Raw genomic sequence first — 144179 nt, 5'->3', positions numbered from 1 at the left:
ACAGACAGACAGCAGGAAAGGCAGGAAGTGGGAATACCTGGTAGGGCCTTGTTCCTTTGCATCTCATGATCTCTTCCCAAGGTTCATACTTAGCACCATCTCAAATTCAACCCTTCAACTACCTTGGTCACACAGTGAAATTATCCCTTCTGTTGTTTGGTTTGGAAATACGAGAAATAATTTCAATTTGACTATGTATAATTCCAAAGCAAATGAACAACATTTGAAGAGCCAAAGGGGAGAATCTTCACCCACCCTGACTCCAAAGGTCATGAAATCAGTTGTGCCACAGCAAGGAAGAACACAGCCAAATAGACACACAAGTCTATTTGGGGAAGAGAGGGAAGAGAGGCCTCAACCCAGAAGTAAGGTTTAGCTGTGCTCCTGAGACTCTAGTCTCCCATTTTCTATTTGAAAAGTAATTACTTAAGCCTGAAAAAGAAGAAATTCCTAATGCATGAAGTCTGGTGCTGTTCCTAGGCCAGTCAGGAGCCTTCCATGCATAGATGGGTTTTACCCAACTGGACTCTTAAAGAGGAAACTGTAAAACAGGTCTTCCTACCATGGTGCATGATGTCAGTGTCAGCTCTACTAAACTGAACCCAATTCTCAGCCTCACTGTTTAAATATTCAGCAAGAACAAGAATGCAATTAGTGTTCTATGCAGTACTTAGAAAGCAATCTCATTCCATACTCATAAGCACCATAAAGACATCTCTGAAGAAGAAGAACAAGCAAACGCTGCCAGAATGCATTGTACAGAATAAAATCAGCTCCGGGCTTGAAGGACCATGCACTGCCACCTGGTGGTCACATGTAGGCAACAACAAACTCCCCGGAGGACCTGAGACAGGGCCTGACACAGGGCTTTTGGTGTGACCTATGGTGCTGCTTCATGAAGCTCTTTTCTCCCTGCTCACCCAGCGATTGCAGGGACTTTGAGTCCTAAGTTGATTTGGCAAAGAGGTAGGTCTCAAAACACATATGCTGCCTTTAAGACATGTACAATCTCTCCTGTGTTAAAACATTCACTTAGTTATATTAAAAACATATATTTAGTTGACAAATATTTTCAAATTGCCTACTAAGTGTGCAGATTTTTTTTCTGGTCATAGGGTATTGTCTATAGCAAAGACAGACATAATCTTTGCTTTCATGGTATTTATTTTGGGAGGACTGAGAACATCTATGTTAGTAATTAGGGCCACAGTTTACCAGAGGCAAGCAAGAGTGCCAGGTTCATACTGAATTATCCCCATAGATGTGGAAAGTAACGCCACTCTAAATAAGATGCTATCTGTGTTGGAAGTGTTGCAAAGGCCATGGAATCAAGGCCTCCATTTGTAGAGGTGACAGAAGGGGGCTCCTGTGTCAGGATGACCCTTTATGTCTATGATCTCTACAAGTGATTTAATCTTTCTGTGTCTTTGGTCCTCCTCCTAATGAACATTGTAAAACTAGTTGTGATCCAGGTGCTGACAGCTCAACCTTGGAATCATGGCTACTCATGAGGCGGAGATACAAGGAACAATGGCTCAAAGCCAACCTGGAAAGATAAGTCCGAGAGACTTAATCTCCAAAGCAACCAGCAAAAAGCAAAACAGGGGATAGGTCTCAACTGGTAGAGCACCAGTCAAGTGAACAAACTGGATAAGCATTTATGAGGACATGAGTTCAAACCGCAGTACTAGCAAAAAAAGAAAAAGAAAAAGAAAAGAAAAGAAAAGAAAAGAACTCTGTGGATTTGTGGTGGCTTGGCAGGCTTGTTTCAGGTTGGCAAGAGAAGGTGGAGTTCATTTAGAGGTGGCAATGGGGTATTGCTCCATAAACCACTGCTCCTTGTCCCTCTGCTTCTCATTTTTATCTAGAGAAGGTAAAATGTGATCTTCACACTGCTACAGAACACATGGATCTGTGTTTTTGCTTTCGGGTTGTTCTTTTGTGTTCTTTTGGAAGATGGCACATTCCACATTGTCACATTTCCCTCTCCATTAGCACATCAAGGAACAAGCTAAGATGTAATTGTCATGCTAAGTCACTGGGAAGGGCATGTGAAGACCCCTGCAACCTGAGTGATAAGGCATGACCGTATCCAAGAAACATTAGTTGTTCATTCAAACATTACTGTTCATCCTTCACTGTGACTTCTGATTATTGATTCATGCCTACTGATTAATAACATAATTACAAGTACAACTACTACTACTTTGTGTGCATTTAGCCTCAGGCAACAAAACCCTAAAACTCATGAGCTTAGTTTACCATGAATCATATGCAAGATATTTGGGATACTGTTCTGAAACTGGTCCTATTTGGAGTCAAGACATGTAATGCAAGTAAAGTGCCCCCAAGATACTATGAGTGACTGAGTGAGGGTTCTGGCACTCTGCTCCCTTTTCCCTCTCCCTCAACAATACTGTTGTTTGGTATGCCAGTACTATGACTTGAACTCAGAGCCTCAAACTCTCACTTGACTTTTCTCCTCACGACTGGCACTCTACCACTTGAGCAATACCTCCCTTCCACATCTAGCTATTTGCTGGTGAATTCAAGAGTTACTTGGGATTTGCCTGCCTGGACTAGCTTTGAACCATGATCCTCAGATCTTAACCTACTGAAATAGCTAGGATTGGCTATAAGTGGCTGGTGTCATCACACCTGTTCTGTTCCTTAAATGTGGGAGATGTTATAAAGATGGAAGGAAGAGGCATCAAATCCCAGGAGCAGAGAGTAAAGAAAGGTGAAGGTCATGGATATAATTAATGAGCCAGGCAGAGAAGACATATGAATGAACAAGTATACCCTGGAAGTGATAGAGGCCAGCCCTGAGAGGACAACCACCAATCACAGCCCATTATTTTTTAGTGGACTACACACATGCTAGGACCACCACCAATCACAGTGCAATACTTCTTAGGGCAATGCTTACATGCTGGCCAGCTCTGCAGATATCCCAAGAGAAGCCAAAACTCTACAACTCACACTACACTTCCAATTTCTCCAGCCACGCTTTGTAGACACAAAGCAGGTAAACTAAGACTGTTCAGTCACAGGTTTCCTGTTTGACACTCTCATCTAATTAATCATCCAATTGTCTCTTTTAAATAAATAGTCACTTTTAAAATAAAATAAAAAGGAACATCGAATTTCATAAGGAAAATGACACAGTCAAACAGTTTATAAAGCAGTCTGAAGAACAAGATGCATATTAAATCACAGAAGTGCTAGGTATTTATTTTTCATGTACCATTTTTTAAATTCTCATACAGCTTGCTATAAAGCTGGTATTTGTGCATAGCCTCAACCACAGTGGCATGGCAGAAAATATCTCACATATGATTAACCTCTATAGTTTTCTAGACAGCAAGTGACAATGTCAGAAACAAATAACATAAATAAAACCACAGCAACAATACAAACTGAAGGTGTTAGTTTAAGAAAGAAATACAACCCTGATGGATGGATCAAAAGGCACTGTGGAGGGACTGGGAATGGGGCTTAGTGGTAGAGTACTTGTCTCCCATTCATGAAGGCCTGGGTTCAATTCCTTAGCATCACATAAACACAAAAAGCTAGAAATGGTGCTGTGGCTCAAGTGTTAGAGCCCAGAGAATAGCTTTGAGCACAGCCCAGGTCCTGAGTTCAAATTCTAGGACCAACAACAACAAAAAAAGCACTGTGGAAAAAAACAAAAGATACATTTAAAATGCATAATTATTATTAGTAGTAGTCGTAGTAGTGATTCTACAAGGAACTTACAGATGGAATAGTTATGCAGTTAATGTAATGAGATTTGGGACCATAATTATCTTTAAGTAGGAGAAAGGAATTCTGGAGGAGCTTAATTACCAATCTAAAACTCCTGCTGGGATTGAGGAAGTTTGCCTTCTAGCCCCATCTTGAGAGCTAGCCCATGACTTGGAAAAGTTACTTTGTCTCTAAATTTCCCTGGTTGCTTAATCTCTCCTTGCAGGTTGTTTGTTGGTGGTTGTTTTTCTAATGATTAAAACAAATAGCTAGCAAATCTAACATGTAGAATAAACAAGGAAAAGACTCAGTGTGACACTGAAGAAAGCCAGGAAGGAAGTGACATTCTGCCACTGCCTTCCACCTGGGGTATTGGAGTCCTTTGTAACAGCTTTCAAGAAATTGTCCAGGGACTGAAGACCTGAGGCTGGAGACCAGGGACTGGAGCCTGTTTGCTGAGCCTGTATTTGCACTTGAGGAGCTCATGTGGAGAGAAAGGGACAATTTCCATGAGAAGCTGTGCATTCATACTTACCATCTCATTTAAACTTTTCTTATCATCATGATCATTTTTCAGTACTACAGATGGGATTCAAGGACTCTCCTACATTTCTACTTTGAGCTACGTCCCACAGACCCTTCTGTTTTCAAGAACCTTGCTATTTCTATATAGAAAGGCATCAAACTTGTGATAGTGCTCTCTGCCTGCTGAGTAACAGTAATAACAAGCATGAACATTTATTTCTTTTATGCCTACTGGGGCATAAATGCCGCATCCACCTCGACCAGCAAGGAAGACACGACCCGGGATTCTTCTCAAAGCAGTTTATTCAGGAACCTTGTTTGCTAGCTTCTCCTGCTTCTCCCTCGCCCCGCACCCGCACTCCGGTTATAAGCCTCCTGGATGGCCAATCCCGAAGTGCCACGTGGCAAATACCAATAGGGTCACAAACACAGAAGCAAGCCAGTAGCCAAGCCATAGCCATATAAGGAGTTGTTTTTCACAAAGAGCACTCGCCATCGGGAAGGCGGAAGGCGGAAGCCAGCGCCATTTTAGGTCATGGCCGTGCCATGCGGCCCCGCCATCTTTGGTCGGCTCCCGCAGCTCTCCACACATGAACTCAGAGGTTCATGCCTAGCTTTGTCTGCCAGGTTTAACCCTGAACCATGATCCTTTCAACTGATCCTTTCTTGCTCATAGCTAACATTCTACCACTTGAGCCAGTCCTACAGCCTAGTGTTTTGCTGGTTAATGGGAAATTGAGTATGGAGGACTTTTCTTTCCAGGTTGATCCTGAACCTCAATTCTCTAGGTCTCAAACTCCTGATAGGTAGGGTTACAGGTGTGAGTTGACAGTCTGCTTAGCTAAATTTTTTTTGGTGCCAGTGCCAGGACTTGAACTCAGGGACTCGGCATAGTACATGAGCTTATTTTGCTCAAGGCTATCATTTCAACCACAGTTTTACTTCTGGCTTTTTTCATAGTTTAGTGGAGATGAGATTCTCACAGACTTTCCTATCCTGCTGGCTTCGTATTGCAATCCTCAGTTCTCAGCCTCCTGAGTAGTGGGGATAACAGACATGAGTCACTGGCACCTGGCTGTAAACATACTATTTTTTTTTTTAAAGAAGTCTGTATCCTCTTGATTTCTGGGTCCTAGGTCTCCAAGCCAGTTCATCACTACCTTTGAAAGAAACCATTTTTTAGACAAAGAATGATGCTTTCTTTGCCATTCTAAGTAGTGCCACATAGAATTTTCCTCTGAGATAAGAGCAACAGAGCCCTGGGAACTGGAAAAGGTGGAGACACAGACACACTAAGCAACATACCCCAATCATGGAGCTAGGCAGATGGCTGCCACAGTCTGGCTGTGACACCAACACCACACCCAGCTCCTCCCTGTCCAAGAGCAAAAACTCCCCTCCATCTCCCTGAGATCAAAGGGGTTTTGGTGTAATTGTTCTAATTTCTCATGGGCCACTTTTCACCCTACTGCATGTGTCTAATTAGGACAAGAAGGAAGGAAAGAAAAAAATGACACTTTGCAGCTGGCGGAGAGGAAGGGGGAATGAGAGAAGGGTTAATTGCCTCCTAGCTGTCAGACCTGTAATTATATTCAGTTTGTGGATTCCAGCCTTCTTTTGATGATGTGAAACAAATCTCCAAATACAGCCAAACTTCTGCTGCATGTGCCTTTGTGTTGAAAGTAAAGTGGCCTCGACACAGCCTGGGCTAAACTGCACGTTCTTGGCTAGTGGCCAATTGTAACTAAGTTTCTCATTGCTGGGGTTAAACTGCTTGCTTCAGTGTTCTAAAAGAAAGTGAATGGGGCTGTGCAATTGGGCCATTAGAGTGATCTCAACCCACACCGCAGGAATCAGAACAAAGTTAAGTCCAGTAAACCCACAGAGTCATGAGAAATAGTACTTGATGCTCTAAGAAGCTAAGTGCTTAGAGAGTGCATTGCAAAAGAGGCAAAGATTGCCTCTCAAGGCCATGCATGCTCACCCACTTCTCCAGGCTACTTACATAAGGTGGTGCCTGCACATGTGACTCTAGGTTACATGTAAATGCTGAAACAGCCGAATCCCACTGTGGGACAAGTATAGGCCCCAAGCCCCTGCAGAAGCTGTGGTGAAACAGCTTGGCTTACTCCACTTACTCTACAGGTGGCAAGAAATATCTAGTAATCAGAGACCAAACAAAGGATCACTAAGCCAACACTGTCCACACAAGGACCTGCCACTCCTACGAATAAGAATATATTTCAGGTTTTCTTCCCTCCTGGTTATAGCCAAATTCCATTTCCTTGCCCACACTGTGGAATGGTTTCCAAATTCCTTTATTTCACTTCAGAACTTCCCACATGGTGTTGACCTGACTTCTTTGTTTTGTTTTGTTTTTTAATAAGCTTTTTTTTGTGTGAAAATACTGTACAGAGGTGTTACAGTTACAAGAGCAAGGTAATGAATGCATTTCTTATCAAGCATTGTTGCCTCCTCCTTTGTTTCCCCTTCCAATACCTTCCCATACACCCCCCCACCCCCGTGCCAAAGTTGTAAAGTTTGTTTTTTGCAATAACGTCTTGTACATCTCATTGTTGCAATGGGTCCACCTGTATTATTATTTAAACATTTCGTTTTTTCCTTTCCCCTCCCCAAATTATATCAACATCGAATACAGTGAAAACAGGGGTTATACCATGGGGGAGGAACATACAAAGCAACAAAAAAATCACATGGTACCTTAAACTATGTTAGAAACAATAGCAAGAAAGAAAAAAACCACTTGTGTCCATATCTTGGGGTTCATTTCACTTAACTTCATCTTATCTGGTCATATGTACATAGCTTTTGACCTTTTCTACTTGTCCCAGACATTTACTAGTTATTGTAAATAAGGGAAACCATGAGACCTATGTTTCTTTTGGCCTAGTTTACTTCACTTAATATAATTTTTACCAAGGCTTTCCATTTCCTAACAAATGGGGTGATGTCATTCTTTCTGATGGAGGCATAGAATTCCATTATATACATATTATATATTATATATGTAATATATAATGTATATAATATATATCATACTTTCTTGATCCATTCATCCATTGAGGGGCATATGGTTTGGTTCCTGACTTCTTGTACTATTTTCTCCTTAGGCTACTTGTTCTTCCCCTCATGGTTATGATGATATTCCATTTCCTTGCTCACACTCTGGACTGGTTTCTAAACTCTCCTTTATTTCGCTTCAGAACTTCCCACATGGTGTTGCTCTGACTTCTTGCACTACTTCCTCCTAAGGCTACTTGTTCCCAGTTACTAATGTCTTTTCATCATTTAGGTCTGGATCCTGGCAGCTCATTCTAGCTAATCTTCCCTCCTTTCTCAGTCTGGTGTAGGTGCCTCTGCTATGAGCTCTGGGGTGTCCTAAATTATTCTGTTTCTGTTCTGTGCTATCTGTTCTCTCGGGCTCTCTGCATAACTCTACCAGTGTCTTCACAAGCACATGTGCAAGTGTCCACACCTGGAAGTGAGCATCTCTTGAGGTGGAAGAGGCAGCATGCTGTAGAGTTGGAAGTGCCCCATTCCTCAGCCCCAACTTCTGTGTGTGTGTGTGTGTGTGTGTGTGTGTGTGTGTGTCTCATACTAAAAGTCAGTATCGATTCTTCACATGGCAAATGAGTAACTTAAGTGGGTTCACTACCTCCACCTATGTTCTTCTGCAACTGATTATCAATGGCTGAATGTCAGGATGATGCTTTATAAGAGCGGTCTTGTCACCACTCTGCTCAAGGCTCAATGGTGTTTTAGTTTATTAGGAGTAATGCCTTCAGGATACCCTATGCCTCCAGGATCCATCATAGCATACTCATCTCTGCCCTCGCATCCCTTCCATCCCTTTCCCCTCACATTCACAGGCTTTGTCCTATTTTCATAAACCCTTCTTCCCTGATAGACACTCTCCCCAATCCAGTAGTCACATGACTCATGCCCCTCTTTTTCATATCTATGATGTGCCTCTCTCAAGAAGCACTACTGATATCTGGCACCAGTGTCTCATGTACCTAATCCTAGCTACTCTGGAAGCAGAGATCTGAGGGCCCCATTTCAAAATCAACCTAGGGAGAAAAGCTCCAGAGAGAAGAGTATCATCTCCAATTAGCCAACCAAATGCTGGAAGTGAACATGTTTCTCAAATGCTATACTATCAGCCTTGAGTAAAAAACCTAATGGACAGCACATGTCCTAGTTTTCAAGCCCCCAGCACTAGCAATAAAATAAAATTAAAATAGAAAGCCAGGTACCAGTGGCTCATGTCTGAAATCCTAGCTACTCAGGAGATATCTGAGGATCATGATTTGGAGGTATCTGAGACAGGAAAAAAAGTCCATGAAATAATTATCTTCAATCACCCTCCAAAAAGGCAGAGCAGATCCTGTAAGGAGGATCCATCTCTAAGGCAGAGTACAAGGAGAAAGTTGAGGAAGAGAAGTAAATGCAGCTGGGCACCAGTTGCTCATGCCTTAAATCCTTGTCCCTCAGGAAGCTAAGATTTGAGGTTGACAGTTTGAAGACAGACTGGGCAAGAAAGCCCATGAAACTCTTATCTCCAATTGACCATAAAAAGCTAAAACTCTGCTGTAGCTCAAGTGGTAGAGCTGCAACCTTAAGGAGTGAAGGCTAAGGGACAGCACCTAAGCATGAGTTCAAGCTCCAATATCAGCATGAAAGAAAAAGAAAGTAAAGGACAGGAAAAAAAAAACTGTTAAGAATACCATTATGTGGTCAGCTCTGTGCACACATCATCCACTGACCCAAGGTAGCAGAGGTGGCTTCAGGTTCTCTGTGAGAAAGAGAAAGATGAGCTGGGCACTGGTGTCTCACCCCTGTAATACTAGGAACTCAGGAGGCTGAGATCTGAGGATCACGGTTCAAAGCCAGCCTGTGCAATAAAGTCCATGAGACTCTACAATTAACCACCAGAAAATCAGAAGTGGGGCTTTGGCTCAAGTGGTAGAGTGCTTGCCTTGAGCTGAAGAGCTGAGGAACAACACCCAGGCCCAGAGTTCAAGCTCCACACCAACTCCCCCAATGACAAAACAACAAGAACACCAACAAAAGAAGCAGATAAGGCCCCTACCACTCTCTGAGACTATTTCAGGGCTATGCAATGATCTGTTGCTTGTGGAAAGCTTGAAAGAACTGTTGGCATTACAGTGATCTCACAAAACACTCTGGGGATAACAATGCAGTCTCTTGTAGAGACCAGAAAAACACATCATTCACAGAGAATAAATGTGCTGGCCTGGTGCTGGAGTGGGCAAGGTTGGAAAGGGTAAGCAGTCCTTCCATCAGCATTAGTCATTACAGAGTAATAATCAGCACCTCTGTCACACACAATGCCATTTCACAAGGAAGCAAAAGATTTTACACTTTCACTTTCATTTTAAACATGACATTCCTGGATCTGAACCCAAAATAACATGCTGGGATTCTATAGACAAATACACACACACACACACACACACACACACACACACACACACACACACACGTATTCAAAAATTACACATTAGGAACTCAAGTTCTTGACCACTTCTAAATTGATGAAGCCAACAAAAGTGACAACCGAAAAACAAAGCTCTCTGCCTCCAGCCCCAAACTGAGCAACCCAAACTGCAAAAGTCCTGGTGTCACCACCAAACATAGCATGTGTGCAGTCTGCATGCCTACCCTCTTACACAACTCCACAGCAAGAGGTGTCAGATTTACAAAGTCAAATTATTTTATTTTATTGTCAGTTGTGGGGGCTGAACTCTGGGCCTGGGTGGTGTCCCTCAGTTCTTCAGCTCGAGGCCAGTCCCCTACCACTTGAGTCACAGTGCCACTTTTGGCTTTTTTCTGCTTATGTGGTGCTGAGCAATCGAACTCAGAGGCTCATACATGAAAGGCAAGCACCCTACCACTGAGCCAACTTCCCAGCCCAAGTCAAGTTATTTTTAAGGTGATATGTCAGCTCTTTTCTTTCAAAAGCTTTCAGTAAATAAACATTCTGGGAATTTTATCAGTTAGCTATATTTTCTAGTAAGATGTGTGTATATAAACACATATGTATATATTTTCATATGTGTTTATGTTTACACATATGCATATATTTACACAAGAACAATTGCCTATAGTTATGTACATATATGAAAAAATAACTGCATATATACAAGCATGTAAACTTACATATAGGTGAGTTTATATATGCGTATATAAATAGACACACATATGAAGAGAGAATAATATACATACCAAGTGAATATTTTTCTATTTTCATCATTTATAATTGATTATTGCGGTATATATACACATCTATTAATTATTATTATTACTCTTTTTTTGGGGGGGACGGTCATGGTGCCTGAACTCTGGGCCTGGGTGGTGTTCCTCAGCTCTTCAGCTCAAGGCTAGTGCTCTACCATTTGAGCCACAGCGCCACTTCCAGCTTTTTTTTTGTTTTTGCTTATGTGGTGCTGGGGAATCGAACCCAGGGCCTCAGGCATGCAAGGCAAGCTCTCTATCACTGAGCCACCTTCCCAGCCCTTATTATTACTCTTTTAGGGAGGTGGTCATGGAGCCTGAACTCTGGGCCTGGGCACTGTCCCTCAGCTCACTGGAGCCACAGTGCCACTTTCAGCTTTTTCTGCTTATTTGGTGCTGAGGAATCCAACCCAGGGCCTCATGCATGCAAGGCAAGCAATCTACCACTGAGCTACCTTCCCAGCCCCTTATTACTCATTTTGCTCAACTTTCTTTTTCTTTTTCCTTTTCATTGCCAGTCCTGGGCAGTGTCTCTGAGACTCTGTTCCCAAGGCTAGGGCTCTACCACTTGTGCCACAGCACTACTTCCAGCTTTTTCTGAATAGTTTATTGCAGATGAGAGTCTTGTGGAATTTTTTGCCTGGATTGGCTTCAAACTGTAATCCTCAGATCTCAGACTCCTGAGTATTTAGGATTATAGGCATGAGACACTGGCACTTGTCTCTTTTGTTTTTGAATTTTGTGCCAGTATTGGGGCTTGAACTCAGAGCCTCATTCTCTCCCTTGGCTTTTTTGCTCAAAGCTGACTCTTACCATTTTACCACCTGGACCATGGCTTCTGAAGAGATTTTGCTTGTAAATTGGAGATAAGGCTCTCACAAACTTTCCTACACAGACTGGCTTTGAACTGCAATTCTCAGATCAATTGTAGCCTTCTGAGTAGTTGGATTACAGGTGTGAGCCACCAGCATCCAGTTTTAGAATTTTGTAAGTATCAATGTTTTCTAGTCATGGGTGCTAGAAAACACTTGCAATCCAAGCTACTCAGGAGGGTGAGATCTGTGGATGTGATTTAAAGCCAGCCTGGGTAGGGAAGTCTGTGAGACTCTTACCACCAATTAACCACCAGACAACCAAAAGTGGCACTGTGGCTCAAAGTGAGAGAGTGCTATCATTGAGCCAAAGAGTTCAGGGAAAGCACCCAAGCTGATTTCAAGCCTCATGACCAACAACAACAACAACACAACAAAAATGTCTAGCTGAAGATTTTGCTCCATGGTAGACACTGATAAATGATGAATCAAATAAATGATGAATCATATAATAGAGCTGGCAGGTGGGTGTATATAGATGGCAGTTTTTATGTTGCTTTATTGGCCTCTCTCTATGGGAAAAGGTTGATGAAGAGATGACCAGTGCAGTTTTCAGCACAGGGCTTCTTGTTGTGGGCAAGGAGGAGGAGGCCTGACTTCGGCCTTCCCAAACAATGACCCTTACTAAGCCTTTATTATGGCTTCCACTTCCTTCTCACTGTCTCCACCTACCTGCTCTGCCTTTAAAACCCATGCCTATGAAAAACTCCTTTTTTTTGCTAAAGCCATTTAGACTTGAGTTTCTGTTGCTTGCCACCAATTCAGACCAAGTTACAGATAAACCTACTTTGAAAAGTGTCAGGAGAAGACTCCTATCCAACAGATTCCTAACTTAAAATCTAAGTGTCACTTTCACTGAATTAGTGACTCTAACTACAAAGAATAGAGACTTGGTGATGGAATAATTTCGAGGCAATTTAAAACAACAACAACAAAAACAACTATATCATCTATCTATCTATCTATCTATCTATCTATCTATCTATCTACACATATATATGCTCAGAAGTCATCAGTTGCAGCCAGGCACTGGTGGCTCATGCTGTAATCGTAGCTGCTCAGAAGACTGAGATCTGAGGATCATGGTTCAAAGCCAGCCTGGAAAGGGAAGTCTATGAGACTTCTATCTCCAATTAACCACCAGCAAGCTGTTAAGTTGAGTTGTAGCTTAAATGGTAGACCTCCACGCTCAAGATAAAAGCTGAGAAGTGGTGTCCAGGCTCTGAGTTCAAGCCTTAGTTCTAGCATCAAAAAAAATAAAAAAGGAAGTTAGGAGCTGGAGGTTAAAAAAAATGGAGCTTGGGCAAGAAGTAAATGTGTTCTGAGAAAGCTCTCTTAAGAGAGTAACACATCCTTAAATCTAAAACAATTTTTGGTCATGGGCTGCTTTTTTACACTGAGTGCCCAAGGTCTAATTATGGAGGATTAAGCTTCCAATTTAAAGCAGTGCATTCCACTTTGTGAAAGAAACTGCTGGTTTCTGAAAGACTCACAATGAATAACGCCACGGTGAAATTTTCTTTGTAAGGAAATGCCTGACTCCATAGGGTCCATGGAATAAAATTAATTTCCACAATTGCTACAAGCACTTAACAGACACACCTTTCAAGAGGAAAGTTTAGCAATTATGAAGGGAGTGCCACTTTTATATATTGAGTCTGCAGGTCTGCAAATTTCATGTTGGAAATGTTGACATAATTTTGCACAGATTATAGTTATGTGGCCTATTTTGTTTACAGGTTTCTGGCATAAGAAATTTTAAAAATAGTTTTACATATGACTTCCAAAATAAAATGTGGATTCAAGTATGGTTTTGAGATGGGTCCTCTGTGCAGATTTCTGAAAACAAGATGATAAATAAACAACTGAACAATTACTTGGTAACTGAGAACAGGAATGCCTCATCTGAATTCAATGAGGAAGTGCATCATGGTTGATTATTAATATCTGTCATGTCATAGAAATTAGAATGCAACTTAGTTCTTGCTATCCTATGTCATCCACAACTAATAAAGGCTTGCAGGTTCCATTTCTGCACTTGCACAATCACTCTTACATATTCTCAAATAATTACATTGACATTTGGCCATTATTGTAGAAATAAAAAGCAATGACTTGGCATACTTTGAAAAATAATGCTTACTTTCTGATGGCTGTTTTGATTGATACCTAAGCTGCCAGTGACTTTTCCAAGGAAACTGCTATTTACCTCAATCTAATATAGGTCAATGTGGTGGGTGATGACTTATGACTTTTATTCTTAGGGAGATAGATTTTGTGTTCACGTGCCAGTACTAGGGCTTGAGCTAAGGGCCTGGGTGCTGTCCATTAGCTTTTGGTTTAAGGCCAGCACTTTACCATTTGAGCCACAGCTCACTTCCTGCTTTTTACTGGTTAAAGGGAATAAGAGTCTCATAGACTTTCCGGCTCTCGTTGCCTTCCAGCTACAGTTCTTTGATCTCAGCCTCTTGATTACTTAAGATCACAGGTGGAATTAGTCATTAGTGAAGCATTATTGAAGCACTTTTTTCTGAGAAAAACTGTTATATAGACTTTAAACTTCTTAGACATTCCACGTTCTCCCAACCCTTGGCTCTGCACTCAGGTACTAATGATTTGAGCTTCAGTGTCTTCATCTATATTCTGAAGAGACCTGGTAGCTCTGATAACACTCCATTGGAATAATGTATGTTAAAAAATGCGTTGGAAATTGAGAAGTACTATAAATATGAAAAACTTCTGAATGACTTGCTGAATAAAGTTAAGAGATCACTCAATTACAGAGTCCCAAAGCAACATCTATTTCACTTATAATTAAGTGAACTCAATTGTGCCATAGAAAGATGAAAATTCAGCCAGGCTCCGATGGCTCATGCCTGTAATCCTAGCTACTCAGGAGGCTGAGATCTGAAGATCATGGTTCAAAGCCAGCTCGGGGAGGAAAGTCCATAAGATTCTTATCTACAATAAAGCACTAGAAAACCGGAAGTGGTGCTGTGGCTCAAGTGGTACAGTGTTCGCCTTAAGCTGAAGAACGCAGTGACAGTGCCCAACCCCAGAGTTCAAGCCCCATGACTGAACAAAAAAAAAAAAAAAAAAAGGAAACATGAGAACTCAGGTCAGCTTTACACCTTGGACATGCATAATGCCTTCAGCTTGACTATATGTATGGGCTTATCGAACCACTGTATGGGCCTCTGAGAGCACTATTCCTGAAACTTTTTATACTCTTTCTTTTATAAAAATGTTCTTAGCTGAGCATCAGTAGCCCATGGTTATCTCAATAGATGCAGAAAAGCAGTTGACAAGATCCAACACCCCTTTATGATGAGGGTTTTGGAAAAACTAAGAATCCAGGCAACATTCCTCATACAATAAAGGCTGTATATGACAAACCTACAGCCAGCATTATACTTAATTGTGAAAAACTAAAGCCATTTACTCTTAACGCAGGAATGATACAAGGATGTCTACTTTCTCCACTTCTCGTCAATTTAGTATTAAAATGCCTACCTACAGCAATAAGACAAGATGAAGACATAAGAGGGATCTAAATAGGAAAAGATGAAGTAAAACTCATCCACTTTGCAGATGACATGATCTTGTATTTAAAGAATGCCATGGACTCCACTATCAAATTACTCAAGCTGATTCAAAACTTTGGCAAAGTAGCAGGGTATAAAATTAACCCTCAAAAATCAATGGCTTTTCTGCATGCCAACAATGAGAAAAGCATGGGTGAAATCAGGAAAGCAACTCCATTTGTAATAACCCCACAAAAAATACCTAGGAATTAACTTAACCAAAGAAGTGAAGGACTTCTATGATGAAAACTTTAAAAACCTGAAAAAGGAAATCAAAAGAGAATTTAAAATGTGAAAAACCTCCCATGCTCCTGGATTGGAAGGATCAACATCATCATCGTGAAAATGGCAATACTTCCAAGGCTATTTTCAAATTCAATATGATACCTATCAATATTCCAACCTCATTCTTCAAAGAAATAGAAGAGGCAATCCAACAATTCATATGGAACAATGAAAGACCCCGAATAGTCAAAATGATCCTTAACAGAAAGAACAATGGTGGAGGAATATCAATACCAAATTTCATTCTCTACTACAAAGCCATAGTAATCAAAACAGCTTGGTACTGGCACAATAACAGACGGCAGGCCAAATGGAATAGAATTGAAAACCCAGAAATGCACCTACAGACCTATAGCCTTCTAATCTTCCATAAGGGAACTAAATAAATAGAATAAAGACAGCCTCTTCAGTAAATGGTGCTGGCAAAATTGGTTACTCACTTACGGAAAACTAAAACTAGCTCCTTATATATCACCCTGCTCTACAATCAACTCCAAATGGATCAAAGACCTCAAAGTCAAAGCAGACACTCCTAAAACATTACAGGTTGGAATAGGAGAAACCCTAGGTCTCCTTAGCACAGGCCAAAATTTTCTTAGTAGACACCCAGAAATACAACAAATTAAAGAAATGTTGGACAAATGGGATTGCATGAAATGCCAGAGCTTCTGCATGGCAAAGGACATAGCTAGTAAGATCAATAGAAAGCACACAGATTTGGAGAAGATCTTCACTAGCCATACAACGGACAAGGTTTCATATCTAAAATATACCTGGAACTCAAAAAATTAAATCTCCCAACAACAAATCCTTAAAGAACGACTGCACAATATATAAATGGGCTAAAGACTTACAGAGAAACTTCTCTGAAGAGGAAAGAAGGATGGCCAATAGACACATGAAGAAATGTTCAACCTCCCTAGCCATAAAAGAAATGCAAATCAAAACAACATTGAGATACAACCTCACTCCAGTTAGAATGGCTAAAATCAAGAACTCTAATAAAAACAGATGCTGGAGGGGATGTAGACAGAAGGGAACCTTACTGCATTGGTGGGAGTGTAAACTTGTTCAACCACTTTGGAAAGCAGTATGGAGGTTCCTCAAAAGGCACCACATAGAGCTTCCCTATGACCCAGCAATCCCACTTTTGGGCATTTACCCAAATGTTCACAAACAAGACCAAGCTAAAGCTACCAGCACGACTATGTTTATTGCAGCATTATTTACTATAGCTAAGATATGGAGCCAACCCAGATGCCCCTCAGTAGATGAATGGACAAGAAAATGTGGTATATATACACAATGGAATTCTATGCCTCTATCAGAAAGAATGACATTGCCCCATTTGTTAGGAAATGGAAAGGCTTGGAAAAAATTATATTAAGTGAAGTAAGCCGGGCCCAAGGAAGCATATGTCCCATAGTTTCCTTTATTTGCAATATCTAGTATATGTCTGAGTCAAGCAGAAAAGGTCAGATAAGTTGATGTTAGGGAAATGAATCTTAAGATATGTATTCACATGTTTTTTTTTCTTTCATTCGATTGTTTCTAACACATTTATAAGATTATTTCTTTGTAGCTTTGTATGTCCCTTCCCCACAGTATAACCCCTGCTTTCACTCTATTTGATGTCGGTATAATTTAAATAGGGATACAGGTGGACCCATTGCAACAATGAGATGTACAAGTCATTATGTCGAAAACAAACTTTACAACTTTGGTGGGGGGGGGGAGGGGAGGATTGGGGGGAGGATGGGAAGGGATGGGAAGGGGCAAAAAAAAGAACTAACCAGCACTATGGTTTGGTTGTGTGCTCACTGTGTGGAGGGGGTGGCCTGGCCTTGTGCTCATACTCACTGCCTCTCCAGCGCGGGTGAAGCCTGGATTCTACTCCAACAAAGTGAGAAGGAACCTAGGAAGGAGACAGTACACATCCTGACAGCTTCCTAAGCCAACCCACCCCCTGATGGGCCAGGTCAGTGATGAGAAGGAACGGCTGTCCACTGCCTAGCAAGGCAGTGGAAGTGGCTCTTCCCCGATCTCAGCGCCATGGCCAGCATATCATGGGTAGCTAAACCCAAAGGTGAAAAATTCCCCTCATTTGCAGGGAGTAGTTTTTGAGACAAGGAAAGATGGCCAGATGCAAAGTAATGAAGAAAAGATTTCTGCATTTCAATAACTCCCTTTCCTTCTTCTCCTGCCCCTCCCCGAAAGGACTGAAACCTTTCCAACTGGAATGGGGACCTGTCTCTACTCTGAGCCAAGGCAGAATTAAATAAGCCATTGTGCCATGTGCTCATGGGTAATTAGGCATGCAATTAGACATTTCCTGTCTGGGCTGGTGTTGAACCATGGTCTTCAGATCTCAGCCTCTCTGAGTGGTTAGGATAACAGGCAGGAGCCAACATACCCAGCAGAAATATGTTATTTAAAACACTGTGGACAAGCTGGGTGCTGGTGGCTCACGCCTGTAATCCTAGCTACTCAGGAGGCTGAGATCTGAGGATCGCAGTTCAAAGCCAGCCCGGGCAGGAGAGACCGTGAGACTCCTATCTCCAATAAACCACCAGAAAACCGGAAGTGGCGCTGTAGCTCAAGTGGTAGAGCGCTCTCCTTGAGCTGAAGAGCTGAGGGACAGCGCCCAGGCCCAGAGTTCAAGCCCCACGACCGACAAAAAAAAAAAAAAAAAAAACCACTGTGGACAGCCGTTCCTTCTCATCACTGACCTGGCCCATCAGGGGGTGGGCCTCTGATTGCATCCAGTGATCCCTGATTCAAGCTGTAGCCTAAAGTCTAACCTGAACTGAAGACTTACAGACACTCCCTCACTTACCAAAGCTACTTACCACTGTCCTCTCAGGTGATTCTCATATATAGTAAAGTTAGAGACCTCCTGCCTTGAATAGCAAATGGATGGATGTGGTATTGATTGTGAAAACTGCTCTGAAAACCTTACAGCCCCTATGTTCTCAGTTTTAGCTACACAGTCAAGTTACCTACTGGGGAGATTTTAAAAGCTTCCCACTGCCAAGACCCTATCCCAGGCTGTGTCATCAGAAGCCCTTGGGCTAGGCCGAAGGTAGCTATGTTATTTGAGGGCTGTCTGGTGGATTCCAGCATTTGGCCAGGTTGGGGAGGTTTGGTTTTATACTTGGGTATAATGTGGTTGCAGAAATTGTGTGTGTGTGTGTGTGTGTGTGTGTGTGTGTGTGTGTGTGTGTGTGTGTGTGTGTTTCTGTTTGTCTGTGTCTCTGTGTTGGTCCCGGGTGCTATCACTGAGCCTCTTTGAGCTCAAGGCCAATGCTCTACCACTTGAGCCATAGTGCCACTTCTGGTTTTTGAGTGGTTAATTGGAGATAAGAGTCTTACAGGGAATTTTCTGTCCAGGCTGACTTTCAGACTTCAGTCTCCTGAGTAGCTACAGGCAGGAGCCAGTGGTGCTGGCTGGCTGTAGAATTTTAGGAAGGAGGTAAGTAGCTTTGGTAAGAACTAATAGTTCTTTGTGTTCCTTGCAGGTCAGTCTACTGCAAATATTTTTTTCTCCTTGTTGAACTAAGGGCAATCTCTGTTCCTTTGCCTCTTGTTGTTGTGGTTGTTGTTGTTGTTGTGTGTGTTGATCCCAGTGCTTGAACTCAGGGCCTGGGAGCTGTCCCTTTTGCTCAAGGCTAACACTCTACTTCTTGAGCTCCACTTCAGGGGGGTTTTGTTTTGTTTTGTTGTGGGATGGGTTTTTATTTTGGCAGTGAACTATAGATAAATGTTTCATGGACTTTTCTAACTTTGAACTCGTATCTTCAGATCTCAGCCTCTTGATTAGCAAGGATTATAGATGTGAATCATTGGTGCCTGGGTCTATAAAAACATAGACGATCCTCAATGGATAATGTGATTTTCTTGTCAGCCAGAGAATTCTCCTGTTCTATCAAGGTGGGCCTCTGATTGCAGCCAGTGATCCCTGATTCAAGCTGTAGCCTAAAGTCTAACCTGAACTGAAGACTTACAGACTCTCCCTCACTCCGACCCAGGCTCACTGAGGCCTCTGTCAACTGGAGGGAACTTTCTGGAACTTTCTAGAACATTCTGACATCATCGAGTCTGTGTGACCTGAAGCAAGCAATCTTGAAGCTCCCTTTTCTTTGAGATATGGAGAGCTCTAAACCAGACCAAGGCAGTTTGCTAAGAATGGACTTGCTTTTCAATACTGTAGTCTACAACCAGGCCCCAAATGAACATCCAGCAAATACTTGATGAAAGAACTAATTGAACAATGCAAATATGAATATCATGCCATCATTTCCCCTGGTTCATCTTTTCCCTAAATGATTTACACATTAAATCTTGTGTTCCAAGATTTGCTTGCAGTGAAAATTTTTGGATAATCTTATCCATTTCCAGCTTTAGTCAATGATGGAGATACTTGACATTTATTTTCCATAGCCGGGTTTTTTGTTTGTTTTCTGTTTTGTTTGTTTTTGTTTGTTTTTTGTTTGTTTGAACTCAGAGCATAGGCACTGTTCCTAAGCTTTTTTGCTCAAGACTAGTGCTCTACCACTTGAGCCACATCTCCACTTCTATCTTTTTGCTGATTAATTGGAGGTAAGATTCTCACAGACTTTCCCTCCCAGGCTGACTTTGATGAACCATGCTCCTCAGATTTAAGCCTCCTGAGTCACCAGCACCCAGCTTATACCTTCATTTTCTCTCACAAACATGTGCAGGACTATGATTAGCATAAGCAGGACAGTGGAGGAGCAATCCATTTTCAGTGGACCAAACGTGTCACCTCTGTGAACAGACAAACATGGGATTGTGCCTGGGATATCAAATAGGAGAGAGATGTTGTTCACACTGTCTAATTTCTCTCAAATTCACTTCTCTCAAAAGTCAGCTAGTAACAAAGGAGGCTTCTGAGGTGTGAATGGTTAGTGAGTAGAAAGTAGGGCTGGACTCATTATTTGCTATGAGCTTGATGCAAAGAATCTGGAAACTGTAAAGCAATAATAATAATAATTATAACGATAATAATAATAATGATAATAATTCAATATTTTTGTGTTTAATTCTAGGTTTTATCCCAAAGGAAACTCCTGCAAAGTCCCAGAAGGTACTAGAAGGGAGGCAGGGACTTTTCCTGCCAGCTGTGGTATGCACCCAGGGGCTCTGCTGGCATCTCCTTGTCCATATAGACACTAGCTTGCTGTTGGCTGGCAGTGTGGCAGAGAGCCAATCGCTGCACTTACATAGAATCTTCTTTAAAAATTGACAGAGCAATGAAATTACCACCTGGCTAGATTTCTCTTTCCAAATACAAGACTGACTTTTAAGTACATTATACTGGTGTAATAGAAAATCAGAAGCATGGGAAAAGAGGTGCTCTAATTTCTTCTTGACTGTTGGGTGGGGCCTAGATGATCTACTGACAGAGCAGGGAGGCATGGGAGAAAGAAGGATGATGGGGAGAATGGAAGGCCAACAACAAATCTGTATACCACATCCTTAAATGGAGCAGAATTCCTAGAGGAATAGTAGTTTACCACTCTGGAAATCTAAAGTCTGTGGGTTTTCTCCAGTGATGTGCATAGTACAATGTGGGTTTCAATTAATTCTGCTATTCCTGTTTCTGTCCCTGTGATAAGAAATTTTCTTTCTCTCCTTCCTTCTTTCCTTCTTTCCTTGCTTCCTTCATTCCTTGCTTCCTTCCTTCTTTCTTTCCTTCCTTCCTTCTTTTCTTTTCTTTTCTTTTTTTCCCCCATCCCAGGGCTTGATCTTTGGGCCTGAGTGCTGTCCCTGAGTTTTTGTGCTCAAGGTTAGCACTCCACCATTTAAGCCAGAGCTCACTTCCAGCTTTCACTGTGATTAATTGGAGATAAGAGTCTCAGAGCTTAGATTATAAAAAAGAACACAGTAAAAGACAGATTGCCCATGCAAGCCAATCCAAGATGGTACCCAATATTAGCACTTGTTCTTTGTTCATTTAACAGTGTCCTGTGGCAAACCTGGCAGCAGGGGGTGCTGTGCCCCTATGATTGGTCTCTCCCTGTTTTAGGGCCTGATGTGAGGATGGACAGAAGAGATCAATCATAGTGATAGATGGTTGGTGATTCTAAGTGGTTCTGAAAGAATGTTAATTTTAGGTGCTGGATCTTGGTAAATGGAGTATTACAGAATATGATCAAGTGACAATTGAGGGCTTTTGTGATATCATGTTCGAGATTTCCTCTGCCTGGGGTTTGCAGTGTAGAATTTTCTCTTGAGAGATTTCTTTAGTCTGATATCATTCCTGCAGATACCAACCAATGCTGCTTCAGATGAGTTTGGACTTCCTTGTCATGTCTATCTTGAGTTGAAGAGTATCAACCTTGGTGCCCTGGTTTAATGAGTCAGATGACACTGGAATTCAAATGTGTGTGTTTTGATCAGGGAGCACATTATACCCATACAGTAACCATGACAGGATATAGCACTTCACTGCCAAATGCCTGTGCTTTAGAATAACCATCCAGGCACAGATGAAGAATCTCCTCCTTACTGTCGGGGATTGAGGCTGGCATTCCAACCCCTCTAAGAAACTCCGAACCTGTCTTCTTCACATTAGGAAAAAAGCACTGGGGACAAATGCTGGCTTTGGTCCTTGCTCTGAGAAGTTCTGACAGGAGTGACTATGTGTCTTAATTTATTCCTCTGTAAATAAGATTCAGAGCTAGGCACTAGTGGCTCATACCTGTCATCCTACTTACTCAAGAGGCTTAGATCTGAGGATGCATGTTCAAAGCCAACCCTGGGCAAGAAAGTCTGCAAGACTCATCTCCAATGAACCACCAGAAAACCAGAAGTGGTGCTGTGGTTCAAAATAGTAGACCACTAGCCTTGAGCAAAAGAGCTCAGGGACAGCACCCAGGCCCTGAGTTCAAGCCCCTGACAAAAATATATTAAATATATAATAATTATTATTATAAATAAATATATAAATAATAAATAAATAAGAACAAAATAAGTAAGGTTCCAGTACAGTAGCATAAGATTTAGGGTTGAAATCTACCTTTAACTTGGATTGGGTAAAACCTGCCTCTTCTTGGAACTCAGCTTCCTAATCAGAGGCAAATGTTGTATGTGTGCCTGTACTGGATCTTGAACTCAGGGCCTGCGCATTGCACTCCACCAATTGAGCCACAGTTCCACTTCCTGTTTCCTGGTGGCTCATTGGGGATAAGAGTCTCATGGACTTTCCTGAACAGGCTGGCTTCAAACTACAGTCCTCAGATCTCAGGGTCTTCATTAGGAATCTGCAGCTAGGATTATCAGTGTGAGCCATCCCGGTGCCTAGCTTTGCCAGGTTCTGAGGTATCTTTTAGACAAATCAGAAGGGCCGTTAGCCACCTCGGATCATCTGAGGTAACAGCAAAAAGCCAGGAGAGCGAGGTGGAGCTACCCAAGTTTGGCAAGGGGGAAACCCCCAAATGGCTTCTTTACTCTGGAAGTTCTCAATATTCCACCATAAATGTTTCATAATTTTCTCATGGATTATTCAGTTGCAACTTAATAACCTTAAATTTTATGAGATTGTAGGGTTTTTTTTTTCCTATATGGGAGTAAAACGTTGCCAACCTGGGAGCCAGCTGGGAGGAGAAAATGCTGAAATTGTCCATTTATTTTCATGATGCAATGGAATCCACAATAAACAACAAATAAAAAAACAAAAAGAAGAGGAGTAAAAATAATCCTGATGTTGCTCTTTCTAAAATATTTCATTTCATAAAACTCTCCCTCTTTGCAGATGACATGATCTTGTATTTAAAGAATCCCATAGACTCCACTCCCAAATTACTCAAGCTGATTCAAAACTTTGGCAAAGTAGCAGGTTATAAAATTAACCCCCCCAAATCAATGGCTTTTCTGTATGCCAACAATGAGAAAAGTGTGGCTGAAATTAGGAAAGCAACTTCATTTGTAATAGCCCCACAAAAAATAAAATACCTAGGAATTAACTAAAGAAGTGAAGGACCTCTATGATGAAAACTTGAAAATCTTAAAAAAGGAAATCAACACAGAACTTAAAAAATGGCAAAACCTCCCATGCTCCTGGATTGGAAAGATTAACATCGTGAAAATGGCAATACTTCCCAAGGTTATCTACAAATTCAATGCAATACCAATCAAAATTCCAACCTCATTCTTCAAGGAAATAGAAGAGGCAATCCAAAAATTCATATGGAACAATAAAAGACCCCGAATAGCAAAAACGCTCCTCAATGGAAAGAACACTGCTGGAGGAATATCAATACCAAACTTCAAACTCTACTATAAAGCCATAGTAATCAAAACAGCTTGGTATTGGCATAAGAACAGACCTCAGGACCAATGGAATAGAATTGAAAACCCAGAAATGAACCTACAGAGCTATAGCCATCTAATCTTCGATAAGGGAGCTAAACCAATAGAATGGAAGAAAGACAACCTCTTCAGTAAATGGTGCTGGCAAAATTGGTTAACTACATGTAGAAAACTAAAGCTAGATCCTTATATATCACCCTGCACCAGAATCAACTCCAAATGGATCAAAGACCTTGAACTCAAAGCAGACACTCTGAAAACATTACAGGATGGAATAGGAGAAACACTAGGTCTTCTTGGCTCAGGCCGAAATTTTCTGAATAGAGACCCGGAAACACAACGAATCAAAGAAAGGTTGGACAAATGGGATTGCATGAAGTTGCAGAGCTTCTGCAGGGCAAATGACATAGCTAGCAAGATCAATAGAAAGCCCATGGATTGGGAGAAGATCTTTACTAGCCATACAACGGACAAGGGTCTCATATCTAAAATATACTTGGAACTCAAAAAATTAAACCCCCCAACAACAAATCCTCAAAGAAACAACTGCCCAATAAATAAGTGGGCGAAAGACTTAAAGAGAAACTTCTCTGAAGAAGAAAGAAGGATGGCCAAAAACACATGAAGAAAATGTTCAACATCCCTAGCCATAAAAGAAATGCAACTCAAAACAACATTCAGATATCACCTCACTCCAGTTAGAACAGCAAAAAATCAAGAACTCTAACAACAACAGATGCTGGAGGGGATGTGGACAGAAAGGAACCTTACTTCATTGTTGGTGGGAATGTAAACTTGTTCAACCACTTTGGAAAGCAGTATGGAGGTTCCTCAAAAGACTTCACATAGAACTCCCCTATGACCCAGCAATCCCACTTTTGGACATTTACCCAAATGTTTACAAACAGGACCACACTAAAGCTACCAGCACAACTATGTTTATTGCAGCATTATTTACCATAGCTAAGATATGGAACCAACCCAGATGCCCCTCAGTAGATGAATGGATCAAGAAAATGTGGTATATATACACAATGGAATTCTATGCCTCCATCAGAAAGAATGACATTGCTCCATTTGTTAGGAAATGGAAAAACTTGGAAAAAATTATATTAAGTGAAGTAAGCCAGGCCCAAAGAAACATAGGTCCCATGGTTTCCCTTATTTGTAATATCTAGTATATGTATGAGTCAAGCGGAAAAGGTCAGATAATGTGATGTCAGGAAAATGAACCCTTAGATGTGTATTTTAAAGTTTTTTTCTTTCATGCATGTGTTTCTAACACATTTATAAGATTATCTCTTTGTTGCTCTGTATGTCCCTCCCCCACATTATAACCCCTGCTTTCACTATATTTGATGTCAGTATAACTTGTGGAGGAGATGGGGAAAAACCAGTTGTTTAAGGATACAGGTGGACCTGTTGCAACAATGAGAAGTACAAGTTGTCATGTCCAAAACGAGCTTTACAACGTCGGTTTGGGGGGGGAATGGGGGGGAAGGAGAAGGATTGGGATTGGGGGGGAGGGGGGAGTCTGGGAAGGGATGTGAACGGTAAACAAAGGAGGAGGCTGCAATGCTTGGTAAGAAATGTACACATTATCCTGCCCATGTAATTGTAACTCCTCTGTACAGTATGTTCACAAATAAAATAAAATAAAATTTAAAAAATTTCATTTCAAACCTGTGTTTGCAATATTTATTTTCCCCTATCACTAAGGAGCTGAGCTAGCTTTTTGGTAGGTAACAGGATTCATTTCTCTTTTTATTCTGTATCCATTAATGAGTTACACAGAGTATTCATTTTGGAATGAAGGCTTCTGTGGTACCTGAGGAGTATTTTAATGTCATGAAAGAGTGACACTTGAAAACTGGAGTCTGACTCGAGGCTGTCATTTAATTTATGCACATACTTCACAATCCCAATTAAGTGTTCTCAGCCTTGGATTCCTTATTATGAATGAAGCAACTTGGTAAGACATTACACAAAACATGCAGCCAGCACAGCAACCCAGGTAAAGAAAGATCACCTCTCATCCTAGCTACTCAGGAGGCTGAGATTTAAGGATTGAAGTTCAAAGCCAGCCCGGGGAAGGAAAGTCTGTGAGATTCTTATCTCCAATAAACCACTAAAATAAAGTCAGAAATGGAGCTGTGTGGCTCAAGTAGCAGAATGCTAGCCTTGAGTAAAAAAACTGAGACGGTTGCCTAGGCCTTGAGTTCAAGCCCTAAGACTGGCACAGATAAAATAAAAAATAAAAAGCTGATCTCTGTGAAAGGATGAACAGAAAAATCCAAAGGAAAAGCTGGACATTTCAGACAGCTGCCAGTAATGTCTGCTCCTTTCCGTGAGTTTAAATGTTTTCTAGAAGCTAGAGAGAACAAAGCAAGACCACCCTTTCCTCTGGTGCTTGGTAATGTCATTTTATGAGCTGCTACTAAAGCCCTTTTATTGAACCATGAATCATGAGTGGAGGTGTGGTTCAAGTGGTAGAGTGTCAACCTTGATCAAAAAAAAAAACAGCTAAGCAAGAGCACAAGGCCCTCAATTCAAGTCTTTGTACCATCACACAAACACACACAAACACATAGTACATGATTTCTGTGTGGGTGGGGTGGGGTGGGCAGGAGCTTGAACTCAGGGCCTGAATGCTGCCCTGAGATTTATTTGGCTCAAGGCCAGCTCTCTAGCACTTGAGTCACAGCTCTTCTTCCGGTTTTCTGGTGGTTAATTGGAGATCAGAGTGTCACAGACTTTCCTGCCCGGGCTGGCTTTGAACTGTGATCTTCGAATCTCAGCCTCCTGAGTACTTAGGATGACAGGAATAAGGCACCAGAACCCAGAAATGGGCTCTCTCTTGTTTTTTTTTTTGTTTTTTGTTTTTTGTTTTTTGTTTTTTTGTAGAATCAAAGAAGAGTAGGAAGATGATAATAGAGACTGTGGCAGATGTATTCCAATACACCCATTTTCCTGATGCAAAACTGAGACCTGGTGAAGATGGTAGATGTGACCAAGATTTCCTAGTAGGATATGACAGGACCTGGGACTCAAGGCGAAGTTCTTTGGTTCCTGATCAGAAAGTACCAGAAATGTGCAACCAGTTTGGTGCACATCTGGTCTGAAGGGAACGAGTCTGCACAGGTGCAGGGCAGGCAGGGCTGGATAAGGCAGAACTGAAACTCGTGGGCTTGCTATATATAGGCAAAGGACCATGACTGTGGCAAACCGGGGCGGGGGACGGAGTGGAGGAAGGATGATGGGGGTGCTGAGTTGGGTGCTCCTCAGATGGACGGACCTGAGTCATCCAATTAAAACTGAAGCTGATGCCCCACAGGCTGCACGCAACCCAACATTTGCATTGACTTGCAATAACATTTTATTAAAGAAAGAAAGACAGAAAGGAAGAGAGAAAGGAAGGGAGAAAGGAAGGAAAAGAAGGAAGGAAGGAAGGAAGGAAGGAAGGAAGGAAGGAAGGAAGGAAGAAAGAAAGAAAGAAAGAAAGAAAGAAAGAAAGAAAGAAAGAAAGAAAGAAAGAAAGAAAGAAAGAAAGAAAGAAAGTTTCAAATATAACAACCTTGTTACAGGCATCCTGACAGCTGTCTGTGGCTCTCCACTGCCCCCTAGTGGCCAGTGCTTTCAAGTGTCTAGAGCCTTGGTTTCTTCAGGGCTCTTTCACAAGCAGCCCAGCGGTTCCTTGTTAATGTCTTTAACAGTATTCAGGAGGACTAAAAAAAAAGTGATAGAGTCTACAACTTTGACCAGGGAGACACCACATATATTTCAAGGGCATGCTGCCACTAAGGACTATGAGATTGCTAATAAGTACTGCTGAGCTGTAAGCTTAGCTTTTGTCCATGGCCTTATGGAACCCAAAGTATTTCTGAATCCATCTCACCCACTATCAGAGAAACATGCTCTCCCCAAGATATGTGCCTATGAGGATATCTCTAAGAACTGTACACATGTGTTCCAAAATTCTTCCAAATAGACACTTCCTTTGATCCAGAAGTGATATTGCCTCTAATTATTTAACTCAGGAAATCCTTGGAGAAAGAGTATAGCTCAAGAACATCCATCGTGGTGTTTTTGTTTTTGTTTTTGTTTTAAATAGGATAACAGACATGGAGGAATTCTTTCCCTTTCCAATAAAAGGAAACTCTCATTGTGTTATGATATTTCAGTCTGAGTGATTCAAATCCACCAAATAATGAAGTACTTAATCACATGAGAAAATATCCCAGTTATGCAGTGATTAGAAAAAAAAGTGAGTTGCCTAACAACATTGTATATAATAGTACATGGGTTTCTGAACAAAGTTAGTGATTGGGGATTGGAAGGCTGTAGAAAGGGCAGGAGATGAGAGGCATGGAGGCTCATGTCTACTATGATCACTCAGGGTGGGTAGACGGATTCATCTGTCTTTGCCTGAGAGAGGATGGCCGCCATGTGTTTGAATGGTCTATGCTCTGCCTTGTCCCAGGTGAGCACATTCTCTGCACTCCTGAGCATGGTAGCTCCTTGGATCCATATGGAAGCTGAGAATTCCTCACTTACTGAGATCATTCAGCACAGGCTGGCTTCGCCAAGATCAAATTACACCATGTCTATGGGTGAATTGAACATGCAAATTAATTCTGTCTTGTGTTCAGGGGGAAATTAAAAAGAAGATCATCTGAGCTGAGAGGACACAAATGGAATCATCACTTTGGTTTACAGGGAAACAAGATGCCATCTCTGGAGAGCCCTAACTTCACCATTTGCTTTCAGTCTACTGATGCTTGATACTTCCCATCCCAGGATGAGGCTTTTGATCACAGGCCAAGCAGGTCATCTGATCACACCTCCTTTAAGAGTAAGTTCTCCCTAGAGGTTCCCAGGCCCTTCCCCACCAGTGTACAACCAGTGTGTGTATGTGCGTGTGTATGTGTGTGTGTCTGTGTGTGTCTGTGTGTATGTGAGAGAGAGAGAGAGAAAGACAGAGAGAGAGACAGAGACAGAGAGAGAGACAGAGAGAGAGACAGAGAAAGAAAGAAAGAATATGCAAGTGTCCCTCTCTATCCTCACCCCCTCAAGTCTGTAGTCAGTGCACTGGTCGGGGTATATGCCAGACCTGAGGCACAGAAGAGCCTTGTTCCTATCCTGGCTTATAGGTTGCTGAGGTCCATGCCCCAGCGGAAGCAGGTGGTCCGGGGGAGGAGCATGTGTCTGGGGGAGGCTTGCTGCTTCTGTTCAGTCTGTGCTTTTACCTGATTGGACGAGGCTTATCCTGCCTAGGGAGCAAAGTCTGCTTTGGAGAGTCTACAGAGTGTTAATCTCATCAAGAAACCTGGATGACAGAATGCTTGAACAAGTATTTGCATTCTCCAGGGCCTGGTCAAGTTAACCTAGCATTAGTCACCACACATGGATTATAGAATTTCCCCAGTGATATTGTGTAAGGTCCTTCTTTCCTTCCTTCCTTCCTTCCTTCCTTCCTTCCTTCCTTCCTTCCTTCCTTCCTTCCTTCCTTCCTTCCTTCCTTCCTTGCTTCCTTGCTTCCTTCCTTCCTTCCTTCCTTCCTCCCTCCCTCCCTCCCTTCCTTCCATTCCTCCTTCCATCATTCCTTCCTTCCTTGCCACTTCTGGGGTTTGAACTCAGAGTTTAGGTCTTATCCCTGTGCTTTTTTGCTTAGCACTTTACCACTTGAGCAACAGCACCGCTTCCAGCTTTTTGTTTGGTCTTGGGGCTTGAACTTTAGACCTGGGCACTGTCCCTGAGCTCTTTTGCTCATGGCTAGTGATCTACAACTTGAGCCACAACTCCACTTCCAGCTATTTTGGTGATTCATTAGACTTTCCTGTGCAGGCTGACTTTGAACACCAATACTCAGATCTCAGCCTCCTGAGTAGCTAGGGTTACAGACATGAGCCATCAGCCCCAGATTTCCACATTTCTTCCCTGAGAATATTTGTTTTGCTTTGGTTTTTGTTTTTCTTAAGGCTAATGTTCCATCACTTCAGCTACAGCTCCACACCCAGTTTTTTTTTTAATGATTCCATGGAAATAAGAGTCTCACAGCCTTTCTTGCCAAGGCTAGCTTCAAAGTCCAGCCTACTGGATGTAAAGAGTATCTCTCAGAACAAAATCAGTGAACCTGGTAGAGACGTTCTGAAAACGTGTCTTGGGTCATACAAGAGGCACCTGAGGAAAAAGAATCAGTTCAAAAAGTGTAGAGAGAAGAAAGATTCTCAGCCCCAAGATTCTGTGTGGTGGGATGAGGAGGCCAGCATAGCCAGAGCACGGGGAGATGAGGCTCTCAGGAGGAAGAGCACAGTGAAATCATGTCCTAAGGTTTGTCTTGAAGGTGTTGGAATGAGGTTCAAGTCATGTGATCAGACTTCATGGCCTGACCATCACTAGTGACTTGTCTTAGAAATAAGACTCACATGTATCAACACTGCTTTTCAATTGCCTTCAATTCTCCAGGAGATCCTGTATACCATATTTCCCCTCCCCTTTACTCAGTTTCTTTTCTGGGTAGATCTTTTTAAAATAAATTCCTATCTGTAGAGGAAGCCTGAGTGCTAGTCATATGAAAAGCAAATAGACGCTCACGATTGACCACTGAAATATTTTTTTTCAGTTATAAGTGAATTCCTTAGAAATTTTATTATAAATAAATTCCTCATTCAGGGCACATCTGGCTTTAGAAGAAATCCCAGGATAACAGCTCCATTAGGATGATGGTCTGCCTCTTAGCAGACCATCACTCAACTATTTAATAATCAGCCAAATAGATATTAGATAGTTGATTTAATTCTTTTTTCCAAAAGAGCCAATAAAGCTATTTCATTTTTTGCCATTTATTTTCCATTTAAATCTACAGGATGGAGGAGGTGGTAAAGATGAGAAAGTAAGTTTGCTGAAAGATTCTTATAATTTGGATTGACTCAGCTGAGTGGAATGTAGAGATTTTTATTATTGTTAATTTGCTTTATTATTCTTTTAGAGGTGATGTACAGAGGGGTTACAATTACCTGAATCAGGTAATGAGAACATTGCCTATCTTTTTTTCTTTCTTGTTTTTTTTGGGGGTCCGGTTGTGGGGCTTGAACTCTGGGCCTGGGCACTGTCCTTCAGCTCTTCAGCTCAAGGCTAGCGCTCTACCACTTGAGCCACAGCGCAACTTCTGGTTTCTTTCTTTTTGCTTATGTGTTGCTGAGGAATCAAACCCAGGTCTTCATGCATACAATGCAAGCACTCTACCACTGAGCCACCTTCCCAGCCCCAGAACATTGCCTTTCATACAGTGTCTTCTGTTCCCTTTTTCTCTCCCAGGCCCTCCCTCTCATCTCCATCTGTGAATTGTATAGTTCACTTTCATCCGTGTCCAGTGAGTTCTATGGCTGCACTTTTCACCCCTTTTCTCTTGAATTTTGTACCCTCCCCCAACACTTACGAAGTTGTACACTTGAATCCACCATACATAAGATAAAGAATATAGAATCATCCATAATTAAAAACAAAAAATCCTTTTTTTCCAAGTCTTAGAGTTTGTTTCATTATGTATATTATTTTATATAAATATGGAAAGGCACTTATGCATTGTGCCTTTGAGTTTCTCTCCTAAGAGTAGCGTCTTTTGTTCTCCCTGTATGTGCGTCTCTAGAATCCTGTATAATTTGTCATATTCCAGTACATTTTAGGTCTAACTTCAGCATATCAGAGAGAACATGCAACTGTGTGTTGACTTACCTTACTTAACATGATTTGCTCTAGATCCAAAAGACACCTGCACACCTATGTTCATTGCAGAGCTATTCACAGTGGCCAAAATATGGAAACAGCCCAGCTTCCCCACATTAAATGAGTAGATCAAAAAAAAAAAACCCAATTGTACTTACACACAATGAAATTTTAAACAGGCCTTAGGAATTTCGAGATTTTTCTGTATGGCCCAGCCCTGGTAAAGAACCATCTGGATCTTGTGATAATAAACCTGTCCTCCATTTGTGGTAGCTTTTAGGCTAAAAAAGGACCAATGTTTACCATTTATAATCCATTGTAGGCAAATATTTTTGTTTGTTTTCTTGATCTCAAATTGAAAAGCCAAGTACTGATTATTTGGTGGTCCCATAAACAGATGGCCTTCCTTGTACTAGTGAATCTTTTGGTGTTTGTTTGCTGTGATTTACCATGGCTCACAGGCCAAGACATCTCTCTCTGGCTTTGCTCCTTTAATAGGGACTATGCGTTGCTCTGAGCAGGACTTCTATAACTCTATATGAATCTGTTTCGAAGAGAAAGATCAAACATTTGCTTGTATATATTTGACACTTTGTAATATTTTATTATATAACTATATATACATATGTATGCATATAATTTATACATAGTAGATTAAATATGTCTGTATACATATATATGTATATATGTGTGTGTATGTATGGTGTATGTGTGCTCATAATAGGACTTAAACTCAAGGGCTATGTGCTTTCTTTTTTCTTTTTTGTTCAAGGCTGGCACTATTCCAATTGAGCCACAGCTCCACTTTTAGCTTTTTGGTTCTTAGTTGGAGATAAGAGCCTCATGGTCTATTCTACTTGGTCTAGCTTGGAACTATGATCCTCATCTTTCAGGCTCTTAAATAGCTAGGTTTAAAGGCATGAACCACTAGCAGCAGTCCTATTATATTTGAATTGAAATATAAATGTAAAGAACAAACACTTGTAGTATTTTCAAATCAGTATTTTTTCTTTTCTTTTTTTAAAATTTTATTTTTTATTGTGAAAATATCGTACCCACGGTATAACCCCTGCTTTCACTGTATTTGATGTTGGTATAATTGGTGGAAGGGAAGGGCAAAAACAAATCGTTTAACTAGGGATACAGGTGGACCCATTGCAACAATGAGATGTACAAGTATCTTTTCATTTACACTAAAACACACTGCTTTTCAAATTGATTTGTTCTGTTATTCCAACTCACTTACCAAGGAAGGAAAGGAAATGGAAAAGGAAACATTGAATACCAATGAACCTCTGAATATACCAAGGCTCAGGCCTGCTAGCTATTATTTCTTTGCTAGGAAATATAACAGGATATAGTCTACAGGTAAAGCAGGAGAACAAGCTCTCCACTGAGGCTGCAGAAAGGCTGATGAGGATGGGGCAAACAACTTTATCTAGGAAGTTTTACAAAGTGTTGGATGTGGTAGGCTGACTCTGGTGGATGTGTAGTCAATGTTAGAGGACATCTATTGTAAAAGGCCATATAGAGATGAGGAGGATAACTGAAGGTGAATATGTGGTTAGAGAGGCTTGCTTTCTTGAATATAGATGTTTATAGAGTAGGTTTTATACTGTTGAAAATGAGACAGTTAAGGAAGGGATGCTTATTTAATGTTTTAGTTCCAGGAATTGGAAATATTTAACATTATCTTTGAAAATTGATAGTGAGATAAGTGCATTTACAATTTCAATTCCAACATATAGTCTTTCCCAATAAGTGGTTGTTCATTCTGAATCAGTTTAGAAATGAACCACCATAATATATTTGAACACACAAAAATAATGACCTAACAACTTGCCATGCATGGAATTAAAAAATATGTAACAAGGCTCATGTCTGAAATCCCAGCTGCTCAGGAGGCTGAGATCTGAGGATAGCTGTTTGAAGCCAGCCCAGACAGAAAAAAAATTGTGAAACTCATATTACCAATTAGCCTCCAAAAAAAAAGTAGGAGATTGATGTGTGGATCAAGTGGTAGAGTACAAGCCCTGAGTAATATGGTTCAGGGACAGCACCTGGGTCCTATTTCAACCCTCCGTATTCATGCAAAACAATAAATTATGTGACTAAAGCATGTGGTGTATATTAGAGTTCTCATTTCTTATGCCATTCGTAGTATATATAACACAAAATTCAGTTTTGTACAGGTATTAATTATAGTTACTATAGTAGTATCAATTATTATAAACATATTATACATATATTACTTATAGATTACATAACATTAATGATATTATAATATATTATTCCTACATTATTAATAGTAATTATAGTAATATCAGTAAAATAGATATATGTTTTAGAAAAGGGAGTAAGTTTTCTTTGGTATAATGAGGAAGTAACAGTCACAAAAATTTTTCCTTTTAGATTATATTTGTATAATTATTTCTTTTGCATTCAAGATGCTGAATGTTAAAAGCATGTTTTCTTCATATGCACTGGTGTCATTGGCATGGAGTTGTTCTCCTAAAGCATTTACTCCAGGCAGCATAAACAGTGGAAGCTTGAATGATGGTCATTCAGGAATTTCTTTAGAAAATTAACCAATCTTGATTTGATTACTAACAAATTTGTACCCAATACCTTTTTCATTTAAAAAATATTTTCCTTCTATAGCAATTTCATTGCCATTATAGCTATAATTAGAAAAATAATGTAGATTCTTCTGTTCCTTATCTCTTAAAAGGTAATGTGACATTCACAGAACATCCTCAGATAAGCATGATGGAAAACTGGATTTGAATTCTAGGTCTGCAACTGGTCAGTCTCAAGTATTTGGGAAATTTGGTTGGCTTTGCCTGCCTAGTTCTTTAGATAGATAAATAGATTAGATAGATAGATAGATAGATAGATAGATAGATAGATAGATAGATAGATAGATAGGTAGATAGATAGATAGAGCTATAGATATAATGAAGTATTTAATAAAAAGCACAGAATCTTTTCTCAAGTATGTATATTTACATTTTGAAAAAGTAATATAAAAAGGGTAGACATTATTAAATGTATTTCTTTAAAAAAACGAGTGCATGTCAGGAATAACTTCCCTTCAGCTCATATAAGAAGATGAGTAATTGTATCTTTTGTATGTTTGCCATATGGTATTGCATGAATTTTCAAAAATTCATGTGCATTTTAAATAATGTTATTTATTTCATAGTCACAAACCAAATAATTGGAGTGGATGACCCAAATGTCTTATTTCAGTTTCCTGAATCAGATTCACAAGAGTCTAAATTTCCTAGTTATGAACATTTCTCCATGCAAACTTAACAACATAGAATGGAGTGTGAAGGTAGAGCCTTTATATATATTAGAGTAACATGCACCTACACTAGTCTGCACTCATGAAACACTGATATATTACAATTGTGTTCATATCAGAAATATACTTTAGCTTAAAGTAAAATGAGATGGACTGTATACTCTCAACCAAAGAGCAATGATCACCCACTGCAATTTTTCTCAGTGGGAAAACCCTCCCATGTATTTTACTGACTTAACTTCTATTTTGTGCTTTACAATTATTGGAGAGGTCACATTATGTCTACATACAATGCTGTAGCAGCCTTAGCTGACTTTCAGTTGTACCTCCATTCTTACGATCATGGTCAGCTCTGTAGCTGTAATCACATATTTAGTGGACATTTGATCTTGTCAAACCCTGATTTAAAATCCAGCTTTCACGTCTCATTGTCACAGTGTTAAAGATATCCCTCCTGTAGATTTATTTTATCTCCTTGTATTCCAGACACTGCCTTAGATGTTAGATTTTAAAGTAGAATTTTTGTACATTTTTATTGTAAAAATACTGTACAGAGGGGTCACAGTTAAATGACCAGGGTAATGAGTACATTTCCTATGGAGCATTGTTGCCTCGTCTTTTGTTTTTTCCCCTACGATCCCTTCCCTCCCACCTCCACAGCTACTCCCTCCCTCCCCCTCACCAGTTTTAAAGTTCATTTTCAATGGAGTGTCTTATACATCTCATTGTTACAAAAGGTCAACCTATATCCCTATTTAAGCAGTTACTTAATATCATCTTATATGGTCATATATCCATAGATTTTGACCTTTTCTGCTTCTCCTAGAAAGAAGTAGAAATTTGACTTTGCATTTGATCTGTTGAGGTATAGTGATGCCTGATGAACTGCATATATATATATATATATATATATATATATATATATATATACATATACATATATATAAATAATGTTAATAATGTGATATTTTGACATATATTTGTTTAATTTTACAATTGAGGAAGTAAATACATATCACTTACAAAACTTTTCATGCTGGAAGTGGCACAGTAGCTCATGTGGTAGAGCGCTCGCCTTGAGCAGAAGAGCTGAGGGACAGCGCCCAGGCCCAGAGTTCAAGCCCCACAACCGACAAAAAAAAAAAAAAGAAAAAAAGACTTTTCATGCACTTTCGTATTGTTTTATTTTACAATTGAGGAAGCAAATGTACATCATTTACAAAATTGCTTTCATGTACTTTGTTATTGCTTTGTTGTGAACTTCCTAAATGCCAGGCATGGCAGCACATATTCAAACTCCCATCACTTCTGTGGCTGAGACAAGGCTGGAAAGTTCCAGGCCATCTGGGACTACAGAGAAAAAAGAGAAAAAGAACCTTCCAAAGGTTTTATTACATACTTTTTACACTTAGCCATTATGACCACCATAATGGAACTCCACTTCTTCACTAAGGACTCACAGGATGACTGCTGATGATTGGTATCTTGCCAGGTGCTCATATATGTTTGTGTATCTTCTTTGATAAAGTGTGTTTCCACCGTTTGTATTGAGGAGCTCAGAATATCAGTTCTGTCCACAACTCTGGAACAGCAGAGATGAAGGGATACCTGGCCAATGAACTGAGAAATTACAGAGAGGGAAAGGAAAGAGGGACACCAGGGGACCCAAAGGCTCACCACCAGTTTTTGGTGGTCCTGCTTAACAAACTTTTTATCCAACTTAATATAGGGGTGTGGCTAAAGTTATTTGCACAAACTAGGTCATCAATCTATCTTGTGGTTACAACCACTAACATGAGGTATACTTTGTATAAATAGTGACAATTAACTCTCTTACTGTTAGGGAGCAGAAGGGAGGAATACATATTTTAGCCATAAAATATCTTGTCTCATCTCCAAGATCTTACTATTTTAGTGTCCTAACAGCTGTATCTTAAACACACTTAAGGTAGTAACTTATAGCACTATCTTGCCTTGATGATTTGACTTTTCCAGGGTACATATCTCAGCCTTCTGAGTCTTGTTTAAGATGGCTTTCTAATCTTTTATCTCTTTCCAGATCTCATTGCTCAGCTCTAGAATCCCTCACAAGTAATCTTACAGTTGTATATTTTTGGAAAGGATTTTTTTTTCTAGGATAGGCTTCACTTTTTAAACTCTTAAGATTCCCTTTCTCTCCCTGTTCCTGTATCTTCCCCTTTGTGTGTAGGTTGTGACTGTGTGTGTGGGGTGTAGTAATGAGATTTGACTCCAGCCTTGAACTCTTGGTGTTTACACTCATGCCTGATGCTATACCATGTGAGCCAATGTTCCACTAGGCCTTTGACTGATCAATGGAACATCAATGTCTCATGGATTTGGCTACCCCAGCAACCTGTGAGCCATGGTCCTCCAATCTCAGCCTCCTGGGCATTTAGGAATAGGGATGAGCCACTGGTATCCAGATCTATTGCCAAGTGGTTTTTGGTTTTGTATTGTTGTTGTTGTGTTCATCCAAAATCTGTAAGGAAAACAAATCATTTATCATCAGGACTATTCACATAAAATATGCAGTGTTGAAAGATTAATTATGTTTGTCATACTGTATGATTTTTATCAGTTTACAGATACAGTATGTAATTTGAATTTTTGAATTCTATTGTTGGAAACAGTTGAGTCACATATATAATTTGATTGTTCTTGATTTGGTTTTATAATGTGTTGTTTCAGAACAGAGTGTATTAAGGCTTAATTTTGCACTACTGAAACAAGACTTTTATGATTATTCAATGTCTTGTAAATTATAAGTTAATCATTTCTTGGCATCATGTGAGTGCCCGGTAGTTTCCTGTAGTCTTTCCAAGTGTTTTAGGACACAATGCCAGACACTTTTCTGAAAACATTTGAATTTACTGTTCTGACAAATATGTAAGATTGTACTTTATAATTCTCCTGGGATTTTCACTGTACTTCTCTGTACTCTCCAGTGATAAATTCATGTGACAGTTATGTTGATTTTCTCCCATGTTACATTCATCATTGCATCTTGGGAACTACTAGAATGCACTCCTGTTCTTCAGTCCATTCACGCCTTGGCCTGTATCCCTCTCACAGCAGAGAGCCATAGATTGGGAATATTTCCTTTGCTGTTTATCTTGGACATCTGTCTTTATTTTCTAGCAATATATTAATTGAATTCACTCTCTAAAGTCTAATAATGCCTTGAAAATACTGTATTTCCATGGTTTTTTTCTTGTTATTTGGCTTCAGGGAAGAATTTAGGTCAAGCAGATTGCAAACAAGTCTCAATAAATGTTATTCATTAGATAATGTTAACTTGATGGTCTGACTGCCTGCTTCCTTTTCATTGTTTATTTTTCAATGTAGCCGTTTATTGTAGAAAATATTTCTGTGCCTATTTAATATTAATTCCTACTGTATGCAGTAATTAATTTTATTTCAACATCAACTCACAGTACCCTGTGAGTTTCTTCAGGGTATTTTTTTAGGGTACTTCACATTCTTGGATATCTTTTAACCATCAATGCGTCCAATGATAAAGGCATATTGCTTAAATCACCATTTTGATCACAAAAGGAAACCATACTGCAATCTCACTATATGGCAAGCAATTTTCTGGTTTTAAATTATTTTAGATTAAAATTGCTGTTGCAAGAATGAACATTCTGTGTATAATTTTATTATATTTTCCTAATTATTTAGTGTTAGTATATGTTCCAATATAGAAGTATAAAGTTAAAGAATTACTATTACTTTGTTTAGATTAAAATTTCTAAAATGTTCAGAGGAAAATTTCTATTTATTCACAATTTTAAGTCAATAGAGTGTCCATTATGACTAATGGAGAGAGTTTAAATTTTTGTGTTCCTTAAAGGAGTTGCTGGGTAATCAAATCCAGTGATTCATGTGTCAGTCTACTGTGTGCCTATGAGCCTGACGTGGCCTGTTGTTTTATTCTCACTCAATTAGAATAAAGAAAAATTTCAGTAGGAAGAAATTACTTGGTTAGTTTATCCAATATCTCTCATACATACAGAAATAGAATTAATTCTACACTGGCTGAAAATGGTATTCTTGCATTATTTTTATTAGTAGTTGCTGTTTTTTATAGCCTCTCCCTTCCCCCTTGAACTCCTGCCTCTATCCTATCCCCTCTCACAAGCTCAACTTGACCCACTTCCATTCAGCCCCTCTTTTGAAACCCTGTCCTGCTACACCTGAAATCCCACCCTCAATTAACCTACACCGTAGTAGCCCTGCTATAAACTTTCAAAGCTCTGTTTGCAACCAGCCTCCTTCCTCAAATCCCTGGTCTGCTACTTGGAAATCCCTCTTCCACTCCATCTACTCTTTTCTCTGCCCCAAAGAAACATATCTCCTCCCTCAATACCCAACTTGTTCTACCCAGAACTTCACTTCCATCCGGCTCCTCCCTTGAATCCCCACCCTTATTCTCTGGATGCCCTGCCCCTACCTAACCTAGTCCCTCCAAACCCACCCTTCCCTTTAAGCCTACCCTCAACCAGCCTTCTCCCTCAAGCTCCTTAGAGGCTCCAGGGAACATTTCTCCCCTTTGCCCTTCCCCCACCCCATAACTAGCCTACTCCTACAGCCCAGACAACCCTTTCAAAGCCCTTCCCTGAACTACACTCCTCCCATGAAGCCCTGTCCTGCTACATCAAAATCCATCCGCCACCCTATATTTGCCCTTGAAGCCCTGCTTTGTTTCACTAGAAGCTACTGGCACAGCCCACCTCATCCTTGGAAAGCCCGAGTACTTCACCAGATACCTCCCTACCTTTCCATCTATTCTCTGTAAGTCCTGCCATTCTCCCCCAATAATCCAACCCTCAGCTGAGCTCCTCATCCAACCCCTAGTTGGGGTTCTCTCTGGAATCCACACTCCACTCCACAGGATACCCTGCATATAATTATCCTAAACCCTTGTAGCCTTACCACCTTCTGAAAGCCCCACCTCCAACTAGCCTCATGGCTCCAAGCCCTGCCCTTCTCCACCAGAAAATCCCACCATCCTTGCTCATTCTGGAAGGCCACATTGTTCCACTGGAAACCATTCCACCAGTTGGCCTCCTTCTGGAAGGCTTACCAGGCTTGACTGGAAGCACCTGTCCATCCCTATCCCCTTCTTTGAAGGTTTGTCTTGCCCTACTGGAAACCCTGCCCACAATAGGCTTACTCCTTAGATATCCTGCCTCCTAACACTGAAGTCCCCACTCAATCTTACTCCATCTCTCCAAGTCTTGGCTGGCCTCACCGAAAACCCCACCCTAACTAGTCCTTTGGATCCTCAACGCCCTGTCCTGACAAGGCTCATTCGTCCATTGCTGCCCCCTCCTGCTCTGCCAGAAATCCTTCCATCTTACCACATGCCAGAAAGTATGGGGTTTTCCACCAGAAATGCTGTCCTTTACTAGCCCACTTCTTCATAACACTGCTTCCCTCTCAGAGCCACACCCCTCAATAAGCTTCTCCCCGTCAGCCCAGCCTTCCTCCACCAGAAAGCCTGCATTCCATCAGCCTCTTCCCTCAAATTTCCCACCCTGCTCTACGGGAAATACCATTTTACATATCCCATGCAGGCCCACAGCGCTCCACCAGTAACCCCTCCTCTAAGTAAACTCTGTGAGAGCTTGAGGGTCCGGGAAGTCCTGCCCCATGCTGATTCCATCTTCATGCACGCCAGGCCACTTGGGGGAGAGGGGTCAAAGGGTGGCTTGGGGGACAGGCCACCAGATGTAGCAACAGGGGTTTCTGGGGAGGGGATGGAAAGAAGGAGATGCCACAAGAGACACATGAGAAGAGACATGGCTCCTGGACCAGAGCTGTGCCCAGCTCTCCTCAGGCTTGAGGAGAATCTGGGATGGCCCGAGGAAGCTGGATCAAGGAGATATCTGGGAAATCCCAGGCTGTCAGAGAAGGCTGGAGGAAGTCCGGTCAGGCAGGGAGACCTGGGGAAGCCCTAGACAGCTGAGAGGACTGCACAGAGTTGAGAGGCCTGTGAGGAGCAGGGAGGCTTGCAGAGAGCTGAGAGGCCTGTGAAATGCGGAGAGGACTACAGAGAGCCCAGAGGTTTGTGAAGAGGTGGAGAGGCCTGTGGAGAGGTAGAGAGGCTTGCAAAGTGGCCAATGGAGAGTGGAGAGGCAAGGCTTGCAAGGAGGAGGAAAAAGGAAAACAACTTGCCCCCTGGAGGTTGCAGTTGCTCCTAATTCTAGTAACCTAGGGCAGGGTTGCAGACACATTAGTAAAACACCTTTGACATCTTTAACTGTGCTTATGTGTATTTTCTCGCTCACAGGTCATTACATCTCCTCGCTTGCAGCCCCATTCTTCTCTTAGCTGGGCCTGAAAACAATATCTTCCCTGGTAATCCTGCCGTTTTCCTCTGAACATGGCTATCTCTGAACTTGCTTCCTAAAGCCTTGTCCTGTTCCACTGGAAACCCCGCCCTACAAATCCAATACTTCCTACCTCCTCCCAAATGTCTCAAAGCCCTACCCAGACTGGCCTCCACTCTCAAAACCCTGCCCTGCTCTACCACAGAGGCTGTGGCAAAGCAAGCTCCTTCCTGGAAAACTCAAGAGTGGTTGACTGGAAATCCCACACCACCTCAACCACGAAGGTCTTACCTAGTAACTGTTTTATTTCAAATGTGATTTTAAGTTGGTATACAATTCATATTACTCAACACGATAAAACAGTTTTACAAAAAGGAAACATCCAACTGTGATAGCTATTAGATGCCTTAGTCTAGTTTGGGGTTATGGTACCAGACAGATACATATTGTGTGAAGGAATTATCTTATATTGTAAAGCTTTCTTTGCAGGTATTATTAATGTTTCATAAGTGATCATTTTATTTCTAGAAAATTTATGCACATTTGTGCCCATTAACTTTAAGAATATTAGTTATTTTGGTTGAGGAAAGAGTATTAGAGTGCAAAATCTGACTTTCACCTCATCTGTTTAATGAATAATTTCAGAGTTCCATTCCATACTATGTACTGGAGTTTTAATAACAGAAGTTCTCTAAATACCAGAATGAACTTTCAGATTCTTCCTTCCACTAAGGTTCCCTTTGGGAAAAAATGAATTGGGATTATACAGCTAAAATGTTAGAAATAAAAAAGTATTATTATATAATTATATAGTTATATAATTATAACAGGTGAAGAACCACCCAATGTGTCTTTCATTTTCTAACAAAAGGAACTTAAGGATATTTAACTATAGACCTTCTGAAGGCTAAAATACAAAAATATAAGATATGCCCTGTGTATTTCTGAAAACAAAACCAAAACAAGGAAAGACAATAATGAAGCAGAAGGGAATTAGGAACGTTGTGTGTGTGTTATATAACTGGAGACTGTAAGAAATACAATGAATCAGGTAAAAATACCTTTGGTCAGAATGTCTGTTTCATTGTAAATCTTACTTTTGTTAACCTCTGACTGAATATTTGTTTCAGCAGTGATATGCCCAGGAGCTGTGTGGTTAGGCAGTTTCATCATTGCAAGATCATCAGAATGCTGGTCTCCCACACACTTTACCATACCTCCTAGATATGCAATCCTGTTGGTCCAACACTTTAAGCCAGTCCTGTGTTTTATCAAAGTATGTATGTTATTGGTTTATTTAGGCTTTATTTTTGTTTATTTAGATGTCCTCTGGTCCAGGAGGAGGCATCAATAACAGTTCGTTAGTGGTGAACACATGTATGTATCCTTGGCTGAAATCTGCTCTTGTTTTATCTAGGCTGCTCCTAGAAATAAATAATGACAATTATATCTAACATGGTATAGTGTCACTATTAACGTCTATCACATGTTGACTATATGTTTTTTATATTTCTTTTTACCACTCTCTCTCTCTTTCTCCCTTCTTCCTTCTTTCTTCCCTCCTTCCTTATCTCCTTTACTTCCTTCCTTCTTTTTTCTTTCTTTCTTTCTTCCTTCCTTCTTTCCTTCCTTATCTCCTTCACTTCTTTCCTTCTTTTTTCTTTCTTTTTTTTTCTTTCTTTCTTTCTTTCTTTCTTTCTTTCTTTCTTTCTTTCTTTCTTTCTTTCTTTCTTTCTTTCTTTCTTTCTTTCTTTCTTTCTTTCTTCCTTTCTCTTTTAATTTTAATTTAGATATGTTGTTTGTTAGACAGATATTCTACAAATAAGGACACATCAACAATCTTTTTTATTTACTGACTTTGCTCATACATTATCAGTTTTGTTGATGGCAAAACAGAGACTAGGCTAAGCTCATTCTTACCTTGGTCTGCCAATTAGCTGGGATCACAGAATGCATTTCAACCTGCCTGGCTTTAGGGAGATATGGAAATCTTATTACCTCCCTTCCCAGACTGATTCTGAATTGTGATCCTCTCAAATTCTACTTCTTCCGTTAACTATGTGACCTTCAATAGCCTGCCCTCTTTATAGGTGATCCAAATGAATGGTTAAAGGCAATAATAGTCTCTTTGTGCAAGTCTTGGGGGTTGAACTCTGGGTCTAGTCAATGTCTCTAGGATCTTTTGGCTTGACACTTGATCCACAGTGACACTTCAGGTGTTTTTCTGTGATTAATTTTGGAGATAAGAGTCACACAGTCTTTCCTGCCCTTGCAGGCTTTGAACAATGATCCTGGGGTCTCTGCACCCTAAGTAACTCGGATTACAGGGGCAAACCACAGTTGCATGCCTGCAATTTGAGTTTAATCACTGGCATAAATATTAAATGTAGGGTAAGATTGAAAATATAATTACAATAGTCAAATATTTTAGAAAGTAATTTTGTTTCTCATTAGTAGCTCATCTTTACCAGAACTAAGGGATTATTTTTCTGTTTGTCATCTTGTATGTCATTTGGAAAATTAAACTTCATGTCTTCAAAGTGGGATAAAGGATTATGAATGGCCTTATGTACCAGCTCACATCTATGATCACTATCAGAAATCAGAGATCAAGAGTATCACACTTTGGACATAATCTGGACAAAAGTTTACAAGTCCCAATCTGCACAAATAAGTGAAGCATGGTGACTCATGCCATTAATCTCAGCAACACAAGAGACATAGGTAGGAGTATCATGGTCCATGCATTGTCCACACAATAAAGAGATTTTAAGATAACCTAAAAGCACAAAAGGCAAGAGGTACCAAAAGATTAGAGTTATAAACAATAAATACATGTAAAATTAAATGCATATTTAAAATCATTAATTTTAATTGGAAATTTGATTTCATACCTATTTCTCCACCATTTTTGTTATTTATGGGCCTGAATTCTAGGCCTAGGTGCTGTCCCTCAGCCCTTCAGCTCAAAGCACCTGCTCTACCACTCGAGCCACAGCGCCATTTTCTTTTTTTTTTCTGCTAATGTGCTGCTAAGGAATCGAACCCAGGGCTTCATGAATGCAAGGCAAGTACTCCACCACTGAACCACCTTCCCAGACCCTATTTCTACACCTTTTATGTCTTCATTAGTTTGCCTTTCTGCTCTTGATTTCACTTCCACATATGATTACTCGATTCCTGGTGTTTATTTTATTGGACTATAAGTTAGTTTTCCTAATAAATTATATAATTTAATTTCTAATATGAATCTATCATATTTCACTCCTTACAATTATGTGCACCAAGTTTACCCAATTGTCTATTGTATATTTATAGATTAATTCTGTCTTCCTCAGGTGAGAGAAAACACACATTCTTACTTTCTTTTGGCTTAACTTAATCTAGTTTTCACCAGGTCTTACCATTTCTTAAAATGATGCAATATCATCCTTTCTAATAGATAAGTAAAATTCCATTTTGTATATATTCCACCTTATCCTGGTTTATTTTTCAACTGAGTGAAAATGTCTAAATGTCATTTCTTGTATTTGGTGTGATCCATCTCTCAATGTAGCATTTAAATTTGCATAACTTTTGTCTTTTTGTGTTTCCATGTGTTTAATGTTTTGCTTTTTATTCTTTATGCCATTTCTGGCATTTGCGTTAAGGGACTTGCACTCTCCTTTGACATTTTGCACTCAAAGCTGGCATTCTACTACTTGAGCCAAAGTTCCGTTTCTGGATTATTGCTGGTTAATTGGAGATGAGAGTCTTATGAACTTTCTGTCCAGCCTTGCTTCACACATCAGTTCTCAGATATGCATTCAGAATATCTAGGATTATACACAAATGTCAGCCTAACCTGGGAGATTCTCTGTGTTTTACGTTATTCCTGTTATCTTACTGATATTAAGTAAATGGCAGCAACTTGTTATTATTTCCTTAATATTGTGCATGCAAACTATTCTATAACAAAAACTGCCTTTATTCATTCCTTGGCCTGATGGCTTACATTTTTATATATGTCATTATATAAACCATTAGTTCAATATGATACATAAATCTGCTTTTTTTTCTGTCAGTTGTGGGGCTCTCTCATGGACTTTCCTGCTTGGACTGGCTTTGAATTGCGGTCCTCAAATCACAGCCTCCAGCGATTATAGGTGTAAGCCACCAGTGCCTGGCTTAGAAGGACTTCTTTTTTTTTTTTTTTTTTTTTTTTTACTCTCATTTTGCTTTCTTTTTTTTTTAATTTAATTTTATTTTATTTGAGAACATACTGTACAGAGGGGTTACAATTACATGGGCAGGATAATGCATACATTTCTTACCAAGCATTGCAGCCTCCTCCTTTGTTTACCCTTCACCTCCCTTCCCAGCCACCCCCCTCCCCCCCACACAATCATACCCCCCTCCCTCCCCCACACCGACATTGTAAAGCTGGTTTTGACATGACATTTTGTACTTCTCATTGTTGCAACAGGTCCACCTGAATCCTTAAACGACTTGTTTGTCCCCATCTCCTCCACATGTTATACTGACATCAAATAAAGTGAAAGCGGGGGTTACACTGTGGGGGAGGGACATACAAAGCAACAAAGAAATAATCTTATAAATGCGTTAGAAACACATGCATGAAAGAAACTAAAACATTAAAATACATATTTAAGGGTTCATTTTCCTAACATCACATTATCTGACCTTTTCCGCTTGACTCATACCCTATACTAGATATTGCAAATAAGGGAAACCATGGGACCTATGTTTCTTTGGGCCTGGCTTACTTCACTTAATATAATTTTTTCCAAACCTTTCCATTTCCTAACAAATGGGGAAATGTCATTCTTTCTGATGGAGGCATAGAATTCCATTGTGTATATATACCACATTTTCTTGATCCATTCATCTACTGAGGGGCATCTGGGTTGGTTCCATATCTTAGCTATGGTAAATAATGCTGCAATAAACATAGTTGTGCTGGTAGCATTTTTCGCAGCCCCCAAGAAGGTGGATAACATGGCAGGAACTCCCAAATACCTCTCAGTCCTATCTCTTAAGGTTAACGGACTGAACTCTCCAATTAAGCGACATAGACTGCCTAGTTGGATTAAAAAACAAGACCCTTCTATCTGCTGCCTGCAGGAGTCACATCTTGCCCGTAAAAACAAACACATTTTCAATGTTAAAGGCTGGAACAAATCTACCAAGCAAACGGCCCTCATAAACAGGCGGGAGTTGCAATCCTAATATCAGATAAAATAGACTTCAAATTAAAATTCGTGAGAAGAGATAAAGAAGGTCAAAATAGCTTTCAAAGGACATGACCCTGTGCTCATTTCCAATCTGTATTGTATAAGCTTTTTTGTCACAAGTCACAGTTTAATCTCCAGCTTTATGACTTGCTTACAAACAAATTATGAGAAAATTTTAAACAAATGCATAAGTAAAGTTGGCCAGGCGCTAGTGGCTCACTCCTGTAATCCTAGCTACTGAGGAGGTGGAGATCTGAGGACCGTGGTTCAAAGCCAGCCCAGGCAGGAAAGGCCATGAGACATTTATCTCCAATAAACCACCAGAAAATTGGAAGTGGCACGGTGGCTCAAGTGGTAGAGCACTAGCCTTTAGATGAAGAGTGGAGGGACAGTGCCCAGGCCCAGAGTTCAAGCCCCATGACAGACAAAAAAGAAAGAGGAGGAGGGCTGGGAAGGTAGCTCAGTGGTAGAGTGGTATCCTTGCATGCATGAGGCCCTGGTTTCAATTTCTCTGCACCACATAAGCAGAAAAAGCCAGAAGTGGCACTGTGCCTCAAGTGGTAGGGTGCTAGCCTTGAGTTGAAGAGCTGAGGGACAGCACCCAGGCCCAGAGTTCAGGCCCCATGAGCGCCAAAAAAAAAAAAGTAGATAGTTGTCTCACCCCCAAGTTTACTCATTACTTACCTTCAATGATAATAAGCTTATCTTGTTTCATTTATAATATACCTCACCTACTCTTCTCCCTCCTTCCCAGTATTATTTTAGAGAAAGTATATGACCATTTTATTCATTAATACTTCAAAATATAGATGTAAAACAATATTACCAAGTGTTGTTTCTCCAGTTTTTTTTATTGCTCAGTTTTTAGATACTGTCATGTTACTCAGACTAAGTAGTGGAGTAGAAGGGTGCTTTAAGTATTTACAAGTACTCTGTTAGCAAATGGAATATTGTCCCAATTCTTTGCATTCACCAGGTAGCTGATTGACTAATTTTTACTTCATCCTACACAAAAAAGTAGAGGGCATATGGCTTCTTGAATAACACTAGTGACTATCAATAGAACAACCCTGTGTCATTTGTTTTTATCATCCCTTCAGAAAGCTATGGTGAAGGTTTTTGTTTTCCTTCTTATTCTAATGAATTGAACTTCACTAATATTTTACCTGACTAAGCCATTCTTTGTCCAGCATCCTTATGTTCATGTGACCCACGCCCCTGTCTCCCTTACTGTCTCTGTCATGTTGGGTCTTCTTTTTTTTTTTTGTCTTTGGTTGGTCGTGGGTCCTGAACTCTGGGCCTGCGCACTGTCCCTCAGCTCTTCAGCTCAAGGCTAGCGCTCTACCACTTGAGCCACACCCATTTCTGGCTTTTTCTGTGTATTGGTGATGAGGAATTGAACCCATGGCCTCATGCATACAAGGGAAGCACTCTACTACCACTTAGCCACCTTCCCAGCCTTCCTGTTGGGTCTTCTTGAACCCTCCGTCAAATGCCTTGCACAGCATTAACTATTTGGTACATTTATTTTAAAACAGTAAGTTTCTTCAAAATTAACTCCATAACCCTGTCTGGAGGCCTGAATCCTATGTTTGTAAGCATAGTCTGTAAATCTACATTATAAAGGGAAATCTTTAACATTGTTTAAGCAACAGAAATCTCACAAAAAAATTCTCTATCCCTGCCTTTGTCTCTTCATCTGATAGTGCATATCTTTTAGAAGTCAGCTTCTTCAACTATTGGGTCAAACCTTCCAGAAGGAAAACTTGCAGATATTACTTTTGGGCATAATCTAAACTAATCTGCCAGTTTTGTTTAAGTAGTAGGTTCTTCCCTCTCCTGATACTGGACAAGGGTTTAGTTCACTGCCACAAAGTGGTCTGCTGAATCTGCTCTTCTCATACTTGGGACAAGTATGTGATGTTATTTCATGGTACCATATGTCTGTGGAGTGTCATGAAGTAAATTTTCTAAATGTCCTTTTCCTGGCTTTCTAGAAGAATATCACTGAGAAAGATCATAAGCAGTCCCTGCAGCTCACATTCCATTCACTGTGCACATATTTTAGGTAAGTTTGATTCTCCTCGATTATTGAATAATTCTAACCTCTGTAGTTATTTTTCTTTAATTAGTCCTTCCTTCTGTGCTTTTGGAGTAGTGCTTCTTCTACCCAGAATTTAGAGAGTTTCTCGAGTTCCTACTAGGCATGAGAATGACTAAAATAGTGATAGACTGATACTCTTCTCAAGACCTTAATCCAAGGCCCTTATAAGACAAGGTAGTATTGAACCCAGTGAAAACTTCTTCAGACCTTCAGTCTCTAATTAAATATCAAAGACAAAAACTAAAACCAAAAAAGTTTGGGGTCCTCAGTCTTCCATTACAACAACTGAAAATGCAGAGTAGTAATGTGTAGAAAGAAACATTCCAGGAAGAGAGTATATGGAGACTTACAGTCCCATCAGAAAAGCAGATGGGACTGTAGAGTTCCTTAATGGAGGCACAGACTCTTGAAAGAGGGAGGGAACTGAGCATCTGCTTACAAGTTGGACTATCTGGTCTGGATGACAGATTTAGGGCTATTTGTATAAAATGCTTTCAGAATCAGTTAACGAAGATGATGATAGGTCCTGGAGGTGTTGCATGAAGAACATTTGAAGATACAGGGATTGTTAGCCTGGATTGTTGAGTTACCAGTCATGATATCAGATATATTGAACACTGATATCAAGGTAATTTATGTGCCTGTGCTTTTGGAAGGATATATGGACAGACAGTGGCATAGTCCTAGTTGTAACTACGATTTGTCTTCCTGACCCAGACCCCTCTATTTCATAGAACTGATGCTGACACCTCTCTGTGTTCTTTATTTGAACCTGACCAGGAAAAGCCTCTTCCTACAAACAGGTGTGAGTTTGTGTCCTTTCAGTGATAAAGATCCAGGTGGCCTTATACTTATACCTGAGAAAAGTGACCTTGCTGGCATGAACATTGGTGAAGTCCTAGCTGTCATGAATACCCTCCTTTGTGTGGCTGCTCGAGAGGTACATCCTGTTTTCTTCTCCATTCTTTACCTCATGCTTCTTTAAGAGTATTTGATAAGACATTTATTGTAGGGGTTTTTTGGAGGGTGGGTGGGATTGATGGTACTGAGTTTGAAATCACTGCCTCATTCCTGCTAAGCAAGTGCTCTACCACCTGAGCTGTGCCTCCTAGCCCTTTTTACTCCTGTCATTTTGAGGATAGTGTCTCAGTTTTTGAATGGTCTGGACTGAGATCCTCCTGGTGCTGGTCTCCAAAGTAACTATAGTGGCAAGAGGTACACCCCAAGCTATCCTTTAAGGTAAGATGTAGTGAACTTTTTTCTGAGTGTTCCTTGAACTACAGCTGCGATTATAGCATGATCTACCATACCTGGCTACAGTCTTAACTTTTTTAGTATTGTTTTTGCCATCACATCAGTTTTCTCTCATATGTCTAGACTATTCTGCCCATCTCTGTGTCCTCCTTAAAATTCTCACTACAAGATCATTGATATGTGCTGTCTTTCCAGTTCACCATATCATTCTGATCTCCATTTTTATTTCTGCCATTTTCTATAATTTCTCTTTCTCTTGTAGCACATCTAAATCCTGCATATTCTTCAATCTCTAAAAACTTCTTCAAGCTCTTACCATTCTCAGTCAAAGCCACTGGGTGAAAACTTCAGGGTTCTCACAAGTTGATAGAAACAGGAGCTCAACATGCTGGAACAAAACTGAAACCTGGCTCTTCAACTGGGCCATTCAACTCTGAAATCTCACTGACTGTCCAAGAGAGTTTCCCATAATCCCTTACCACTGGGACATCAAGTACTTGACCTTTCTTCCCTTTCTCTCATCTGTGATACAGAGGACATTGCATATACAATTAAACTTTCTAGGCCAGAGATTATTGCAGCCACTGAATTATCTTCTTGTAAAAGCAAGCATTTATGGTTATAGGGAGGGAGATAGAGTTACATTAGGAGAAAAAAAAGTAAAAATGGTCTAAATTACACCAAGTCTGAGCTTTTTGCTCATGTCTGTTAGCTCAACAATGCCTACCCAATGCCTGTTGTGTTTGAGGCCCCACGTTAGATACAGAGGATACAATGATAGAGGAACCCAAACAAATGTGTGATTACATAGTTTTGTACATAATTCAGGCTGTCAAAGGATGAGCACAGGTCTAGGGAGAGGGAATGCAACTAGGGAAAAGCATTTTGGAAAAGAATTGCTGAGCTCAGGGAAGGACTTTGAATAGGCTTAAACAAGCAAAGAGGAAGTTAGAGACATTTCAAATGGAGGGAGGTACACCTACAATGGGCCTGTGATAAATGGGAAGGAACAGGTTACTAAAAAGGGGATGATAATGGGTAGATTCTGAACACGAGGTATTCATGGTTTTATTGGCCTTAAGGTGGTAAGACCTAGTTGCACTCTCAAGATAGAAATTGTGGCTAAATTGAGCTGCAGAGTTTAGGGATAGCGCCCAGGCCGAGAGTTCAAGCCCCACAACCAGACCCAAAAAAAAGAAAGAAAGAAATTGTGGCTAAAGATTTGTAACCAGTAACGAACAGGAAGTCATGATTGGGGACTGCCTCACATCAGTCATGGGCATCTTGAGCAAATCTACAAGGAAGGTAACCAGGACAGTAGGAAGGAGTATCAGGAAGAAATTCTGGCAGAGAAAGGGAAAGAACTTAAAGAGGGCCAGAGTTTGCAGAGCCTGAGTTTCAGTGGAGGGGCTTTGCTCTCCAAGTGGTAACTGGGGAGTGATCCAATAGAGACAGTAGAATGGGACTGAAGGAAAAGCAAAGCCACAGCATGAAGGGACTATTTCAAAATGTGGTTCACATACAAAAGAATAGATATGGAGGGACAATAAGTGAAAACAACTCTCTGTAGTATCATTCTTAAGTGTGTGTTCACAGGTTCCTTGTTTTCCTTTCTAGTTATCCCTGTACAATGTGTTGGTTATTGCTTGTTTTTTTTTTTTTTCACCTTGATAGCATACAATCTTCTGTGAAATATTTGATTTGTTTAACAATGTTTTGGAGTTTCATTCATGTGTTGTCACTTGTATTCACTGGTGTACCACAATAGTCTCTTTATGGCATACCATAATTATCTGCTTAACTTGGAGAGGCATATGGGTTGATTCTAGTTTAGAGGAATTAATTAATTACAGACAGTGCTAATATTAGCATATTTCATAGTTTTTTGTTTTGTTTTGTTTTGTTGGTTGTGGGGCTTGAACTCTGGGCTTGGGTGCTGTCCCTCAGCTCTTCAACTCAAGGCTAGCACTCTAACATGTGAGCCACAGTGCCACTTCTGGTTTTCTGGTGGTTTATTGGAGATAAGAGTCTCACAGCCTTTCCTGCCTGGGCTGGCTTTGAACCACAATTCTCAGATCTCAGCCTCCTGAGTAGGTAGGGTTATAGGTGTAAGCCACCAGCATTTGGCACTTCATAGTTCTTCTTCTTCTTCTTTTTCTTTTTTGTTGGTCGTGGGGCTTGAACTCTGGGCTTGGGCACTTTCCCTGTGATCTTCAGCTCAAGGGGAGCACTACCACTGGAGCCACAGTGCCACTGCCGCGGACCGGGTTCTGTCGGGACGACGGAGGATACCTAGGGGAGGAACCTGGAATAGGATGGGGAGATGGCAAACAGACATCTCACACACATTAGGAGTGGATGCTGAGTGCTGAGTGCGATTTAATGCAGAGGATAACAAACTTTTATAGCAAAAAGTCTCCAAAAGAAAGGGCAAAAGGTTACATAATCTTGCTGCAGGGCTTCATTCTTGGGCAGTCACCAGCTGGTTGCCTGAAAGGGCAAAAGGTTACACAACCTTGCTGCAGGGCTTCATCCTTGGGTGGTCACCAACTGGTCGCCTGATAGGCACTTGTTTCCGGCTTTACCTCTATTTTTAAGAAATACAATGGGTTTCGATGATTGTCACCAATTAACCACTACTTTTTTCTATAGAGGCCTTAACTGTCCCATTAAGATCTTTCCTGTTTCTTCTTTAATAGTAAACACCAAGGAGACTTAGATTTGGCAAGTCTCTTAGTAAATGAGGAAGTTCTTTCTCCTAAGTAGTTATCTCAGCAATTGCCATACATTCTTTCTGTTCTAGCTGAGCCTACAGCTTCTTGTAAATTTCTTACAATTCCTTCTGCTGAAGTGACTTTGTGAAACCCCCAATACTTTTATATTTGCTTATGGCTTGTCTACTAGCTTCCATAAGAGGGGTTTCAGGGTAGCACTTAACTCTGGTGAGTTAGTCATATTTTTAAGACACTCATCAGATATTGGAGTCGTCAAACACTCTTAAGAGCTTTGAATAAGGGAACGTTGACAATGAGTAAGTACAATGAGCAGTAGAAACAGTAAAAGATTAATAGGCACTCGTATGAGGAAAAGATAGGCAGAAACACATCTTTTCCAGGGGTTTTGCCAGCCTTTTCCCAGGAGTAGGCATCTTAGAAGCCCTATTCTCCGAGGTAGACTTCGGTGAAGTCACAAAACTTGGAGATAGGTTTCTGTAAAGCCCCATTCTCTGAGGTAGACTTCGGTGAAGTCCCAAAACTCAGAGATAGGTCTCGAGGCCCCTATCATGGTCTGATAGATGGTTTCCCATGCTAAGCAGACTCTACTGGGGTAGGCGTGGCATGCCACTTCTGGTTTTCTGGTGATTTATTGGAGATAAGAGTCTAACGACTTTTCTGCCCAGGCTGGCTTTGAATTGCGATCTTCATATCTCAGCCTCCTCAGTATCTAGGATTATAGGCCTGAGCCACTGATGCCCGGCTACTTATAATTCTTCTTCTTCTTCTTCTTTATTTTTTTTGTATGTCGTTCATAGGGCCTGAACTCTGGGTCTGGGTGCTGTCCCTCAGCTCTTCAGCTGTAGACTAGCACTCTACCACTTGAGTCTCAGCACTACTTCCAGATTTTTCTGCTTATGTGGTGCTGAGGAATCGAACTGAGGGCCTCAAGCATGCAAGGCAAACACTCTACCACTGATCCACCTTCCCAGTTCCAACTTCATAATTCTTATGTGACAGACCCTATGGAGGTTAGATGCCCCTTCAGAGAAAGTCCAAAGAACAAAGATGACAAAGAGTTACAAAAAGATCATGAATTATTTTCAAGTAGGTTTTTAAAATAAAATAAAAAAGTGAGAAAATCCCATCTTCCCTTCCAACATATAGGCACAATTTTTTTTTCAGGTACACAAAAAATCAGACACAAATTGAATGGGCATTTCTAAAGTTTGGGCTCATTAGTATACAGGTTCATCTTCAACAGACATCTCTAAGCATTTTCAATGGTAGGAAGATTACAAGCTACTTGGCTACTTCTTTCATTTAGAAATTATAAATTCTGTAGTCATTTAGTCAATTCTCCTAACTTAAAATATTATGTTTTCTAAAAACATCCTCCTTATAGAGAGATTCCACACAGTGGTCCAATTTCAATCCTTTGTAAATTACGCTTTTAAAAATTAAAGGTTGGGCTGGGAATGTGGCTTTGTGCTAGAGTGCTTGCCTAGCATCCAGGAAGCCTGCCATTTGATTCCTCATTACCACATATATAGAAAAATCCAGAAATGGTGGTGTGGCTCAAGTGGTAGAGTGCTAGCCATGAGCAAAAGAAGCTGTGGGACAGTGCCCAGGTCCTGAGTTCAAGCCCCAGGACTGGCAAAAGTAAAAATTTTTTTAAAAAATTAAAGGTTTCACCAGGTGCTAGATTACAGCTAATCAGATAGCTGAGATCCAAGCCAGTCTGGGCAGGAAAGAATATAATAATTTTTTTTTTTGGATCCGGTCATGGGGCCTGAACTCTGGGCCTGGGTGCTGTCCCTCAGCTCTTCAACTGAAGACTAGCGCTCTACCACTTGAGCCACAGTGCCACTCCCGGCTTTTTCCTTTTTGCTTATGTGGTGCTGAGGAATTGAACCCAGGGACTCATGCATGCAAGGCAAGCGCTCTACCACTGAGCCACCTTCACAGCCCAGAATATAATAATTTTTTTATCTCCAATTAACCACATCTTTTCCCCCCACTCCCCAGAAACGCCAGAATTGGAGATGTGGTTCAAGTAATAGAGCAGTAGTAGCCTCAAGCAAAAAAGCTGAGGGACAGCACTCAGGTCTTTAGCTCATGCTCCAGAACTGCCACCAAAAGAACAAATAAATGCTTCTGTTCTTTTTAGTGATATATATTTACCATTTAAAAACAATATGTAGCTCCTAGTTCTTCAAGTACCTTGACACTGGTCTTTAGCCTGAAATTAGACATGCTTTTCCAAAAATGAAGAGCTAACATTTAGTGAGATCACTGCCCCCAGTCACACAATATCAGTGATATCACAAGCAATGCTGTTTTTGTTGTTGTTATTGTTGTTTAAACCTAATAAAGAGGTCACATGACTATAGCATAACAATTTTTGATGTTTGAATTTATATTTTCATTTTCAAATGAATTGCTCGAAAATGTGATTTTCCTATTGTCCTTCAATGATGGATTATCTTTATTTTTTCCATATTTTATTATCAATTTATGGTACATGGTAGATTTATTTTGACATGTCCATATACTCATACAATGTGGGGGCTGGGAAGGTGGCTCAGTGGTAGAGTGCTTGCGTTGCATGCATGAGGCCCTGGATTTGATTCCTCAGCACCACATAAGCAGAAAAAGCCAGATGTGGCGTTGTGGCACAAGAAGTAGAGAGCTAGCCTTGAGCTGAAGAGCTGAGGAACAGCGCCCAGGCCCAGAGTGCAGGCCCTATGACTGACAAAAACAAAACAAAATAAAACTCATGCAATGTACCTTGATCAAACTCACACCTTCTTTTCAACTCTCCCTCAACTCTGCTAGCGAGAGATTTGATTGAAGACTCAGGAGAAGGGCCCAGAGACAGAAGATTCATTACAAGAAAGAGATGAACAATAGGGTGGGCGTCTTGGGGTGCAGAAGATGTCTTGTGGAGCAAAAAGAATATTTATAGGTTCCACAAAACTGCAGAGCAATAGGGAAGTTTTCCTAACACCATTTTTCTTGGTTCAATTCTGGATTGAAAGCTCTTTCATAACTTTGCCCCATACACATAGTATTTTTTTGTTTTTGCTTTGCCAGTGACCGCTGCTTCTATAGAGATATTTCCTGCCCAAGTTCGGGGAACACCTTATTTGGACATTTCCTGTTTGTCTGTTTCTTTGTAGTGTGAGCTGATGATGCTCAGTGAGGCACCAGGGGAAGTTGGCTCTGTGCTCTTTTTTCTGTTCTGATCTGTGCAAAGTAGCCTGTTCTCCTGGTGCTATCTGCAACTGAAGAGCAAAGATCTGGAGCCAAAGATCTTACTGTGGACCTTATAGAAAAATGTGAGTATCAATACACAATCCATGAAAACAGATAATTATAACTCATGCATCAAGGATGTATATGGCTTATTTCAGTTCAGATCTATAGTTATTTCTGCTTTTGTTTTTGTTATTTGGAAGGTTTTGTTTTGTTGAGACCATATCTCACTATGTAGCTGATGAATGTCCTGAACTTGTGACTCTCTTGCCTCAGCCTCTCAAGTGCTGAAATTACAAGCCTGTGTCACCACCTTGTTCAGCTTATTTTTGTCTTTTTTGTGCCATTTCTGGGTCTTGAACCTAGGGCCTGATTGCTGAGCTTTATTACCTAAGGCTAGTGCTCTACTTGAGCCACAGCACCGCTTCCAGGTCTTTTGCTGGTTAATTGGAGATGAGAGTCAAGTTGGCATAGAACCCCAGTCCTCATATCTCAGTCTCCTGAGTATCTAGGATTACATGCATTAGTCACCAGTGCCTAGCCTTCTTTTCTTTTTTCTTTTTTTGCGGGGGGAAGGAGGTGCCAGTACTTGAACTTAGGGCCTAGGCACTTTCCCTTAGCTTTTTTGCTCAAGATGAGGACTCTGACACTTGACACAGTTCCACTTCTGGCTTTTTGCTTGTTAGCTAGAGATAGAGTCTCATGGACTTTCCTGCCTGGGCTGCCTTCAAACTTTGATCCTCAGATCTTAGCCTGCTGAGTAGCTAGGATTACAGTTATGAGCCATTAGCACTAGTGTTTTTATTTAGAATTTGGTCATTCTACTGCCTAGTCATTCTCTTTGCAATCATACAGCACTCTTAAATGATATTATTCCATGTCACGGGAGTCTTCCATCTCTGTTAATCATCACCCAGAAAAGAAAGTATTGAGCCTTTAAAATCTATGACTTTTATAAGTCACTGAAAATATTGATACTTGTTTCCTGTAAATCGACCGAAAATTGTATGAAATCCAACAGATGGTGAGAAATTGACTGTTCACTTCTGCCAAATTTGGTCTCAGCAATTATGACAAAATGCTTAGAGTTCTGGATCAGGCCACTTAGGCCTTGGCTTTAGATCAGAACCCTTGATTCATGGACACATTGTAAACTAAAGGAAAGGGAAGGGTAAGAGCTGACTCATTTGGTCATTTTTTCTTATTTTTCCCTTTTCCTTCCCCCCTCCCTTTTCTTTTCCCCTTTTCCTTTTCCTTTCCCCTCTCCCTTTCTCTTTCACTCCTTCACAGTACTGGTATTTGAATTCAGGGCTTTGTGTTTGCTAAGCATGTATAAGTCAGCCACACCCCTTTTTTTACTTAACTTATTTTTCAAATAGAGTATTACATTAATGTCTGTGCCAGCTTGGACGGCAATTTTCCTATTTGTACTTCCCAAATATCTGGAACTACAAATATATAATCATATGTTCAGATTTTTTTTTTTTTTTTTTTTTTTTTTTTTTTTTTTTTTTGTTTTTTTTTTTTTTTTTTATTGTAGAGATACTATACAGAGGGTTACAGTTACATGAGTGAGGTAATGAGTACACTTCCACTTCCTCTTGAACATTGTTACCCCCTCCATTGTTTTCTCCCTACCATCCCCTCCCTCCCTCCCTTCCCCAAGGTTCTTTTTTTTTTTTTTTTTTTGATCGTGATTAAGTGATTACTTAATTTCCGGAACTTCACAGTATTGTGGAATAATGATGCTCATTTAAAGTCACAAGTTCATTCTAACTTTCCTGGAGCAAATTGTCTATCACAGTCTGTAATATATAACGGTGCTCATATGTTATATACCATATATGTGATCAGCAGCATGGGGATATTTAGTAGTGGTTCAACCAGATGAGTGGGAGTTCTTTGTTTCTTAAGTCCTGTTAGTTTTGTCATATCACCTAACATTTTGGATTCATCATCCACTTATCAGGGAGACCATATACTGTTTGTCTCTTCGTTCTTGGCTTACCTCGCTCAACATGATTCCTTCTAGCTCCATCCATTTCCCTGCAAATGCCATTATTTTGTCATTTCTAATGGCTGCATAATATTCCATTGTGTATAGATACCACAATTTTTGGATCCATTCATCTGTGGTGGGGCATCTAGGTTGTTTCCATATCCTAGCTATTGCGAACAGTGCTGCAATAAACATGGAGGTGCACGTGTCCTTGTATATTGGTTCCTGTTGTTCAGGGTAGATGCCTAGAAGTGGTATGACTGGGTCGTAAGGGAGGTCAATCTTTAGCTTTCTAAGGACCCTCCAGACTGCTTTCCAAAGTGGTTGTATGAGTGTACATTCCCACCAGCAGTGTAATAGCGTTCCTCGTTCTCCACATCCCCTCCAGCATTTGTCGTTGGCTGATTTGTGGATGTGGGACATTCTGACTGGGGTAAGGTGGTATCTCAGGGTTGTCTTTATTTGCATTTCCTTCACCACCAGGGATGATGAACATTTCCTCATGTGTTTCTTTGCCATTTTTATTTCTTCATTTGAGAAGTCCCTCTTTAGTTCCCTTGCCCATTTAGTAATTGGTGTGTTGGGTTTGGGAGGGATTAGTTTCTTGAGTTCCCTGTATATACAGGATGTTAACCCCTTGTCTGATATATTGCTGGTAAATATTTTTTCCCAATTAGTTGGTTGTCTTTCTAGCTTGGTTGCGATAGCTTTATCTGTGCAGAAGCTTTTTATTTTAAGGTAGTCCCATTTGTCGAGTCTCTCTCCAATTTGTTGTGACCCTGGGACTCTGTTCAGGAAGTTCCTTCCTGTGCCTATTAGTTCAAGTGTCTCTCCTACTCTGTCCTGCAGTAGTTTCAGAGATTCAGGTTTAATGTTAAGGTCTTTAATCCATTTTGAGTTGATGTTGGTGCATGGTGATAGGCTGGGGTCCACTTTTAGTTTTCTGCATGTGGCTGCCCAGTTTTCCCAGCACCAGCGGTTGAAGAGGCTGTGTTTCTTCCATTGTATGTCTTTGGCTCCTTTGTCGAATATCAGCTGGCTGTAGGCCTGTGGATTTATTTCTGGATCTTCTATTCTGTTCCATTGGTCTTCGGGTCTGTTTTTGTGCCAGTACCATGCTGTCTTTGTTATTATAGCTCTGTAGTAGAGTTTGAAGTTCGGCATGGATAGCCCTCCCATATTGTCTTTATCCCCTAGAATTGTTTTGGCTATTCTAGGTCTTTTGTTGTTCCATATGAATTTTTGGACTGTTTTCTGTATTTCAGTGATGTACGTCATTGGGATTTTAATAGGAATTGCGTTGAATTTGTATATTAGTTTTGGAAGTATTACCATCTTTACTATATTAAGTCGGCCTATCCAGGAGCATGGGAGGTCTTTCCATTTCCTAGTGTCTTCTGCAATTTCTTTCTTTAACTTTTTATAGTTCTCATTAAATAGTTCTTTTACATCTTTGGTTAGGTTAATTCCTAAATATTTTATTTTTCGGGAGGTTATTGTGAATGGGGTTGCTCCCTTTATTTCCCTCTCTTCCTGTACATTATCAGTGTATAGGAAGGCAACTGATTTTTGTGGGTTTATTTTGTATCCTGCTATTTTGCCGAAGTGATTTATGATTTCTAAGAGTTTGGGGATGGAGTTTTTGGGATCGTGGAGGTATAGTATCATGTCATCTGCAAAAAGGGATAGTTTAACTTCTTCTTTTCCTATGAGGATCCCTTTAATGTCTTTTTCTTGCCTTATTGCCCTGGCTAAGGGTTCTAGGACTATATTGAAGAGGAGTGGAGACAGTGGGCATCCTTGCCTTGTTCCTGATTTTAGGAGAATTGGTTGTAGCTTTTCCCCATTTAGTATAATATTGGCTATTGGTCTGTCATAAATGGCTTTTATTGTTTTTAGAAATGTTCCTTCTATTCCTATTTTCTCCAGAGCTTTTAGCATGAATGAATGTTGAATTTTGTCAAAGGCCTTTTCTGCATCTGTAGCGATAATCATGTGATTCTTGACCTTGGCTCTGTTGATATGTTGGATTACATTTATTGACTTACGTATGTTAAACCATCCCTGTGTCTCTGGGATGAAGCCTACCTGGTCATAGTGAATTATTTTTTTTATGTGTTTCTGGATTCTGTTAGCTAGAATCTTGTTAAGGATCTTTGCATCTGTGTTCATCAAGGAGATTGGCCTGTAATTCTCCTTTTTGGTTGGGTCTTTGCCTGGTTTGGGGATGAGTGTGATATTGGCTTCGTAGAATGAGTTTGGGATAGCTCCTTCCTTCTCTGTTTCTCTGAAGAGCTTGAGGAGTATGGGTATTAGTTCTTGTTTAAAGGTCTTATAGAATTCTGCTGTGAATCCATCTGGTCCTGGGCTTTTTTTTGTTGGAAGACTTTTGATAGCTTCCTGTATCTCATTATAGGATATTGGCTTATTTAATTGGTTAACTTCTTCTTTGCTCAGTTTGGGCAACTTGTATTTCTCTAAAAATGCATCCATTTCTGCCCGATTTTCTTCCTTTAGAGAGTATAGCTTTTGAAAGTAGTCTGTTAGAATTGTTTGGATATCTTGGGTACGTGTGGTGATGTTTCCCGTGGCATCCCTAATCCTATTAATATGGGTTTCCTCTCTTCTTTTTTTAATTAATCTAGCCAATGGGCCATCAATTTTGTTTATTTTTTCAAAGAACCAGCTTTTTGTTTGGTTTATTTTGGTTATGGTTTTCTGATTTTCTAATTGGTTAATCTCTGCTTTTAATTTGGTTATCTGGCTTCTTCTAGTAGCTTTAGGTTCCATTTTTTCCTGTTTTTCTAGCTGTTTTAATTGCAACATGAGATTATTTACTTGGTCTGTCTCCATTCTCTTGATGTGGGCACTGAGGGCAATAAATTTGCCCCTCAGGACTGCTTTTGCTGTGTCCCACAAGTTTCTTTGTGTGGTGTTTTCATTTTCATTGAGTTGTAGGAAATGCTTTATTTCTTCTCTGATCTCTTCTGTTATCCAGGCATTGTTAAGGAGTGTGCTGTTCAATTTCCATGTATTGGAGAAATTTCTGCGGTATGCTTTGTTATTGAGAGCTAGCTTGATTCCACTGTGGTCAGATAGGATACAGGGGATTATGTCGATCCCTTTGTATTTGCTTAAGTTCCTTGCATGAACTATGATATGGTCTATTTTGGAGAAAGTTCCGTGAGCTGCTGAGAAGAATGTGTACTGTGTTGTTTTAGGGTGAAATACTCGGTAGATGTCAGTTAATTCCGCTTGAAGTATGGCCTCTCTTAATTCGGTAGCTTCTTTGCCAATCCTCTGGTTGGTAGACCTGTCCTTTGGTGAGAGTGGTGTGTTAAAGTCTCCTAGTATTATCGTATTGGGATCTATTTTATTCTGTAAGTTTGAGAGCATTTGTTTGACATATCTGGGTGCACCAATATTTGGGGCATATAAGTTGATGATGGTTATATCCTCCTCTTGGATTGTTCCCTTTATTAATATGTAGTGTCCGTCCTTGTCTTTCTGTACTGATTTTAATGAAAAGTTTATTTTGTCAGATATCAGGATAGCTACACCTGCTTTCTTACTGGGGGCGTTTGATTGGTAGATCCTTTTCCACCCCTTCACTCTGAGTTTGTTTGTATGTTTGGCTGAGAGGTGGGTCTCCTGAAGGCAACAGATGGATGGGTCTTGTTTTCTTATCCAGTCCTCAGTTCGTTTTCTTTTAATTGGCGAATTCAGCCCATTTATATTAAGAGAAAGTATAGAGAGATGCATTGTTGTCCCTGCCATTCCGTTTTCCTAAGTTTTTCTTTTTTCCTTTCCTCCTGTGCTTGCTCAGTTAGACTTTGAGTAATGCCTGTTTGGGGCAGGCCCCAGTTCCTGGCTGCTTTCTTCAGGTTGTGTCCCCCCTCTTAGAATTCTTTGTAATGCTGGCTTAATGTTTATGTATTCATTTAGTTTTTCTTTGCTATTAAAAGTTTTCAGTTCTCCATCAAATGTGAATGCTAGCTTTGCCGGGTAGATCAGTCTGGGTTGGCAGTTATTGGCTCTCAGGGCTCGTATGGTGCTTTCCCAGGCTTTTCTTGCATTCATTGTTTGTGTGGAGAGATCTGCAGTAATTCTTATTTTTTTCCCATTGTAGTATAGCTCCTTCTTCATTTTTGCTGCATGCAGGATTGTTTCCTTATTATTCAGATCTATCATTTTTACTATAATGTGTCTAGAAGTGTTTCTCCTGGGGTCTTGCTTGTTGGGTGTTCGATAAGCTTTTGTGATGTAGTTAAGATGGTCGTTTTTGAGGTGGGGAAAATTTTCATTGATTATCTTGTTAAATAGGTGTTGCATTCCCTTGCTCTGGAATTCCTCACCTTCGTCCACTCCAATTATGCGAAGGTTAAATTTTTTAGCATTATCTGCTTGCTCTTGAATATCCCTTTGGTTTAATTTGAGTAATTTTTCCATATCTGTCACTTTTTGGTCCAGTTGGTGTATTCTGTCTTCTGTATCTGACACTCGACCTTCCATTTCATTCACTCTGTTGACAGTGGCTTCTATTGTGGTTTGCATGGAGGAAATGGATCCCTTTATGGATTCAATGTTGGTTCTCAGAGTACTGATCTCACCTCTCAATGAGGTATGCATTACCTCTAATTTGGCGTTTATCTCACTTCTTATTGAGGTTTGTGCAGCTTCTATTTTTGCATGCATCTCTTGTTTGATACCCTGTATCTCTTTGGATAGTTCATCCTTGTGCTCTTTCAATTTCTGATAAATTTCTCGCTTTATTTCTTGAGTCATTGCCTCCAGCAACCCTTGGAAGTAGCCTTTGTCTTCCATTCCTGCTTTGCTCCCACTGGGGCTCTCCCCTGTGTGGCTGCTGGCTTTTGAGGTGAGCTTGCTGTCCTGGGTGGTAGTAAACCTTGTGATTTTTCTCTGTGATTTTCGCATGGAGGTTCAGGAGACTGCTCTTCAATTTTGTTTTGGTGTGTCTGTCTTTGCTTGGTTGCTGATTCTGTATTGGTAGAGAGAGTCTGTGCCTGATCTGGGTTCTGTTGGGAGCCTATTTCCAGCTGCTATTCTGACTTACTTAGGATTCTCAGCTCTCTGCTGTAGATTGCTGACAGTTCCCGCCTTTGGAAGGGTTGAGCAGCCTAGACTGCTTGTGTTTGCTCCTACGGGTGCTCTTGTGAAGAACAGATGCTCTGGATGCACTCTCCCAAATGCTGGAGTCTGCTATGGGCTCCTGATGTGTTTTTGTTTATTTGTTTTGGGCTGGTTGTGGGCTTGAACTCTAGGTTTGGGTGCTGTCCCTCAGCTTTTCAGCTCAAGGCTGGCACCCTACCGTTTGAGCCACAGCACCACTTCTGACCCTTTTTGCTTTTGTGATGCTGAGGAATCAGATGCAGGGCCTCATACATCCAAGACTATCACTCTATTGCTGAGCCGCCTTAACAGTCTGAGCTCCTGCTTACTATCAGGTGCTGGCAGCCTGTGTTGCCCAATTCCCAGTCTAGGGTATATGGGTGGAGTTTTGGTGGGGTTTGGGCTTCTCTTGTCCTGGGCCTCCAGGTCTTTTGTTGTCACAGGCGTGCTTCCCGGGGGAGTGTTGTTTCCTGGTTTTCTCCCCTCTGTTGAGGCGTATGCTCAGCTTTTTACTTCAATTGGGAGGAGTTGGTTGTGTTGTTCAGGTGCCGGATCCCCGGGCTTGGTTCCGGCCCCAGCCTGGAGCGCGCTTGTTAGGCCTGTGCTGATGTGTATACCCCCTAGGTTATACAGCCTGGGGGACACAGTTCTAATTTCTTCTACTGTTGGTAGTCTTGACCCAGGGGCGCTGTTCCTGGCTTGGGCATTTAAGCTCCCTTCCAGGGGTGCTCTTGCTCTAGCCTGGCCAGCTGAGTGTGCTCCACGGGCTGGTGGAGCTCTCAAACAGTTCCCAGTTTTAGTGGGTCCTGTGGTCCGGGTGCTGGGGTAGGGAGTCTAGGTCAGGGTCTGGGGATTCCCTCCAGCTCTGGTCTCCCTTGAGGGATACACTTCCCCTGTGGGGTACTCACCCTGGAGCTGGTTGTTTCTGTGTGGTGTAGGTCGTCAGTTGTTGTTGCAATCCGGGCTGGGTTGGGCGGTGGTGGCTCTGTGTGATTCTTTTCTGTCTCTGCCTCTGTCGAAGCTGTTGGGTCAAGAGTGTCCACGCTCAGGCAGCTTCTTCGCGGTACCTCTGGGGCCCAAGTGACCCCGCCGGGTTGTTGCGATCGTGATCGGGCGGGCGGGTGGTCTGCAGACAGGACCCTTTGTCGCGCCGAGCCGCTTTGGCGGGATGGAACCTCTCTGCTCGGGTGGAGAGTGCTGGATCGTTGCGATCGCGATCAGGCGGGCCGGGTGGTCTGCCGCAGGTCCTTTTGTCACTCTGCTGATGCCGAGCGGATTTGGCGGGATGGAGCCTCTCTGCTCGGGTGGAGAGTGAGGGGTGGGGGTGGGATCCTCGTGGAGACTCCCGGCTGGTAGGTTTCTCTGTTCCTGGTGATCTGCTGTTCTGCAAACCAGTACCAGATGTTCTGAAAGTGGCCCCCTGTGTCTCTGCTGTTTCTCTGGGGCTCCCACAGCCCCCGCCGGGCCGGCTGGCCGGCGGCTTGGCGCGCTGCCGCGCGGCCAGTAAAGGTTGGGGGAGGGGTCTTCGCTTTTTTCTGTTTTGAAATTCTTTTCCTCTTTCTTTTTTGTTATTCTCCGCCTCTGGTTTTTCTCTGAGTGTTCATCTTTTTGTTGTTGTCGGTCTCTTGGGGAGATTAAGCGTTGGAACTCGAACTCTCTTTTTGGTTGGAGAGAGCTGTGGCGTTTCCCTACTGCCCCGTCGCCATCTTGGTCCCCCCTCTCATATGTTCAGATTTTTATTGGTTGAAATGTGGTTGCTCAAGATGAGTTCTCTGAAACTTCTTGTCTAGGCTGACCTTAAACTGGAGTCCTCCCAAGTAGCTAGGACTACAGGCAGCACCACTTCTTTTTAGATAAGTTTTCACTGTGTAGCCCATACTGGCCTTGAACTTGCTGTCTACCCAGACTGCGCTTGAATTCTCAGTTCTTCCTCAGCCTTCTGTGTGCTGGGATCAGATATAACTTAGAGTGATATCTCCACTTCATTGAAAAGCAACACAAAAAATCACCTTAAACTTAACTATCACTCATACCAACTACTGAAGTTTTCACTGCTTTTCCCTTTCAGAGGTAATTAGATTGACATTGTTCATTAGGATGATGCTTAATGTTCTTGTGATCTGCTGTTCCCTTCTCCCTGTTTTGGTAGTCAGCTTCTATAGCCCTCCCTAGCTTTGCCCTTGGTAATAATGTAGTAAATGATGTTTTTACCATATAAAATATTAACTACTTTATGTTTTGATAGATATGTAACAGTTTCTGGTAAGCATGAGAGTGATTTTGGAATCCCTTTTGTCACAGTATAGTGGAAAAAACATAGTAGAAAAACTTTGTAAGGCTGGGAAGGTGGCTCAGTGGTAGAGCACTTGCTTGCATGCATGAGGCCATGGGTTCGATTACTCAGCACCACATAAGCAAAAAGAAAAAAATAGCCAGAAGTGGCGCTGTGTCTCAAGTGGTAGAGTGCTAGCCTTGAGCTGAAGAGCTGAGGGACAGAGCCCAGGCCCAGAGTTCAGGCCCCACGACCAGACTCCCCCCCCCAAAAAAAAAGAAAAACTGTGTAATTCAGTGTTTTCCATGGCAGCTCATGAACTGGTAAGGAGAAGTGGCTATTTTCAATAACCAGGAGGGGGCTGGTGGAAATACCAGCATGTGCAGTGAATACTGAGTACTTCCTTCATCTTCCTTTAGGTCATCTTTCTCCTAGACTTCTGTTCTTTGGACATTTCACAATGTACTCTCTTGAGAGAGTTCAGTACCTTAACAGAGCTGTGAAGGAGGACTGAGCAAGGTAACTTCAGTTGGCCCTGAACCTATTTTGCTTCCTCTCTTCAGAGAGATATGACTCTACCATATAAAACCTACTGGACTACAGATATATACAAATAAGTTGCCTCTAGAAGCTTTATTGGTATTTTTGCCAACAGGGATAGTAAATATCATCTTGATTTGTCATTAGCACAAGAAAGGAGGCCAAAAAGCTGTATATCCAATCATTTTATCCAATCATTTATCCAATCATTTTAGGTTATATTAAGTTACATAAAATCTATGTAAATAAAGACTGTAACTTTTGTCTAGCCAGGTGCTTGTAGCTCATACCTGTAATACTAACTACTCAGGAGTTGAGATCTGAGGATCTCAATTTGAAGCCAGTGCAGGCAGGAAAGCCTGTGAGATTCTTATTTCCAAATAACCAGTTGGGGGGAGGGGGGCTAATGAGGAGGGGTAGGCTTGAGCTGTGGCTCAAGTGGTGGAGTGCAAGGTATTCATGGTTTTATTGGCCTTGAGGTGGTAAGACCTAGTTGCACTCTCAAGATAGAAATTGTGGCTAAATTGAGCTGCAGAGTTGAGGGATAGCGCCCAGGCCGAGAGTTCAAGCCCCACAACCAGACCCAAAAAAAGAAAGAAAGAAATTGTGGCTAAAGATTTGTAACCAGTAACGAACAGGAAGTCATGATTGGGGACTGCCTCACATCAGTCATGGGCATCTTGAGCAAATCTACATTTCTTATCAAGCATTGCTGCTACCTCCTTTGTTTCCCCTTCCCATCCTTCTACCTTCCCTACCCTGCCAAAGTTGGAAAGTTCGTTTTTCAACATAAGGATTTGTCCAACTCATTGTTGTAATAGGTCCACCTATATCAGTATTTAAACGGTTTGTTTTTGCCCTTCCACTCCACAAATTATAACAACATCAAATACAATGAAAGCAGGGATTATACCGTGGGGGACAGACATACAAAGCAACAAAGAAATCATCTTATAAATATGTTAAATACAATTGCAAGAAAAACATTTGACTACTTATCTTGGGGTTCATTTCATCTAGCATCAACTTATCTGACCTTTTCTTCTTGTCTCAGACATAAACTAGTAGTTCATAAACTGACAAATAAATGTAAGGAAGCCAACAAAAAAAATCAGTTCCTCTCATCTGATGATGCCTCTACAACAATGAGGAAAGAGTTCATCCTGCTAAGGAACTATGATAGGATATCAAAAAGAGAATTCATTCTTCTAGGTCTTCCCTATTTTTTCAATGTAACTTAAATGATGTAAAACACAATATACCGCTCATCAGTTTTGCACATTTTTATATGGACTTCACCTCAGTCTACAACATTCCTTCATTATTCTGTTCCTGATATTTTTACACTACCAAGACATAAGAACATTTTCATACAATTTTTATTATAAAAAAACTGTACAGAGGTGTCACATTTATGGGAGCAAATAATGAGTACATTTCTTAACAAGCATTGTTCCCTCTTCCCACCATCCCTTCCCTCCCACCTCCACAAATACGCTCCCCTCCCCCCTCCCCCTGACTAAATTGTAAAGTTCATTTTTCAACAGAGTGTCTTGTGCATCTCATTGTTACAATGAGTTAACCTGTATCCCTATTTAACCAAATATTTCCCTTCCCCTCACCAAATTAGAGAAACATATACACAGGATGTAGGTGTACCAACTTCAAATACAATGAAAACAGGGGTTATAGCGTGGGGGAGGAACATATACAGAAAGAAAAAAAATCACATTGCACATCATAAGTACGTTAGAAACAATAACAAGAAAGAAAAAACATACTTGTGTCCCTGTCTTAGGGTTCATTTCCCTTAATATCATCTTATCTGCTCATATGCACATAGCTTTTGACTTATTCTGCTTATCTCAGACATATATTAGTTATTGAAAATAAGGGAAACCACGGGACCTATGTTTCTTTGGACTTGGCTTACTTCACTTAATAAATTTTTTTCCAAGACTTTCCAATTCCTAACAAATTGGGTGATACTATTCTTTCTGATGGAGGCATAGCATTCCATTGTTTATATACACCCACATTTTCTTGATCCATTCATCTACTGAGGGGCATCAGGGTTGGCTCTATATCAGCTATTGTAAATAATGCTGCAGTAAACATAGCTGTGCTGGTAGTTTTAGTATGGTCTTGTTTGTGATCATTCGGGTAAATGCCCATAAGTGGGATTGCTGGGTCATAGGAAAGCTTCATATGGAGTCTTTTGAAGAGCCTCCATACTGCTTTCCAAAGTGGTTGAACAAGTTTACACACCCACCAAGAATGCACTAGAGTTCCCTGTGGCCAGATACTCTCCAGCATCTGTTGTTGCAAAAATATGGAACATTTCACTAATTTGCATGTCAACCTTGCTCAGGGGCCATGCTAATCTTCTCTGTATTGTTCCAATTTTAGCGTATTTGCTGCCTAATTGAGCACAGAACATTTTTTATATATAAAGTGTAATTGATTTTCTTAAACTAGACAATTCAAAAAAAAGTAAGTTCAAAAGAATTCTTGTGAAATTTTAGAAGCATGTATTTTTTTTTTTTTGTTAGCAATACAACAAACTGTTAGTACCATGCATTTCTTACATAAGCACACATTTAAGAATAAAGTCAAGACTGGCATGTCAAAAACAAAATAATTCCAGATATTTGTTGTTCAAGAGATGTGTAGGAGGAGGAATTCAATTGTTCTATACAAGGCACCTGTCATAATGAACACTGCAGCAAGTGTTAAGGTTGTTAAAAGTTTTAAATTTAAAATGTATTTAATTTTGGGAATTTGCATATATATGCCAAAATTAGGACTGTTTGGCAGGTGATAAACTTTTCTATAAAGTATTTAAGGTTTATGGTAGCAGACATATGGTACTAATTATGTACATTTCAGAGTTTATAGAAACATTACCAATAAGAAGTTGCAAAGTCTTTGCGTAAAGAAGCAGAGTGAAGAGTTAAGACTTTGTTAACTAGATAGTTTCTGTTTAATTTTTAGGGCTTCCTTACTTTACATGTTAGTGAGAAACAAATGATGATATAAGCCATATACAAATGATGAGATGAGCCATAAAAAGTAATCTTAGTGGGTAATTTTAAAGACTACTCATAGCCTATAAAACTCTTTTTAAGGGGCTGGGAAGGTGGCTCAGTGGTAAAGCGCTTGCCTTGCATGCTTGAGACCCTGGGTTCGATTCCTCAACACCCATAAACAAAAAACAAGCTGGAAGTGGTGATGTGGCTCAAGTGGTAGAGTGCTAGCCGTGAGCTGAAGAGCTGAGGGGCAGCGCCCAGGCTCAGACTCCAGGGCCACGACCAGACCCAAAATAAAAACCAAAACAAAATCCTCTTTTTAAACATCATAATCTTAGCCAGTTTTAAATGTACAGGAATATGAGAAAGTAGTAAAATCTAATATGTAGAACACTGGTAATTGTTTGTTTTTTTATTTGATTAATCATTAATATTTAATTGTCCATTTTCTTTATTTGTTGCATTGTTTTCCTTTTTGTAATATAATACAACTTTTTATAAGTCGTCCTCAGGAGGTACTTTGAGAAGCTTACTGGGATGGCCAAAGCATTTTTTATAGGTGCATGTGAGTTTACAAAGAAGAAAATTAAGAACAAATTATTTATTAAAAAAATTATCAAGTACAGTCTGAATTAGGAGGGATGATAAAGGTCCACACCCAAAATCTTAGCCTTCGTCTGAAGCGGCGGTATTACAGAGTTGAGACCACAAAAGTGAGAGACTGTTTTTGTGTTTTTTGTTTTTGTCAGTCTTGAGGCTTGAACTCTGGGCCAGAGCGCTGTCCCTGCACTCTTCAGCTCAAGGCTGGCACGCTATCCCTTGAGCCACAGCACCACTTCTGGTTTTCTAGTGGTTTATTAGAGATAAGATTCTCACGGACTTTCCTGCCTGGGCTGGCTTTCAACCGGGATCCTCAGAACTCAGCCTCCTGCATAGCTACGGTTACAGTCCTGAGCCACCGGCACCCAGCAGTGTTTTGTTGATTTTTATTTTGTTGGTCATGGGGCTTGAACTCTGGGTCCTGGGTGCTGTCCCTCAGCTCAAGGCTAGCGGTACCATTTGAGCCTTCGTCTTTTTCTACTTCTGTAGTGCTAAGGAATCAAACCCAGGGCCCCATGCATGCAAGGCAAGCACTCTCCCATTGAGCCACCTTCCCAGCTCCAGAAAGACTGTGCTTTAAAAAATCATCTAAACAATATTTGCTTTCTGCTTTGGGTTATATAATGAAATATATGAATATCTTTTTATATTTTTGTGAATTGTCATACTTCTAAATTTATGCTAACTTGAGCCACTTTATCCTTTTCAAAGTCATGAAATATCTCTGAGAGTGTTCTTCTGGGAAGATTATATTTGCACTTATAATTTCTTCTGAGTCATTTTTATTTTTTTATTGTGAAAAAACTGTACAGAGGGATTACAATTACATGGGCAAGATAATGAGTATATTTCTTATCAAGCATTGTAGCCTCCTCCTATATTTCCCCTTCCCATCCATTCCAAGCCTCCCCCCACCCAATCCTCCCCCCACCCCCCACCAAAGTTGTAAAGTTCGTTTTCGACATGACAACTTGTACTTCTCATTGTTGCAACGGGTCCACCTGTATCCTTATTTAAACGACTTGTTTTTCCCCTTCCCTTCCACAAATTATAACAACATCAAATACAGTGAAAGCAGGGGTTATAATGTGGGAGAGAGACATACAAAGCAACAAGGAAATAATCATATAAATGCGTTAGAAACAAATGAATGAAAGAAAAAAACATTTAAATACGTATCTTAGGGTTCATTTTCCTAACATCACCTTTTCTGACCTTTTCTGCTTGACTCATACATATACTAACTATTGCAAATGAGGGAAACCATGGGACCTATGTTTCTTTGGGCTTGGCTTACTTCACTTAATATAATTTTTTCGAAGTCTTTCCAGGCCCATATCAAGCATTGAAATAGAAACAGCAATAAGAGACCTTCCATCTAAGAAAAGTCCAGGACCAGATGGTTTTGCAGTGGAATTCTACAAGGCCATCAAAGCAGAGCTCACACCAATACTCCTCCAACTCTTCAATGAAATTGAAAGAGAAAGTTCACTACTGAACACATTCTATGAAGCCATCATAATCCTCATCCTAAAACCAGGCAGGGAATCATCATTTTTATTTTTTATCAAAATCATTTTATATGTTATTTTGATGGGTTATCATACATCAGATACCTTCAAATGTACATGAAGAGTCTAAAGATAGCAGTATGAATATTCTCATACAGCTCTTGTTTATCTGTTATGTACTTTCAGTATTATTGTACTTCTCTCTTTCACCCTTTTTCATTCATGGTCTTTCTCTTTCAGGCTCCATGTCTGCTACTTAGAATTTCAGCTGGTCTATTATCCTTCAGGATCCACTGGTTTTGTGGGAACATGATAGGGACCAACAGTTTCCCTTGCAGTTTTTAACAATTATAAGATTGGCGTGATATTATTCTTTGCCATTCTAAATGGCAAAACAACAGATCTAGGAATTCCTTTTCACTTTTCTTCTGTTATAAATTTTATCTCATAGGAATCATTGGGATAGGTAAGATATTTTGACTTGAGACCTAAAAGTTCTTTTTCTTTTACAAAAAACCTTTGTCTTTGATTATCAGTAAGTAACTACATGTAATGAAAACAAAACTATCCTATTGTAAGCAGACCGAAGTTGTTCACGGGGATGAAAAACAAGGTAATGGGGCAAGTGAGAACAAAGGATACCCATCATAGAGCACAGCTCCTCAGAGCAGTTTAACATGTACACTTTGTGAGAATGACAATGTGCTGGGAACTATTGATTAAATCACTGAACACTGATTTATATATATGTACATATATTTGCATATTTATATTTATTTATATATGCATATATGTATGTATATGCCCTTATATATGTACACATGTATGTTACTATACACACAAATTCACACATACATATACACATGTATACATGCACACATGGAGAAAGACACATATTTACAGCCAACACAAGTTTCACTAGTTGTTGACTATGCCTTAGATGGAATGCTTGGAACAAAATATGTTGAAAATGTATTTGTCTCCATGAGTTCTTTTACCACTCCTCTTATCTCTTACAACTGGTAGGTTTTGACAGATTCGACTTGCAAAATGCAGTACAAGTCACTTAGGAATCTCAGTAAGTAAAGAACATATGGTGTCTCCCAGCTCCCTACAGAATGCTTGCTCTTATAGACACTCTTAACAACCAAAGTAGCAGGAAAATATCCTTGTAAAGAATAAAGTTATACATCTCATTGTTGCAATAGGTCCACCTATATCCCTAGTTAAATGATTTTTTTCCCTTCCCCTCCACAAATTATACCTACATCAATACAGTGAAAGCAGGGGTTATACCGTGGGGGAGGAACATACAAAGCAACATAGAAATCATCTTATAAAAATGTTAAAAACAATTTCATGAAAGGCAAAAAAACATTTGAATACTTATCTTGGGCTTCATTCCCCTAACATCAAGTTATCTGACCTTTTCTGCTTGACTCAGACATATACTAGTTATTGCAAATAAGGAAAACCATGAGACCTATGTTTCTTTGGGCCTGGCTTACTTCACTTAATATAATTTTTTCCAAGTCTTACCATTTCCTAACAAATGGGGCAATGTCATCTTTTCTGATGGAGGCATAGAATTCCATTGTGTATATATACATTTTCTTGATCCATTAATCTATTGAGTGGCGTCTGGGTTGGTTCCATATCTTAGCTGTAGTAAATAGGGGTGCAATAAACATAGTCGTGCTGGTAGCTTTAGTATGGTCTTGTTTGTGATCATGTGGGTAAATGCTCAAAGTCAGATTTCTGGATCATAGGGGAGCTCTATGTGGAGTCTTTTGAGGAACCTCCATACTGCTTTCCAAAGTGGTTGAACAAGTTTACACTCCCACCAACAATGTAGAAAGCTTCACTTCTGTCCACATCCCCTCCAGCATCTGTTGTTATTAGAGTTCTTTATTATAACCATTCTAACTGGGGTGAGGTGGAATTTCAATGTTGTTTTGTCGAAAAATGAACTTTACAACTTTGGTGGGTGGGGGGATGACCGGGTGTAGGGGGAAGATGGGAAGAGATGGGAAGAGGAAAGAAAGAGTAGCCAACAATGCTTGATAAGAAATGTACTCGTTATGTTGCCCATGTAATTGTAACTCCTCTGTACAGTATTCTCACAATAAAAAAAATAAAGTTATAAGGCGCTAAATAGCATCCTTCCTTGAGCTCTTTTCCAAAAGACAGCATCAATTCCTAAGCAGATGAGTGAGTCCTCAGAAGACTGGACCTCAGACCAACATTTAACCAACCCATGTGAAAAGTCCTATGAGAGAAATGCTGACTGAGGTCTGGCTGATTTCCTGGCCAAGAAAATAAGAAAAGAAGAAAGTATTTTTAATGTATTAAAGTTTGAGAATAATTTGTAAACTGTCAATAATTGTGTAGAAAACAACTATACCAACTGACAAAAAATGATGTGCTCTTGGACTTGGTGAGTGATTTTACATGTGTCTACACAAGTAGAATCAGCATAAATCAAGCCAGTATTTCTTCATTTAAGATATGAGGAAAAGATACAGGTTGACCCATTGTAACAATGAGATGTACAAGACACTCTATCAAAGAGGGGGTGGAGGGATGAGTTGGGGAGGTGTGAAGAGAAGGGATGGTAGGGGCAAAACAAAGGGGAGGGTGCTCAATAAGATATATACTCATGCTGGGCGCAGGTGGCTCAGGCCTCTAATCCTAGCTACTCAGGATGCTGAGATCTGAGGATCTCGATTTAAAGCCAGACCGGGAAGGAATTCCAAGAAATTCTGGCTTTTTTCTTTTTGCTTATGTGGTGCTGAGGAATCGAACCCAGGGCCTCATGCATGCAAGGCAAGCACTCTACCACTGAGCCACCTTCCCAGCCCCTGAGAAATTCTTATCTCCAATAAACCACCCAAAGACAGGAAGTGGCACTGTAGGTCAAGTGGTAGAGTGCTAGCCTTGAGCTGAAGAGCTGAGGACAGCGTTCAGGCCCAGAGTTCAAGCCTCATGAACGACAATAGAGAAAAAAAATGAAATGTACTCATTACCTTACTTATGTAACTGTATCCCCTCCATACAGTATTTTTACAATAAAAATATATATTAAAAAGATACAATGAAAACTTCTGTACTTATAGGAAGTTGTATTTGTCACTTAATATCAGTAAGGTATTGGTTTTAGGACCACAGGCATATTAAACTTTGGATACTCTAATTCTCTACGCGAACACAGTATATTATTTACATTAGAATCTGCCCACAAACTAGTGCAGAGTAATTGCTATGAAAATTTTTACTACATTCTATGTTTGTAATGAAAAATAAAAGTATATGCACTATCAACAGATACAATTTTTTCAGATAATTTTTGTCCACATTTTGTGGATGGAACTGGGAGAGCAATTTTGAAAAGCACAAATTTCATCACCAAGACCGGTCTGCAAAACAAGGAGCTAATACAGCATCACTGAATAGTATGGAACGCCAAGGAGAAGTACTTGAATTGAGACAGTATCAGAAAGTGTAAGCACACAAGGACTTTTTAGAAATGCAGCTGCTAGATTTCTCATGGAGAGCTTTCATAACACTTTGTGAAACACAAGTCAGAACCTTACTGAAGTGTAGATAGTTTTCCCTCAAATTTCTCTCATGCTCGGTCATTATCAATCAACATATAGCTAATCATGAATAATCCTCTAATAACAAAATATTGATGGAGTATTTATATTCAGAAAACCTGGGAAGGCTAACTTTTTTCAATTAGGACAGTTGTATTCTATGATCCAGCAGAGAGGAAACTAGGTAAGCATCCATTTACAGTCTTCTGAATAATTCTGCTTCTGACAACATCAGTTATTTATCCATACCTGTGCCGGAGTGAGAGGCTTTTAAAAGACTTTAATGATTTTAAATTTAAATTTAAATGTGGAATGAAATTAGTTCCAATAGTGCATTACATTAAGATATTTAGAAACAACTGAGAAACCTAGAGATCTATAAGATTTTTTTGGAAGTGAATGGATATTGGAATTTGGTTCTTTATATTTTAAGCAATTTGCAAAAAGAATTGGCAAATAAAATTTACATTTGCAGCAGACTTGACACTTATTAAATTTTGTATTGAAAAGAGCGCAGCCTCAACAATATATTAATGCTATCCTCTTATTTATCTTTAAAGGTTTATGCGTCTGGTCTCTTAATATTAAAACAAAACTTTTTTTTTAATCTTTAGCTAGTAGTCCAAAAGGGTTTTGCTTCATCATGTCAGTGTTGAATAGAATGTATTTATGTATGTACGTATGTTGAATAGAGTGTATGTACATTTCAATGTACAATACATCTGGATCATTGTCAAACTTTCCACTTTTCTTCCTTCCCTTACGCCAACCCAACCTGTTTTCTACTTATATTCTCACATATATACTGAAGTATGCCCTGACAGGGACTCGAGCTGGTACAGCTTCTTTCCTGGCTTTGTCTTTGTTTTAGGGATTTTAGAGAAAAAAAACCCTCTAAACAAGGTTAACTCGACCTTGGCTCCAACCAGCCCATTTCTTGCAATGGAAAGAATGCCTCTATGCTCCTCTCCCCTTAACAACCTTACCCACCTTGATTGTTCAGTTAAGGACTGACCCATAAAACAGATAGGTTGTAATCTGGCTCCAGCTGGTGACACCACATGCTTTATGATAAACCCTGCCTTTTGCACATGCTTACAGTAAACTCCACCTATTAGCCAACTGTGTGTGGTCTGGTATGGCCGTACAATCCTTTGTGTGTGTTACGATCCCATTGGTCACCTGCACGTGACAAGGCTTGACCTCATGGATTTTGTCTTTAAAAACCAAAGAATGGGGGCCGCTCCAGGTTGTAGTATCAGCTTCCGAGCCTGTGCTGAGGCCCTGGCTGGTCAGTGTAGGAACCTCAATAAAGTTGATTCCTTATAAACATCTTTGTTGCAGTGGAATCTGTCACTCCAGAAGATTAGGTGGGCTTGCCTGCCCTGAGTAGGGGGTCTTCCTACTACATTTAATGAGGGCTTGTCCAGGATAGAGCTCTTAGCCACTCCAACCTGAGGGGGATTGAAGTCGCTGGCTGGTAGGACAGTGTGTGAGCACTTGGCTGTTGGAGAGAAGTTCCGAGAAAAGCCTCAAGGTAAGCGGGGTCGACCTAGGTAGAGAAGGCGCCAGAGTGAGGCCAAAAGTAGGGTGAGGCTGGACGCAGCAGAGTCCCCTATGGCTGAGGAGGTCCAGGGACGCCTCAACCCCTCAATTCTACCTGTCCTAGCAGTCCTAGTTGGACGGGAGATTGCTTAAATATTTGTCAATTATGAAACTGCCACTGACCACCTGCAAGTGGCCCCAGTTAGATCTCAGCCTCAGGCCTTGCTCAGGGGGTCTGAGCATAGGGGAGAACCTGTCAGTCTTAGGGACCACTGCTAAGGACATTTTTTCCTTGCCTGAAGATGACTGGGAATTCTTCTCCACCTTGGAATGCCCCTAGGTCAACTTTTGCAAGAATCTAAAAGAAAAATCCTCCAGAGGTGAGTGGAGGGGGGTGGGGTTAGAGTCCTCTTTTTAGTGAATGGTGGTGAGATGTTGTCCCATTCACTGAGAATTGATTTTGTTTTTGTGGCCACTTGTCTGTCTTGTTTACTTCAGTGTGTTTTCTGTTCTATGTTTTCTGAGGTAGGGAAGTTCTGGGTGAGCATGGCAGGCTCATTCAGCAGACTCTGCATTCAGCTTGCTGAGTGAGAACAGGGCAGAATTCTGGTAGGGATGTACTGGGGACCCGTTAGTCCCCAACTCAGCCTTTGGTTGTTGTCTACTTTTGTTTTAAAATTGGGACCAGTTTTAAGTGTGGATCCTTCGTTTTTGTGTTTATTTGTGTTTTTGTTATTATTTGAAGAAGAATGGCCAATAGACACATGGAGAAATGCTCTAGCCATAAAAGAAATGCAAATCAAAATAACATTGAGATACCACCTCACCCCAGTTAGAATGGCTATAATCAAGAACTCTAATAACAACTGATGCTGGAGGAGATGTGGCCAAAAGGGAACCCTACTGTATTGTTGGTGGGAGTATAAACTTGTTCAATCACTTTGGAAAATTGTATGGAGTTTCCTCAAAAGACTGCACATAGATCTCCCCTATGACCCAGAAATCCCACTTTTGGGCATTTTCCCAAATGAACACAAACAACACCATACTAAATCTACCAGCACTACTGTTTATTACAGCATTATTTACCATGGCTAAGATATGGAACCAACCCAGATGCCCCTCAGTAGATAAATGGATCAAGAAAATGTGATACACACACACACAATACACATATATGTATATATATATATATATATATATATATATATATATACATATATAATGGAATTCTATACCTCCATCAGAAAGAATGGCATTGCCCCATTTTTTAGGAAATGGAAAGACAACAAAATATAATAAGTGAAGTATGCCAGACCCAAAGAAACATAGGCCTTACGGTTTCCCTAGTTATTTGCAATAACTAGTATATGTCTGGGACACGTAGAAAAGGTCAAAAGCTATATACATATTACCAGTTAAGATGACATTAAGCAAAATGAACCCCAAGATAGGGACATAAGTAATGTTTTTCTTTCTTTCTATTTTTTTCTAATATATTTATAAGGTACCTTGTGATGTTTTTTGTTGCTTTGTATGTCCATTCCCCACTGTAGAACCCCTGTTTTCACTGTGTTTAATGCTGGTATAATTTCAGAATGGGAAGGGAAAAAACAAAATGTTTAAATAGGAATATAGGTTGACCCATTGCAACAATTAGATGTAGAAGACACTATGTTGAAATATGAACTTTACAATTTCAGCAGGGGGGTTGTGGGGTGAGATGGAGGGGAGTTGGACGAGGAGTCGTGAGTGTAGTTGTTGAAGTAGGAGGGAAAGATGGTAGGGGGAAAAAAGGAGGAGGCAACAATTATTGATAAGAAATGTACTCATTACCTTGCTCATGTAACTGTAACCCCTTTGTACAGTATTTTCACAATAAAACTTATTAAAATAATAAAAAAAGAACGGCTTTTGCAGAACTCTGCCAGGTGTTTCAATAAATCATCATTCCTCAGTTGACTGGGGACTGATGATAAACTGACTCTGGGCTCTTCTCCTTGTGATTCTCTCTTCTATTCATCTTTTCTCTCTTTTCCTCTGCTGAAGTAGCACGTGACATTCTATGTTTCATCTTTTGATTTCTGTCCTTATAAAATGATAAACATTGGATTATGCTACACCACAATGGGCAGTATAAATCCTGGCTGTAGCTCATAAATTTGTAGTGGAGACAGACACACCAGCCAATTACACTAATGCAATGTGAGGTTTTTGTTTATTCTTGCCAAATTTTGATGTTTCTGTTTATTAAATTTTTTTCAGGTATTTAGTTGATTCTGGTATAGGTCTATTGGATTAGAAAGATATGGACCTTGCAGTTCTGAATGGTACACAGGTAGTCACAGGCCTGTGAGGGTGTTGTTCAATGTGCCTTTACACAGGGAGCTGTGTGCTAACATTCATGGACTAGGAGAGAGTGCACTTCATGTGAGAAGCATCTTGTGGACAGAAGACTCACAGCACAAGAGTGAAAGTCACTCTGGAGAGTCCATGTGCAGGTAAATTATTAGAGAACCATGGAGAAACAAGAAACCACAGCTTAGGGCTGGGAATTTGCTTTCCCAGACCCTATTCTGTGATTAATAAATGTGTCAAAGCAATTCTCACACAAGTAAGTGAAATATTTGCATAAAATTTCCAGCCAGAAGAAAGCCACAAATAACATCAAACCAAATGTGCACAAAAAATGTCCAGACAAATTGCAAGTCAAAAACTTCTTCAGCAGGTTGCAGGGCTCACATCTATAATCCTAGCTACTCAAGGGACTGAGATCTGTGGATCTTAGTTCAAAATCAACACAAGCAGGATAGTTGGTAAGACTCTTATCTCCAATAAACTACTCAGAAAAAAAAGCAGAAGTGGCACTTTGGCTTAAGTGGTAGAGTGCTAATCTTGAACAAAAAGAGCTCGGGAACAGTACCCAGACCCAGAGCTCAAGCCCCATGCCTTACAAAAAACAGAAAAGAAAAAATCCCCACAACTATTCCATTGAATTTCTCATTGAGGTGAGACACTGGAACAATGAAATACTTCGAGATTTAAACAAAGGCATGCACCTTCCAGGAGAAATGGGGATTGAACACCTACTTACCAAATGTGAGACTTGCCAGATACCATTACGAAAAATTGTGTCAAGACTTGTAAATAAATGGGCAAATACAGAATGTAAGCAAGCAGGGGAGCACAGGGGAACATGAAGATCCTGAAGCTTGCACTAAGTGAGGAATTTATACTTGTTTGCTTCCTGTCACTCTGGTGTCAGCAAGTGACAGAGGTCAGTCCATGCTGACAGAGTTGTGACTCCAGGCTTAGATCCTTCTCCAGAAAACTTTTCTTTTTGTGGGGCTTGAACTCTGGGCCTGAACACTGTCCTTCAGCTCTTCAGCTCAAGGCACAAAAACATGTACAAGAGAAGAAAGTTAGGAAGTTAGGAAGTTGGAAAGAGGGAAGGAAAACTCTCAAAAGAAGATCAATCACCTAAACAAAGGAGGAGGCTGCAATGCTTGGTAAAAAATGTATGCATTATCCTGCCCATGTAATTGTAGCCCCTCTGTACAGTATGTTCTCAAATAAAATAAAATTAAATTAAAAAAAAAAAGAAGATCAATCATACAGTACCTTAGAATGCTCATACAAAATAATTGCGGCAGAAGTGGGGAAGATCGCGACGGGGCAGTAGGGAAACGCCACAGCTCTCTCCAACCAAAAAGAGAGTTCAAGTTCCAACGCTTAATCTCCCCAAGAGACCGACAACAACAAAAAGATGAACACTCAGAGAAAAACCAGAGGTGGAGAATAACAAAAAAAGAAAGAGAGGAAAAGAAGAATTTCAGAACAGAGAAAAGCAAAGACCCCTCCCCAAACCTTTACTGGCCGCGCGGCAGTGTGCCAAGCCGCCGGCCAGCCTGCCCGGCGGGGGCTGCCGGAGCCCGAGACACACAGGGGGCCACTTTCAGATCACCAGGTACCGGTTTGCAGAACAGCGGATCGCCAGGAACAGAGAGTCTCCGGGAGTCTCCACGAGGATCCCACCCCCACCCCTCACTCTCCACCGGAGCAGAGAGGCTCCATCCCACCAAAGCCGCTCGGCACCAGCAGCGCCACAAAGGGACCTGTCGGCAGACCACCTGCCCGATCGCGATCGCAACGACCTGGCGGGGCCGCCCGGGCCCCAGAGGCACCGCGAAGAAGCTGCCTGAGCATGGACACTTTTGACCCGACAGCTTCGACAGAGGCAGAGACAGAAAAGAATCACACAGAGCCACCACCATCCAACCCAGCCCGCAACCACCCCAACTGAACTCGGATTGCAACAAGAACTCACACAGAAACAACCAGCTCCAGGGTGAGTATCCCACAGGGGAAGTGTATCCCTCAAGGGAGACCAGAGCTGGAGCGAATCCCCAGACCCTGACCTAGACTCCCTACCCCAACACCCAGACCACAGGACCCACTAAAACTGGGAACTATTTGAGAGCTCCACCAGCCCATGGAGCACACTCAGCTGGCCAGGCTAGAGCAAGAGTGCCCTGGAAGGGAGCTTAAATGCCCAAGCCAGGAACAGGGCCCCTGGGTCAAGACTACCAACAGTAGAAGAAATTTGAACTGTGTCCCCCAGGCTGTATAACCTAGGTGGTATACACATCAGCACAGGCCTAACAAGTGCGCTCCAGGCTGCATAACCTAGGTGGTCTACACATCAGCACAGGCCTAACGAGCGCGCTCCAGGCTGGGGCCGGAACCAGGCCCCGGGATCCGGCGCCTGAACAACACGACCAACTCCTCCCAACTGAAGTAAAAAGCTGAGCATATGCCTCAACAGAGGGGAGAAAACCAGGAAACAACACTCCCCGGGAAGCACGCCTGTGACAACAAAAGACCTTGAGGCCCAGGACAAGAGAAGCCCAAACCCCACCAAAACTCCACCCATATATCCTAGACTGGGAATTGGGCAACACAGGCTGCCAGCACCTGATAGTAAGCAGGAGGTCAGACTGTTAAGGTGGCTCAGCAATAGAGTGATAGTCTTGGATGTATGAGGCCCTGGATCTGATTCCTCAGCATCACAAAAGCAAAAAGGGTCAGAAGTGGTGCTGTGGCTCAAATGGGAGCGTGCCAGCCTTGAACTGAAGAGCTGAGGGACAGCACCCAAACCTAGAGTTCAAGCCCACAACCAGCCCAAAACAAACAAACAAAAATGCATCAGGAGCCCATAGCAGACTCCAGTATTTGGGAGAGTGCATCTAGAGCATCTGTTCTTCACAAGAGCACCCGTAGGAGCAAACACAAGCAGTCTAGGCTGCTCAACCCTTCCAAAGGCGGGAACTGCCAGCAATCTACAGCGGAGAGCTGAGAATCCTAAGTAAGTCAGAATAGCAGCTGGAAATAGGCTCCCAACAGAACCCAGATCAGGCACAGACTCTCTCTACCAATACAGAATCAGCAACCAAGCAAAGACAGACACACCAAAACAAAATTGAAGAGCAGTCTCCTGAACCTCCATGCGAAAATCACAGAGAAATATCACAAGGTTTACCACCACCCAGGACAGCAAGCTAACCTCAAAAGCCAGCAGCCACGCAGGGGAGAGCCCCAGTGGGAGCAAAGCATGAATGGAAGACAAAAGCTACATCCAAGGGTTGCTGGAGGCAAGGACTCAAGAAATAAAGCGAGAAATTGATCAGAAATTGAAAGAGCACATGGATGAACTAACAAAAGAGATACAGGGTATCAAACAAGAGATGCATACAAAAATAGAAGCTGCACAAACCTCAGTAAGAAGTGAGATAAACGCCAAATTAGAGGTAATGCATACCTCATTGAGAGGTGAGATCAGTACTCTGAGAACCAACATTGAATCCATAAAGGGGTCCATTTCCTCCATGCAAACCACAATAGAATGAACAGAGTGAATGAAATGGAAGGTAGAGTGTCAGATACAGAAGACAGAATACACCAAATGGACCAAAGAGTGACAGATATGGCAAAATCACTCAAATTAAACCAAAGGGAAATTCAAGAGCAAGCAGATAATGCTAAAAAATTTAACCTTCGCATAATCAGAGTGGACAAAGGTGAGGAATCCCAGAGCAAGGGAATGCAACACCTATTTAACAAGATAATCAATGAAAATTTTCCCCACCTCAAAAACGACCATCTTAACTACATCACAAAAACTTATCGAACACCCAACAAGCAAGACCCCAGGAGAAACACTTCTAGACACATTATAGTAAAAATGATAGATCTGAATAATAAGGAAACAATCCTGCATGCAGCAAAAATGAAGAAGGAGCTATACTACAACGGGAAAAAAAATTAGAATCACTGCAGATCTCTCCACACAATGAATGCAAGAAAAGCCTGGGAAAGCACCATACTAGCCCTGAGAGCCAATAACTGCCAACCCAGACTAATATACCCAGCAAAGCTAGCATTCACATTCGATGGAGAACTGAAAATTTTAATAGCAAAGAAAAACTAAATGAATACATAAACATTAAGCCAGCATTACAAAGAATTCTAAGAGGGGGGGACACAACCTGAAGAAAGCAACCAGGAACTGGGGCCTGCCCCAAACAGGCGTTACTCAAAGTCTAACTGAGCAAGCACAGGAGGAAAGGAAAGAAGAAAAACTTAGGAAAACGGAATGGCAGGGACAACAATGCATCTCTCTATACTTTCTCTTAATATAAATGGGCTGAATTCGCCAATTAAAAGAAAACGAACTGAGGACTGGATCAGAAAACAAGACCCATCCATCTGTTGCCTTCAGGAGACCCACCTCTCAGCCAAACATACAAACTCAGAGTGAAAGTGTGGAAAAGGATCTACCAATCAAATGCCCCCAGTAAGAAAGCAGGTGTAGCTATCCTGATATCTGACAAAATAAACTTTTCATTAAAATCAGTACAGAAAGACAAGGACAGACACTACATATTAATAAAGGGAACAATCCAAGAGGAGGATATAACCATCATCAACTTATATGCCCCAAATATTGGTGCACCCAGATATGTCAAAAAAATGCTCTCAAACTTACAGAATAAAATAGATCCCAATACAATAATACTAGGAGACTTTAACACACCACTCTCACCAAAGGACAGGTCTACCAACCAGAGGATTGGCAAAGAAGCTACCGAATTAAGAGAGGCCATACTCCAAGCGGAATTAACTGACATCTACCGAGTATTTCACCCTAAAACAACACAGTAAACATTCTTTTCAGCAGCTCACGGAACTTTCTCCAAAATAGACCATATCATAGTTCATGCAAGGAACTTAAGCAAATACAAAGGGATCGACATAATCCCCTGTATCCTATCTGACCACAGTGGAATCAAGCTAGCTCTCAATAACAAAGCATACCACAGAAATTTCTCTAATACATGGAAATTGAACAGCACACTCCTTAACAATGCCTGGATAACAGAAGAGATCAGAGAAGAAATAAAGTATTTCCTACAACTCAATGAAAATGAAAACACCTCACAAAGAAACTTGTGGGACACAGCAAAAGCAGTCCTGAGGGGCAAATTTATTGCCCTCAGTGCCCACATCAAGAGAATGGAGACAGACCAAGTAAATAATCTCATGTTGCAATTAAAACAGCTAGAAAAACAAGAAAAAATGGGACCTAAAGCTACTAGACGAAGCCAGATAACCAAATTAAAAGCAGAGATTAACCAATTAGAAAATCAGAAAACCATAACCAAAATAAACCAAACAAAAAGCTGGTTCTTTCAAAAAATAAACAAAATTGATGGCCCATTGGCTAGATTAATTTAAAAAAGAAGAGAGGAAACCCATATAAATAGGATTAGGGATGCCACGGGAAACATCACAACACGTACCCAAGATATCCAAACAATTCTAACAGACTACTTTCAAAAGCTATACTCTCTAAAGGAAGAAAATCGGGCGGAAATGGATGCATTTTTAGAGAAATACAAGTTGCCCAAACTGAGCAAAGAAGAAGTTAACCAATTAAATAAGCCAATATCCTATAATGAGATACAGGAAGCTATCAAAAGTCTTCCAACAAAAACAAGCCCAGGACCAGATGGATTCACAGCAGAATTCTATAAGACTTTTAAAGAAGAACTAATACCCATACTCCTCAAGCTCTTCAGAGAAACAGAGAAGGAGGGAGCTATCCCAAACTCATTCTACGAAGCCAATATCACACTCATCCCCAAACCAGGCAAAGACCCAACCAAAAAGGAGAATTACAGGCCAATCTCCTTGATGAACACAGATGCAAAGATCCTTAACAAGATTCTAGCTAACAGAATCCAGAAACACATAAAAAAAATAATTCACTATGACCAGGTAGGCTTCATTCCAGAGACACAGGGATGGTTTAACATACGTAAGTCAAGAAATGTAATCCAACATATCAACAGAGCCAAGGTCAAGAATCACATGATTATCGCCACAGATGCAGAAAAGGCCTTTGACAAAATTCAACATTCATTCATGCTAAAAGCTCTGGAGAAAATAGGAATAGAAGGAACATTTCTAAAAACAATAAAAGCCATTTATGACAGACCAATAGCCAATATTATACTTAATGGGGAAAAGCTACAACCAATTCTCCTAAAATCAGGAACAAGGCAAGGATGTCCACTGTCTCCACTCCTCTTCAATATAGTCCTAGAACCCTTAGCCAGGGCAATAAGGCAAGAAAAAGACATTAAAGGGATCCGCATAGGGAAAGAGGAAGTTAAACTATCACTTTTTGCAGACAACATGATACTATACCTCCACGATCTCAAAAACTCTATCCCCAAACTCTTAGAAACCAGAAATCACTTCGGCAAAATAGCAGGATACAAAATAAACCCACAAAAATCAGTTGCCTTCTTATACACTGATAATGTACAGGAAGAGAGGGAAATAAAGGGAGCAACCCCATTCACAATAACCTCCCAAAAAATAAAATATTTAGGAATTAACCTAACCAAAGATGTAAAAGAACTATTTAATGAGAACTATAAAAAGTTAAAGAAAGAAATTGCAGAAGACACTAGGAAATGGAAAGACCTCCCATGCTCCTGGATAGGCCGACTTAATATAGTAAAGATGGTAATACTTCCAAAACTAATATACAAATTCAATGCAATTCATATTAAAATCCCAATGACGTACATCACTGAAATACAGAAAACAGTCCAAAAATTCATATGGAACAACAAAAGACCTAGAATAGCCAAAACAATTCTAGGGGATAAAGACAATATTGGAGGGCTATCCATGCCGAACTTCAAACTCTACTACAGAGCTATAATAACAAAGACAGCATGGTACTGGCACAAAAACAGACCCGAAGACCAATGGAACAGAATCGAAGATCCAAAAATAAATCCACAGGCCTACAGCCAGCTGATATTCGACAAAGGAGCCAAAGACATACAATGGAAGAAACACAGCCTCTTCAACCGCTGGTGCTGGGAAAACTGGGCAGCCACATGCAGAAATCTAAAAGTGGACCCCAACCTATCACCATGCACCAACATCAACGCAAAATGTATTAAAGACGTTAACATTAAACCTGAATCTCTGAAAGTACTGCAGGACAGAGTAGGAGAGACACTTGAACTAATAGGCACAGGAAGGAACTTCCTGAACAGAGTCGCAGGGTCACAACAAGTTGGAGAGAGACTCGACAAATGGGACTACCTTAAAATAAAAAGCTTCTGCACAGATAAAGCTGTCGCAACCAAGCTAGAAAGACAACCAAATAATTGGGAAAAAATATTTACCAGCAATATATCAGACAAGGGGTTAACATCCTGTATATACAGGGAACTCAAGAAACTAATCCCTCCCAAACCCAACAAACCAATTACTAAATGGGCAAGGGAACTAAAGAGGGACTTCTCAATTGAAGAAATAAAAATGGCAAAGAAACACATGAGGAAATGTTCATCATCCTGGTGGTGAAGGAAATGCAAATAAAGACAACCCTGAGATACCACCTTACCCCAGTCAGAATGTCCCACATCCACAAATCAGCCAACGACAAATGCTGGAGGGGATGTGGAGAACGAGGAACGCTATTGCACTGCTGGTGGGAATGTACACTTATACAACCACTTTGGAAAGCAGTCTGGAGGGTCCTTAGAAAGCTAAAGATTGACCTCCCTTATGACCCAGTCATACCACTTCTAGGCATCTACCCTGAACAACAGGAACCAATATACAAGGACACGTGCACCTCCATGTTTATTGCAGCATTGTTCGCAATATCTAGGATATGGAAACAACCTAGATGCCCCATCACAGATGAATGGATCCAAACATTGTGGTATCTATACACAATGGAATAATATGCAGCCATTAGAAATGACAAAATAATGGCATTTGCAGGGAAATGGATGGAGCTAGAAGGAATCATGTTGAGTGAGGTAAGCCAAAAATGAAGAGACAAACAGTACATGGTCTCCCTGATAAGTGGATGCTAAATCCAAAATGTTAGGTGATATGACAAAACTAACAGGACTTAAGAAACAAAGAACTCCCACTCATCTGGTTGAACCACTACCAAATATCCCCATGCTGCTGATCACATATATGGTATATAACATGTGAGCACCGTTATATATTACAGACTGTGATAGGCAATTTGCTCCAGGAAAGTTAGAATGAACTTGTGACTTTAAATGAGCATCATTATTCCACAATACTGTGAATTTCCGGAAATTATGTAATCACTTAATCACAATCAAAAAAAAAAAAAAAAGAACCTCGGGGAAGGGAGGGAGGGAGGGGATAGTAGGGGGAAAACAATGGAGGGGGTAACAATGTTCAAGAGGAAGTGTACTCATTACCTCACTCATGTAACTGTAACCCTCTGTATAGTATCTTTACAATAAAAAAAAGAAAAAAAAAGAAAAAAAATAATTGCAAAAATAGCAGGATACATCACCAAGAGCCGTAAAAAAGTCCTCTCAGTTAATAATTCATTATTCTGTAATTGCACAGATTGTGTTTTCAAATAATCCGCTTTTCAAATATAATGCAGCCACAGAGGGCCATGACTTCATTTTTTTAAGACTAAAACGTCTCATTCCTGTATAATGTCCCATTCATAAATGAGTGGAATCAAAGTCTCTAGTGCCCCTGACGATGAGGCCCTCCCTTGCCAACAACTGGGAAAAATAAATACTACAAAATTCAGTAGGAAGCCACCTTGTTTGGCCAGCTTCACTCTTCCTAGCTCTAAATTTCCCAGGATTTTCCATTTCATGAATCTCGTATTTTCTCCCATAAGCCCAGCCAAGATGGTTACACCTTCTCAATTCTCTTTGCTCACATCCTTATAAAAACAAGTCATTTAAGGATACAGGTGGACCCGTTGCAACAATGAGAAGTACAAGTTTTCATGTTGAAAACGAACTTTATAATTTTGGTGGGAGGGAGGATTGGGTGGGGGGCAGAGGGAGACTGGGAAGGGATGTGAAGGGTAAACAAAGGAGGAGGCTGCAAGGCTTGATAAGAAATGTACTCATTATCTTGCCCATGTAATTGTAACTCCTCTGTACAGTGTGTTCACAATAAAAAAAAAAAAAGATTTTTAGCATACGTTTCCCTGAAGTATCTACATCATAGGAAATCTATGTGTGTGTTTGTGTGTGTGTGTGTGTGTGTGTGTCTGTGAGAGAGAGAGAGAGAGAGAGAGAGAGAGAGAGAGAGAGAGAGAGAGAGAGAGAGAGAGAGAGAGAGAGAGAGAGAGAGAGAGAGAGAGAGAGAGAGAGAGAGAGAGAGAGAGAGAGAGAGAGAGAGAGCACCATTCCAGCATTAAAAATCAGTCATAGATCCTGGGTGCCAAAGGCTCATACCTGTACTCCTAGCTAATCAGGAGGCTGAGATGTGAGGGCCACAGTAAGAAGCCAGCCCAGGCAAGCAAGTCCATGAGGCTCTCCAATAAACTACTCAGAGAAGGCCAGAAGTGGCACTATGGATTAGGTGGTAGAATGCTAGCCTTGAACACAAAGAAACTCAGGGACAGTGCCCAGGCCCTGAGTTCAAACCCCACAACTTGCAAAATATGTCATACAAAAGTCAAACAAATTCAGTAGTCATACAAATTCACTGAACACTATGTTGAAAATGAACTATACAATTTGTTGGTGAGATGGGAGAGAAAAACAGAGAAAGTAAGGGAAGGGGAGATATTGTCCAAAAAATGTATCCATTATCTGACTTATACATCTGTAACTTTTCTGTACATCACCATTATAATGATAATTTTAAAAAGGCATAGACCTAAAGATATAGAACTTATGTCTCAGTTAAATAGAATCAATAACTTCTGGCATCAATGAGAACATATAAAATCCATATTACAGTTTCACAAACTGTTTTTTTAATGGGGGAGAGCCAGACTCCTTGTAGAAATGACTAGGTCTAGGGCTGGGACAACACACACACACACACACACACACACACACACACACACACACACACACACACACACACACACACACGATCTTAGCAAAATAATAGAAAACTCCAGGAAGTCAGTGGGACACAGGACCCAATATGCAGACTTGCTACTGACCAATAGACAGAATTTTCTAGTGATAAATAAAAAAGACAGCAATGTCAGGTTATAACCCACAGCATATCCAATACATAGGTAAAAATACAGAGAAATAAGTAATGGAATAGGTAAGTAATGAGGGAGAAAAACATATCTACATATAGAAGAGTCCCTCCTAGCTCTGCACCTTGAGTAGTGGGATTACAGTTATGCCCCACCACGCCAACTCCCTGGGTTCATGATACAATGGATTCTGAAAATAAGTATTGCTGTGACTTTTTTACCCAACACACAAACTCAATCAAATTGTAACAAGAATATTTGATAAATTCTAATTGAGGGCAGTGCTATAAAACCCATGACAAATATGCCTCTGAACTGTCAAAGTTACCAAAAGCAAGGAAAGTCTAGGAGACTGTCAAATAAAGAAAGCACGATGCTGAACATAATGTAGTCACCTAGATGGGTGCTGGAGTGGAAAAGAATCAAAGAAAATGTGAAGAATGGAACTTAGTTAATTAATAAAATAGGTTTTCAGCATTCTGGTTCTTCAGCCAAAGACACAGAAGCATTTTCTAACTAAAAACATTTCAAGATACTGTGATATAAATGACCAAGATGGCATGTGTGTGTGTTTTGTACTAACATCGTTAGGTGAGACAGCCCAAGAGTGCACTGTTAACTTGGAGGGAGATTCAGACACTCACCCTCTTCCAGAAAGCTTCAAAAATTATTTCTCAAGTGATTTGCCTTTGCACTTCTGTGCTTTATTACCTTTTAGTGCAAAGTACCTTTCAAAGTTTGAACATTACATTTCTTAAGAGTTTCTGCACATTGAGATATTTATTTCACCCAAAGTGAGCAAGCTAATTACTCCCTGTTCCAGCAATGCTATGGCTAGTGCAGAAACATTAATGCAGGCAACAATGTGCAGGAGACAGCAGGAAAGATTAACTGACAATCTTCAGTTGGAACAACAAACATGTTTGCATATACATCTATAAATATGCATATATAATGACATGTATGTGAAAACACAGGAATATATAACCAAACCACAATCATGGTGATGCATTCACTCACATGGTATGTATGTGAGCATAATAATAATTTATACACACAAACGCATATAAATACTGACACACAACCATGTATGAACCATGAATGAGCCACACATATACAAATTCATACTCACACACAATGTATACATAGTCCTATGGGTCATGTGTGCATCACTTGTGTCATGTAGGTCTGAAACAGACAAGCCTTGAGGATACTTTGTCAATGTACTAAGCTTGAGTTACTGTATGATTTCACTCACATATGGTAACTAGCATTGAAAAATTCTTAGAAAGTGAAATGGTAACTGTCAAGGGCTGGGGAAAGGGCAGGAGGTATCATTATTTAGTGAATTTTGATTTTCTGTTTAGGGGTAGAGGAGAAGATGGGAAGGGAGGAGAGAGGGAGAAGAAGAAAAAGAAGGGAACAGTAAAGAAAGGGAGCGGAAGGAAGAGAAAGAAAAGGTCAGGGCAGCACAGGGCAGGGGAGGGAAGGGAAGCAGAAAGCCAACATCTGGGAAGTCCACTGGCGCGGATCCCTAGCCTTTCTTCATGGAACATACCAAGTTCCAGACTCCAGAGGAAAGTAAGCTTCCTCATGGCCACATTCTTTGGACATTCAATTAAAAACATGGTGAGCTATGCTACAAGCAAATGACTACTAGGAAGACATAGTTCCCTGGAGAATTGGACAAAGCTCTCCCAAGATCCAGGATCCCAGATTATAGCCAATGCTGAGCCTGCAGTAGGCCTGCTTTGTTAGCTCTTCCTTGCTGGCAGCAGCCTTGCTAAAAGGCTCCACTATTTCTCTGAAGCTCACTTCATACCAGAGAGAGGTGTGATCTATAGATTTGGTCGGCAGAAGGGTAATGCTTGATGCATCCTGTAGAGGTGGGACCTCGATGGACTGTTAACCATCAGTTCACCTGCACACACCTTGCCAATCACAGGTGGCATAAGTACAAAAATATCTACAAGCAAAGGTAATGTTGAAGGGGATAATGCTGTATAACCTGATGAGTATCCCTGCTAGTAATTAATCAGAAATTTATGTTGTAATTAAGGCCCAAACTGACTTGAATAAGCAATCATTACATTATTACATGAAAAATCATTACATTAGACACAATGAAAAACCGCTTCCAGATCATTTGCCTAATTGAGAAATGATTTGCTCTGTGTGTCTATTCCCTATGGATGGCCAATTATCATCCAGTGTGGTGGCTGGTTACACTGAACACAATCCAGGAGTGCCAGGTTTGTGTCTCTGGTGCCGCCTTCATTCCACCTGCCTCATTCAGTCCAGCAGAGGCCTGTAGTGTTCACTGGGTTCCAAGGCAGGCAACATGGAGGGAAATGGTTTCCATTTTGCATAGACCAGGCCTTTCCACTCAGTGAGCAGACAGATGGAAAAGGCCTGCCACTGATTAGGCAGAGAGGAATGGCTATCCCCTAGAGGAAAGAGCATGGTTCTCTTTAGAGATAACAAATAATAAAGAAGGCCAGAAAGAATATGCCTGGGATTAGGAGTAGACAAGAAGGAGCTTTAGGCAGAGTAGCGTGGGTCCCTACAGATCTGAGCCACTCAATTATAATAGGGGCAGAAGAGCAGAGAGAAGTTGGGGCAGGCCTCTTGCCCGCGGTGGAGCACACACTGGGAGAAGATCCCCCAAAACCCAAGGACAGAAGGACACTAGACAGTTTAGGAGGTATCCCTTGCCCTATGGGGTCCCACTGGAACCAACCTCAGCTACCCATGTTCGTCTTAACCTCACCTTTAGCTTGCTCCTTTTGCTCCTTCTGTCTGCTTGGAGGCTCTAGCAGAGCTCTTCAGGGATGTGTCTAACACAACGTGGGCAGCTATTGCTCCTCCCATGCCCCTCCCTGCCTGATCCCATCCATCTTTTCTCCAGCTCCTCCAGGTAACCTATCAGGATCAGGGAGGACAGCAACAAATCCATTTCATTGTTACATGCATGATGCACCACGTGAACTGAGGCAATAGATTTGTATTTTACCCTAGTTAAGTAAATCAAGTGATTTTCAGCTTTTCAATTCCAGACAACTTGAGTAGGTATGTGAGGTTAGGAGATTGTGGGAGAAGCCAGCCTGTAAAGACACAGAATCCACCAAAGCCAGCACCAGGAAATTTTGTACACAAACTTGCAAGAACCTGTGCTAATGTCCAATAAAAATGGCAAAGGAGGGCTTGACTTTTACACAGCATGGTTTCCTGGCAGACAGTTGGCACTGTGCTTCCAAAAGTTGTACATATATATGTATAAAGCGTATATAAAGTATATAAATAAATCTGTATAAAATGTGTATATATTATATATATGTAAAATATATAGTACATCTGAAACATTTTAATATATATTTTATAATATATAACTAGTATAATAAAATATATGTTATATAATATATAAATATATTTTCTACTATTTATTTTTCTAAATTTTTTATTGTAAAAATGCACAGAAGGGTTACAGTTACATGAGTAGGGTACAGAAGGGTTACAGTTACATGAGTAGGGTAATGAGCACTTTTCATAGTAAGCATTGTTACCTCCTCCTTTATTTTCCCCCTACTATTACTTCCCTCCCCGCCTTCCCAACTCATCCAGCCCCCCCACCCTGATCTTGTAATGTTCATTTTCAGTATAGTGTCCTATACATCTCATTGTCACAATGGGTCAGCCTACATCCCCATTTTAAGCGGTTCTGCAATATCCCTTCCCCTCCCCAAATTACAAAAATGTTTATACAAGGTGCAGAACACCAGCATAAAATCCAGTGGAAACAGGGTTTATACCATCGGGGAAGGACGTACAATAGAAACAAAAGAATCACATAGTGCATTGTAAGTACATTAATAACACTTGCAAGAAAGGAAAACAAACCTCTTGACCCTGTCTTAGGGTTCATTTTGCTTAACATTATCTCATGTGGTCTTATGTATATAGCCTTTGATTTTCTCTGCTTGTCCTAGATATGTACTAGTCACTGCAAATAAGGGAAACCTTGGGATGTATATTTCTTTGGGCCTAGCTTACTTCAGTTAATACAATTTTTTTCAAGTCTTTCCATTTCCTAATGAAAGAGGCAATGTTATTCTTTCTGGCTGAGACATAGAATAACATTTTATATAATTATATCTCTATATATGTATGTATGTATCTATCTATATCTATCTATGTATGTATCTATCTATCAGATAGATAGATACATACATACATAGATATAGATCTATCTATATAGATAGATAGATACATACATAGATAGATATAGATAGATAGATCTATATCTATATATAGATAGATATATAGATAGAGATATATCACATTTTTATTGTGAAAATGCCATACAGAGGTGTTACAATTACTTGGGCAAGATAATGAGCACATTTCTTATCAAGCATTGTTGCCTCCTCCTTTGTTTACCCTTCCCATCCCTTCCCATACCCCACCAAACCCCATACCAGATCCTGCCCCCACCCCCGACCAAAATTTTAAAATTCGTTTTTCGACATAATGACTTGTACATCTCATTGTTGCAATGGGTCTACCTGTATCCCTAGTTAAACGATTTATTTTTCCCCTTACCCTCTACAAATTAAACCAACATCAAATACAGTGAAAGCAGGGGTTATACCGTGAGGGAGGTACATACAAAGCAACAAAGAAATCATCTTATAAATATGTTAGAAACAATCACATTAAAAAAACTTTTGAATACTTATTTTGGGGTTCATTTCCCTAATATCAACTTGTCTGACCTTTTCTTATTGACACAGACATATACTAGATATTGCAAATAAGGGAAACAATGGGACCTATGTTTCTTTGGGCCTGGCTTACTTCACTTAATATAATTTTTCCCAAGTCTTTCTATTTCCTAACAAATGGGACAATATCATTCTTTTTTTCTTGATCAATTCATCTACTGAAGGGCATCTGTGTTGGTTCCATATCTATGGTGATTAATGCTGCAATAAACATGGCTGTGCTGGTAGCTTTGGTATGACCTTGTCTTTGATCGTTTGGGTTAATGCCCAAAAGTGGGATTACTGGGTCATAAGGGAGCTGTATGTGGAGTCTTTTGAGGAACCTCCATACTACTTTCCAGAGTGGTTGAACAAGTTTACTCTCCCACCATCAATGCAGTAGGGTTCCCTGTTATTACAAGATTTCTTGATTATAGTCATTCTAGCTGGGGTGGATGGAATCTTAGCGTTGTCTTGATTGGCATTTCTTTAATGGCTAGAAAGGTTGAGTATTTCTTGATGTCTATTGGCCATTCGTATTTCCTCTTCAGAGAAGTCTCTCTTTATGTCTGTAGCCCATTTGTTAATCAGACAGTTGTTTCTTTGAGGATTTGTTGTTGGGGGATTTAGTTTTTTGAGTTCTATGTATATTTCATATATGAGACCCTTGTCCTTTGTATAGCTAGTGAAAATATTCTCCCAGTCCTTGGGCTTTCTGTTGATCTTGCTAGCTATGTCCTTTGCCTTGCAGAAGCTCTGCAGTTTCATACTATCCCATTTGTCCAAACTTTTTTTGATTTGTTGTGCTTCTGGATCTTTATTAAGAAAATTCTGGCCTGTGCCAAGGAACCCTACAGTTTCTCCTATTCCTTCCAGTAATGTTTTCAGGGAGTCTGCTTTTATTTTGAGATATTTGATCCATTTTGGAGTTGATTCTGGTGCGGGTGATATATATGGATCTAGTTTTAGTTTTCTATAAGTGTTTAACCAATTTTGCAAGCACCATTTACTGAGAAGGTTATCTTTTTTCCAATATAGTTCTTTAGCTCAATTACTGAAAATTAGGTGGCTATAGGTCTGTGGGATCATTTCTGGGTCTTCAGTCCTATTCCATTGGTCCTCAGGTCGGTTCTTGTGCCAGTACAAGCTGTTTGGATTTCTATGGTAGAGTAGAATTTGAGTAGAGTAGAGTTTGAGTAGAGGAGAGTTTTCTATGGTAGTTGAGTTTGAATTTTGGTATTGATCTGCCTCCAGCACTGCTCTTTCTACTCAGGATTTTTTTTTTTTTTGCTATTCGGGGTCTTTTATTCTTTTTTTATATTTTTATTTTTTTATTGTGAAAATAGTGTACAGAGGGATTACCATTACATGGGCAAGATAGTGACTACATTTCTTATCAAGCGTTGTAGCCTCCTCCTTTCTTTACCATTCCTATCCCTTCCCAGCCTCCCCCGCTCCCCCACCCAAACCTCCCCCCCCCACCAAAGTTGTAAAGTTCGTTTTCGACATGAGAATGTGTACTTCTCATTGTTGCAACGGGTCCACCTGTATCCTTATTTAAATGACTTGTTTTTCCCCTTCCCCTCCACAAATTATACTGACATCGGGGTCTTTTATTGTTCCATATGAATTTTTGGATTGCCTGTTCTATTTCATTGGAGAATGAGGTTGGAATATTCATAGGTATCTCATTTAATTTATACTTAGCCTTTGACAGTATTGTCATTTTCACGATGTTAATCCTCCCAATCCAGGAGCATGGGAGGTTTTTCCCTTTGCTTAGTTCTGCTTTAATTTCCTTTCTCAGGTTTTAAAGATTTTGTCATAGAGTTCCTGTGAAGGTGACTCTTTTGTTAAGTTCACTCCTAGTATTTTATTTTTTGTGGAACTATTACAAAAGGGGGTGCTTTCCTAATTTCAGCCGTGCTCTTCTCTTACTGCTGTAGCTAGGCATTCTAATACTAGTTTAAAGAGGAGTGGGGAGAGTGGACACCCTTGTCTCATTCCTGAATTTAGAGGAAATGGCTTTAACTTTTCACCATTAAGTATAATGCTGGCTGCAGGTTTGTCAGATATAGCCTTTATTATATTGATGAATGTTCCATGGATTCCTAGTTTTCCAAAGCCTTCATCATAAAGGGGTGTTGGATCTTGTCAAATGTTTCTTTTTTTGCATCTATTGAGATAACTATGTTGTTCTCATCCTTGCTCTTGTTAATGTGATGAATTATATTGTTTTGCATATATTGAACCAGCTTTGCATCCCTGAAATGAATCCTGTTTGATCATGGTGTATGATTCTTTTCATGACTTGTTGAAGTCGATTGGCCAACATTTTGTTGAGAAGTTTTCTGTCAATAATCATCAAAAAATAGGTCTATAGTTCTCTTTTTTGATGAGTCTCTGCCTGGTTTGGGGATGAGGGTTATGCTGGTTTCATAAAAAGAGTGTGATAGTGAATTTTTGCTCTGCATTTCATTAAAGAGATGGAGAAGTATTGGTGTCAGTTTTGCTTTGAAGGCCTTGTAGAATTGAGCTGTAAAACCATCCAGTCCTGGACTTTTCTTGTGTGAGAGGTCTCTTATTGCTGCTCTATTTCGATGCTTCATATGGGTCTGTTGTTTTAAATCATCTTGGTTAAATTTGGGCATGTCAATATTTGCTAGAAACTAGTCCGTATCTTTTAGATTCTCAAACTTATTAGTATAAAGGTTTGAGAAGTATCCTTTTATATATTATGAATCTTGGTTGTTTCTGTAGTTATATTTCCATTGTACTCTCTTGAGTTTGTTTATGTGGGTGTGTTCTCTTTTTTCCATTCCGTAGGATTTGTTAAGGGTCTGTCAATTTTATTTTTTGAAGAGCCATCTCTTTGTTTTGTTAATTCTTTCTATAGTTTTTTTTTTTGGACTCTAATTCATTTAGTTCGGATTTAATTTTATTTGCTTCCATCTACTGGATTGGGGTTTGGCTTGTTGTTCTTTTTTCAAAAAGCTTTAGTTGCCTCATTAAATTGTTGGTTTCAGATCTTTCCAATTTGATAATGTGCAAACTCAGAGCTATAAACTTGCCTGTGAGTACTGCCTTTTCTGTGTCCTAGAGGAGCTGGTAATTTGTGTGAACATTTTTGTTGAATATCATGAACATTTGATTTTCCTTTCTAATATCTTCCATGACCCACTGGTGGTTCAAAATTGTGTTGTTCAGCCTCTATGTGTTACAGTATTTACTTTGGTGGCTTTTGGTATTGAATTATAATTTTTTTCCCTTCTGGTCTGAGAGAATGCAGGGTATAATTTCAATGTTTCTGAATTTGGACAGATTTTCTTTGTGGCCTAGAATATGGTCTAATTTGGAGAATGTTCCATGTGCTACTGAGAAGAAGGTGTAATCTGATGGGGCTGGGTCAAATATTCGGTAGATGTTGGTTAAGACTAGTTGATCTATGCAAATTTTAAGATCCGAAGTTTCTCTGGTGACTTTTTGCTGGGTGGATCTATTTAGTGGGGATAGTAGTGTATTAAAGTCTCCCACAATTAATGTCTTTGGATTTGAGAGAAAGTAGCATTTCTTGTATAAATTCTGGTGCTCCATTATTTGGTGAGTAGATGTTTTAAATCATAATATCTACCTGAAGGAGAGTTCCCTTAATTAGAATGCAGTGACCTTCTTTGTCAGTTCTCATTGATTTTAATTTAAAGTCTATTTTATCTGACATTAATATAGTAACTCCCATCTCTTTATGGGGGCCATTTGCTTGATATATTTTATTCCAGCCTTTCACTTTCAGAATGTTTATTTTTGTGGGTAAGTTGTGTCTTTTGAAGAAAGCAGATAGAAGGATCTTGCTTTTTGATCCAACTGGACAATCTATGATGCTTAACTGGAGAGTTAAAACCATTAAAATTGTGAGTTAGGACTGAGAGGTGTTTGTCTGTCCCTGCCTTCTTATAAATTTTTTGGGGGAGAAGCTGTGTCTTAGCTGTTCTTGTTGTGATTACGTACGTGTTTTGTACTATTTATAATGTGTGTATATCATACATAATGTATGTAATACATACTATATCTATAAACATATATAAGAAATATATATATATATATATATATATATGAGGAATTTTGCTGAGTGGCTTCATTCAAATGGAAAAACCGTTAGTGCATTTCATGTGTGCAGCAGCTTGATGAGAGCTGATTTCATTTTACAAATCATTGAGAAGCCAAGGAACCTCCTCTATGCACACAGAATAATAAACAGTAGGGCCAGTTTTCAAGCCCAGAGGCTGGATCCTCAACTATTATACCATCTTGTCAACCAATGCCAATCTAAGCAAAGGAGTGGAAAGAAGGGTGCAGCTGTAAGGGATGCAGCTGGTGCTTAATGCAGGTATAAATCAAGGTGTAGACTAAATATGATGCCCTTTTCCACTGTGTTTCTTCTCCCACCAACTCCTACTTCTCAGGAATTAGGTAGTGATTCTTGCATTCAAACCTGCTCTGGAACTGGAGCAAGTGTCAGGCTTGACCACATGCCCAGGAAAAGAATAAAGACTGGACTTTTTTCCCACACCGCCATCCCCACCCCCTTGCCCTCTGGCTATTACCTTTCATACAGGTAATTTCTGTATGAAAGGTAATTCCTGTATGGATAATTCTCAGCAGCAACGCTAGACGACAGTCAAGTTCCTTCTGGCAAACCACCAATGGGCATGTATAGCTTTGAAGCCTCTGCCTCGCAAAGAGGTTATGTTTTAGCTTCATGACAAAAATCAGCATGTTAACATTTTGAAGTGTTTGACATTGAGGAAGCACTTACTCCTGTTTAACCCGACGCTTCCCAAAATTATTTGAACACAACACACTCATTTTGTGATTCTTCCTGAATTGGACAGGATTATTCAGGACAGCCTAAGTGGAATGCCTGAGGAACCCATACTTCCTGCTTCCTGGTGGCCATCCAATGGAATTCCTGGAATTCTGAAGCAGAGAAGCCTCCATTGTGTAATGGACAAACCCTACAGACCTAGCCCACCTCAAGAAAGCAGGTGATCTCCTTTGGTTGACCCTATATCTAGTAACTGGCTCCAAGATGGGCCTCCCCTCCTTCCACCCCACTCTTCCTTTCTTTTTTTATATTTTAAAAGTGCCAAAATACACAGATTATCAATTCAGAACCCACCCATATCCTCCCATATCTAAAGAAGTTAAAATGCTCCATATTATATAAATGCTTCACAAGTAGTATTTTTATTGTTTAGGAAACCCTGAGAAAAAGAAATGCATGTACAGTTTCCTGACAGATCAAATCACTCTCTTAAATAATTGTGATCCAAAGTGAGTTGAATTCATGGATATAGAACTTGTACATGAAGTAGCTAAATGTTTTATCAGAATATTAAAGTCAGATTTATTTTCTATGTATTTGAAACTTATAATGGGACTGTAAGCTGAGTACATCTGACAAATTATACACACCAGGAAAATAAACAGTCTCACAAGAACTACATGACACTGCAAGAGCTGACACCTGAGATTTGCAGAATCAAAGTCTGCAACTTAAATGGCAAGAAATCTTAAAGTTAATTAATTTTCAAAGGTGAGTCTTAAGGTGAGTTTTAGAAGAGAGATTGGAAATGCTTAGCTATGTCCGAGTTCAATATTGAAAGAAGCAAATTCAAAGAGGCACCACCTCTTTCTCATGAGTCATTCAAAAGAAAAGACATATTCAGTTTACAAAATGCAAAAAAATCTATTAAAATGATATAGAATTGTTTGTAATGTCCAGCACACTTGACGATATAAAGAAAATTATTTTAATTCTATAAAGACAGGAGTTCTTATATTAAGCCTACTGATAAACTCCTGAACTATTAAAGGACTATGATAACTAAATCCAGAGACATTTAAAATGGGCATAATCATATTGCTATTGCTTTCATCAAGAGGAAAGTAAGTCATCTTGAAAACATACATGTGAATTTCTGAAAATTATTTTCCTTTCACATTTTTACACACTGCCAAACTTTCCATAATCTGTGTGTGTGTGTGTGTGTGTGTGTGTGTGTGTGTGTGTGTGTGTGTGTGTGTGTGTGTGTACAGAGACTCGAATGCAAAAACACAAGGCCTAAGGTTATCTATTGACTTTTTCCCTCAAGATTGGCACTCTACCCACTTGAGCCACATCTCCACTTCTGGCTTTTTGCTGGTTAACTGTAGAAAAGATTCTCAGATTTTCCTTTCCAGGCTGACTGAATCTAAATCCTCTGACCATAGCCTCCTTCATAGTTAAGATTAAAGACATGAGCCACTCGTGCCTTGCCATAATCTTTTTATACACAGACACTGAGACATTTGAAATTGTTGAGTAAGAAACTTTACCACAAGGCACTACTTTTCTTGTAACTTTTAAAACTGCAAATGTATCTTGCTGGATTGATTTTTGTTTGAACCTGACATTTTTTACACATTTCACATTGCTTTTGTCAGGGTGAAATAGGAAATAGGCTTGATTAGATACATAAAAAAGTCTTAAAAATCTTATGATCTTTCCTGCCCACCCTGGCTTTGAACCATGATCCTCAGTTCTCAGCCTTCTGAGTAGCTAGGATTACAGGCATGAGCCACTAGCACCCAGCTGAAAATTACTGCTTTAAAAAATGGCAAAACTATTCTTGACAAATATAATGAACAAATGTGGCCCCATTGGGAAGAAGCCCCTTTGCCTCCAACCATTGTCCCATTCGTTGTAAGTGGATCCAACTACAGTATTGAAACCCACCTATGTAGACTAGACTGAAGTGCACAATAATTGCTGTTACTCTAATCAACCATTTTGGGATGCCACAGTCACTGTGCTCTGCCCAGTGCCTTTCCGATCCCTTCACTCTATATCCTGGGTTTAGACCCCAGGTCCATTCTTCTCAAAAAGTCACGGGCTCTTGTTAAATTAGTCATTACAAGGGATTTCATGCTTTGCTGGATTTATACTTCATGCCTGGAAAATACACCAATGGTGTATTTGTGGGTGGTCACATGAATCAAAATTGGTACTGTTTCTGTGAGAGGTAATAGCAAAATCAACAGTTACCAGAACTTTTCTGCACCCCTCTTCCGGTACCTGATGGAGAACCAAGGCTTCCTCTAACCATCTGGTACTCTTTGGTCTTCAAGATGCTTAAGCAGCCCTCCAGTGCTCCTCCTCTGCTTTCCCAATAGATGTAACAACCATTCTTAGGACTGGAAATGTCTAATGATGAGTATGCCACCACCTACCCCAAGTGGTATATCCCAAAGCTAAAGGTTTTAAGTCTTGATGTAACTTATTTTCATGTATGGAAACAGAACAATGAAAACTGCTGAATTTTTTGGAAGACAAGGGAATTGATTCTCATGGAATGAGAGTTATATGAGAGAGAGAGAGAGAGAGAGAGAGAGAGAGAGAGAGAGAGAGAGAGAGAGAGAGAGAGAGAGAGAGCTCGGCTAGATGAGGAAGCAAAGGCAAGAAAGGGCAAGGCTCTGATTTCAAAAACTGGTATTTGTGGGGGTGCAAAGAGCTATTTTTGGAGCTGCAAGAATTGTATGCATTGGGTATCATTTCAAATCCAATTCATAATTTAAAAGTTATATTTTATCCAGTATTATGAGCTGTTTTACCTTGTGGGATCAACTTGCAACAAGAAAGTGTGATCTCTCATCTTCTATTTATTTGACTGTCTGCCTAGATGTCATCTACATATTTTGCAACCACTTAAACTAAGAACATGAACTCATGTTCTTTAGGATTTGTTTGCTTGCTCACAGCTGACACTCTTCCAACTGAATCAGGCCTCCATTCTGTACTATGATTAGTTAACTACAGATGGAGTTTTGTGGACTTGTTTTTAGGAGTTTCTTCAAACCATGATTCTCCAGTTCTCATCCTTCTGAGGTAAGATTATAGGAATGGGACAATGGTGGAAAGCAAAGGGGCTTCTTTCTGATGAGGCCACAGTTGTTTACTTGTCAATAATATTTGCTATGCTTAAAAACCCCAGTAATTTCCAGCTGGATGCCAGTGGCTCATGCCTGTAATCCTAGCTACTCAGAAGGCTGAGAACTGAGGATCACGGTTCAAAGCCAGTCTGTGCAGGAAAGTCCGTGAGACTCTTATCTCCATTAAACCACCAGAAAACAGGTGCTGTGGCTCAAGTGACAGAATGCTAATTTTGAGCTGAAGAACTGAGGGACAATGTCAACCTAGAGTTCAAGCCCTATGACAAACAAACATTAATTTTCAAATGCAAGATTATAGTGATGGAGAACTAGTCTTGAAAAGAAAATTCAGGACAGCACCTTGGACCTCAGTTCAAAACTCAGGACATACAAACAGGGACACACAGGCATAACTTAAAAGTCATAAACACTATGCAACCCATCTCAGGACACAAGGCTCTTTTACATAGCTGCTCACTGTTCCTCTCATATACAAGCATCCAAAGAAATTATTTTCTTTTATTCTACAGTCTTGGCGGTTTCTTTGAATAATCAATTCAAGGTTGGAAACCATACAACATAGAAGATAAACAGATGGATACACACCTGTAATACTTTCATTCAGGTGTTGGTAGGAAGCTTGGAGGTATGACTCAACTGTGGCTGGCACAGCAAGACCTATGGCAGAACAACACTGAAACATCAAAAATGAATGACTGAATGAATGAATACATTTATTGTCATAGTCTGAAACCTTATGGCCCTCACAATTGTCCTGATCATGATAAGCATCAAAGAAAGTGTTTTTGTTATGGCACACAATGAAACTAGTATACTGATAGCAAAGAGCCTAGCATGGCTGACCTGAGACTGAGCAATCTGAAATAAGCCAGTACTCTTACCCCTGCAGGAACATTCTGGTGACAAACCAAACCAGTCATTGTTCAAAGTAGCTTGGCCTATAGCTTCTGTAAGCACACTTACCTTGCTGGGCCATTTCCTTCACAGCCTGCAATTGCTGAGAAACTGTCACAAATCTCTAATTTTCTTAGGTTGTTCACTTCCCTGAACATGCCCTTTGCAGAATTACTTCTTCCTAGAAATTTATTCCATACCACTATCTCTCTCCCCATCTAAATTTGCTTACAAATACCATGTACAAGTCTACATTGGGTGATTAGACTCTAGAGGGGGATGCCTCTGTGTAAGAATATTTTACCTTCAATAGCTATATACACAACAACACATCCACATGTGTCTTTCCTCATGGCTATTTCTACTTCCTGTGCAAACCACATGTTTGGGACCAGCCTAGGCAGAAATGTTTGCAAGACCTCAGCTGAGAAATGAGCACATTTGGAGGAATTACTCTAGTGGAGGAACACTAGGAGCACAAGGCCCTGAGTTCTGTCTCCAATATCACACACACAAAAAGGCAGAGGTTTGTTTGTTTGTTTGTTTTAGAAAATCGAGGAAATACAGGCTTAAATGACAATATTAAAGAAATGCTATTAACTTAATAGAAAAGACGAAGAATAGTAAACTTATAAAGAAAACGTCCTTATTTCTTGGAGACTTATACTGAAGTGTTAGGAGTGAATTCTTTAATTAAATTTAATTAAATTCTTTAATAGCAACAGTAAAGTGGATAAGAAAGAAAACAATAAAATTTGCACAATTTTTAAATGTGCCTGCTGATAGGTAAATATTCCTTATATAATTTTTCTCTACTTCTGCTAGGCTAAATTTTTTTATAATATGTATGCAAACATCTCTAAACATCCAGGAAAGCCAGAGAACACACCAAGAATATTCTTGGTGCAGAGGCACAACACCAAGAATGAGTCTCCACATCTGCAGAACTGGTGTCAAGAAGCAACCGATTGCACAGTGCCAGGGGCAGACACCTCAGCTGGAGCTGCCACCCACATCTGCCATGGTAGCCATCATTAGGAACACTGCCCACTGTCACTGCTGATATCTTTGCCAGGCAAGAGTCTAAATGATCCCTTCCTGAACTCTGATTCAAAGGAAAACTGAAAAGCCTTTACCTGACATTTCAATTGTGTAGAAAACGAAACAGGCACAGATTTGTTGATGTTAAAATTAAAGTGTATCTTTATCATCAAACACTTTCCAGAGAGCAAAATGCCAAACCATGATTTAAAAGAATGACCATAAAACATATTTAACTGGTACTGGTATAAGCAATGAAAACATAGATCTAGAAATATAAAACAAAGAATTTAAAAATCCATGTTTGAGAGTAGATTCCTTATATAAGTGCTGAGCTTCTTTGAGAGTGTTATACAACTTGATATATAGCATTATTGGTCAAGAATTAAATTTTACTATTTGAAACAGAACATAAGGACTAACACGTGGATACTATTTTATAGCTTATCAAATACTTCTTAAGGTATTAATATTAATCCTTTAATCCCTTTACACAAGTTTAAACAAGAGGTGTGAAGCTTCAACAGTTTTTTGTAAAAGATATAAGAAGATAGCTAAGTGACTAGATATGCTAATCATTAACATTAATAAAATGGCTTTTATCTTAAATAGGTACTGCTTTAAAATGTTGATCTTCTCTAAGAATAGGGGACTTGAAAAGCCAAAAAGAATGGCAAATGTAAGACATATATGTACAACAAACACAGACAATTTAGTGACATTGAGCCCTCTGTGGTCTAGTTCTTGCTACTAATAGCCAGGACACAGTCTGCTATAGAACCCACACTCCAAAATGTTACCCCAGTAGTTAAACACTGAGCTGAAGAACAAAATGGCTTCTGACATGGAGCCTCATCATTTTGACCTAGTAAACTCAGACTTCATTCAGAGAAGCTTCCTAGCAATAAGCCACTAAGGAAAAGAGAGTCTTGAGCTGAACTAAATAGAAAAGAATGGGAAAAGAAAGAAAAGGGAACAAGAGTGAGATATACCTAAAATGATCATGTGTTCCTGTTCTCTGAGTCCAACCAACTTGTGCCATTGTCCCAGAATAATTATTAATAGGGTCCAATTTTCAGTATTTAAGTAATTCTGATTGGGACAATGAATACCGTGGAGAAAGCCTAGAAACAATGAGAGTCTGAAGATGTGTGCATGTGTGTGCGTGTGTGTGTGTGTGAGTGTGTGTGTGTGTGTGTGTGCGCACACACGTGCGTGTGTGCGTGCTTGTGTGTGTGTGTGTGTGTGTGTGTGTGTGTGTGTGTGTGTGTGTGTGTGTGTATGTAAAGGCTAACCTTAGCCAAACAGGGCCCAGAAGCCACAGGGAAGAAATTTACTTCATCCCGTGTGTATAAGGGCTCATTGACAATTCATAAGCTCAATAATCACAGGAGTAGGAAATAGTATTTTATAGCTTGTCTTTAAGCAATAAGACAGAAAATGTGAGGAGAACAGGAAAGAATTCAGGTGTCAAAAGGTGTTCTGTCACAGGACTACCAAAGGCAACAGTATCAGATGTAGAGTGAAGGATTGACTCCCACCCTATTGTCCCAGGTCCATACAGATGCCAGACAAATTCCCAGGTATGTTTGTTTGATGTGCCTGAACCCAGCTGTGAACATCCCACGTGAGCTCATTTGAAAGGCACAATTCACTAGACTAGGCCCTTTCATTCATCTCTGCCTCCTTGCTCAGATGAAAAGCCCAGCTCCTACCCACAACCTCCAAACTGTAGGAAGGTCTGTGCCCCTTGGTGTTCCTCAATAAACAGTCCTCACCTATTGACAATTGAGTCAAGCCTATCCCCTTTCAGTCCTCCTCCCTTTTCCCAATATTGAAGGTCTTAATAAGAGCCCATAGAGGGTCCAATGAGAAGGAAGTTGTACAAACAAGTGACTGGGAGTCACCTCTTTGTAAACCAAGTCTGCTGCACTCCTGATTAACTGTACTACTGAGTACTTACATGTTAAGACTTGACATTGAGAGAAGAAAGACAAAAAGCCAATATAACAAAACACTCAGAAAGTGCTCAGAATTGTATGAACATGATCCTGCCCTTAGGAAACTTACAAAATTCACTCCAAAGATTCCCTCAGTGGGTTTATAAGGCACATCTCTAATAACAAGAGGTCTTTGAAGGTAGTTGTTCTTCATAATTACGGGACTGTATCCATTTTGAAGGCTATGGATTATTTTGCTTTTGAGACCTCAATTTATATGCAACATTGATCAGTGACTGACAACAATTTGAACAGAGAAGAATGAGATCATTAGGAAAAATGAATGTAAAACTTTCAGCTTATCACCAGAAGTATGTTGTTAGATCACAGAAAGTTTGTTTATTCACCCATTTATTTATCGAAGACCACTCTAAAGTCCCAGTAAAATCAAAGGAAATGCATAACAGAATTACCTATTTTGTAATTTCTAAGAAAGGAGAGAATTCAAAATTTCAGAAATCCTAGAAACAGGAGACCTGAATGAAATAATTTAGAGTCTGTGGTAAGCTGAAATGCTGAAGATTCTGAGCTTCTAAAACCTGCCAGGAAATATGCATATCCAGATTGTCATAGATAAGCATTTATTCAAAAAGAATATGGATGGTCTCTCTAAGATATAGCTCTTATTCCTTCAGTAGACATTAATATCCTTTGTTGAAAAGCAGAAACTTTTAACTCCACCCAAGGAAAAGCTAAGCAAAAAAAAATCAGACCAATATTAAACACCTACACACAGGTGAAAATGAAATACTACCCATTTGTTCATTCCCCCTTAAAAATGTCTGCTGACACCTGGATACTGATGGTTCATGCATATAATCCTAGTTACTCAGGTGGCTGAAACGTGAGGATCATGGTTCAAAGCTAGCATTGACAAAAAAGTCCATGAGAATCTTATCTTCAATTAACCACCAATAATCCAGAAGTGGTGGTATGGCTCAAGTGGTAGAGTACTAGCCTAGAACAAAAAAGTTCAGGGACAGTACTCAGGTCCTGAGTTCTACCCCAAGACTGCCACACACAAAAAAGTTTGCTGACATCTTACATGAACCTAACCAGAGAACAAAATGAATAACATCTCTATTCATTAAGAAAGAGGCACGGTGGGGGAAAATGCCCCTAGAAACAGACAATAAACACATAAAATGAAGAAGTTTTCAAAGCCAAGGATGGGATGGTGCATGTCTGTCTCCCCAAATACCAGCTACTCAGAAGGTGGAGATCAAGATGATCAAAGTTGGAGGCCATCTTGCACAAAAAATTGAAACATCATCTCAATAAACTGGGGATGATTGTGCATGTATCCCATCTCAAACTCCAGGAAGCTGTGGACAGGAGGATGTTGGTTCTGCCTAGTTAAGACAAAAAACATGAGGTCCTATATAAAATATAACTGAAGCTAAAAAGAGTAGAGATGTGTCTCAAGTGGCTGTGTGAGCATGTGCCCAGCAAACTAGTCTTGAGTTCAAACGTAAACAAGATAAACAAGCAAACAAATATGCAGATGGGAAACACATAAAATATTAAATGATTACCTGCTGTAGCATTTGGGAGAAAAACTATCTTCACACTCAGAAGACAAACGTGAAGTAAACACAGATTACAAGGCAAGAGTTTCTATAAGGTCAAAAACAAGAAAGAAAGGAAGGAAGGAAGAAGATAGGGAGAGAGAGAAAGAGAGAGAGGAAGGAAGGAAGGAAAGAAAGAGAGGTAGCGAGGGAAGGGGAAAGAGGGAGGGAGGCAGGAAGGAAGGTAGACAAGACTGGGAGCTGGTCACCTCAGCTGTGGAATAAAAAGGTTGACTCTACCATAGCATGGGGTGTGTTTCTGAATGGTTGCTTGAAGTCCTAGGGATTGAACTCAGAGCTCTATGATTGCTGGAAGGCCACTCTAACACTTGACTCATGCCTCCCTATAATCTTAATATGCTTCCCAATTAATGGGATGACAGGCATAATACAAAATTATGAGGTGATCACTGCACACAGCTGAATGTTCTGCCAGCTTCATCATGGGGTGGCCACAAAGTCTATAACACATGGGCCTTTAGGGAACATTTCAGACTCAAACTTCAAAGATATACCGCTTGGTATCACAATAGCTGAATATCACCAGCATTAAACAAATTAATCATTACTTCTTTTCTATCAGAGAAGTAAAAGGACACAGGGAAAATCCTGTTCCTTTTTATGACACTGGAAGTACCTGGGTATATGCCAGTTATTGGCAAAGTAGCTGAGCCTCACATTTCCTGCCCAAGTCCTGCAGGGGAGAGGTGAGGTGAGCCACAGACTCTCATGCCTTTAACTTGTCAAGATGAACAGGTGGTACCTGGGTCTTGGACTCCAACTAAGAATGGAGTCCTCGGCAGACTTCAAGAACACACTCATCTCCCCCTTCTGGAGTGGCTGGATGTGAGAACCTGGACACTGAGCAAATATTCTTTTGTAGCAGCAACAAGATGGAACTTTTTGACACTCATTATGAGAGGCAAAGAGAAAAAAAAAACTCTAGGTTTTCTTAAAATCAGGAGAAGACACAATTTTTTCTGGTCCCTTCTTGTGTAATTTTACTTCCCCACACTGACAAGAAGGTCCACAGAGCCAAGCATTTCCCATGCTATTTCCCAAATACTGCATGTTCTGATGAAACTGTTTCTATAAACATCACTGGAGCCATCTGCAAGCAGTGAAAAGCATCTTCAATGACCCACAAAGTGACAAGTGACAGAGCTGGAGACATAGCACAACTCAGTCCTGACTGTCCTAAAAACTTAGGGTAAGCCATAAAGGGGCCTATCCAATAGCATTGCACCAAGGACTCAGAGAAACCTGGTATTTCCTAAGTGACAGAGCCATTCCAACTCCTGTCCTGGGACTACTTAGAAACCCTACTCTAAGGGCCACAGAGCTGTAACTCCTGTGATAACCTCACCCCCACAAGTTATGTGCTCTTAGTAAGGCTAAGAATATTTCTTATTGGAAGGGTGATGACAACAGATCAGCTAAGACTATGGGAGAGTTGTCAAGTCAATGGGCAACCTGGTGAACCAGAGAGAGACAGTGGCTGTGATGAAAATAAAAAGAAAATACACTTTTAATGCCCTTCTTTTAAAAGTGTTAGTAGGTATGCTAAAGGTAAGATAGACACACATGCTTAGAGACATTTAAAACATTGTACATTAAGGTGTTGGTAGTGTTCCATTTTTTCTGCTGAGATATGGAATTAGTTTTTTGGGGGGATTTTTTTTTTGCATTTTCTTTTTTTTTTAATTTAATTTATTTTTATTTGAGAACATACTGTACAGAGGGGCTACAATTACATGGGCAGGATAATGCATACATTTCTTACCAAGCATTGCAGCCTCCTCCTTTGTTTACCCTTCACCTCCCTTCCCAGCCTCCTTCCTCCCCCCACCCAATTATACCCCCTCCCCCCCACACACCGACATTGTAAAGTTGGTTTTGACATGACATTTTGTACTTCTCATTGTTGCAACAGGTCCACCTGAATCCTTAAACGACTTGTTTGTCCCCATCTCCTCCACATGTTATACTGACATCAAATAAAGTGAAAGCGGGGGTTACACTGTGGGGGAGGGACATACAAAGCAACAAAGAAATAATCTTATAAATGCGTTAGAAACACATGCATGAAAGAAACGAAAACATTAAAATACATATTTAAGGGTTCATTTTCCTAACATCACATTATCTGACCTTTTCCGCTTGACTCATACCTATACTAGATATTGCAAATAAGGGAAACCATGGGACCTATGCTTCTTTGGGCCTGGCTTACTTCACTTAATATAATTTATCCCAAACCTTTCCATTTCCTAACAAATGGAGAAATGTTCTTTCTGATGGAGGCATAGAATTCCATTGTGTATATATACCACATTTTCTTGATCCATTCATCTACTGAGGGGCATCTGGGTTGGTTCCATATCTTAGCTATGGTAAATAATGCTGCAATAAACATAGTTGTGCTGGTAGCTTTAGTGTGGTCCTGTTTGTATAAATTTGGGTAAATGCCCAAAAGTGCGATTGCTGGATCATAGGGGAGATCTATGTGAAGACTTTTGAGGAACCTCCATACTGCTTTCCAAAGTGGTTGAACAAGTTTACATTCCCACCAACAATGAAGTAAGGTTCCTTTCTGTCCACATCCCCTCCAGCATCTGTTGTTGTTAGAGTTCTTGATTTTTGCTGTTCTAACTGGAGTGAGGTGATATCTGAATGTTGTTTTGATTTGCATTTCTTTTATGGCTAGGGATGTTGAACATTTCTTCATGTGTCTATTGGCCATCCTTCTTTCTTCTTCAGAGAAGCTTCTCTTTAAGTCTTTCGCCCACTTATTTATTGGGCAGTTGTTTCTTTGAGGATTTGTTGTTGGGTGGTTTAATTTTTTGAGTTCCAAGTATATTTTAGATATGAGACCCTTGTCCATTGTATGGCTAGTAAAGATCTTCTCCCAATCGGTGGGCTTTCTATTGATCTTACTAGCTATGTCATTTGCCCTGCAGAAGCTCTGCAACCTTATGCAATCCCATTTGTCCAACCTTTCTTTGATTTGTTGTGCTTCCGAGTCTCTCTTCAGAAAATTTCGGCCTGAGCCAAGGAGACCTAGGGTTTCTCCTATTCCATCCTGTAATGTTTTCAGAGTGTCTGCTTTGAGTTCAAGGTCTTTGATCCATTTGGAGTTGATTCTGGTGCAGGGTGATATATAAGGATCTAGCTTTAGTTTTCTATATGTAGTTAACCAATTTTGCCAGCACCATTTACTGAAGAGGCTGTCTTTCTTCCATTCTATTTTTTTAGCTCCCTTATCGAAGATTAGATGGCTATAGGTCTGTAGGTTCATTTCTGGGTTTTCAATTCTATTCCATTGGTCCTGAGGTCTGTTCTTATGCCAATACCAAGCTGTTTTGATTACTATGGCTTTATAGTAGAGTTTGAAATTTGGTATTGATATTCCTCCAGCAGTGTTCTTTCCATTGAGGAGCGTTTTGCTATTCGGGGTCTTTTATTGTTCCATATGAATTTTGGGATTGCCTCTTCTATTTCCTTGAAGAATGGGGTGGAATTTTGATAGGTATCGCGTTGAATTTGTGGATAGCCTTGGGAAGTATTGCCATTTTCACGATGTTAATCTTGCCAATCCAGGAGCATGAGAGGTTTTGCCATTTTTTAAGTTCTGTGTTGATTTCCTTTTTCAAGATTTTCAAGTTTTCATCATAGAGGTCCTTCACTTCTTTGGTTAAGTTAATTCCTAGGTATTTTATTTTTTGTGGGGCTATTACAAATGGAGTTGCTTTCCTAATTTCAGCCACACTTTTCTCATTGTTGGCATATAGAAAAGCCATTGATTTTGGGGGGTTAATTTTATAACCTGCTACTTTGCCAAAGTTTTGAATCAGCTTGAGTAATTTGGGAGTGGAGTCTATGGGATTCTTTAAATACAAGATCATGTCATCTGCAAAGAGGGAGAGTTTTATTTCTTCTTTCCCTATTTGGATCCCCTTTATGTCTGCATCTTGTCTTATTGCTGTAGCTAGGCATTCTAATACTAGATTGAAAAGAAGTGGAGACAGTGGGCATCCTTGTCTTGTTCCTTAGTTAAGAGGAAATGGCTAGTTTTTCACCATTGAGTATAATGCTGGCTGTAGGTTTGTCATATACAGCCTTTATTGTATTGAGGAATGTTCCATGGATTCCTAATTTTTCCAGAACCTTCATCATAAAGGGGTGTTGGATCTTGTCAAATGCTTTTTCTGCATCTATTGAGATAACCATGTGGTTCTTATTCTTGCTCCTGTTGATGTGATGAATAATATTAATTGATTTGCGTATATTGAACCAGCTTTGCATCCCTGAAATGAATCCTGTTTGATCATGGTGTATGATTTTTTGGATGAATTGTTGAAGTCGATTGGCCAAAATTTTGTTGAGAAGTTTTGCATCAATGTTCATCAAAGAAATGGGTCTATAGTTCTCTTTCTTTGATGAGTCCCTGCCTGGTTTTGGGATGAGGGTTATGATGGCTTCATAGAATGTGTTCGGTAGTGAGCTTTCTCTTTCAATTTCATTGAAGAGTTGGAGGAGTATTGGTGTTAGCTCTGCTTTGAAGGCCTTGTAAAATTCCGCTGTAAAACCATCTGGTCCTGGACTTTCTTAGCTGGGAGGTCTCTTATTGCTGTTTCTATTTCAATGCTTGATATGGGCCTGTTAAGCTGGTTTAACTCATCTTGATTTAGTTTTGGCATGTCAATATTTGCTAGGAAAAGGTCCATTTCTGTCAAGTTCTCAAACTTATTAGCATAAAGTTTTGAGAAGTATTCCCTTATAATGTTCTGAATCTTGGTTGTTTCCGTGGTGATGTTTCCATTCTCATCTCTGAGTTTATTAATTTGGGTGTGTTCTCTCCTTTTTCTGATAAGGTTTGCTAAAGGTCTGTCAATTTTGTTAAGTTTTTCGAAGAACCAACTCTTTGTTTTGTTGATTCTTTCTATAGTTTTTTTGGATTCTAATTCATTTAATTCTGATTTAATTTTGATTATTTCTTTCCGTCTAGTGGATTGGGGTTTATCTTGCTGCTCTTTTTCAAGGAGGTTTAGATGTGTCATTAAATTGTTAGTTTCAGATCTCTCCAATTTGTTGATGTAGGAGCTCAGAGCTATAAACTTGCCTCTGAGTACTGCCTTTGCTGTGTCCCAGAGGAGCTGGTAATTTGTGTGTTCATTTTTGTTGAATAGCATGAACATTTGAATTTCCTTTCTAATCTCTTCCATGACCCACTCATGATTCAGCAGTGTGTTGTTCAGCCTCCATGTGATACCGGACTTTCTTTGGTGGCTTTTGGTGTTGAGTTCTAATTTTATTCCCTTGTGGTCAGAGAGAATGCAAGGTATAACTTCAATGTTTCTGAATTTAGACAAGTTTGCTTTGTGGCCTAAAATGTGGTCTATTTTAGAAAACGTTCCATGTGCTGCTGAGAAGAACGTGTATTCTGATGCTGCTGGGTGAAATGTTCGGTAAATGTCTGTTAAGTCTAGTTGATCTATGCAGCTGTTTAGATCTGCGGTTTCTCTGTTGAGTTTTTGCCGAGTTGATCTATCTAGTGGGGAGAGTGGTGTGTTAAAATCCCCAACAATTAATGTCTTTGGATCTATATGGGATTTGAGGGAAAGTAGTGTTTCTTTGATAAATTTGGGTGCTCCATTGTTTGGCGAATAGATATTTAGAATTGTAATATCCTCCTGAAGGAGAGATCCTTTAATTACTATGTAGCGACCTTCTTTATCTCTTCTCACAAATTTTAATTTGAAGTCTATTTTATCTGATATTAGGATTGCAACTCCCGCCTGTTTATGAGGGCCGTTTGCTTGGTAGATTTTGTTCCAGCCTTTAACATTGAAAATGTGTTTGTTTTTACGGGCAAGATGTGACTCCTGCAGGCAGCAGATAGAAGGGTCTTGTTTTTTAATCCAACTAGACAGTCTATGTCGCTTAATTGGAGAGTTCAGTCCGTTAACATTAAGAGATAGGACTGAGAGGTATTTGGGAGTTCCTGCCATGTTATCCACCTTCTTGGGGGCTGTGAAAACTGGGTTCTTCCTAAGGTTCTTGGATTCTCATTTTTGGTGCAGTTTCTTGGCCTTTGTTGAGGTCTTGTTGGTTTTCTATGTGTAGGACATCTTTAAGAATCTTTTGTAGGGCTGGTTTGGTGGAGATGTATTGTTTCAATTTTTCTTTGCTATGGAAGGTTTTTATTTGGCCTTCAGTTATGAAGGAGAGTTTAGCTGGGTACAGTGTTCTTGGTTGATAGTTGTTTGTTTTTAGGGCATGGCATACCTCATTCCAGGCTCTTCTTGCTTTGATTGTCTCTGCTGAGAAATCTGAGGTAATTCTAATTGGTTTCCCTTTATAGGTGATTACCCTTTTCTCCTTGACAGCTTTAAGGATCTTTTCCTTGGTCTGGGTTGATCCTGTGTGGATTATAATGTGACGGTGGGATGTCCTATTCTGGTCTGGTCTATTTCGGGTTCTAAAAGCTTCTTGTATCTGAATAGGCCTATCTTTTTGTATGTTTGGGAAGTTCTTTGCTAGGATCCTGTTAAACAAATTTCCTAGACCATTAACTTCTGTTTCTAGGTGCTCCTCTACACCCATTATCCTTAGATTGGGCCTTCTGATGGTGTCTTCCAGGTGTTGGATAGACCTATCATATTTCTTGGACTTGTCTTGGATGGTTGTATGTTCTTTCTCTGTAATATCTAGGCTGTCTTCAATCCCTGAGATTCGATCTTCTGCATGGTCTAACCTGCTGTCAAGACTCTCTACTTTGTTTTTTATCTCTTTTCCTTCTAATTGGTCAGCTTTGATGGCTTCAAGTTCTTTGTTGAAGCTCTGTTTTAGGTCTTGTATGAATTTCTTTACTTCCTTAATTTGGTGTTCAGTGTTTGCTCTCAAATCACTTAGTTGATTGGTTATGGTTTCTTTGGACTCCCATTCCTTCTGTTGGGTTCCATTCAGCATTCCCTTTGTGGTCTCCCTGACTTCCTTCAGCTCTTTGTTAATGGATTCCATGAATGCCTTTAGTGATCTTTGTGTATTCTCTACCTGGTCTCTCAATTCCTGAATTACTCTTTGATTAGCTTCCTCCCATCTGTGGGATTCCTGCAGTTCTCTTTGAGTGTTCTCTGCCTGCTCACGCCATTCCTCCCTTTCTCTTTGAGTATTCTCAAGTTGTTCACGCAAATCCTGTATCAGTTTTTGAGTAGCTTCCTCACGCTTGTGATATTCCTGTATAAACTTCTGGGATGTCTCCTCTCTCTCCCTATCACGCTCATACAGAGTCCTTTGTACATTGTCAAACTTCTCATTTATCATGTTTGCTATTAGTGTTTGTAGAGCTATTTGGGAACTATCCTCTGGATTATTCTTTATCTGTTCTAATCCCTGATTATCAAGATTGGGAATTGAGATACCCGAATTTGCCATTTTTCTTGTGTTTTCCGGCTTACTCAGCCCATTTGAGATGAAGATTGCACCAGTTTTGTGCTAGAACACTATCTTAAGGCAACCAGCAACCAAAGTTTGCGTTTGTACAGTCAATAGTCTACAGATACAATCTAGTTCAACAGATACATCTATTCAACATCAAACAACTATATGTTAAAGGACTTCGAACCACAGAAAAGAATTTGGAAAACCAGAAATTATTAGGATTAAGGAGCGATGTGGGTAAAAAATAGGAATAGATTGGTGTGGGGAGGCACAGGGAGAGTTAACTATGTCCTAATCACAATGCAGGAAATGGGTTGGGTAGGATGCAAGTAGAGAGAGAGAGAAAAAGAAGAGACGGAAAGGGGAATGAAGAGAGACCAGAAAAAAAATAGAAACGTAAAAATTAATGTTATTATAGAGGTTAAAAGACCGTCTATTTAGAGAGGAATGTGAATATGTTCAGAGAAGGGGAGGGACATAGAGGAGATGTGAAAAACTTTAAGGAAGGGAAAGGGAGAAGAAAAGATCAGAAGTTCAGTAGAGCTAGACAAAAAACAAAAAGATAATTAAGAAAGAAAGAAAAAGAGAAAGAAGACAAGAAAAGAAAGGAAAACGCTCATTCACATATTCCTAAAATAAAAATTATAAGATGAGAAAAAAAAAGTTACTGGAAAACAATTATTTTTTCAGAAGAGGCAAAAATTAAAGATTAATAAAAGTTTTAGAAGGGAAAAGAATTTATATATATATATATATATATATATATATATATATAAGATAACAAAAAACAAAAAACAAGCAAAAAAAAAGAAAAGAAGAAGAAGAAAAAAAAAAGAAAAAAAAGTCTTTTGATTTTTTTTTTTGGGGGGGAGGAGTGGGAAGAATCCTGTATCTCTCTTTTGTCTGTAACCAGTCTCTTGTTGGAGTCTCTGGTCAGCTTGAGGTCCTGTGGCTTGATTGGTTTCTTAATTCGGTTGGTTGGAAGAGGCAGAATAATGCTCTGCTTTACCCAAGATTTTGAGATCCCCCTCCCAGGTTAGTTTTCTGGGAGGGTGATCTGCTTTGAGAATCACAAAAGAGGGGGATGTGGTGATGAGGCTAGGTTCTGGGTAGAGTTGAGGCCTTTCAACAAACAGTAGCTTTTTCCTGGGGCTATTTTGTGATAAAGCTCACAGCGCCCAGCCTGGAGCCATTCTCAGGGTTTCTGTTTTTCAATTGATTGTTGAGACTGCTAGAGGGAGGGGCAGCCTCTGGCTCTGGTTACCCAGTGAGGCAAGGCACTCCAATGGCTGGTGCCTGAGCTGGGTGACTTTTCCCTCGATGGAGCTGAGTCTGGCAGGTCACTTCGCCGTTAAGTTCTTGTGACCTGCTAAATGACTCATTTTATTCCAAGGCCTGAGCTGGAGCTAGCAGCTCCTCCGAGCTTTGTCGGTATCCAAGATGGAGATCACCGGTGCTGGGGGGGAGGGGTGGCCTTCCCTCCTCTGCTCCCTGAGAAGGAGTGAGGACGTCGGGCTTGTACTCACGCCGAGTCTTGGATCCTGGTCGTCTCTGGTCTGCAAACAGCAGGATGAAGATGTCCGCTCCTTGTTGGTTCTTGTTGGTGTTGAGTAGAATCCGCTCGTCTGCTGCGTCTGGCTCCTTCGTCCCGGACTCTCTGTGTCTCAGGTATGACCCCGCTGAGGTGGTCGCCGCCGCGACCCTGCCGCCGCAGCGGCAGCTGATGTGTTTCCTTGGCTTCCCCTCTCTTGTCTAACTCTCTGTCCTGTGATGGCACACTTGGTGTGATTCTCTGGCTTATTCCTGTTCACTGGAACTCTAAAACTGCTTTCTATGCGAGAGCTTGTTCAGATTCCAGCTTCTCCTCCGCCATCTTCCCGGAACCCCTGGAATTAGTTTTTCATCATGCTTTATCTCTATTACACACATTTTCTACAATGCACAAATTGTATTTATTCTGAGGAATGTACTACTGATTTACTTATATGAATACAAAAAAGACTCATATCTATGCAAACACTCTCAAGAGTTTGTGCCCTATTTGTAAAGTCTTTGTAGCAGTTTTGATTAAACCCATCACACCCACAGCTAGCTCTGTTTTAGAGCCCCATGGGAACAGTGATCCTTCAGAACTAGAGAAGACAATGAGCCATTGTTCCTCCTTTCCGGCCAATACTGTGGCTCCAAAACTGCTATATATCCCTTTATGAGTAAGCAAAGAAAACAGGCTTCATAAATAATTTGATGTTTCAGCACTTTCTTCCACAACAAGCATGCAGGCTTCACACAAAAGACAGATTTACTAACTAACTCAAAGAGCTCAGCTAACTGAACAAGGAGCTTTTGATGCTGGAACTCAAATTGCACTAGTATAATAGGATCTGATTGGAGCTAACAGGAACCATTTAGTATTAGACAGGCAATTTGGCACCAAGGAACCAAATAGAATAGTGCACAGCTTGCCAGGGCCTCAGACTCTTCCCAGAGACCACCAAAGAATATCTCATCCCCCAATATTCAGAACCAATATCACCTTCCTGTGAAGACCTAAATATTTCTCATCTATTTTTGGTATGAACTCAAGCTAACCAATCCTTCTTCCATGTGCCCTCTTAACTCACTTATGAATCACCTACAGTAATTGAGCACTATGTCTACTACTGTGAGTACACAGAGCAGTTCTGTACTGGGCGCCATTAGGTACTCACTGAGTACTCACTCTGAAGTCCTCAATGCTCCAGGGTAACAAGGAAGCTGGACTTGTAGGCTCCAGGCACCACATCAACAAGTATGCACAAATGAGCACTAAAGGGCTGATGAGTTTGTCAGGCACCCTAATGCAGCAGCTGTGTGCATGCTATGCTCAGGCTTTAGTTCCCTAGTAAATCAAATGCCCAGAGGGGTGACTGGTCTGGAGCTTCTTGGAGATAAGTTTACCCCCAAGTGAGATAGGGTTCTCAGCCGTCAATCAGGATGCCGGGTTAGTATACCAACACACAAGAGACAAGGAACATTCAAGCCGAGCCCATACTCTCTGCAGCCAAGGGTGCCATCCAGTAAAGCCAGAGGCAGGTAGCAGAGGCTCTGACACAAAGCCAGATTGGAAGCACTATCTACCACATAGACAGACCTCCTTAGGACAAGCTTAGAGAAGGATTCTGTTTCTCACACTCTCTTCTCTTCCTCCTGCCTTCCTTGCCCAGATGAGGGAATCACAGCATCACCTTCTCAGCAAGACTTCCAAGTGGATCTCATAGACACAAAGCAAGACCATCAGGAAAGAAAACCATCCCAATTTCTCAGAGGACAAAATGCAGGCTGAGGCCTGGACATGTTTAAAGGAGACACATCTGGTACCTGATGTTGTCCCTGCCTTCAATGCCAATATTCATTGCCCTGCACTGCACTGTAGAAGCTATAGGAGTCTTCTACAATTACAAGGAACATCTGGGATTCTGGCACATGACCTGAGCCACTCCTGCTTGACCTACAGCTTCATATCTCCCCTATTCTCCATCCATCCATTCAAAGCAAGACCTGGGAACTGGGAGAGGTTAGCTCTGTCTTCTATTCTGCCTAGGCTTTAAGAGCTACTGAAATATCAAATCCCCCATGAGGGCTGGGTGCTTCATAGATAAAGTCACAAAAGAGCCAGGCCTCCAGAAAGGACATATCTAGGTGGGCCAGGGGTATGCATATCAGGAGCAATGCAGATCTCTCCTGAGACCTTCCTAGAGCTAGTTACTCACAGAAGACCAGGGACCTACACTTTGGGGTCACCCAATGCCTTTTAATGGTCCCTAAACACTTCCTTACAACTCTATACATCCACCATCTCATTTGCACTCCAAAACTCCACACGCAACCTCATTAAGAGTCAGTAATTGGTGAGAAATATTGATACTTCAAATTAATTGTGTTATTAATACTATAACCAATCATAGGGTCTTAAAATAACTCTATTTTCTCTATATAAACTATACTATTAGTGCCATTAAAAAACAATTGCAAATAGACTTGTACCATATGTGGGCAAAAAAAGCAATTAAGTGAAACTCTTGAAAACTAAATGTATAACCAACAGCATATTATCAACATTTACATAATTCACATTAAAATAATGACATCCTAAAATATATTACTTTTTTTGAGGGGGGTCCCGTCGTGGGGCCTGAACTCTGGGCCTAGGCACTGTCCCTCAGCTCTTCAGCTCAAGGCTGGCGCTCTACCACTTGAGCCACAGCGCCACTTCTGGCTTTTTTCTTTTTGCTTATATGGTGCTGAGGAATCAAACCCATGGCCTCAGGCATGCAAGGCAAGCGCTCTACCACTGAGCCACCTTCCCAGCCCCAAAATATATTCATTTTAAGGGATAGACTTATCAATAAAATATTATATACCAGGCTGGGAAGATGGCTCAGTGGTAGAGCGCTTGCCTTGCAGGCCCTGGGTTAGATTCCTCAGGATCCCATAAGCAAAAATAAAAAAGCTGGAAGTGGTGCTGTGGCTCAAGTGGTAGAGCACAAGCTTTGAGCTGAAGAGCTGAGGGACAGTGCTCAGGCCCAGGTTCAGGCCCCTCGATGGGACCCTCCCAAATATATATATATTACATTCCTTTTAATACTCTGCTACAGTATCTCAGGGAAATAAAATGTAGGTCTATTCATCAACTAAATACACAATCCTTTCCCATTAGCTTTTATTAATAAAGGAACTACAATTCAGTCATAAATAGGCAAATTATTACATGATTTGAGGATTAGGATGAAAAATTTGATACATAGCAAAGGTATATGATGCAGTAAAACCAGCTGGTTTATATTTTGGTCATGTGTGAACTGCCCATAGAGTAAAAGGAAGAACTTTTAGTGATGGAAGTTAAAATAAACTCTATTTTGGAACTTATTTTTCAAGAGGAAAAAGGGAAAGTATTTCAACAGAATTAAAGAGTACCAGACCCAATGAAAGGCTCCTTAAATCATGGAGGCTCTATGTTTGCTGTGTAGAAACCTCACGCCTACCATAACAAAGACCTGATACCTGCAAACTTTCCCATAATCCCTCTTCCTAGAAATGATTCAAGAATTCATAGTACTTTTCCAACTCTCTCTTTTCCAGCTCTCTCTTTCCCAACTCTCTGTCTTTCCCAGCTCTCTCTTTCCCAGCTCTCTCTCTTTTCCAGCTCTCTTTCCCAGCGATCTTTCTCAGTTCTCTTTCCCAGCTCTTTCCCAGGTCTTTCCCGGCCTTTCCCAGCCGCGTGGAGGGCCAAGATGGCCTGGTGCCAGCCAGAACAATGACTAAACCTACCCCTTACCTGAATACCAAGTGCGTGGTGCTCTTCTTACTCAGCTACCTCTTTTTAAAAATCTAACATAAATGGTGTCGTGACTCGGATAAAGGGCTTAAAGTCAGGATAGGTGGGATTCCTCTCTGTTTTTTTCCTCTTTTTTTCTTTTTTTGCTAGTTTTTCCCTTTTTGCTCTGAGGAATACCCACAGTTCTGATGGCCTTTTGCGAATTGGTCTGTCTGCTGTGGACACATCACACCGATACCATTGCTGGCCTTCACATCCACGTCCACACCACTTCTCTACTCTGGTGAGTGAAACTACTCTCTACAATTCTCAGTTGCTCAGTCTCTGTCCAGACATGGCACCATGCCAGAGAGCTCCTACAGCCTTTAGCTGAAAAAGGCCACTCACCTCTGAAGCCTAGGATGCTTGGTTTTGGGACTTGGCCTTTTTTCTCTAGAGGGCTCTTGGGGAAGTGGGGAAGCCACACATGGTGGGTTAAGGGTTTGGCCCCATCTGACCCTTCAACTTCCACCAAGCTTACTACTCCATCCATCTATTCTAAGGTATCTTGCTAACAAGTTGCTCTTTTTCAGGCCCTGGTAAGTGAGGCCCAACCATCTGATGTGCTTTGTTACCAAAGATGTCTACACACTGTTGTTAATGCTTGATAGGAAATGTACTCGGTATCTTGCCCATGTAATTGTAACCCCTCTGTACAGTATTTTCACAATTAAAAAAAATTCAGGTTTTGAGTTTTGCCTTTTTTGTTTTATGTTGTGTATTCTACTACTAACTACGTGGTTTTAAAATACTGGGCCTATCTGTGCTAAAATTTTCATCACATCTAACAAGTTTAGTCATTGCAGAATATTTGTTGGTCAATTCTTGATAAGGACCAGGTAAGCTCTATTCTCTATTCTATTTGATCTCCTGGTTGATTTATTGGAAATAATAAAGGGCCTTTGTGACAAAGATTGCAGTTCAAAGGCAGCCTGGGCTGAAAAATCCCTAAGACTCCATCTCCCAACTAACCTGAAAAGAGCCAGGTTGGAAGCATGGCTCAAGACTCTTATCTCTAACCAGCCAAACACTGGAAATGGTACTTTAACTCAATGTGATAGAGCACTAGCCTTGAGTAGAAGTGCTCAGGGATAGTGCCCAGGCCTTGAGTTCAAACCTCCTTGAATACTAACTGGGACAACCATCCCAGCAACGAGCACCTAGACTCAGCCAGTCTGGGGAACAAGGGACCATGGATAGGTGTAAGAGGAGATGTTGTCAAACAGCTACTTTGTGCCTGCCCTTTCAAAATTAACCACAGTTGGGAGGTCAATAGAAGTAAGAAGCCTGCCCATCCAATGTCTATACCTGTCTACCTATTAACTGAACAGGAATTTATATTCTTGTCTTTGTCACTTGACTTATCCTCTACCTAGTTGCCAGATATCATAAGTAGCTAGAGACATTTCAACCAACATTTTCAGTCCTTCCTCTTGCCATTTATTTGCTCTCTAGTATTTTTTTCCAGCCCTTCAATGCCACATGAGACCTCTCCAGAGTTCATCTAAGGACTCACACCACCAAGGGACAGCAGCTGCTCACTGCCTTCTCTGGGAGGGGACCAAATTTCAGACTTTTATCCCTAATGTCAATGCCCCTGTTCAGCAGGAAGTAGCCAGAGAGAATCCGTGCCCCATTTCATGATTATTAAAAGACTGGAATGTAAGGTCTGCTCCTGGATGGAGAGCAAAGTCTCCACTGAGTACCTGCATTACCTAGGTGCCTGGAACGCCTGGAAGAGGTCACATCTGCATCCACTGAGGTCACATCTGAATTTGATGTGGCCACACCTTTCTCCACCCATACCCCAGATAAGGCCTAACCCAGGCCCAGATGCTCTCTTTCCCAACTCTCTCTCTTTCCCAGCTCTCTCTTTCCCAGTTCTCTTTCCCAGCTCTTTCCCAACTCTTTCCCAGGCCTTTCCCAGGCCTTTCCCAGCCTTGTGGAAGGCCAAGATGGCCTGGTGCCATCTTGAATAAACCTACCCCTTACATGAATACCAAAAAAAAAAGAATTCATAGTAGTTCTTAAAATCTAAAAACATATGGACAGGTTTCTCAGCAGAGGAAGCAGGAAAACCCAGACAGCCCTTCCAATATTCCCATGTGGTGTTTCAAAAATCACTAATGATGAAGGAAATGGTGGCCTTGAATTTCATGAAGGCCATTCAGTGGGCATGAGGGGTTTATTTAGATTCATTCTCTTAATTTGTGTACTTTTGGCATTATTGGCATCTGACTCAGTGTTTCATTCTTGATAATCAAGTGCTCTACCACTGTAGCCATGCCACATCCCTTTGTGTGATGCTTTATGCCAAGACCAGACATTCTGGGATCCTCTTACTTGCATGTCATGCCACACTTGGATGACAGATGCATGCCACCATCCTCAGCTTTTCAATTTTTCTCCCCATGCTATCCTGAAAGGTCAATGCTCCTGATTTTAGCCCTTCCCTGTAGCTGGGATGAAATTTTTATTAAAAACAAAACTAAGAGCCTAAATTTGGTTTTTAAAAAGTTCAATACATGTGTTACAATTTTCTCCCAAAACATAAAATCCTGTGCTTCTAACTTTAAAATACTTAGCCAGCTAAGGGGTATTATGCATTTTGAATGTCTAACAACCACCCCAAAGTAGGCTGGCTACACACATTCCCATCACATCTATGTTCATGATTTGCCCAATAGTGACTGCTCTGACCCTGCGCCCCTTCACTTTCTCACAGTCCATCTCTAAGCAACTCTCAATAAAATCTGCATGTCAAGTACCCCATTTCCCAAACCCTATCTGCATCATGACATATAGAATCCACCTCACCTGAGAACCTGAAATCGTTCTCACCAAATACCTGGCAAACTCATCTATGAAACCATGAGCCTGGTTTGGTCATTCACTTACATAACAACGTGACAGCTTCCTGGCTTTGTGGAGGGAAGCTACACTGAATCATTGTGAAATAGCAGTCAAAACCGTGAAATCAACAACAGATACATGCTTTGTATCTGGTGAAAGACTGTGCTCAGGGAAGACTCAAAACAGTCCCTCCAAACAGACAATTCAATGTGACAAGTGTAGTGACCATTGGATTCACAATCCTGTGTGCACATACTGAGTTGGAATCTCCTTCTCTACAGGCTTGATAGGCAAATAGTCACTACACCCCCTAATATGGTGACACCTTCTCTGAAACCATTTGAGGTCTGAGCGACATGGGAAGGATTGGACATGAATCAATGGAAGCCACTGCACAGCCCAAAGTTCCTCAGGGGTCTGGAAAGGGACCTCTCCTGATGGTGAAGGATATCAAGGCCTTTCTTTCGGGAGCCAAGGCAAGATAACCCTAACTTCCCTGCAGGTGCAGACACTTACTTTGAGATACTCTTGCTGAATGACACCACCACACAAGCGGAAGAGTGAGGTCTCCAGAGAACGCACTTAGGGAAGAACAGTTGCAAATCGCACCATAGGTTGGATCTGACAGGAGCCTGCTGTTCACTGGCACCAATGTGACAGGATAGCATCCCATTTTCCAGGCCATATGGTAGCACAGGAGGGGGCTCTGACTTGGAATGCTCTGTCCCCCATACGTTATTGGTTCAACAGATGTGAAATCCACGAATAGAATTCCTCAGAACCTTCTTGAAGGCCCTTGGTGCCTTTCTCATCCAATCGCTGCCTCCAACAGTGACTGGAAGTAGCCTCAGCTTCTGAAGGACCCCCCAGCTTCTGTCTGACTGGTGGCTTCCAGTCAAGCACACAGGCACTGGCCCTCTTCTTGAATTAGATGGGCCTCACTTGTCTCATCTGAGGGCAAGCCACAGAATTATGGCTTAAGTCTGAAGAAGGTCTAGTCACTGTCACCTTTGAGCTGCTGCAGTTATGAGCTGCCATGTGTTGAGGCCACCAGAGACCATGTATACACGACAGTCTCTGAGGACTCCACACACAGATGCCCAGTCATTCTAGCATTTCAGGTGCCCTGCCAAACACTTAAGGGAATGGCTACAGGAAAAGCAGACCAACTCAACAGAACCAGCTTAGACTAACTTGTGATATTTCAAGATCATGATGCTTCCTTTGCTCTAGACACAAGATAATTATGCCAAATGCAAAAACAGAGCAACTGCTATCCTGTCACAACTAAAAGTGTGGTGTTCCCACTATCTGTTTCACTGGTGCTGTCCTGGGACTGGTTGCTCTGCCACAAATTGGGTGTCTCATGCAGTCCCTGACATCTGCTCAGGAGGTGGGAAAATACAACCACCTACAAAAAAGGGAAACAAATCACACTACTTTGGCTGAATTTGAACCATGATCCCTCACATCTCAGCTTTCTGAGCAGCTAAGATTATAGCTATGAACCCCAGCTCACAAGAAAACACCGAGTGTTTATTCTTAATAGCGAAGTGTATGCCCTTAGAGCAAGGCATGCAGGCTGGTGGTGAAGGCCTGGCTTTGAATCCTGGCTTGTTTGATCTCATTGTTAGAATATGGTGGTAATGGGATTACCTTCCTTAGCTGGGTACTGAGGGGGAACTGTGGGAAACTTAACATATTAAGGACATTTGGGACAATGACCAATGTCAATGGTCAATAGACAATGGCCAATAGACAATGGCCAGGGCATGTGGGCATGATCAGTTTGAAGGGCAAACATTCTGCAAACAATTCTTATTGCAAACACATTGCCTTCAAAGCCATTGCATGATTTATTAAAAAGGGAGTAAGGGATGCTAGTCTGGTTCTGGAAACAGATGTAACCCAAATTGCTGCCAATTCCTCAGTGAGACCTGGGAATGCATGATCAATAGGCAGAAAGTGGACCACAATATGTGGGTATGGACAAAGTTTGTTGACATATCACATGCTGATTTACAGCATATAGACCTAAAAGTAGATCTTCAGACAAAGAGAAGAAAGTTAACTTTACAGAATTTCATACGAACACAGACAATTAGAGGTAATTTTAAGTCAGTAAGCAGGAAGAATTAAACCTTGTCAACAAATGTGAAGTAGCTCCAGTGATCAGAGGTTGCAAAGAGTAAGCAAGGCACAGGTGAGCTTCCTTAGACACACAAAGAGAGTCTCTGGGCATTGTCCTATAGAATTAACAGGGGAGAATAATCGCACTTCCTGCAAACCTTCACCTGAGTCTGGCAGCTGGGCATCAGGCCTTTGCCCTGACATGGAGAAAGGGGAGTCCCTCTTATTTCCCCCAGAGGGAATACATGCAGGCATATGCACACTCATGGCACGTAAGACTTCAGATGGGGTCATGAGAATCAATGCCTCCAACTAACTTGCCTACTTGGTTCCTACAGCTGTAGAGCTCCATCTTCCTCACACCAACATTTTGTCCTTGTGACTGCCCAGAGAGAAGAAAGTTTCCAAACAACTGGAAAGGGTTGCCTTCCTGGAGGGCTCTGATTGGAGAAGAGGCTTGGTCATGAGGACTTCCCATTGGTGGGTTCCAGTGCTGATGTTCTGTGACCTTCCCAAAAATCTTACACCTTCCCTCCCCTACCTTTCAGAATGACAGCACAAAAGCCATTATAAACACCTGTCTCTACTTTACCCTAACCCACTTTCTTATTTCAAAGGGTAGGGGTTGGGGGCATAAGTTTGCATCAGGAAGCTAAGCTAACAAACAACAAAATAACTTGAGTTTAAAAAGATCTAAACCCCAGGAATACCTCCCTGAGAAGGAGGAGTAATGCTTTTATGGACTTCGTCAGAACTGTGGTATTCAAAATGGAATGCTACAGACAAACCAATGGGGTTAAGAAGTAAGATGTAGGCTGAGCATCTCTAATCTGAGGATCTTGTGTTGTGATGCTGTCTCAAGTGAGAAGATTCCACATTGGGCTTCCTGTGACTGTGGCCATCAAAATAGGAGCACGCTGCTATGGGCTCATGCCTGTAATGCTAGCTGAGATATAAGGATGTCTACAGTTCAGAGCCAGTGTAGGTAGAAAAGTCTCTGAGATTCTGATCCCCAATTAACCACAAAAATGTAGACATGGAGCTGTGTCTCAAGTAGTAGAGCACTAGCCTTGAGCAAAAAGCTCAAGGTAAGTGCTCAGTTCCTTAGATCAAGCCTCAGGTACAACACAAAAGGAAATGAAAACAAAAAACATCAAGGCACACTAAAAGTATATAAAGTTATCTTCAGTCTAGGTATATAAGTAATGAATGCATTTTATGTTTAGAATTAATCCCAGCACGAAGTTACCTTATCACATATATGCAAATGTTCCAATATCTGAAATTCAAAATATCTCCTTTCTCAAGTATTTTGTAGGAAGGACAGTCAATCTGTTTTAAATTTTCTATTATTAAACCATTCTTTAAATTTTTCCACATTCTATATGTCATATAATTCTTAACATTACTTAAATAGAAATAAGCAAACATCTAACTGCAGACGACATGTGCCTATTGTGCTTTCCATGCTACCAAATTCCTTAATCCTTGTCCACAGTACTAAGAAATGGGTACTACTGAAGAAGAGATTAAAAACATTTCTCTATTTCAGGTGGTGTACAGTCTGAGTATTCAAAGGTAAGTCAGGATATGTCGTATTTCTTAAAGCTATACCCTTAAAAAGCAGACATCAGAATACAACACAGGAGGTACTTCCTAAGTACCCATTGGATGAGTAAGTGATGGGCACTCAAGACTGCTAGATTCTCTTTCCATAGAAGGGATTATTATGTTATATTAAAAGATAAGAAGTGAAGAACAGAACACATGGGAGAACTTTTGCAGCCATGCTCCTTTTTAACCTCATCTCCATATACAGTACTGAAGATCCCTTCAGATGTTAAAAGGGAAGGCAGAGGAAAAGAGAACAATCACCTGGAGATTACAGAGTTTCATCCAGTCAGGACTTAATCTGTTTTATGTCCCAAGTTCTATCTGGAGGCTGATGAATATCAGTCCCAGATGAATGTCAATCAAAATGTAGCTCTCAGTTACAACTTCCCCAAAGAACTTTCAAAATTATGCCAATTGTATTATTCTATACTCTGTAGAAACTAACCCAAATGTCACCTTTCCCAGGTCAGAAAGTATGTGCCCAATGGCCAAGTTCACCAAACTCCATGCTAGACAGGCCTTGTTAATATTGCTCTTAGAAACATGTACATCCTGAATTACCAGAAAGAAACAAGAAAAATGATTCAGAAACCAGCCTGTTGGCATAAACTGCATCACATCAACACCTAAGTAGTTTCTTTATGTGGCTCCATTCTCTGTCCTTCCCAGGGCTTTACCCAGGGACTCTGAGCTAAATTTTTAATATATACATACACATACATATGTATGTACTTATGCATATATGCATATATATGTATGTACATGCATTTAAACACATATATAAATACAAATACACAAAAATTATCATAACAAATAACACTGACTGCCTCCCCATAAAAGAAGTAAGGTTTCCTGAAGCTGAATTCCAGGTCTAATAAACAGAACAAGAAAACTTCTAGATGTAAAGTGAAGGCTCTCAACCTGTAGAGATATTTTTCTATGAAACCAATCAAAATAAGAATCATACCCTTCCAGTCTTCAAAGACAGTTCTTTTTACAGGAATTATGCATAGAGATGCAAAACATAAAGTTGTCTTTTGTCTTAGCTCATGAAGGTAAACTCCCTCTAGAATAAACTACTGAGCCTAGATCATACATTGTATGTTGAAGAATTTAAATACTCAATGCATATTATTGAAATTAATTCATAGTCATGCCTAAGAAATTAATTTACCTCTGCCCTGTTTTCCTTATGTATAATGTACCATGAAATCAAAGAAATAATAGTACAAGTTAAAAAAAATACCTATTCCAATGTGGGCAATATGAAAAAAAAATTACTAAGGAAAATAGAGATACTCAAAAGTAACAATCAGTATGGAAATAAATCAATAGTCAAACTTGTGAGTAGCTGTCAATTGCTTAAAACATTACACCCAGACCTAAACCATTTTATCTTTTCAGAAGGTTCACCATCTCTATAGTAAAATAACCATTTACTCCAATATCCCCCAGCATTTTTGGGGGACATGAAGGTTAACAATACATTTTAGAGCTAATTGTCTCTCTGGAGCATTTTTCTCATCAGAGGACTTTTCCATTTTCTACTCAGCACAACCCGCTCTGTGCCCTGCTTGTCAAAGGCAGACTCCAATCCCACAGGCATGCCCATGCCTGGAAAGTCCATCACTAATCCCCAATGGCTGAGCTCACACTCAACACTCTCCATTTCATCTGCAGTTTCTATTGTAACCAAAGGAAAAAGCCAAAGAGCAAGACACAAACAGACCAGAACAGCAGCCACAGACAGTGCTGAAGTCTGAAATGGGACTTAATATTTATGAAAAAAAAAAACATTCCTTAGGTTGAATCAATAGCTCCAAGTTCCCAGCTGCACCTGGGCATGGGCAACCCCTCCTGCTGCACAGCATGCCCTCTTCATTCATTGGTTCAGCATCTTGCATCATGGTTGAATCAGTCTTACCCAAGGAAAGGAAGAAAAGGAATGACATCTGCTCTGTTCTCTGCAATTTATCAGCTCTAGTTTTCTCATCCAAGAAACACATATGTCCAGTCCCTTCCTCACACACAGTCTTTGTTCTAGCACTGCAGAACTGCAATTCTGGGGGAAGAGAGAGTCATACAGTGTTATCTTAGCTCTTGCTTGTTTATGAAGTGTTCTAAACCCAAGGAAGAAACATTTAGATTGGAGACATGTAAAAGAAAGATTTCTGTTCTAACTAATTTGTTTCAAATTTTAAGGATACAGTGAATTTGGAAGCCTGCTAGCAGAGACATGGTTTTTTGCAGTTTGCTCTCTACCTTTTGAGTCCCCCTGTATCCTGGTTAGAAAGACCAGAGAATTCATATAATCCATTCTATCGCTTGTGTCAAAATAGCCCATTTTTTAATTAGTTTTTTTTTATTGTGAAAATACTGTACAGAGGGGTTACAATTACATGGACAAGATAATAAGTACATTTCTTATCAAGCATTGTAACCTCCTCCTCTGTTTAACCTTCCCATTCCTTCTCATCTTCCCCGCCCCCTCCACCAAATCCCCCTGCCCCCCCAACAAAGTTGTAAAGTTCGTTTTCGACAAAACACTTGTACATCTCATTGTTGCAATGGGTCCACCTGTATCCCTATTTAAACGATTTGTTTTTCCCCTTCCCCTCCACAAATTATACTGACATCAAATACAGTGAAAGCAGGGGTTATACTTTGGGGAAGGGACATACATAGCAACAAAGAAATAATCTTATAAATGTTAGAAACAATCGCATGAAAGAAAAAAAAAACATTTGAATATATATTTTAGGTTTCATTTCCCTAACATCACCTTATCTGACGTTTACTGCTTAACTCAGACATATACTAGATATTGCAAATAAGGGAAGCCATGGGACCTATGTTTCTCTGGGCCTGGATTACTTCACTTAATATAATTTTTTCCAAGCCTTTCCATTTCCTAACAAATGGGGGCAATGCCATTCTTTCTGATGGAGGCATAGAATTCCATTGTGTGTGTGTGTGTGTGTGTGTATATATACCACATTTTCTTGATCCATTCATCTACTGAGGGGCATCGGGCTTGGTTCCATATCTTAGCTATAGTAAATAATATTGCAATAAACATAGTCATGCTGGTAACTTTAGTGTGGTCTTGTTTGTATACATTTGGGTAAATGCCCAAAAGTGGGATTACTGGGTCATAGGGGAGCTCTATGTGGAGTCTTTTGAGGAACCTCCATACTACTTGCCAAAGTGGTTGAACAAGTTTACATTCCCACCAACAATGCAGTAAGATTCCCTTCTGTCCACATCCCCTCCAGTATCTGTTGTTATTAGAGTTCGTGATTTTAGCCATTCTAACTGGAGTGAGGTGATATCTAAGTGTTGCTTTGATTTGCATTTCTTTTATGGAGAGGAATGTTGAGCATTTCTTCATGTGTCTATTGGCCATCCTTCTTTCCTCTTCAGAGAAGTTTCTCTTTAAGTCTTTAGCCCACTTATTTCTTGTGCAGTTGTTTCTTTGATGATTTGTTGTTGGGGGATTTAATTTTTTGAGTTCCAAGTATATTTTAGATATGAGACCCTTGTCCGTTGTATGGCTAGTTTATCTTCTCCCAATCCATGGGCTTAAAAATAGCCCATCTTGAAGGCCAAATCACCTTCAAGACTTTGCAGGGAAAAGGAATGATATCCCTTATCCATTCTCTTGTTGAGAGTTAACATAATGTGGCAAATTCCTCCCATCCTTAGCCTCATTTTCCTTAGTCCAGAATTTCTGTTTAGCAGACCACTGTTAGGCTCACTTCCAGCTTCATGAAAGATACTCTCCTTACAGGCCATCTAAGTCAATGTTAACACCTCCTTCTTTAGGACAATAGTCTAGATTATTGGGATTGGAATTCAAATTCAGGAACGCTATTTCCAAAATGGAACATCTGGTTTACTCACGCTCCTGAGACCTACACCAAGTATTAGCATTGAACCTTAGCTCAGTCCCCTGCAATAGCTGATCATATACCTCATCCTACCAATGGCTGGTCACTTTTGGTGGGAGGATCATTCAAGCCCAGGAGTTGAAGGACATCCTGGGTAACACACACAGGAAGATTCAGTCTCAAAGAAACAGGTGCAGAACTTCTCTAACAGAGGCTCTGCTTTTAATCCCAAGTACTAAAAAAACAATACTAACCTAATGCATAATAACTTTTTACTAATAATGAATCTCTTTTAATGCACAAATTATAAGTATTCTTTTTAAGCATCAAACTTTAATCTGCAAGTTTATAAAGATTCCAGATTACTGTAGAAGAAAGGCATGCTTAGGTTCCTCGCTCAGTGAAGTAAGCTTAGAAGTAGGAAGCAATTTCAAGTCATTTCTTACCTTAATACAAGGACATCAAAGACATGTTACTAACACTCATTAACTTTGCTATGCCTGTCATCCACCTTGAAAGCTTTTGTGTTGCTGCTGAAGATTTTCCACTATTCACTCATTTGCTTCAATGGGGACTTCTTTTCACATAACAGGATTATTTCCTCCATGCAGTCCTGGAAAGGTATGAAAACAGGAAGCTCCATTATTACTCGACCTCGCTGTTTTCTTTTTTTTTTTTGTGCTTGTATGAGAACTTGAACTCAGGGCCTGGGTACTATCCTCTAGTTTTTTTCTGTCAAGATTGGTGTTCAATCCCTTGAGCTAAGGCTATATTACCACAGTTTTGATGGCTAAATGGAGATAATTGTGTGCTTTCAAATTCAGTCTTCAGATAGCAGCCTTCTGAGTAGGATTAGAGAGGTGAGACTATAGTGCCCAGCCCCCAGAAGCATTTCTTCCTTAGAAGTGGTGCTGTGGTTGAAGAGGTAAAGCACCAGCCTCGAGAACACAAAGGGCCAGGGCCAGTGGCCAGGCTCTGAGTTCAAGCCCCACCACTGAGAAAAAAAAAACACTTAAATGAAATGAAACTATTATTTTAGATATGAGACCCTTGTCCATTGTATGGCTAGTGAAGATCTTTTCCCAATCCCTGGGCTTTCTATTGATTTTGCTAGCTATGTCCTTTGCCATGGAGAAACTCTGCAATTTCATGAAAGCATATTTGAACAAACTTTCTTTGATTTATTGTGTTTCTGGATATCTATTAAGAAAATTTTGGCATACACTAAGGAAACCCAGGGTTTCTCCTATTCTGTCCTGTAATGTTTTCAGGGTGTCTGCTTTGACTCTGAGGTCTTTGGTCCATTTGGAGTTGATTCTGGTGCTGGGTGATATATAAGGATTTAGCTTTAGTTTTCCACAAGTAGTTAACCAGCTTTGCCAGCACTATTTACTGAAGAGGTTGTCTTTCTTCAATTCTATTTTTGAGTTCCCTTATCGAAGATTAGATGGGTTCATTTCTGGGTTTTCAATTCTATTCCATTGGTCCTGAGGTCTGTTTTTGCGCCAGTAACCACCTGTTTTGATTACTATGGCTTTGTAGTAGAGTTTGAAATTTGGTACTGATATTCCTCCAACATTGTTTTTTCTGATAAGGATCATTTTTGTTGCTGCTTAGTGGATAGTGAAGTTAAATAATTACTTGAAATTTAATTATCTTATATTTATAAGGTTATACAAAGTGAAACCTCATTTTAAACTGAGAAATGCATTCTTGCTAAAGTAGCCATTGCATAATCATTTCTCTTCTACTGGAGTTATTGTTTGGCTTTTTATTTTTATTTTTGTTGTCCATGAAGCTTGAACTTTGGGCCTGGCCCCTGTACCTGTGCTTCTTTGAGCTCAAGGCTAGCTCTCTATCACTTGAGCCATAAGGCCACTTCCACTTATTTTTGAGTAGCTTATTGAAGAGTCTCAAGAACCACTATCCTCAATTCTCAAGTTCCTGAGTAGTTAGTATTACAGGCATGAGCCAAGCCACTAGCACCTGCCTTGGGCTAACTTTCTAAATGAAATTGTGTAAGAAAAAAACTGTCTGTTAGTAAGGATCAGTAAAAAATTCCCTCTGACTTTGGAAACATTTTTTCTTGGTTTGTGTATTTTTCTTGCTGGTGGCAATCAAATTCAGAATTTCATGCAAACTACGCATACTATCACTAGCCATACCTGGAGTTATTCTGTGTTCTATTTATTTTAATTTTGGGGGCTGATTCTGGGACTTGAACTCTGGGTCTGGGCACTGTCCCTAAGCATTTTTGCTTAAGGTTACTACTATGCCACTAAAGCTACAGCTGTGTTTCCAACTTTTTGGTTGTTAATTGGAGATAAGACACATAGATTTTTCTCCCTTGGGTCAGCTTTGAACAGAGATTCTTAAACTTCAGCCTCTTGACTGGCTAGGATTATAGACTTGAGCCACTAGCATACACTTATGTCTTTAAAATATATCCATTAGTAACAATAATAAATGACTTATTATTACTACAGGATCACACCTACAATGCTACCTACTTGAGAGGCTGAGATCTGTAGATCATCGTGTAAATACATCATGGTTATACAATTCAAAGTTCATTAATTTTTGTATGTGCTGGCCCTAAGGATTGAGGGCTTCAATTCAAAGCTTGAGCACTATTTTTGAGCTATAGTACCACTTCCAGGTTTTTCATAGTAGTTTTTCAAAGTAGTTCTTAGGACTACTGGACTTTTCTGCCCAGGCTGGCTTTGAACTGCCATGCGTATCCTCCTGAGTAGGATTTAACCAGAAAAGCCACACTGAAGGTGTATACATGCTCAAATGGTAAATGCTAACCTTGGCTGGAAAAAGTTAAGAGGATTCAAGCCCCAGTATTGGCACATATACACTTATATGCATGCATGTGCATACACACACACACACACACACACACACACACACACACACACACACACACACAAAAACCAGACTCCTATACTCAGTTACCCAGGATGAAAAAAAGGTAAAAATAACAAATTATAAGATGGATGATTATTTTAAGTAGCTTCAATAGTTACTAACATGGCTATATTGTGGCTTAGGTGGTAGAATGCTTTCCTCCCATACACCAGTTCAATTCCCCACGTTGTTCAAACCAAACCACACAAACAAAAACACACAAAGAAGCATATCATACAAAAGATATATAATACTATGTAACAAACATTAATCATTAAAAAATAACTGAAAAACAGCAAAATACAGCCATGTCAAAATCATGCATGGGGGGCTGAGAAGGTGGCTCAGTGGTAGAGTGCTTGTCTTGCATGCTTGAGGCCCTGGGTTCGATTCCCCAACATCACATAAGCAAAAAGAAAAAAGCCAGAAGTGGCGCTGTGGCTCAAGTGGCAGAGCACTAGCCTTGAGCTGAAGAGCTGAGGGACAGTGCCCAGGCCCAGAGTTTAGGCCCCATGACCGGACCTCCAAAAAAAAATCATTCATGGGAATACTCAATATCTAAAGAATGTATTGTTTTCTATCAAATCAATCTATAAATTGAATGGAATTTTATGAGAAGTCTTATCAGGACTTTTTATAGTTTCAGGCTGCATAGCTTAGAAAAAATGAGACCTGGAAAATGACATCTAGGAACTCTGATAGAAATAATACATTTAGAATAATACATGCACTATCTTCTTTGCTTCTAACTCAGGATGCATTCATCATCTTAAGGATGAGCATCTGTTCTATGGCAAAAATATATGCATTCTTTCCTGTAAGAAATTCACTAAAGGGGCTGCGAAGGTGGCTCAGTGTTAGAGTACTTGCCTTGCATGCATGAGGCCCTGGGTTTGATTCCTCAGCACCACATAAGAAAAAAGAAAAAAGCCAGAAGTGGCGCTGGGGCTCAAGTGGTAGAACACTAGCCTTGAGCTGAAGAGCTGAGGGACAGTGCCCAGGCCCAGAGTTCAGGCCCCATGACTGGACCCTCCCCCCCAAAAAAAGAAATACACTAAAGACTGAATCACCAAATAACCAAGAACTCAGATGGTATAACCCCAGAGTGATTAAGAGCAAAGACAAACACCTATATATATGGCTTTATGACAGGACTTGCTTTTATTATATAAATGCCACTGATGTCAAAGAGCTCTTTGCGCCTACTGTTAAGAGCACTCACACTCTGAGTGTGCCTCTGTCTTCCTGTTTATCTGCTTATCTGTTTGTTTGCTTGCTAACTCAATAAAGTATTGCCAAGTTTTCTTACCATGGTGACTACTCTGCAAATTTTTATTCTGTGACCAAGGACCCTAAGTCAAGAGTTTCTACTGATAGAGGGAAACTTCCCCAAACCTCACCTGGACCCAGTGACTGTTGTTCCTCAAAGTTATGAGGTGAGTTGCTGAGTGGTAGAGTGCTTGCCTTAAATGCAAGAGACTCGGTGTTTGGTCCCCGCTAACAGAGGAGGGGAAGGATTTGTAAAGATCAAAAGACACAAAGAATATGAAAGAACAATTTTGGGGACACACCATAACTCAAAATGAGGATTTGTTATACTAAAGCCTAGTAATCAAGACAATCTGGTATTACAGCTGAAGAAAAAGAATTACACAGGGTAGAGAATTGAGTACAAGCCCATGTAGAATCCTGAGATTTGACATTAGACTATTCAACAAATAGCTATTTGGATGAGCTATCTATTTATATGGAATAAGATACAAAATAGACCTTAACTTAAAGCCGTAGCAAACAATTCCTAAAAACAAAGAGGCAAAGGTAGAAAGCAACACTTAAAAGCTTTAAGAATGAAATAAGAGTACATTTTAAGAATGGAGATTTTCCCCAAGGAAATGAATACAAAGGTCGGAAAATATCAATAAGTTTACATTACAGCAACACCTTTGGTTGAGTAAGTAATATCAAGAAAAATATAAACATCCTCTCTTAAGGCTGAAGACATTTAAATAGTATGTATTCAACAAAGGAACATTTCAATCAAGAAGATGACAGATAGGATACATGATATTGAATAAAATATCTGAGCATGCAATTCACAAGAAAAGGCATATGTGATGTGGCAAGATTTATGAAAAATATTCTATCAGGAACAATAAAGAGATATCACACTTGTCAGACTAGGGAAAAGTTAAAAATATACTGGACAATACCAAATGATTGGATAAGGATTATATAAGAATATATGTGGATATTGATACCAACTTTATCATTATGCAAACTGCATATAGAGGAGTAAAAGTTATCAAACACCACTGACTAAAATTCATGAAGAAAATTTTCATACATAATATGAAGTACATCACAATTAATATGCACTGTCATAAGTATTTGTGATGATTTTTAGTACACTGGAAAATTTTTCAAGGAAGAAAAAAGGGGGTAAGAAGCCTTAATAAGGACCCTCATTTGTGAAATAACTTCAAGTACCCCACTACTTACTAGTTCGTAATGTTTTCTTTTTTGTTTTGCAATTCAGTTCCCACAGGGCAAGGGCAGGAGAGGAACAGCTTCCTTTGAATTGGGGTCATCTGCAAATGGTACCTGCATCTAGGACAACACAAATCATGAAGCTAGAGGTTTGCAAGATTAAGAAAAACAGGCTACTGGGCATGACCTGTTTGTGGAAGGGGAAGCACTGGATGGGGTGAGCAACAGTATCCCCTGCTCAGGGCTCATAATCCCAGTATATAGGCTATAGTTGGGAAGGGTGGTGGACATACTCCAAGCTCCAATGTGCCATCTCTTCTGCCCGCTAGAGCCCACCCTTAGTCCAACTGGCACCACATAGACACAATCATGTGTCCACATTCCATGAATGGGTTCCCATAGAATGGCAGGGTAGGAGCAATCTTTACATGAAAATGGATATATCTCAGATGGCACTGTCTCTGAGGCTGACAAATCATGAATAAAGAGTTCCTTTACATGAACAAGAAGAGGTCCTCACTATGAAGTCACTGTACCAGGTAAACGACTAGTTAGGGAGGTAGCAACATACCCAGATCCAAGTTAATAACCCCAGGCTACAAAGGAATTACAGGGGTATGGACACAGGACCAGGCCCAATATGCCCACAATCAGGCCTATCTGGCATCATGTATGTGCCCTCTTATGAAAGTGTGTACTGGCGCATAGGCCTATCAGAAGGGACCAGCAAGACAGTAGTCCACATGGTGAAGAGCAAGCTACCAGGCACGACCTCTCTTTAGCAGGAGTAAGCACATTTAGGAAGGTAGGCAGCACCCCAAGTCCCAGGCATATAAGCCCGGCTCCACAGGCCTGTGAAAGGGATGTTTTACAGTCTCCAACCCCATCCTTTTTCTCTTGGGTCCAAAAACACCTAGGACCTATCTAATTTAAAAATAGGTTAAGTGCTTTCATGGGAACATGTGTATACACATGCACAAAATCCCTGACCCATTATTTCATTTTCACAGGACAGAGGAGGGAATGGAATCACTTTGAATTGAAGGCCTCCCAAGGCTACACTGAAATTAGCCAGCTAAGGAAAAAGGACAAGCTATGGCTTCCCTTCTTCTGGATCCAATATATTGCACAACAAGGCCACTATGGCACCACATTTGTGCCCTCCTGTGAATGTGTATACACACATGCACAACACATATCACAACTGGATTCCCACAGTTCCAACCGGGAGTGGAACCACTTACTGAGAAGGACATAGGCACATATAGCTGCACATGGGCTGACTCATACCAGGAAGCCAGAGGTCCCAAAGTGAAGAAAAACTGGCCGCCTTGTATGGCTTCCCTGTAACAGGATAAGCCCTGGTTAGAAAGTGCAGCACCATGCCAAACTCCAGCCCGGTAATCCCAAGCAGCACAGGCCATACTCTGCAAGGGAGACATGAAAGACCTACTCTCTATGCTTTTCTTCCCTTGGGCTGGCATCAGCACCCAAGTGGGAAAATCTTGCCACAGGTCCTTGTGTTCCACAAACTGGTGTATACACAAGCACAATGATATACTCACTCAACCCCACACAAATATTCAGTTACCACAAAGGGAGAGTGGTCCTATTTGCATAGAAACTAGGGCATCTGGAATGGCACTGTCACCTCGGTCTTCAGAGAAGGACCTGCAAGATGTTAGTCCAAGAGGGAAAGAACAGGGTTTTGGGTATGCTCTCCCTGTAGGAGGAGGAGCACTGGTTGTGGAAGGTGGACGCATGCCCACTTCGAATCCCACAACCCTGGGCTATACAGGACACAGCTAAATAGCAAAACAGGACAGCTCGTAGTCAAGGAATCTCCAAGTCTTCTTTCACTTTGGTACTATAATATATAGTATACAACCAGTCAAATCTGACACTATGTACATGCCTTAGTGAGAATGTGTGTACATACATGCACAACTGCTCACCAGTGATTTGGTTCCCACAGTGTGGCAGGAGATGTCTAACATAAAATGAAATGGGGGCATGTGGGATGGCATCTGTTGTGGCCTGGCACAGATCAGGAATTTAGATTTCCTTAAGGTAAACAAGAGGCTCTCAATCATTTATTCACTTTAGCAGGTGAAGCACTAGTTAGGGAATATGTTGGAAGCATCCCCTGCTCCAGACCAATAATCCTAGGATACACAGGCATATGCTGGGTAGGTATGTGGGGCCACTGGAGCACCGTGTATGTACATTACTTCAAATGTCTGCAAACCCTCTCACACTTGACTCTTTTGGCATAGAGGATGAGTAGAATGAACTTACTTCAAATCACATGTATCCAGGATGGCACCCCCAACTGGGCCCACAGGACCATGAAGAGGTCATGAAGCTGTAGTTGAAGGAGCCCTTGGGTATGACTGCCCTGTTAAGAGGTGAAACACTGGTTGAGAAGGGTATCAGCATCTGCAGCTCCAAGCCCATAACCTCAGCCTACACAAGTCATAGCCTGGGAGGCATGAAAAACCATGCCTCGACTGAACATTAGATGCTACATGAATGAGAAAATTTCCATCCATCATAAGCACAGCCATGTAATGTATATTATCTAACTATTTGAAGTAGGTGGAACATGGGTTTTTCTTGTAATTTTCAAAAATATAAAAATTAAGATCTTTTTTGTTTTTGGTTTGTTTCTTTTTATCTTTTGATTTGTTTTGTTTTTGTGCCTGTCTTGGCACTTCAAATCAAGATCAAAATGCTGTTCCAAAACCTCTCTGTGCTGAAGGTTAGCCCTGTACAACTTGAGCCACAGCACTATTTCCAGCCTTCTCTGAGTAGTTTGTTGGAGATAAGAGTCTCATGAACTTTTCTGCCATGGCTGGCTTCAAACCACAATCCTCATTTCACAGCCTCCTGAGTAATTAGAATTACAGGCCTCATGGATAGTTTTTTTAAACAGTTGTACAATGTATCAATTGGTTTTTACAATGCCTCTTAGACTTTGTCATAGTGTCCATCGACTCTTCTAGTCTATAAAAACCCCACCCATCCCCTTTCTTTCCTAGTTCCATTTTCACATATGTGCATTGAATCTTATGTTGTATTTTCCAAGCCATCTACTCCCTATTACTTTGCCTCTTTCCATTTCTCCTTTAACACCTACCCAAGGACAAGATATGCTTCATCTTTTTACTGTTCACATATGATACTGTTATGTCAGAGAGGTTAGAACATAAAATTGAGTCATTATGTCGAAAATGAACTTTAAAACTTTGGTGCAGAGGGGTGGTCGCCTGGGAGGATTGGGGGGGCGGGGGAGGATGGGAAGGGATGGGAAGGGGACAAAAAGAAGGAGGCTACAATGCTTGATAAGAAATGTACTCATTATCTTGCCCATGTAATTGTAACCCCTCTGTACAATACTTTCACAAAAAAATTAATTCAACATAAAATTTTACTGCTTTCTGTACTATATAGTCTGAACTCATATATAATTAATGGACATGTGTTTTACTTTTTTCAAATTTCATGGTCATATTTTAGATCTAATATACATATGAAAGGACTTACACTCCATTTCTCTTTCTGAGTCTTTCAACATCCCTTGCACATGAGCATGCGTGTGCGTGTATGTGTATGTGTGTGTGTGTGTGTGTGTGTGCGCGCGCGCACACACACACACACATGCTAGTTCAGGTTGACAAACTCAGAGCCTTATTCACTTTTTGCTTTTTTCCTCAAGGCTAGTACTTTACCACTTAAACTACAAATTACTCCCTGCGTTTTGATGGGTACTTAGAGATAATTTTCCTTAGTAACTGGTATTATTATGTATGAACCACCCAGTTCAACATATTATCACACTCTAAAGTCATTTTCAACTTCCCAATTTTTAAAGGAAATTATTGATAGGGCTTAAAACTCCAAATAAACCAGTAATCTACTGTAACTTTTGCATTCCCTTTTTCAAGCCAATTAGATTATAAGTAGCCTATTATCTTTGAATGCATAGTCTTTGATATCACAAAAATTATGTTCCTAAATACACCTTTTTCCTATCATACCTTTTCCTTTTTGGCTGTCATTTATGTGGCATTTATTATTATTTGTACCTGGAAGAAACATTGCATACATGTACTTTTGTTTTCCAAAAGTCTAAAATATTTGTCTAAAATATTTGTAAGTCAAATACAACTGAGTTATTTCTAACTGCCTTTGGAATATAAAGAAAACTTCATTGTATGTATGTTTATATATGTATATATAGTATGTATGTATGTATATGTATATATGTATATATATATCTATATCACATTTTCTTGATCCATTCATCTATTGAAGGACATATGGTTTGGTTCAATATCTTAGCTATGTTAAATAATGCTGTTATAATCATAGTTGTACTGGTAGCCTGAGTATGGCCTTGTTTGTGATCCTTTCGTAAATGCCCCAAAGTGGGATTTCTGGTTCATAGGGGAGCTGAAATGTACTCATTACCTTTCTCATGAACTGTAACCCCTCTATACAGCATTTTTAGAATTAAAAAAGTACAAAAAAGACAGAAGCAAAGCCAAGAATGTGCTGAACCTGACTGTCACTCATGAATGCTCACAGATGGCTAGGAGAAGGGCCAGGCTAGTGCTACTATGACAGGCTTGGCTTTGGCTTCTTCTTCAAAATAAGAAGTGAACAATAGGAGACTATTTTGTAACTAATCAACACTCAATTAACTAGGGGTAGAAAACAAAACAATAACAAAAAAGAAATATAAAGAAAACTAAAATATAAAGAAATCTGTGTTTAAGAGCATAGGGAGTTTTAGGCTCATGATTTGGGTATGATGTCAACTTAGCTCATCTCAGAGAAAACAAATGTAAAAACCCAATGAATTTTTTTTAACATACCTCTTAATTTTTCTATCCCCAATTTTCTTGTCTTCTGTTCTTGATTCTTGAACAGATAACCATTTGAGGGGATGTCGTGCATAGATGGGTATGGAGGAAGCATCAGCAAACATGGAATAGCAAATCCGGCCATACCTATATAGACTGTCCATCCAAACTGTTCAGCCATTTATGCATAGATAAATCCAACTATTGCAGAAAAAAGAATAAGTCCTTGAAACATCTGTTCAGCTAGCTTCTTCCCCTTGTAAACCTGGTTGTAACCCGGCGTCCAGCCCATGAGGGCTATGGAAGTGGTTGAGTCAAGGCATTGCATACTCCTGAATGGTTCGCTTTCAGGGTAACCGGGGGCAAGGAGCCACGGTTGAGATCTGGTAAATTGTTCTAAGCCTTACTTTTGAGGGTTAATTGCTGCCCATACTGGCTGCGTCTCCATGGTGACTGCATTTTCTCAGCCTCTTTTCATTCTTTTCTAACACCTGAAACGGCACCAATTTAGACATTTTAAGATATTACTTCACTCGTCCCACTTTCACCTATGCAATCTTGTAGAGGTCCAGTAGTGTCCCAATCTGGGCAGATTTTAATCCTGGTGGTCTTGTAAATGCTGCCATAGTCTTACAGTTTCTCATACAAGGCTGGTTAAGGATCTCGTACTTCCTAAAGAGGCAAATGAAGGGATTTTTAAATGCTGTCCAACTTCCATATTGAACCACATAAATATCAAATCCCAAGGTCAAGTTATAGTTTTTTTTCATTTCTTCAACAGAAAAAGCCAATCCCAAAACGAATTATAGTTCTTGAAAATCAAGCTGCATAATGAGCATAGAAATTTAGGGAGTTTTTCAAAACTTAAGATTTTGATTGTTTGAATGCTTACTTCTCTGCCAATGAATATGTTAAAACATTATCTCCAATCAGGATAAATTACAAATATTATACTTATGTTTGTAAATAGGAATAAGTAAGGACATGAAGGGAATTTGTCATGCATGAGATTCAGAAACTTACTTAAGCTCTGAGACAGCTTACTTTATGCCCACTTTCACATGCACCACAGCACAAACTTGTCCCTTAAATATGAAATAGACTCTCATAAGACACCAAGTATTCAGTTGTCTTTTTCTTGGGGTAACAATTTCCATATGTGTGTGAAAATACTTTTGTTTGGCTGGGCACCAGTGATTCACACTTGTAATCCTGGTTACTCAGGAGTCTGAGATCTGACTACCATAGTTAGAATCCAGCACTGGCAGGAAAGTCTCCATGGAATATTAATCTCCAATTAACCACTCAAAATTCGGAAGTGATGCTTTGTTTCAAGTGGTAAAATGCTAGCTTTCAGTACAAAGCTGCTCAGGTACAACTCCACGGCCCCAAATTCAAGCCAGGGAATTGAAAATAAAATTAAAATTTGTGTTCGAGTCACCCAGTTTAGGTTATGTGTTTATATGGGAAGTCAGGCTAACTAACAAATATTTCAATTTAAGAACATCTTTCAGAAGCAAAGTGTCATTTAGAGAAGATTCCATAGTAAGCTCTGCTCACACACCCAACATTGTGAACAACACGTCCTGCAATATCAATCAGAACAAGAGCTCAAATATCAGGTGAGGGAATTGTATTTTCATTCATGTAGCACAAAGGGATTCATTCAACTCTAGGAAATCATTCTGAACAGAGGAACATCAAACATGGGGGAAGAGGAATGAATTGTGAGCAAACTCTACATTGAAATTCCAATTCCAAGGCCAGTAGGACAAAAAGGAGTAATCACTATTATATTCACAATATTTTTAGATTAAAATTGTGGATAGGAAAGAAAACAGGAGTAAAAAGGATTAAAGTACATTTCTTTCTTTGTGTACACTTTTGATATATGTATGTGTGCACATTTTAAGGAAATTAATATAAGGAAGTAAAAACGAATTGTTCAAAGGAGTAAACAATGGTAGCAACATGGAAATTCAAATGAGAATATTAACTTTTTCAACATATGGTATAATATATATATATATTTAAAATTTCTCAATTCATGCCTGTTAACTTAGTGATGTCTTCTAAATAGAAGAAAATAGTTACGTTGAAGGAAATCTAGTCGAGTACTAAACTGAAAGCAAGGATGAGGAGACATGTGAAAGAAGTTTTGTCAAAAGTTGACAAAAGTATAAATAATAGTTAATATTAGTGTTTTGTGGATTTAGGAAATGATGAGGATGCTAACAAGTTAAAATGCTTGTTCTAATAAGTAATGACAGAATTTTAAATTCCTACATACACAAGAATAAGAATACATGATACCAACTAAAACATAAAATGTTAATCAAATTTTTGACAATGACATCTACACATATATGGCAAGCTATTGTATGATCAAGCTGTCAAAAGTGAATTTTGTATGGAAGATTCTCTAGCTTAGAAGAGAAATGGATCTAATACTTAGGTGTGTCTCTGTTTCTCTAACAGTTGAGTCCTAAATATAATACACAGATGCCAGCAGGGTTTGGCAGGAAGTCTTTACAGAACTGAAAAAAATGCATTCTATCTACCATGACAACGGTACTTTTCAAAGATATCTTTCACAAGAGAAAGATAAAGGACAAATGCACAAACATATTTCCAGACTGATGCAATTAAGAGACTATACATCCACCATACCTATTCTACAAAAATACTGAAGTCTTTTAGTCCAAAAGATACCTACATTAGTGAACAAGAAAATACACAAGAATGCACAAAATTTACTGGTAAGACAATAAACTGGTAATGGCAAAATTTAAAATTCTGGGTGGGTATCTGGATGAATGGCGATTAAGCCTGTCCATCCAGTGCCTGGGACCAGGAGTTTCCTTGATACTGCCCCCTGAAAAGACTACCTAGGCATGGGCCTACTCAGGAGCCATTATGCTATGTCACGTATCTCCATGTTCATGTCCTGTTTTATGTCTCCTGGCTCTTCTCCAGTCATCATGTCATCCCAACTCAGCAATCCATTGGAGCTGAATTGGTTTGCTAGTATTGTTTTCCTTTGGTCTGTTTCCTGAGTTCAGTGTATTTGGTGGATGCAGGTCTTTGTAATTGGTCATCTGCACATAACTAGCACTCCAATAAAGACTCCTTTGTCACCTCTGACTGAGCCTCCATAGCCAAGTTTATTTAAACTACAGAGTATACCCAGCACCAGAGTATCCCTGAAGGAAATGAAAATAGGAAAGGGATAACAAAATTTTCAGTCCCTAATCTCAATCCTAACACAGGGAGGTGTTGTGACTTCTTGGTCATGGAAGCAAGTTCTACCATTGCCCCTCAAGCATTTGTCTATCTCCTGGTGTAGGTAAACATATCCTACTACTAGCAAATAGTATTATGTGTGGGCTGGGCTCCACTGAATATCAGGAACTCAATACGTGGTGAAGATGGAAAACTCTCCTGGCAGATGAGCATGAGTGGTTGCCTAGCTGTAGCTCTATTCCAGTGCTTGACTGTTCAGCTCTAATGGGAATGAAAAAGGTCCCATCTCTCTACTTTAATGTTTAATCTTTCAGAACCTGTCCAAACTTATGTACCTGTAACCCCTCTGTGTATCACCTTTATAATATCAATAAAAACATTTTTTTCTTTTTTTATTGTGAAAATACTGTACAGAGGGGTTACAATAACATGGCAAGATAATGAGTACATTTCTTATCAAGAATTGTAGCCTCCTCCTTTGTTTCCCCTTCCCATCCCTTCCCATCCTCTCTCCACCCCCCCAATCCTCCCCTCCACCACACCCCCACACCAAAGTTGTAAAGTTCGTTTTCGACATAATGACTTGTACATCTCATTGTTGCAATGGGTCCACCTGTATCAATAAAAACATTTTTAAAGGCAAGTTGTCCTAGACAGAACAAGAGGACACAAGAGTAAGGGGAACTCTGATCCATCCTTAGCCTCACCATATAT

The 144179-nt window shown here is 40.3% G+C and overlaps 1 long non-coding RNA gene and 1 other non-coding gene across 2 annotated transcripts; both read right to left on the bottom strand.

Moving 5' to 3' along the window:
• Positions 1 to 36753: 36753 nt before the first annotated feature.
• On the bottom strand, positions 36754 to 135449 carry LOC138808605 (uncharacterized). Its single transcript, XR_011366520.1, has 3 exons — positions 135367 to 135449; positions 130401 to 130567; positions 36754 to 37161 (listed from the first exon to the last, which is right to left on the bottom strand). It is a non-coding gene; the product is annotated as an uncharacterized lncRNA (long non-coding RNA).
• On the bottom strand, positions 67849 to 67955 carry LOC138808606 (U6 spliceosomal RNA). The gene has a single exon (XR_011366521.1). It is a non-coding gene; the product is annotated as a U6 spliceosomal RNA (small nuclear RNA).
• Positions 135450 to 144179: the final 8730 nt, after the last annotated feature.

The sequence above is a fragment of the Dipodomys merriami genome, unplaced genomic scaffold (genome assembly GCF_024711535.1).
Source record: "Dipodomys merriami isolate MVZ:Mamm:240054 unplaced genomic scaffold, mDipMer1.0.p SCAF_459, whole genome shotgun sequence".
Classification (NCBI taxonomy): Eukaryota; Metazoa; Chordata; class Mammalia; order Rodentia; family Heteromyidae; genus Dipodomys; species Dipodomys merriami.
This window is presented reverse-complemented; position numbering and strand designations above follow the sequence as displayed.